At 39.0% G+C, this 144,179-nt stretch overlaps 5 protein-coding genes across 11 annotated transcripts in view; 2 read left to right on the plus strand and 3 right to left on the minus strand.

Moving 5' to 3' along the window:
* Positions 1–14,609: 14,609 nt before the first annotated feature.
* s100pbp.L (S100P binding protein L homeolog) lies at positions 14,610–31,530 on the minus strand. Of its 3 annotated transcripts, none has more exons than XM_018245359.2 (6): positions 31,403–31,530; positions 23,785–25,064; positions 21,850–21,947; positions 20,867–20,958; positions 16,460–16,544; positions 14,610–15,698 (listed from the first exon to the last, which is right to left on the minus strand). In XM_018245359.2, exons 1-6 carry the CDS (start codon positions 31,410–31,412, stop codon positions 15,548–15,550), a joined length of 1,716 nt encoding a protein of 571 aa, XP_018100848.1. In that variant the 5' UTR covers positions 31,413–31,530; the 3' UTR covers positions 14,610–15,547. The 3 variants fall into 3 exon arrangements, with proteins under 3 accessions (XP_018100848.1, XP_018100849.1, XP_018100851.1); XM_018245360.2 differs by lacking the exon at positions 31,403–31,530 and adding an exon at positions 28,580–28,719; XM_018245362.2 differs by lacking the exon at positions 31,403–31,530 and adding an exon at positions 28,320–28,454.
* On the plus strand, positions 28,299–51,868 carry yars1.L (tyrosyl-tRNA synthetase 1 L homeolog). Of its 5 annotated transcripts, none has more exons than XM_018246791.2 (14): positions 28,299–28,423; positions 34,256–34,363; positions 40,737–40,883; positions 41,043–41,218; positions 41,655–41,784; positions 41,856–41,936; positions 45,653–45,745; positions 46,310–46,445; positions 46,536–46,621; positions 46,706–46,841; positions 47,529–47,623; positions 49,219–49,412; positions 51,333–51,474; positions 51,566–51,868. In XM_018246791.2, exons 2-14 carry the CDS (start codon positions 34,307–34,309, stop codon positions 51,674–51,676), a joined length of 1,584 nt encoding a protein of 527 aa, XP_018102280.1. In that variant the 5' UTR covers positions 28,299–28,423; positions 34,256–34,306; the 3' UTR covers positions 51,677–51,868. The 5 variants fall into 5 exon arrangements, with proteins under 5 accessions (XP_018102280.1, XP_018102279.1, XP_041438116.1 ...); XM_018246790.2 differs by lacking the exon at positions 28,299–28,423 and adding an exon at positions 28,706–28,844; XM_041582182.1 differs by lacking the exon at positions 28,299–28,423 and adding an exon at positions 29,061–29,084.
* Positions 51,869–51,941: 73 nt separating this feature from the next.
* Positions 51,942–79,389, minus strand: kiaa1522.L (KIAA1522 L homeolog). The gene is made up of 7 exons (XM_018246789.2): positions 78,920–79,389; positions 65,583–65,723; positions 65,423–65,472; positions 64,261–64,369; positions 63,288–63,404; positions 56,632–60,207; positions 51,942–55,889 (listed from the first exon to the last, which is right to left on the minus strand). Exons 1-6 carry the CDS (start codon positions 79,101–79,103, stop codon positions 56,645–56,647), a joined length of 4,164 nt encoding a protein of 1,387 aa, XP_018102278.1. The 5' UTR covers positions 79,104–79,389; the 3' UTR covers positions 51,942–55,889; positions 56,632–56,644.
* Positions 79,390–120,269: 40,880 nt separating this feature from the next.
* On the plus strand, positions 120,270–137,387 carry sync.L (syncoilin, intermediate filament protein L homeolog). Its single transcript, XM_041582183.1, has 4 exons — positions 120,270–120,379; positions 129,873–130,656; positions 134,773–134,897; positions 137,036–137,387. Exons 1-4 carry the CDS (start codon positions 120,336–120,338, stop codon positions 137,088–137,090), a joined length of 1,008 nt encoding a protein of 335 aa, XP_041438117.1. The 5' UTR covers positions 120,270–120,335; the 3' UTR covers positions 137,091–137,387.
* A 1,503-nt stretch (positions 137,388–138,890) lies between these two features.
* Positions 138,891–144,179, minus strand: part of rbbp4.L (retinoblastoma binding protein 4 L homeolog) — a gene marked incomplete at its 3' end in the record, with an annotated part of 16,857 nt that continues 11,568 nt past the window's right edge. The window contains 8 exon segments of the mRNA NM_001090342.1: positions 138,891–139,300; positions 140,397–140,507; positions 140,595–140,652; positions 140,985–141,061; positions 141,378–141,455; positions 142,086–142,212; positions 143,857–144,017; positions 144,109–144,179. The exon segment at positions 144,109–144,179 is cut by the window's right edge and continues 45 nt beyond it. Coding sequence (NP_001083811.1) covers positions 139,235–139,300; positions 140,397–140,507; positions 140,595–140,652; positions 140,985–141,061; positions 141,378–141,455; positions 142,086–142,212; positions 143,857–144,017; positions 144,109–144,179 — 749 coding nt within the window.

The following is a 144,179-nucleotide window of genomic DNA, read 5'->3' on the forward strand; positions in this document are numbered from 1 at the left end:
ATGTCAATTGGCGGAAATCTGTATTGTTCCCTCTGGACAGGCCCCCTGCTCAAACGATATCCCCCAGACAGGACTTGAAAGTGGTTGATACTTTTAAATATTTGGGCCTTAGAATACATAACAATTTAGCTGAGTTTATACATTTGAATTTGGACCCAGCGATTCAGCATCGTACTAGGGTGCTGGCTGCTTGGCAACACCTGCCGCTTACGCTATGGGGTAGAGTGGCCCTGTTTAAAATGTTTTTTCTTCCGAAATTTTTATATCTCTTTCGCAACTGCCCAATTCACATACCAAATAGAGTTTTTCGCAACATTGATAAGGTGATGACGTCATTTATTTGGAACAATAAAGCCCCCAGGATTGCCAAAGAAACTCTATATGCCCCTTTAGATAGCGGAGGCCTGGCGCTGCCCAACTTGAAGGCTTACTACTTGGCAGCCCAAACTGCCTATGTGCTTTGGTGGCTGGTGCCTAACGCAGAGAACCCTAATATGCAGCTACAGGCTTCGTGGCTAGGGTCGGTAGATGCATTGCGGAATGCTCCCTATAGAGCACAAACCGATCTCCCCAAGGAACTGGCAGTGGTGACAACTACCCATAGGGCTTGGCTTTCTGCTCTCCATATGACAGGGGTTGACCCATCATTGATCTCCCCGAATTTGCCACTCTGGAGAAACTCTACTCTAATCCACTTTACTGATCTCCCCAACTACCAAGACTGGCCAATAGGGGGCATTAAAACTTTGTCAGATGTCTTAGAGGATAATATGTTTATATCTTACACTGTGCTTAGACAAAATGATGGTTCCTAATCTGAGGCATACTGAGTATGATATGCATACTTTCAATTGAGAGAGGCCTTTTTGTCACAGTTTCGCTCCCAACTACTGGTAACCGAGGACTACCAATTGTTGAAACTAGTCCTGACGGAAACGCCAGCTAAATTAGTATCCCGAATCTATTGGCTGATGGTTCGTGCCCCTGTGGCCCTGTTCCAGGGCACTTATCTTAAATGGCGTGACACCCTAGGAGACCTGGAGGAGGACCAGTGGGAAGAGGTGACTGACAATCTATATCACTTCTTAGTATCCTCTCGAGATAGACTGATACAATACAAGTTCCTCCACCAGGTCTACCTAACACCGGCTAAGTTACACAGGTTTGGCAGTAGGGCAAATGGCAACTGCCACAGGTGCCAGGCGGAACAGGCCAACTTTCTTCACATGACGTGGCAATGCCCCCACATACAAGCATTTTGGAGAGCGGTCACAACACACCTCTCAACACAACTGGCTCTCCCCCCATTGCTTAATCCTCAATCCTGTCTGTTGGGAATTTTGGAGGGAGTTATTCATGGGAAACTCTTACACCTTCTCACTAGAGGACTGTTATACTATGCGAAAAAGTGTATTATACTGAGGTGGATGGGGCCCAGGCCTCCCATACTGACAATGTGGCGTAAGCAAGTGAATAATGTCCTTCCCCTGATCAAACTTACCTACTTGTCTCGGGGCTGTCCGGACAAGTTTGATAAAATTTGGCGACCATGGACTGATGCTGAGGGCATAACTGTTGTAGGTGAATAAAACTTATATCTGATGGTCATGGGGAACTCTGTATGCATTCTTTGTAACTGATGAACGGTAATGTCAATGGTCAGTGTCTCCCAGGCGGGAGCATACCCCTCCCCCTCCCCCTTGTCTTGTGAATGAAAATCAATAAAAACTTTTTGGTTTAAAAAAAAAAAAAAAATCACCCCAAAAATGAAAGCCTGTGGGCCTCTGAACAGTTTGATGCCCAATATGTATAGGTGTACCTAAGCACGTGGCATATAGGGGCCGCAAAAGGAAGACCCCCTATATACAGTTTAATTTGGCACAAATTGCCCCCAAATGTTACATATTTATATGTATTCCTATATCAAAGGAATTAGTAAGAGTTGATGGCAATGCAGGGAATATTGGCAGCATATCTGTATATGTGCGAAACTACAAGCTACAGCACATTTCAGGGGTATTCAGCGGTCATAAACCAGAGAGCTATGACCTACACTATAGATCATTAGACTGCTGATACATAGTTAGGTATAGATCTGGGCCAGTCTCTCCCCTGCGGGTTCTGCTTTGAGCTCTGTGTTCTCATTGTTCTTAACCTACTTGTGAAAGAGACAGAACAGACACGAGGCACAGAGTCAGAAGTGACCTAAATCAAACCTCTCTATTATTTCTATGTGTATAAAGAAAGAAAGATACACTGCTTTGCAAAAGAATTTAGACCCTTAACCAATGCTCTAATTTTAATCTAACAAATCCTACACTGACATTTTATTCTTTGTAATTGAAACGCATAGTATATTTTTTTTTTAAATGTGACATTGCTTTATGTAAAAACATTTTTTTTAAAATATGCTTAATTTAAGCCCTGCACTTTAATATTTTCTTGAGTTGCCTTTAGTATCAATAAACAACTTTAAGAAGTAGATTTCTTAGCTGCACTTTTTCCTAATACTTGTTACATAATGGAGAGATTTAGCTGAAATATGTGGCCTTGTCTAACGGGTGTGTTTGCTTCAGAAAGCATATTATAGTTAATATAAACAAGAGGCTTCCCTATTTCCCTGTGGGGTCTGCTTCTTCTAGAGTTACTTCACTATCAAACCCTACGTCTGTATGTGCCAGCTTTGCACAGTGTTCAGAAGTGATTTTGGTTTATTCTTCCAGGCAGATTTATTTCAGATTTTTCAGGTTCACCATTAAACTTTATTGTAGGCAACCATATGAAAGGTCCTGCCTAATGTTGGCCTGTAGAGGCAAGTGGCACAAAGGAAGCCATTGCTCTAAAAGAACCATGTGAACATAAGGACCAATGACATAAATATTTGATGTGTGTGTGTGTCCCTAGCAGTGACCGTGCACATGCGCAGACGCAAGTACAAGCCGAGCATGCATGTGCATGCACAGAGGAGCGCATGCGTCCAGGAAGAAGGGGATTGCTGCCACAGATGGGGAAACAAGGGTCTGAACTAGGGGCAAGGCGGCATAAGAGGTACGGTGCCTGACGCTCCTCCACATTTGCGCCCTAGGCATGTGCCTCTTCTGCCTAACCGTAGTTCCAGCCCTGGTCCCTAGAACCAGGTGCTGCCGCAAAAAATAATATCAACATAAAGAACACTGATCACTCATGGGACTTAATATATGTGCAAAGCTTTGATGGTGTAAGTCAACATTTCAGGTCCTGCACAGAAGACCTTTATCAAGATATCACAAACAGTTGTGATGTTTGCGGAACTGTTTGTGATTTCTTGATAAAGATCCTCTGTGCACATATATTAAAGGAGAATTTTTTTTGTGTAAAAAAAAAAAAGAATGTACCAGTGCGTTATACTCATTTAGTAGAAGAATAGTGTTTTTAGGCTGATATATTGAATATTTCTGCAAAGACCCTTATAATCCCTCCCTTCTCTTACACTTCCTGCTCCCTGAATTCCCAGGCTATACAGGGGCTCTCAGCTCACTGTACTGTAGGACAGGAACCAATCAGGGCTATGATTGGCTGTCCCCCTCCTACTGTGCTTCTGGCAGGGACCGTTAGGACACGCCCACCCCTGATTTGAAACAAGTAATTGATATATAAAAAACGAAAATAACCCAGCACCAAGGGTCTTACTGTGAAAAAAAATGCTTATATTGTTTCCATGGTATGTATAACCGACGTTTCGGTCCCACCTGGGACCTTTTTCAAGGTTATGTCGGTTATACATACCATGGAAACAATATAAGCATTTTTTTACAGTAAAGGAGGCCTTTCTCAAAGTGAATTTATATATATACATATAGAGAGAGAGAGAGAGAGAGAGAGAGAGAGAGAGATGAATTTTACTTTTTTTTTGCCATCCTGCCAATTTCAGTCTATTCCTATGGAGAAACAGGTATTGTAGGAAAAGCAACGTCCCCGACCTCATACTTGACATTTAAGTGTCCTTAACATAGTTCATTAATTTTACATTTTCCCAGGTTTTAAACAATTTTAAACCGTTTTCCCCCTGGAAAACAAAATAGTGGGTTCTACTATTCTAATGCAATCAGCATGTTTTTTCTCAAATTTTTTTCAGTGTTGGAAATCAAAAGAGATTAATTTATTGTGGGATTTGTTATTCAGTTAAATGAGAAAATGGACCAGAGACATATGGTTTTGCTCTGGTTGATATTTTCCTACACAGTAAAAACGACACAATGTCTGGGATATATATAGAAATATAGGAAGTATGATATTTTTTCAGAAAAGGTGAAAGAGGGTGATTGGATGATTGGTGTTGTGTGTTACATATGATTGTAAATTGTATGTGGTGAAAAGTGTAAAATGTGAGTGATTGAAAATGTTTTGTGTAATTTCAGTTTAATTTTCCTGTTTCAGACACTAGAGGCCGCTATAGAGCACAGAAGGGCTATAAAAGGAGGTGCCCCGCCCCAAGGTAAGTTGATGGGAGGGTGTGGCCGAAGAAACAGCTGGTCGGTGAGTGGAGTGGAGACATCATTGACAGATAGGAAAAGATAGATAGTGAGATATTAAGTAAAGAGAGCACTAGGTGCATGATAGTGAGGATAGTTAGTAAGGGCAGCTGTGGCCCCATCAAGGAGGAAAATGGAATTAGTTTCCTACAGGCACTCCGTAAGTAAGGGAATCAGTGGTAGTTTAGGAAAAGGTAGGAAGGACACCTGGGTCTCTGTACAGGAATTGGATGGAAAAGGTCCTAACCTGGAAGAGTGGAGGGATATCACCCAGAAGGTATCGGGCCACTATTGGAGAGTGGGGGGATATGGGTGGAGTATATATCAGACCACTAGTCGGTTAGGTGTGATCCAAGATCCTAGGGCAGGTGAGCCTACTCTGAATTGATTCCTTGAAGTAACTGTAACGGAATGTGTTTGAAGAAGCGTGTACTGTAGGATATGGGGATACAACCCTGACTTGCTACAACTCCCAACATGACATCACCTCAATTATAAGTCAATGTAGGCTGGGATTTGTATTTCAGCAGCAACTTAGTAAAGTGTGGCATGGGCCCACTTAAAGGCCCAAAGATTATACAGTTCCCTCACATATTGCCTTTATTGTATGAAAATAAGTGTGTGGCCTATTTCACAAAATGTACAGTATAAGAAATGTATAACCCAGTGGCAGAGCCCGTCCCCCTCTAGTGATGCTACTGGTATAACCCCATTTTTATTCAGTTTATTTATTAAACCCCTTGGAACTGCAGTCTTTCTATTTATAGCTCTCCTACCCCCCTTTCTGAACCACTATTTTCTGTGTAATTGCTTATTTTTTATTTAATCCTATACTAAGTGTGCTCTGCATCCCTCATTGTGTGGCCATTGTTTCCCCGCCATTAACAAAACGGCCAACAGATGCTAAGGGTAGCCACACACAGGAAGATTTGTTGCCTGCGTTATTTTATGCACGTCTGCACAAATCTCTGGAAAATGCCTCTCCATTGCCAATAATTGAAGTTGCTGGCGGTATGCCCAATATATCATTTCCCCCAGAGGGAACTTTGGCAGATTTTACCACCAGCAATTTCAATTATTGGCAATGGAGAGGCATTTTCCAGAGATTTGTCGCCCGCAGCCACGCATAAAAAATCGCAAAAGACAAATATTCCTGTGTGCCACTGCCCTTAAGTGCATGAGCTAACATTACCCTATGATCTTCACACTGAAGAGGTTTTGGTTTGTAATTTTATGCATATGAACACACTGGGGATTGACGTTTATACGCAGGAGTAAGGTCTTGGTCTAACATATTGAAGACTAATGGGAAAGTGACGTAAGGCAAAGTGGAGCAAAGTGCGGGCTGAGAAATTCTCGACCCGCACCTGACTCTAATCTGCCCCCTACTAACCCGAACCCATTTTGGCCAGCTGTTCCCCCCTTTATTTATAGACCGGCACCTACCTGCCCACAGTGACATCACAAAAGCGGTGGGTGCAAGTGTATAAATTTAGGCACTGGAAGCTGGCAGTGCTAGGTTGCGCAGATTTTGTGCAGGAGCCAGCCTGCTTATCACTCGCAGTTTCGGGCTGGCCTGTTCATCACTAGAGAAGTACTACAGAGAAAGCTGCCACTACTGACCTGAATTGTGAATGCTTCTGAATTCTGTAAAAGTGGGCTTATCTTTTCACACAGTATCTAGTTGGGGGTTGCCTTGTACTTTAATGACTTTAACGAGGATACTGTAAGCAATGTATCTGTGTTTGCTGACGCCACAAAACTATACAGGCCAATTAATTCCCTCCAGGATGTAGCAACCATGCAGCAGGATCTGAACAAACTGACTGTCTGACAGCTAATTAGCAGATCAATTTCGAATTAATAATTGTAAGATTACGTATCTGGGATGTAAAAATATGTATACGCTAGTTAATGAGACTAAGATAGGCAAATCCTTAATGGGGGGTACTTGTGGATAATCACCTTCTCCAGATAATATGTTTCCATTATATTGTTTTTTAACGTTTTTCTAAAATTGAAATTTAAAATTTATTGTTCCTGCGCAAGTGCCTTAGACAGCTGCCTGTTTTCTATCCCATAGTTCCAGCCTTGCTGTCCATTCCTGCCCTCCCTGAGCAGTCCAGCTAACAGAGCAAGACTTTTTAGCCCTCAGTTCCTGCTCACACCAGCTACAGCTCTCAGACCCACTCCTGACCCATCTCCACACTCTATACCTATATATACTGCCTATATGTCACCACCACCCTTCCGCAGGCCAATATTCTGAAGAAAAAGTGGCAAAACTGGCAATCCTACACTAATGTTTAACATTTGCGGTATATTTATCAAAGAGTGAAGTTAGAGATGGCCACAGTCCTCTAGAGTGAAATTCCGCCACTCTCCATTAATTTCTATAAGATTTTTAAAAGAGTATTTATCAATGGGTGAAAGTGAAATTTCATCCTTTGATAAATATGCCTTTCAAAATCCCATAGAAATGAATGGAGAGTGGTGGAAGTTCACTCTATAGGACTGTGGCAACCTCTAACTTCACTCTTTGATAAATATACCCCTAGGTGGGCTACATTAGTTGCAAACTTGCTATAAAAGACATTTAACAGAAATGAGCATCTAGTTATACAGCTGGGATACCTCAAATATTCACACCTCTCCATGAAGTTGTGAGATTATGGGTTATCCTTTCTACATTCTCAATGGAATATATACAAATACACAGATGCAGAAATAAATTTGAATCCATTATTAAAGGGATCCTATCATCGGAAAACCTGTTTTTTTTTTAAAACACATCAGTTAATAGTGCTACTCTAGCAGACTTCTGCACTGAAATCCATTTCTTTTTTCAATTTTGAAATCTGACATGGGGCTAGACATTTTGTCAATTTCCCAGCTGCCCCTGGTCATGTGACTTGTGCCTGCACTATAGGAGAGAAATGCTTTCTGACAGGCTGCTGTTTTTCCTTCTCAATGTAACTGAATGTGTCTCAGTGGGACATTGGTTTTTACTATTGAGTGTTGTTCTTATATCTACCAGGCAGCTGTTATCTTGTGTTAGGGAGCTATCTGGTTACCTTCCCATTGTTCTTTTGTTTGGCTGCTGGGGGGGAAAAAGGGAGGGGGGTGATATCATTCCAACTTGCAGTACAGCAGTAAAGAGTGATTGAAGTTTATCAGAGCACAAGTCACATGACCAGGGGCAGCTGGGAAATTGACAATATGTCTAGCCCCATGTCAGATTTCAAAATTTAATATAAAAAATCTGTTTTCTCTTTTGAGAAATGGATTTCAGTGCAGAATTCTGCTGTAGCAGCACTATTAACTGATTCATTTTGGAAAAAAATTTGTTTCCCATGACAGTATCCCTTTAAGGAATTGGAATTGTCTTGTGACATCAGTCCCTGTCCCGGCAGAATTTACCATCTGATGACCCTGTTACATTCACACATGGTCATTTTATCAGGAGCCAAATAGCACTGAATATGTGTTTTAAAGTGTGGGAGGAACCAGTTTATAGGAAACCCATGCAAACTCCTTGTAGATGGTTCCCTGTTCAGAGTCTAACTCAGGACTTCAATGCTGCAATTCATGAATACTAACCACTGAGATATTTTAAATGTATTCAGAATGTATTACAAGAGGATGTAAGGGATGGATACACAAGGTCATATAATTGTTTCCTGTCAAATGTTTCTCTTTTTGTTAAAAAAAATTATGATGTCAAATCTTTATTTAGTAAAATATGGATTATAATATATAAATAGTGTTTATGTCAGTGCTCATATTCTCTCAGTCAGGATTAATCCTTGAACTGTTTTTTTCTGACTCTTGTTGGATAATCTCGTGGGATTAGAGCGAATTTACAATCAGACATTATATCAATATTAGACAGTAACAGTAGACAAGGACATGGGGTCATCACTGTCTTGGAAAGACAGTCTTTTGTAGTTGCCCATGAAAAACCTGTTATTGTACCTGTTGTAGTCTCAGCACAGTAATAATTATAAATCAAATGCAAAGCAGGAGATAAAAGCATGGCTGCTTTTGAAAATCACAGGTAATATTACATTCACACTACATACAGTGTCTCCCAGTTATTAATTAATAAATCATGTCGTCAGAGCTCGTTTGGTACTTATTAATTCCTTTGTTATTTGCTGATAATGATAAATGGTACTGTCATGGTACCATAGATGTCAACACAAGCTCGGTATAGGGAACGCAGTCTGCAAAGTGCATGAAAAGTCAACAATCAGCCATTTTTTTTGCATTTTGCACACAGTGTTCTGATCTTTAGGAATGGCCGCCACCTGCCACTTCCACTGTAAATACCAACACAGTCAGTGCTGTAGGTAAGAATTGGCAGGGAGCAGGCACATAGTCGTTTCCCCCTCCTGCCCCAAGTGAAGAAGTAGCAGTGACATGGGGGGGGGCAAGGAAGAAAACATATTACACAAATTACTTGTATTCATACTTTAGTTTCCACATAAACCTAACAAACAGCTTTTCTATAAATATATAAAGTATATAAAGTTTGCCAGGACAGCTGGTCTTTTCTCCTTTTTTATATATATTTTTTTTATTAGAGATATCATTTAGTCTTTTTAGATTTTCTCATATTATGCACAATACAATAAATGTGGGATTGGTAATGCAAGTACCGTTATGTTCACATTTTGTTCTTACAAAAACTGTAATACACTCTTAGAGTTTTTCATATTATGCACATTTAATAAATGTGGGGGATTAGTAATGCAAGTACAGTTATGTTCATACAAAAATAATAAACTTTTAACTTTAACTCAAACTTGTTGCCCATTTTTCTTTGCCTTTTATGAAGTTCTATCAATGTTGTCTATTGCGTAGCCCTGATCTACTAAGGGACTAACAACAGTGAATAGTAGTAGTTGGATCTTTGTGGTACCCAGTTTTTCCATATCCTTACAACCAATTAGGTAACAATTATCTAAGAATATCCACCCTATGCCGAAAGAGAAGATAAACTGAGACCCGAACTGATGGCCGAAGGTTGCCATATTTGTATGAATTACTGACAGTAAGGAGGTCAATTTTTCATCCATCATTATAGCAGTTATACGAGCTTTTAATTTGGGTATTGAAAGTTGTAGAGTCTTCCACGATTTAGCTATTAGTTGTTTGGCTGCTGTAAAAATAAACGTGTTTAATGTTCTGGAGTTATCGTTAATATTGGGTATCCAATTGTTAAATAAAGCTATCCATGGGTCTTTCCGAATATTAATCTGAGTAATAGAGTCAATTATTCCAAAGACTCTTGACCAAAATCTCCATACTAGAGGGCATTGCCACCATATATGGGCCATAGTTCCTTCTCCACCACAATTCCTAAAACAAGCCGAGGGTTGGGAAGGGAATATTTTATGTAAACGAGAGGGAGTTAGGTACCAACGGGTAAGGACCTTGTAAGAAGTTTCAACTTAGCCTAAATTAATGGAACATTTACTTGTTCGTTCCCACATTGTCTCCCACCCATTTGGGTCTAAAGTTTGCCATAATTCCTGCTCCCAGGTTTTTATATATGATGGAGGGGTTTCGTTAGTTTGTAACAGTAAGGTTCGGTACAATGTGGAAATTAAGCCTTTTGAATGGGGATGATTCAAACATATACTCTCTAGTACAGAACTCACCGGACTATCGGGAAGATCTGGTTTGTTATTTATTAAATGTAAATAATGCTGAACTTGTAGAAAGCAACATTTTTCCGTGGTAGGCGGAAAGAATTTGCTTTCAAATGCTTCCCAATTTATTTTACCAGTAGGGTGGAGTAGATCTTTAATATTATTGATATGGTTCAAATGTAGGTACTAATCCAGGTGGGAATTCTGGGTTGCCCCACAATGGGGTGGCTGGTCTATGAGGGGAAATAAGTTTAGCCGAATGTTTGACGGAATCCCAGATAGACAGTAAATGCTTCATAAATTCTGACATTCCTTTTGGATGAAGTTCCACTTTAATCCAAGGGAGGGCTACCGGGGTGACAGGGAAAATTATGATTTTTCTAATTGAACCCATATGGGAGGACAATAAAAATACATTTGGAGTGTTTGGGGCTAATTGGGCTGCTGTTTGTAGAATGTTATTCCCTCTAGTCTAGAGTTTGTCAGATCTTCTTAATGTTTAACACAAACCGTTAATTTACACACAGGCATACAAGCTTAACACAACAAATTCAAACTCATCTGCCCTGGGAAACAAGCTGCTACATCAGGGGAAGATTCTCTACTATTATTCTCTCATTCCTCACACAGTTAAAGCAGGATGCTTCTCACAGAGGGAAAGGGTGGATGCAGGGGCAACATCAGAAATCACAGGGCCCCATACAGCAAAATTTTCTAGGCCCCGTGGTCCAAGCCCACCCCAGATCCCGCCCCACCCACACCACAGTAAAAAGTCCACACCAGCACTAAAAACAGTAAACCCCCTCACTCACAAGTTATAAAAAAGCATTGGTGGTCAGGGCCCTCTTATAATAATAAAAAAAAAAAATTGGCAGCCAGGGTCCCACATAAAGGTTTTTTTAAAAAAAACATTGATGGTCAGGGCCTCCCTACAAGTTAAAAAAAAACTCATTGGTGGTCAAGGCCCCCCCTATAAGTTAAAAAAACTCATTGGTGGTTAGCCCCCCTCCCTATAAGTTAAAAAAAATATTGGTGGTTAGGGCCCAACCTATAAATAAAAAGAAACAATTGTGCCAGGGACCCCATAAAAGTTTTTAAAAAAACATTACTGGTCAGGGCCCCCTACAAGTTTAAAAAAAACCCATTGGTGGCAGGGGCCTATAGAGTATTAAAATAATACAGTGGTGGCCAGGGGTTTAAAAAAACACACACATGTTCAGTAGAATTGAACTTGTGGCTTCAGGACTTCAACTTTGTCTATTTTCGTGACTTCGGTTTGATGCTTCAGGACATCGGCTGTTCAGCTTTTCAGGACTTCGGAAGAGGCGCCACAGCTTTACGGCCCGGTACAGGAGTACCCCCTGTGCTCCCCTGATGGCGGCCCTGGGCAGATGCCTCAGATAGATGTTACTGCATTACCAAGACATAGACAAATACTCCACCCCCGGCATAAACACTGTGCTAAGTGTAAATGTATATAATGAAGGGCTAATGAAGCTTTTTAGTCTGTGCACTAAGAAAGTGACAAAAAAAAGTGACAGAGATGCAGCACAAGCATGCCCGGGGGCAAGGGAAAGACAGATGTGCGGCTCCCATTCAGGAACCTATTCTCTGTTGACAGATGGCAGAAACAGATTGGGCATGCGGAATATACAGAGGTTATGGGAATCACTCAAACATGTTCCTAGAAAGACAAATACAAGAGTCCTCTGCACTCAACCCATTATCAATATATTTAAGACAGAGACATTTTGTGCATACTGCTACTAAAAAATGCCTTACCCTTTAAATAAAACAGGGATTGTTTGTCTATATATTGCAATATATTTAAGCTGGCCAACTACGTCAAAGTCATCCCATATCTGGCCAGTCCTACGCTTCATTTTCATCTGATTCATTAAGAATTCTATTGCTTCATTATACGTTTTACAAAGGGACTAGGTTTTACCTGCAACTTACTTGCTGCTTTCAAAGTAAAACTCCCATACTTGGCTGCCCTTTTATTAGACACCAGTGGGATCACCTGACTATAGTTGGGTTATTGCAATATATGGACAAACAATCCCTGTTTTGTTTAAAGGGTAAGGCATTTTTTAGTAGCAGTATGCACAAAATGTCTGTCTTAAATATATTGATAATGGGTTGAGTGCTGAGGACTCTTGTATTTGTCTATATGTATTTTGTGGTCACAGCCTCATTGCACCCCCGCCTAATGGTTTTAAAAATTAGTGGTGAGCACAACTTTCCCTTGTTTGTTATGTTCCTAGAAAGGTGGCACACGGATAAGACCTTCATTTGAGGTAGCGAATGTGCTTGATATGATTCATGCTCATAGTAAAATCATCAGCATGTTCATAGGGGCAAATTTACTAACCTCCGTAAATTCACCAGCAACAGCTTCACACAAAGAACAACAATTCGGCAGGTGTAGATTCGCCAGGACAACGCTAATTCACTAAAATCCGAAGTTGCATCCAGGGTGCTGAACGCTAGCGAAGTTGCATTAGCATTACTACTCCAAGCAAATCGAAGTTGCGCTAGCGTTGCCTAATTTGCATATGGGGGGAAGTTAAAGTACAATGGACGTATATGTTGCAGCAAATACATTACACTACACAAGCCTGGGAAAACGTAATAAAATAAAATAAAGTTGTAATAATGCCCTACACATGAGCCCAGTGTATAGTTTATGTGCCATATGTTAGGAAATGTAGGGGGGAAGCTGGGTAGCTCAGAAAAAAAATTACAATCTTTTGCAGCATATCACCCTGAAAAATGAAAAGTCGCCAGCGTTTTTTGGGACTAAGCAAATTTTTCAACTAAATTTTGAGGAACTACTATCTACTCTATTTCACTTCGGCTGGTCTGAGGTGGCGAAGGCAAGTCTGGTGCAAGAGGTATCATTTAGTAAAATCCGCATCTTAGTGAATTTGCACAGTTACGTCCATTCACCAGAGCGCAAATTCGCCAGGCATTAGGGAGCAAAGTACCGCTAGAGTCTCTCTCGCTAGCGAAGTTATGCCATCAACCGTTAGTAAATCGGCTAAGTACCGAAATGACGTCACGCTGTTGAATTTTCGCCAATGTTAGTCACTTTGTCCTGTAGTAAATTTGCCCCATATTGTACGCTTCTTACGCTCTTTTCCCTGCGCAAGCCTTTATTACTTTTATGTGGCCCCTGGTGCCAATGTAATTCTCATGTTCATGTATTAGACATTCAGTAGCTTGCCATACAAAGAAAGAGAGAGTACTCTGCACATCATACACTCACTAGCATTAGTAGCTGCACAAACTGCTCATTATGCGGGTTGCTTAACGAGGGACATTTCTATAATGCTCTGTTTATATATTTTCTCTGTATAATTCTCTAAATCCCCTCTCCATCAGAAAGACATATTCCTGTTAATCTTTGTTTTGATTTTAATCCGATGGGTGGGAAGGCGGGGTAGTAGCTGTTGTACAGCAAACACTGGCTTGCAATTCATAAATCTTTCCTATACAAAGATAATCCTGAAGCTGGGACCATTCCTGACAGGACAAAAACTAGGGTAAATGCAAGGGAAGACTGGAGATGCAGCTTCCATATGTAGAAAGTACTGGATACAGTAGACATATTTGTTGGGGGTGACAAGATGTAAGAGAGAAATATAATATAAAAAAACAGAAAATGATTACTATGACTTAAAAGCTCCTTTTTAAAAATAGAAAAAAACAGCTCTATCCACATTCCTTCCTAACTTACATATCAGACACTGTTACCTGATGTGCAAAGAAAGTACATGATATTGCTTCTATGCTCACTAAAAATATTGTCCTTTATTTCTATGGCACAGATGTGTTATGCCTCACTTACCAGAGAGTTTCCATCATCATTTGAAGATATATATAACCCATACCAAATAGGGTAAATGTTATCTGTAGCCATTGAACCTGTTAATATGTTTTTACACTGTGGGAGAAAATGAGTACCTGGAGGATTTCCACATGGAGCCTGGGGAAAAGTAAAAGACTCAATGTTGAAATGCAGCAGTGCTAAACACTATATTGCCCAATAACTGTCACATGCAGTATATACAGTTAGGCCCATAAATCTTTGGACAGAGAGAACTTTTTTTTCTAATTTTGGTTCTGTACATTACCATAATGAATTTTAAATGAAACAACTCAGATGTAGTTGAACTGCAGACTTTCAGCTTTAATTCAGTGGGTTGAACAAAAAGATTGCATAAAAAAAGATTTGTGGGCCTAACTGTAGATCTTCAGCCACATATAAACCTATAGGCTAAAAGGACTGCAGGGGAACCAGGTGGTTGGGGGGATGCTGGGAAATGTACCTGGCAAAAAGGTCCTGGGGAGACCACTGGATAAGCAAATAATGTTTCAAAGACATCATTACTTCATCTTCAAGAAACATTTTTACAAATACTAGGAAAATGATCTATTTTTTCTGTAGAAATAAATTTTATTAAAAAGTTTTCAATGTATGAGCAATTGAAACAGAAACAATGAGAATTTGGAACTCCCCAAGTCAAACAGAAAAATGTAAAAGGGAAAAGAAGCAAAGCAAAGGAGCTGCAGGAAGACATATAAATGAAGAGACAATAAGCACTATAATTTTACTACTAAATAATTTCTGTTTGTTGATGTAGGGAGACAGAGAGAGAAAGGGAGAAGCTGCTCAGTTCAGGGAAGGAGATTTGTAAGAACCTACCAATAATAGGGATGCACCGAATCCAGGATTCAGTTCGGGATTCGGCCTTTTTCAGCTGCCAAACCAAATCTGCAAATGCAAATTAGGGGCGAGGAGGGAAATCCCTGTTTTTTTGTCACAAAACAAGGAAGTAAAAAATGTTTTCCCCTTCCCACCCCTAATTTACATTTGCATATGCAAATTAGGATTAGGATTCGGTTCGTTATTCGCATGAATCTTTCGAGAAGGACTCTGGGGTTCGGCCGAATCCAAAATAGTGGATTCAGTGCATCTCTACCTACCAAGCGAAGGTGCTTACAATGCAAGCTCAAGGTACAGTGTCTCACTAATGGCCATAACCACGAACCTGTGAAAATTAACATTTATTACAACAGAACAATCAGTAAACATAAAATTTCTGGTCATAAAACCAACAAGGCACTGTCAATATAAATCTGCAAACAACTTGGATGGTGTCCAAGTCTGGAATTTGGATTCAACAATCAGTTCCTGCCCAAAGGTCAGGAAGATTTTACTAGCTGCCCATAAAACTTATTTGCCACTGCAGATAGAGTTTGACATTTAGCTGGAACAAAAAGTAGGCTTAATGTCAATGTTATTAAGAAAGCCAGTATTTTTTCCAGAAAAAATGGAAAACAATTAGGAAAAGTGAACTCATATATGCAATTTCAGGTAGGTCCTGTGGGAAGGACTCCTGGCATAGGACTTCTCTTAAATGTGCAAGGTAAACCATGGAAGCGCTGTATGGAATGGCCCCCATTCCGCATCACCCAGTCATTCAAACTGCAAGGGGCAGGCTGTCTCCTAACATAGTAGTTCCTGCAAAAGAAAAACAAATTGCAAAAGAGATTGATAGAGAGTGAGGCGAAAGTAAAACTACCTATTCTAAGCAGTCTTAGGGGGATAAATATAGTGTTGCCAATTGCAGCCAATCAGAGTTTTGCTTTTGTTTTTTAGCTTTAGATAACTGTTCAAATCTAATCGGTGATGCTATTGCCAAAATCACCAGTGATATTTGTCTCCCATGTTAATAAATATGCCCCCCAGCCACCACTATATACAGAGTGTCACATATTCGGGGAGACCCATTTATCAACCTTCTAATTTTTGTGTTTATTTTTTAAAATTATAATTAAGCTCTATTTTTGTAAAATCACAAATGCATTGTGCTTTTACAAAACTACAGCTTAATTTGATTTTTGTAAAATCACAAATGTTTTCATCATTTATTAAAAAATTCAAATATTAAAAGAACAAAAAGAAAAAACTCTGAACGATGAGCTGAAGAATATGAAAACCTCTGAAAAATGTTCAATTACTAGTGAAAAAACAGAAAACCTCTAAAAAGTCAGAATGGCTAAAAAAAGGTCCAATAGGATCAGTGCAGCTCCCATTGACTTCTCTACGACCTCAACTGCTTTTCCTTGCTGATGTTTTGTATTAAAAGTTTTCCATGATTTTTACACTTTATAAATGTCCCTTACCTGAAGGGGCCTATTTGTCAGCAAATAGGCCCCTTCAGGTAAGGGACATGGGGAGGTTCAAGAGAAGATGTAATAGACAGCTGGTTGGTTGGGTACCTTTTAGTGTAGTCAGAGGGGTGCTGCCACGTTGGATTCTCTCTGCTGGTTTCATTAAGTAAGTAAGCCAACTCATAATTTGGTTCTGCAACAACAACATAAAAAAATGTGACTCACTGATGACAGCAGAATGAACATAATGTCTTACTGTATCATGAGGAAGCTGCAAATGATGTTAATAGTGGAGCAAATACTGGAACAGCTCATCTTCTCAGTCTTCAAGCCATACTTCAGTGTGTGCCTTGTACCGATGGATAGCAGATAGAAAAGGGACAGATCATGTGCATAACCTTCCCCACATGGTTAATCTTTGACTCCCCTAAACCTGGGTCAACACATAATGAACCACCATACAATTTGGTTGTTTTTCACCCAACTGATGGACCACTGTTTGAGTCTGCTGCAGATATATTTAGGTGGTCACTGCATGATGTGAAGGAAGGAGGGGTGCTCATCAGTAGGCCAAACCACTTGTATATTGATATAGATTTGGATGGCCATAAATTTGTTCATTTAGGAAATCATTAACACCTCCAGAGCAGCAGACAGATGCTCTTTTAGAGAGGTGGAATTTATATGGTTAATATATATAATCTCAGAATTGCTGCTGGAAATTGCCGCCTTTCTAAATCCTCTGCAGGAGACAGCTTTCTTCTTTTCAAAGGTAGTTCACCTTTAAAATTTAATATGATGGAGACAGTGATAATCTATTTGCAATTGGTCTTCATTGTTTTTTTGTTCAGAAGATTTCTCAATTGGAAATTTCAAACTTTCAAATTTGTTTTGGTCCATTTTTCCCTACCAATGAGGTAGGTGGTTTGAAACAAATAGGAGAGGCTTGAACCTAAATATAAGTGATACAGAGCAGCAAAACCAGAACAATCGTTTTGTTTTTTTTGCTGCAGTGACTGATATTTGAAAGACGCAAAAAAAGTAAATTTTTTAAAGGAGAAGGAAAGGCAAAAGCTATGAACTACCTCACTCAAGTTTCAGCTTACCTATGTGTATATAAAACTAGTAAATCGTGCATCATATTCAGCTCTTATTCAGTAAACCGCGGCTGCCATCTTGGTAAAGTATTACCGGCTTCCTTTTCCTCTTATTCGCTAATGCGTATGCGCCAAACAAGCACTCCCCCTTACCCCCGGCACACGTCGTAGATGAGAGGAAAGCTGCACCCCTGAAGCATGCGCAATAGAAGGGAATTTGTCCCAATGCGACTTAAGGCTGCCTCGGGCAGCCTAGAAGAATCTAGAGGAAAATTCAGTGACGACGTCACTGGAGTCCTGCAGACACATTATCATCAGAGCACATTTACTGCTGCTGGACACCAGGGATTTACTACACTATGTAAGTGATTACTCTTCCAGAATTGCCATAGAGCTTAACGTATGTTTTAACTTTCATTGTCCTTTATAAAAAAAAAACAAAAAAAAAAACCTGAAGCAAAACTGAAAAGTTGCTAAGCATTGGCTATTCTATAACAGGGAGCTACCATTTTAATGGCACATGAGGTAAAGGCTCCTTTAGAATTTTCAGCTGAGGGCGAAGCACTTGGGGTTATGAGTATCAATTATGGGTAATTTTATTGGTAAGGTTATGGGTAATTTGCATCAATGTTGTCATTTTGAAGCACTTGGGGGCAGGTTTATCAAGGGTTGAATGGTCAATTTGAATTTTCGAGTTTAAAAATTCACACATTCGAATTTTGATTCCCCTATTCGAATGTGAAATTTATCATACTTTGACCATGGACAGTCCTAATTTGAATATTTGCCACCTAAATAAAATTTGATTTGTATGTATAGAATACAAATAGAATACAAATTTTCGGCTCTAAAGTATTTGATCAAATATCAGCCATTCTGATTTTTTCTTAAAGAATCGCCCAGTCCAATTGTGAGTATATTCAAAATTGTAAAAATTCACATCCGATAAATGGGGCTCTTGGTGTTGCCACTTTCACTTGAGGCGGAAACATAGCACAGCAGCACTGAAACGAAAATGTCAGTTTCATTTATCACACACTTCCTACTCACACGAATAGGGATTAGCACATATAAAATCACCAGAGGAGAATATGCTGTTTGGCATCATCTTATTTTTCAAAGCGGCCCTCTTTACCTATGTTTAGGTTTGCAGAATGAACAGAATAGGGAGCATTACAAAACCCCACATCCTGCAATATATGATTTCATGGACAACTATAGTAGCTGATTGCACAGATAAGCCAATATGTTGACTTCTGGAAAGTACTGTTTCTGATAATCGGCGTGTTTATGACCCTAATCACAATCCTAAATATGTATTTGCACAACTGCAGATAAAGAACATTATCTGCGGACAAAAAACTTTGGTTTACAGAGCATTTTTGGAAAAAGCAGAGTACATTTTTTCTTTAATGCACCAAAAACAATGATATGGATGCATCCATTAGGCCATGGCCCAGGAGACAGTATTAGAAACTACATTAAAACTTGAGAACGCCACAAACGGCATAAACAACAAAAGCTAGTGATTTAGTTGAGGAGTGTGTACAGAAGCATGTGGAAATTGATCTCCACCCTGCCGAGTGTTCCAGACAAAGCCTCATCTGCATCACGTATCCAGTTTCCATCAGGAACAAGATCAATGAACACATAAGGCAGTGTTTCAGCTTTGTAAATGTAATCTCATCAAGCAGTCCAGTTTAGGTCATGGTGGGCATATGGGGTAACTTTGGCAGAAAGTACATACAGGTCATAAACCCAGCAGATATAGCTTTATATTAAATGCCCCTATCTGAAAAGGGAGACTCCTGCCTTGTGGCTATACAATACAAGGAAACTATAAGGTCACCACTTGCATAAAAGCAACAGAGAGGAGCCTTACCAATTACAAGAATATGATCACAATTCAACTACCAGGAAACCTATTGTGGTTTCCACCTGTCTGCAAGATCAGTGTCATTTCCTGGATGTCCAGGGTGATTTTTAAATGCACAATGCAGAGAAGTGCAAAGCCTCAAACATTGTTTAAGAGCATTGGAAGGTGAAGGTATATTAGCATGCTCTACTTTTAATATGTGGAATCATGTATGTTAAAATATATGAATATACATTTATTTGTGGAAGTTCAGATGTGTTTAGTGTTTATGCACTTTTTTTTCACTAAAAGCTTAGCTTTATTGACAAATGCATCAGATAACAATACATATTTCACAATGGCATTGTATAATCATCTTCACTTCACAACCTATGCACTTTTTTTATTGAATCACAACTGAATCAGCTTATAGCAAAAAAAGGAGGGATTTTGTTCCCTTTAAAAGTTAGTAACACAACAGAGGGAACACAAAAACACCAAAAAAAGCTAAATATTTAGAATATTGTTCCTTCAAATACATATTTATTCTGATTTAAATACCAGTGTGTCTTAAATGCTTAGCTTATTTCTTGCATGCATATTCTCCGTTACATTGCCTCAGCTCATTCTCCAGATACAGAATTTTAAGGCATTTCTATATCTCCCACTCTATTTTAACAGAACCCAACACAGATTCAAATAAATTGATACAGTGTCATTTAAGTTAATTTTGACAGGATAAAATAGGATTTGGAATAATTGTTTGGGGTGACGGGTCCCCTTTAAATGGATACTGTCATGGGAAAACATGTTTTTTTTCAAACACATCAGTAAATAGTGCTGCGCCAGCTCTTTCAGAAGAGCAAACACATTTTTTAATATTTCATTTTGAAATCTGACTTGGTGCTAGACATATTGTCACTTTCCCAGGTGCCCCAGTCGTGACTTGTGCTCTGATAATGTCACTCTTACCTGCTGCACTGCAAGTTGGAGTGATATCACCCGCCTCCCCCCCCCAGCAGCACAATGGTAAGGTAACCAGATAACAGCTTCCTGGTAGATATAAGAAAACAGCACTCAATAGTAAAAATCCATGTCCCACTGCCACCCCATTCAGTTACATTGAGTAGGAGAAACAATAGCCTGAAAGAAAGCTGATCTAAAGTGCAGCACTGGCTCTTTCAGAAAGCACATGACCAGGTAAAATGACCGGAGATGGCTGCCTACACACCAATATTACAACTAAAAAAAATACACTTGGGTTAGAAATAAAATTTTATATGGTAAGAGTGAATTATTTGCAGTGTAAACAGTGTCATTTAGAAATAAAAACTACACCATAAAAACCATGACAGAATCCCTTTAAGCAGTAGAGGGTCTGAGCTGGCAAAAATGCAGGTAGTGAGTCCTGTCGACCCAGATTAGACTTGTGTAGGTTTCTATAGGTTATCTGTACCTCTCATGCCTTTTCATGTGTGTCTGTACAACCCTCAAACTTTATCTTCTTCAGCTCCAAAACAAATTGAAAATCAGTACTACTCAGCATGTGCCAGTTTTCCTTACCTTCAGATATACTGTGCACCTCAAGATGCATCATTACCCGGTCCCGATAAATATTCCTGTTTTTTTCCAGTTCAGAGTTAGAAATCTGTGGCCTGAAATAAATAATAGGGTGGACTGAACAAAGCACCAGGAAATAGAGTAGTTGGAGAGTGAGCAAAGCAGTGGTTGGCTATTCCATAAAAAGGGTGCAGGTGCATGAGTTGGTTTGTTAGGTGTCTTGTGCAGCCTTATTGCTGCTACCAATTTATTATGCAGCTATTCACAAGCACAGATGTCAATGCACTGACTAATCACTTAAAGGAGAAACAAACCCTTGTCTACATACCACTTGTCTTATTGTTGAAAGTGGCGAAAATGATTATGCAGAATGAGAGGAGTTCCCAAACTTTTTCATATGACTGTAGGTATTACTGATGTGCTACCACCATCTTGTGGTATTCACAGCACATTACATTATTATACAGCAATAAAAATACAAGTATGTAATAAATAATTTTCTAGATCAGTTTACAAAGTGCTACAGAAAAACCCCAGTGTTTTCTTGTACGAGGGAGCAGTTGCACGTGGCAATCCAGTAAGCAGTAAATTGTCAGCAGGGTGACTGGAGCTTTATCTCCGTTAGGTAAGGACTACATGGACGTTTTCAGCACGATCCAACTCACTGAGACAAAACGACGGTGACAAGTCACATGCGACAAAAATAAGGTAAGTAAATGCATTGTCGCAAGGTGTCGCAGTGGTGATCCGACGCGACACAACTGTCGGATGCAGACGCTGCGTCTGCATCCGACAGTTGTGTCATGCCTGAAAACGTCCATGTAGTCCTACCCTAATTCACAATGAAATGTTCTCTCATGATCTCTGGACTACACAATAACAATGTAATACAAATATAATGTTTGTTACAAATATAAATATGTATTCTCGCACCATGAAGGTTAACTGGCAACAGTTTACACAGTCTCCCTCAAACTCACAGTTACCTGCAAGCTGCTCGTGGTTTTGTGGGCACAGCACCATGTTTCTTTTCTTGCAGTGGAGATGGATTCACTTTTTTCTTGCACCCAATGGAAGCTGCCACCTGGAACGAAATATAAACATAGCCACAACAAAAAAAAGGATTAAAAAAAAAAATCTCATAGAATGTACAGGCAAACTGGTCCAATTAACATCTGGATACTAAGGGGGTATAATCAAATTTGGGCAACACAAATAGGCTAAATAGTGTTCCAGAACGTAAGCAATTGCTCCAATACCATATCACTGCTGCAGAACCAGCAACAAAACTGGAAACCTTATCTCAACCTATAAGTAAACTTTACTTACAGCAACACTGATGACTATGAAATAATGTTTTATACTGCACTACCCAACTGTTTATGGAAAACTTGCTGAAAGACATTCGGTAGTGTAAAACACAGTATACCTCAACTACATTATTTACTAATCTAATCTGCACTGTTGGTAAAGTCCAGGTTACCTACAATCCAGGCAACATAAAACTGAAACTCTTCTATTCCCAGATCAATCATACAAATATGCATATAGTACAGTGTCTGAATTTAAAGCCAGGTGGTATGATACAACGGTGTCTGTTCTAAATATATAGGTGCAAAACCAGCATCTGATCAGCTTCTAGTAAATGTTCATAAATTACTGATACGTCAATAAGATGCCTTGCATCTCGTGTCAATGAAGAGGATGCCTGTGTCATGTGATAACTAATAGATCATTATCTGACCCATGCTTAATTTGTTCTTATGTAATTCCATTTCACATCTATATTAAAGATAATCCTTTTATGTGAATTGCACTCTATTTAGCATTACAGGTGCCTTGCAGACCAAATACCCTAAACATTTAACAAAACTAAATTAATAAATCCTACACTTTATAAAGCAGATTTATAAAGGGTCGAATTTAGAGGGTTAAAAACCATCGAATTTGACTCTCGAAGTAAAATCCTTCAAATTCAAAGGATTTACCGCAAATACTTCGATCGAACGATTGAATAAGGATTTTTCGATCGATCGAAGGATTTTTATTCTACCACAAAAAAACTTAGAAAAGTGCTGGGGAAGGTCCCCATAGGCTAACATTGAACCGCGGTAGGTTTAAAGTGGTGAAGTATGGAGTCGAAGTATTTTTTAAAGAGACAGTACTTCGAATATCGAATAGTCGAACGATTTTTACTTCGAATCGTTCGATTCGATCGCATTTGACCCATTCGATGGTCGAAGTACCCAAAAAAATACTTCAAATTCGGATTTTTTTCAATTCAAATTATTCCCTCGAGTTTAGTAAATCTGCCCCTTACATTTTGTTCTCTCAAAGTGCTGGAAACTACGAAATCCTGAATTCCAATAAATCATGGAGAGAGCTATCCAAACAAGAAATTAAACGTTCTATAAAATCTATATCAAATTCAATATATGCTTCATCTCATTGAAACAAGACAGCTTAGTTCAATTAAAACTTCTGTACCACTTATAAAATAATTCAATTATTCTTCAGTATCTCCCTCTGAGCAATCAGTCTCTCTACATTCAAGAGTCCGAATCAGATTCTGATGAACAGTTAGCGCTAAGCATGTACAACAAATTGTACAAATATCCTTATTTAGTAGTGCAAAATAATGATGTCTAGAGTATTTAGGTCATCTGTAAACGTTGCAGCAAAATGTGGCTCTACAAAATATTCAAGTATGATGAGGTTATTGATTTTTTACATATTTTCCTCAAGACTTCAGATACTTTACAACTATGTTTTTAGTGAGATTACATGCTTTAAAATAAAAACATGACAGAACCATACATCAGTGTAAATAAGTGTGTGAACCTTTTATATTCCACACACAGACATACATTTTGAGATATTTAAATAATTTCTGTATTTTTCTCAAGCATTTAGTGGTATACCTGTTCTTTAGAAGTTTGTCCAAGATTTTCCTTCACAGGATGATCTACAGATGCAGCAAAAGATTTCCCACCCTGTTTAAGGCCAATCTGTTCAATGGGTTTATTCTTCTTGGGCTCCACTTTTTGACCTTTACTCTTCTGGCTATTCGTATCAGTGCCCAGCTGGGGCCCAGGGGCAGTGTCTGAGGTTGGTGGAGGGACTTTATTTGAGTTGTTTTGCCCATTCATAGCAGTTACTGATGAAGCTGAAAGCTGAAGTGAGGGAGAAGGTTCAGTGCTTGAAGCGAGGGAGGTTTCAGGGAGTTGGAGCGAACTTGAAGATTTGCAAAATGCTTCAGAGTGTGAATGTACAACTGGGACAGACTCAAGCTTTGATAAGATAGGAGTGGATTCTGAAGTTATTTTGTCTTCCTCTGATGAAGTGGTATCTCCAGGGCTCAGTGTTAAGAGCTCATCTATGTCCCCATCAAAGGGAATGTCTGAGGTTTCACTTATTTCATCCACAACCTTTAAATCTCCTGGCAAATGGGAAGATGACAATGTTGAGCAAATGTCACTGTCACGACTGCCTCTGTCCATCTCATGTTTATGTAGCACAGGAGAGGTTGTGGTTGAAACATTTCCCCCAGCCTCTTCATTCTGTCCTGCAGTTGATATATTTGACCAGCATGGTGAAGGAGCCATGGCTGCATAATTGCTGGTGTCCTGCGAGCACACGGTTTCCTCTGTCAGAGTTTGAGAGCTATCTGACTGTTCACCAGCCAAAGGACTATTCAGATTTCTTAACTCTACTAGGTCACTTTGGGATCCGTTAGGCACAGCCAGCTCTTGAAGAAACCCAACTGAATCGGACTCTTCATCCCATCTAGGGGGTTCAGCAGCATAATCACAGTCATCTTCCAAGAGTTCTTCAATCTGAACCAAAGTCATATGCAAGGGGGAGTCACTCTCATCCGATGAGGCTTCCAATAAAGAATCATCAAACTCATCAAAGACCTCTACATTCTGTGAACAATGTGGAGCAGAGCTTGGGGTGCTGCAGAGGAACACAGCACTGCGCAGTTTCTTAGGGGGAGGTGATAGATCAGTTTCCTCCTCTATATTACGTTTATTCCTTGTTGCTTTATCATTTACAATGCTGATTCTTATCTCTTCCATAGTGCCAGGTTGAGGATCGGCCCAGCTTGTCCCTAAAATCAACACCTGCCTGTCAGAGCATGCTGTTTTTGTGGCACGGTAGTTATAGGCAGCCTTCATTGATCTTTGAATAACAAAGGTTTCTGCAAAAAGAAATCTGGTGATTACAAAAAAATGCATGCACTGAATGACCTCTTACTACACAGAGAGAGCTACTCTGCCTAATGGTTATACAGACAACAAACAGAAAAATGAAACCCAGGATAAAGTTATTAAAAAAGGACCATAAACAAACCAAGTAATTATCTTTGTTGTGTACTTAAACCCTAGGATGTTTGCACAGCAATGCTTCTTAAGTGAACGTGGAGTTGGATTCTTGCTGTGCAACAGGACAACTTTACCCACTGCCATTTTTGTACAATGCTGAGAACCAGAAGGAAGATGGTGTTACCCTTCAGTCCAGCTCTCAAAGCACCACAGCTGCCTGTATTGGGGTAATACTGGAAACCGGACATTAAACCAGTTATAAAGAGTGCTTCTGGGCAGCCAACTGGGCCCAAAACATTGTAGCAGGCCACATTGTTACCTGTGGTGAGGAGGAAGTTGTTTTATGCTTCCAGTTCAGCACTGTACAATAACATTAGGGAGGGAAGATTGTACTATATGCAGGGCAGCTTCTTTTACAGCCACTAGGACAGCTGTTTGAGCAGTAAGCTGCACAAACAAACAAAATGCGGAAACAAATTTGAGCAAAGCCTGCCATGTCCTAACATTATTATTTATTAAAAAATAAAAAACAAAGAACCATGACACCACGATGCATCCATTGTGCACAAGCAGCCAGAAACACAACTTTTGCATAAAAAAAAAAAAAATCTGCATTCAGTCTGCCAAAGGAATCTAAAACTACAATCCCAAAGCGATTGACTAGAGATAAAGCACCTTGGGAGTGTGTCATCAATTATTAGTTCTCAAGATACAGGGAAAGATTAAATAATTACCTCCATTTTCTCTTATACTTACTCTCTAGAGCAGGTTATTACCCATAAGTCACATTCAAGTGTAAAAAGTATCAGGGAGCCACACAAGCATTAAAGGGGTTGTTCACCTTTGAGATAAATTTTACTATGTTGTAGATAGTGATATTCTGAAACAATTTGCAATTCGTTTTCATTTTTTTTTTTTATTTGTGGGTGTTGCATTCTTTAGCTTTTAATTCAGTCGATCTCCAGTTTGCAATTTTAAATCTGGTTGCTAGGGTCCAAATTACCTTAGCAACAACACACTGATTTGAATAAGAGACTGAAACATGAATAGGAGTGGACCTAAATAGAAAGATGAGTAATAAAAAGTATCAATAACAATACATTTGCAGCCTTATGGATCATTTTTTAGATAAGGTCAACAACCCAATTTGAAAGCTGTAAATCATCAGAAGAATAACGCAACTGTTTTGAAATAATAATAAAGACCAATTGAAAAGTTGCTTAGAATTGGCCATCCTATATCATAAAAGTTAACTTAAATTAAAAAAAAAAAAAATAAGCTCAGATAAATTAGGACGGTGATTTGCTATCTGATAGCCCCATGCGGATAGGGCTTGTGTTGAACACAATTTTTGCCTATAATTTTAATTATGCACTGTGTAAAATCTACGTTTTTGATTAAAATCTAAATTTTTGAATTAAATAGGGAAACTGAAGCTTCTCCATGTTTGGTCCTTGTGAGGTAAATAATTAGATTACCAGTGTATACAGATAATCCTCCTGTATAATGAGCACCTGCTTATCTGTAGGGCAAAACAATCAGAACAAACAGGTGAAGGTTTTTTTTTTTTTTACTGGTAATCTAATTTTTTACCTTGGAAGAACCAACCATGGAGAAGCTTTGGTCCCTGTGTGCCTTGTTAAGCTCAAGAAAGTTAAAAAGTATATTCTGCACAAGATCTATTCATTGAAGTTACAGTACACACACAAAATAGTTACAGAATTTTCTTGCTTTCACAGTGTGGTATTAGGGACATATTGCATTTCTAAGCAAGCATATGAAAAATAATCAGCCATGTTCTACCATATCTTTAGTATGCCCTAACAGGCATGACATTTGCCTGTCAGTAAAAGCACAGGACTGATTTTGATTTAAAAAAAAATATTTTTTGGCGCCTAAATAAGTCTCACCTGTGCACTGGATTCTAAAGAAGGGAAGGGAACTGAATAGCATTTTCACCCCAAGAGTAAATATCTTTACACTGGTAGTCTATATGCCTCAAAAGAACAAAACAATGACTAGCTTCAATTTCTCATTTGCCTCTAGCTTAAGGGATAATTGAAAAAAACATAAATAAAAGTTTTTGTAATTGAAATAATAGGCAAAAAGTATATTCAGCACACAGCTTGTTCGTTATTTTCATGTTGAACAGGAAGGTATGCTGCTCTTTCCTCTTTGGATAATGACTGCAATTAAAGTTGGCCACTCAATCACATAAATGTCATAAGACAAGATACATTTCCTTACATCTGGGCATGTATGGCCCCCAAACTGATCAGTCTGCATAATCTACGCCAGTCAAAATGAAAAGCAGGAGAGACTAACAACCTGATTCACTGCATGTACAGGGTCATACAGTAGCGTACAGCAAAATACACCTTCACTTTAATGCGGGGCCTGAAATCATCATCCATACGTTTACCCAAATTAAGTCATACATTTAAAGATACAGTTGCAAGAGGGCAAAACCGGTTGTTGGCCCGAGGACCATTCTGTGGGTCTTCTGTTGGACAAGGACCCAACAATGGGATTTTCAAATTTGCTTAATAGTCCCGGGTGCCCCATACATTCGTTTTAAGCTGACCACTTTGGCTGAAGGGGATGATCAAACCGCTTTTTGTTGGCCCTTGTATGACCAGCTTTTTATTGATGTCTGGCCTAGGGTTGCCACCTGGCCAGTCAAAAATGATGGTTGATTCCAATGTTATTAATAGGGAAAAAAATATAAATATATAGGAAGGCCGGTATTTTTTTCCAGAAAAGGTGGCAACCCTAGTCTGGCCACATCTCTATCACATGACCCCAGGTCATTACTGTGCCAATGATCCACCCTGACCACTTTTGATGCCTTATTTCAGGTTACCATTTACTGTGAAGAGGAACTTGTTAAAACATTAAAAAAAATCCCAATTGATCATGAATGACATGGGGTTAGTGGCTGTATTAACTCACATCATGGGCTGGAAAGCACAAATGTAAACCTTTGCTTTACTGCTACTGACAAACTCGCTTTGCTCAAACGATACTCTGATTTAGCAATAAAGAAGGAAAAATGTATAAATAAGTATATTTATCGCCGCAGTAACTAACAGCACCGCCATACTTGCACATAAACAACAGCCATTACAGACCTCTCACAACAAGGTAATGAGCGCCTTTTGTTAAACAGAATCTCCTGCTTTGCAACCGGACTAACTCCAGCAATTGCACAATAGGACCGGACCTCCTACGCTTGGTATGTACCACTGGTACAATGGGGGGGGGGGGGCAGTGGCAAAGCGCTTAGGAATTGTGGGCTTTGGGAAAAGTACACTGGAAAGTGTGGTACCGAGGTAAAAGAGCACGCTTTCTAAATGTATCCCTTCCTTCCCATTAATATCTGCATTCTCACCGTCCTCCAATCGGTTTGCCCGGGATGAGAACCATTTCGCACCCTGTTAAATCCAGCCCGGGCTTTCTGTTAACTTTTAGGCCAAGATCATTTAAAATCGATTCGCTCTCGCTCCTTCGCTGTACTGATCTAAGCACTGGTTAATACACTCGCAGCCACAGCCTGTAGATTGCCGAGCGCATTGAGCGGAGCGTCTCTGGCTTCTGACTGACGCAATCAGTGGCTACAAGGAAGAAAATCTGCTACTGCAGCAACACGTGTACCGGTAAGATAACAAGAGAACGGGAGGATAATATTTATTACACAATTTAGATATTTAAACCAGCGGCTGTATAGTGTCGCCCTTCAGACGAAAATTCTCAGCAGTTGCACCCGAAAATCCGTATTCTGTCACCATATCGCTATATAATATTAACCGGTTGTATGGGAATATTCTGTAAGGAGGCGATGAATGAATTCTGTAGACGCACTGCAGGATTCCAATGATTCTGATGGAAGGAGTAAGGTGATTGGTCTCATAAATCAGACAGACATCCTGCCAGGATTAAAAGAAAAGTTGGCCTAAAACTGGCAGTACACTGACTTAGTAAAGGCAGATTAATCAAAGTTTTTGGATATTTTTGGTATGTGTATTGGGAAGCAACAATCCTGACATATCTATGTGCTGTGGATGTCTGTAGGTCAGTCAGGTAGGTTAGAGCATTTTATCTGCTTATGTCTGTCTGTGTATGGGGGCATCAGCAGCAGATAAGGAAGCAAATTAAAACTACAGCTCCTTCTCCCTTCCTGCTGTTTCAAACTTTGGGGGACAATACAAATGTGTCTGTACAGTGTATGGCACCACATCCAATATCCACCTATATAGCCCCAGGTCAGTTGCGGAGGTAGTAAAAGAGGCCTGCCACTTGTAATGTCAGTTCTTTTATACATTTGGAAATTGTATTAAAGGGGAACTCCAGCTTCCAAACCAAAGTTTGATAAAGTGGCCCACATAACACAGGAACCCCTAATATACGGAACGCATTTTAGGACATTGTCAGGGGAAATTGTTGTCCTGCATGCGCTGTGTCCTGTATCTCCTGCACAGCATTAGGTACCAAGAAAAAACACACACGAAATTTGAGTGCTAAGGGTCCACTGAAGGTTTGATGCCCATTGTGCATGATATTACCAAAGTATCTGGCTTTTAGAGACCCAAAAATAAAGTACAAATTGTCCCAGAGGTCACTTCAGCTACTGACTATTCAACACATTCGCAGCATTATTTGTGGGGTAAAAACACAAAAAATTATGTTGACCCCTCCCCCCCCCAAAACCATATATTTTTGGAAAGTACACATTTGGGCAAATCCAAAATGGGTAACCATGTCTTTCTACACCAAACTACTGAGTCACAATGCTTTTCCAAAATTTATGGTTTTGATAAAATACCAGGAAATCACCTTAAATCTTCCACTTTCTAGCATCTTATCTCCTTAGGGTTGCCACCTTTTCTAAAATTCTTTACCGGCTGGTAGGAGGCGAGGACACAAAGGGGCGGGCCGTGACATCAAAATGGGCGGACCGTGACATCAAAAGGGGCGGGGCCGCACCACAAACACAAAAGAAAAGTTAAGTACCAGGGGATTTGGGGCAGGCCGAGGGCTCTTTTTAAGCGTAGTACAAATTTACCGTCAGCTACATTGCCAGTAAATTTGTAATACCGGCCATGGCCATGGCAGGTATTTTACCGGCAGGGTGGCAACCCTATAACTCCCACGTATCATTAGGTACCAAGAAAAAACATCCTAAATATGAATGCCAGGGGTATACTGAACAGTTTGATGCCCATTGTTCATAGGATTACTAAAGCATCTGGGCTAGAAAAGTGGCAAATTAGTAAGTCAACCCTAGAAAGGGTACATATTCAGACTATTCCAAAATGGGTAAATACACCTTTCTACCAACCTTACTAACCTCTTCCAAGTCTAGGGGTTTTTAAGAAATTTCTGAAAATTGTCACAAAGCTTGCATTTTACCCCATTATATACCCCAGATTTCATAACGTACCAATATTAAACATCTTAAATAAGCACACTCTGGGTCTACTGAACACTTGCATGTCCAATATCCATAGATTTACAAAACTATGTGGCACACAGAGACTGTAAATGGATATATTGCAGACAAAATTTCCATGGGAAAAAACAAGTAACAAAAAAAGAAGGTGGAATGCAATAAAACCACTAAAACCAATGCTTTTTTTTTCTTGCCTAAAGTAATCAGCAGTCAGAATCACAGTTGTATTTTGGCTTGGCCAAATAATTTTTACAGTCAGAAACAAGTGAACAGCACATATGCAGAGCTGAAAATGCAATAAAATGGCTAAAAATGCACCAAAATCACCAAAAGTGTAGTGCGGTTAGCAAATACACTATTTGAAATGGCAATAAAACATTTTTTTCAGGCAAAAAAAAAAACAGTGGGTTGGAGGTCCAGGAAGAAGAGGCCTCAGCAGACACTTAGATGTCACGTGCCTGCTACAGCCTAGGGGCCCCTGTGTTATTGCGCCTCAGGGGGCACACAGTCCCCTGCTCAGCTCATTGCCATGGGGCAGGGGAACTAGTTGGTCACAGCAAGCGGCTTTAAAAGCAGCTTCTCCACTCACAGACCCGGAAGTGCTGCAGTAGAATCTACGTTCTCTGTACTTTTATACATAGAACATAGATTCTGCAACATTTGAAAGGTTAAAAAACACACTGGTATGCTTATTAGCACTGTTAAAAGCTCTACATAGCTAGACCTAGCCAGAGTTATTGGGCCCTTAAAGGTATCCTTGCTCACCATTCTGCATTAGCGGAGCTTGCGCTTCTGCAGAGGGCTGCGGTGCTCTCCCAACCCCCTAGGCAATGAGCAAAGGGGGAGGCAACATGAGTCCTGCGACGCATCTGTGTCTGCACATCGTCTGTGTCTCCTCTCTGCCTGTTCCAGCCAGCCTGCGACTTCCTGCTCTGTGGACTCTGCTTTAGGACCACCCCTTGGCTGTCCAGGGCCCTGCTGAACTGTAAGTAGCCTTTTTTTTTTTTTTTACACTTATACACAGATTTACATACATACATGCATGTACAGATACACAATATACATTTACTAAAGTTAGCTATATTCTTTTTCTTTTCAAGCTTTATTCTTTTTCTTGTCGGGCTTTATTTTTTGTTGTAGTTTTCCACACTGTCGGATCAGTTTTCTTTTTTTGTTATTTCATTGATTTTCCTGATTTTTTTTATTTTTGTGCTTTTACTGTGGTTTTATGCTTGCTTTGTTGTTCTCCATGTTTTATTTAGCGTAGCTTTGCAGTATGATCGTTTGGAATAGAAATACATTTTTTGCAATTTTGTATGTGTACTTTACAAAAATATATGGTTTTGGGTGGTCTTTGTGCTGTTAAGACGGCCTTGTGGCACATAATACCAAGTCAGGGAGCTTTATTCACAGAAGGCGAAAAGACAGCCGACAAAATTCATATGCACTATTTTTATTTGGGGTCTGCACATGCCAGCTGCTTTGGTATATCTATGCATATTGGGCATCAAACTGTTCAGTAGACCCGTGGCATCAATATTTAGGGTGTTTTACAATTGTATGTTAGAAATTCGGTGAGATAAAAGCAGCCAATTGCAATATTTTTAGGCGATTTTCAGAAATGTCATAAAAAAACGATGCCTTTAGCGTAGCTTTGCAGTATGCTTGTCTGGAGTAGAAAGACATAATTGATTGAAAACATACATGGTTTTCAGGGGTCACCATAATTTTTTGTACCATTTATCCTACATAAAACTGGCAGTGTTTATAACTTAGTGTAAATGTAAGCCATCAAATAAGTATGCACAAGGTCGATTCTGAAGTTTTTACATGCCATGAACTTCTATATACCTATGTATATTCAGTATTAAACTGTTCAGTGGACCCCAGGCTTTCAAATCAGGGGTGACTTATCTTGATACCAAATAGTATGTGGGAAATAAGATGTTGCAGAGTGGACGTTTTAAGGTGATTTTTGGAAATGCCATCAAAATCACCAAATTTAGGAAGGGTTTGAGGCTTGGTGCTTTGGAGTAGAAAGACATGTAAACCCAATTTGGATTCAGGGGAATGTGTAGTTTACGAAAATATATGGTTTTCTGGGGTGACTTACTTTTTTCTACCTTTGACCACCCCAAAATTATGTAAATGTGTTGATTTTGCAGTACCTGAAATGACAGACTATATGCGCGTTCTTCATTTTGGGGCACTATATGCCACCGGCTTAGGTAAACCTATACATATTGGACATAAAACTGTTCAGCTGTCTCCAGGCTTTCAAATTTGGGATGATTTATCTTGATACCTAATAGTATGAAGGAAATAAGATGCTACAGGCTGGAAGTTTTGAGGTGATTTTAGGAAAGGTTGGTGTTTTGGAGTAGATGCATACCCAATTTTTATTCTGGAGAATGTACACTTAACAAAAATATATGGTTTTCTGTGGTGAACGTACTTTTTTCTACCTTTGCCCACCCCAAAACAATGTCAATGTGTTTATTTTGCACTACCTGAAATGACAGACCATATGGGGGAATGCACTTTGTAGCCCCTATATGCCACGTGCTTGGGTACACCTATACATATTGGGTATCAACAAAAATGTAGTTTTATCCAAACGATCTCCACCTGTGTAGCTCACTTTCCTACTCAGAAAAAGGATCCATGATGATCCGAAACATGTTGTGATAATAAAGAAATTTTGCAGCCAAGTCTGCGGACTGTTATGCTCCTTCCTATCCTACAACTGTTGCATGAGTACATATTGGGTATCAAACTGTTCAGTGGACCCCAGGCTTTCATATTTGGGGTGTTTTATTGGTACCTAATGATGTGTGGGAGATATGATGCTGTAGATTTCAAGCTTTTAGGTCATTTTTCAAAAAATTCACCAATTTTTATTAAAAAAATTATAACTTTAGGAAAGAATTGCAACTTGGTAGTTTGGAATGCATAGATATATTTACCCATTTCCAGAATCTGCTCTTTCTAATAATGCGTAGTTTTCTAGGGTAAACCTACTATTAGTGGAATGTTTGGCCTTGAAATCAGAAGTATGCCATTTTGTGGAGCGGTGCTTTGGAAACTTGATTTTGATCTATACAAGTGAGAAATCTCCATTAAACTATATATATTTGTCATTGGCACGCTCAGGAGACATGGAACTTTCCAAATCAGCTGTGTTCTTGTACATAAAATAAATTATGTTTCTGATATATGTGATTGTACTATGTGAAACATGATTTCTTTTTTTCATTTTATTAGACACTGTGGAAATACACCAAAATGCTAGCATATTTTGAAAGCTCAGCTTGTCCGAAAAAACAATAAATTGTTTTTCTGGCTAAACTACCCCCCCTCACACAGGAAAGGCCCTTAAAGGACCTTAAAGTTTTAAGACTACAAAACGTTCAAAAAAGGTCTGTCAATAAAAGTACCAAATTGGATAGCAGCGAAAGGGTTAATGAAATGAGACATTTATTCTGAGACATTTTCACAGTTGCTGTGACTTTTTTCTTCAGAAGAGCAAAAATGTTCCTTGTTAAACGTAAACCATCACAGTCAGGTTAACTATGACCTGAAATTCATTATACATTATATATATATTTTCTTTTACAGGATTTGTCTACTGTCTGTGTGATTTAGTACACATATCCAACAAAAGGCAGCATGGGTGACAGCTTAACACCTGAAGGGAAGGCACAGCTCATCACACGGAATCTTCAGGTCAGTGGGTCTTTCTCTCCCACATTCCAAGCTCTCTGCCTTTAAATGGTCTCTCAGTTAATGAGAGTAGAGTTATACAAATATTGAAATACTGTGAATTTTTTATATATATATATATATATATATATATATATATATATATATATATATATATATATATATACATATAATTACTTGGTAAGGGCAGCACTCCGCCTTTGCAACATCCCTTGGTGCACGGTAATGTATAGTATAAGCAAAAAGAAGACCAGCAACACCGAGATCTCTTGTGATATAGTCAAATCTGTATTGTGAAATCACATGCAAGCCGATGTGACGTTTCGGTCCACACAGGGACCTTTATTTTATGATAAAGGTCCCTGTGTCAGCTGGGACTGACCTCTCCCAATTATGAGCTCTATTATCTTGCCTCCCAGGCCTCACATGCGGCCGGTTGGAAAGTGTTTGACGCTGACAACCCGGCATCCATAATAGAGGCACTCTATCTTACTTCTGTGGAAAGCCTACACAACGCTTTATATAGAACTCGAAGGGATCTTGGCCCTTTGTTACATGTAATGGATGCCACTAAGAGAGCCTGGGATGCAATTGTGCAAATCACTAAAGCAGATACCAGTCTTTCTCCAGATTCACCTTTATGGGGTAATAGTAATTATCCACACTTAGCCACATTCTCAGAGGTGGGAACCTGGACTAAATTTGGCCTAAAGCGGCTGTCACAAGTATACGCTGATGGAATTCTTCGCACGCTGCCTGACTTTCGCCAGATCCTCTCTCTGCCTGATCTGTCCGAATTCCGTTATAACCAGATTAGCCACCTCTGCTCCGCGCAATTCCCAACCCCTCCTCAGCACCTGCAATACACAGGGATGGAAACTTTGATTTCTCAACCCGCCAAGATCAAGCTCCTATCCACTACATATAGGCACTTAATTTCCAATAGATATGATCCTCGACCCAGGGTGAAGTATAAGTGGGAGAGTAGTGGGGTTCATGTCGACCCAGATGATTGGGAAGAAATTATAGATAACCTATATATCCCATTAGTAAGTGTAAGAGACAGGCTCATACAGTTTAAGATAGTACATCAAACATACCTCACCCCTCAGAAACTATTTACTATGGGAAAAGTAGCCTCGCCCAGCTGTCTGAGATGTGGTGCTCCTGTAGCTACTTTCATACATTTAATGTGGGATTGCCCAGTGATATTCAGATTTTGGAATGCAATTTTGAAATTCATGGCTACTTGTCTTCTGGGTCTCCTTGACTCCGTGATACCTAGAGTAAACACTAGATGCCTGATGAGGTTGCTCCTCTTTTACGCAAAGAAGGTCGTTGCCCTGCACTGGATGGGCCCATCGCCACCATCTCTGAGTAGATGGATTGGACTGGTTAATTCGCAACTGGAACTGTACAAGCTCACGTACTTAGCACGTGGATGCCCAAAGAAGTTTGAGAATATTTGGAACCCTTGGCTCGAGTCGCCAGCCACCTCGAACAACTATTGATAGATACTTTTTCAGCCGTATCCCCTTCTCCCCACTTTCCCCTTCTTTTCTTTCCTTTCTAGCTTGCTTTTCTTCCTTCTAATTTTCTGTTGTTAAAATTCAATAAAAATTAACCTTTAAAAAAAAAAAAAGGTCCCTGTGTGGACCGAAACGTCACGTCGGCTTGCATGTGATTTCACAATACAGATTTGACTATATTACAAGAGATCTCGGTGTTGCTGGTCATTATTAAAAGAATACGCAAAACATATATTCGGCATAATTCCTATTCACTGAACTCATGTTGAACAAGGGGGTATAACACTCTAAATTTCTTCTAGTTGGGGACCTTGCATCTTGGATTCAGGCTCCCACACAAAATTGAAAGCAATACACTTTTTTTTTTTTTTATTCATTTCTACTTAACGGAAAAAAAAACACCAAGACAGTTTTAACTTTAAATTGGCAAAGTCTTTATTAAGAAATTACTTACCAATTCTCTGCTTACGCTCTTCTTCAGAAACAGCGACAGGGTGAAAATCCATTGTGTGGCGCTCAATTTCTCCTCCCTGCCTTCTATAGGAGATAGCCAGTTATGTTACTGGTCCTTTGATATCATTATTGGGCAGCCTATGGCTTCAGATGAACTGTCTTAATGATGTTTTATGTCACTCTGCTTGCAGCATTGGAGTTCCACTTCAATACTGAACAATAATAATTGTTATAAACGTTATTAGGGGATGACACAGTTTTGCTGCAGACTTCTCTTGCTTGCTTGACCCAATCAGCATCTCACTGTGGCCATCCTCTCTCTGTATATAAGCTAATGTTGCAGGTTTAGTGTTGGTGTTCTTTGTAATTCAATTGCTGTTGAAAGCAGTATTTGTCTGGCTGTCTACATTCTTGGCCATCCTGTCTCTGACTCCTGAGACAGTGTTTTAAACCAGCTGATAACATGGAAATTTGGTAGTGTACTGCTTGTAGATTTTGATCTATACAAGTGAGAAATCTCCATAAACTATATAAACTATATATATTTGGTATTTCTGCATTCAGGAGACAAAAACATTTCCAAATCGGCTGTGTTCTCGTACATAAAATAAATTATGTTTCTGATATATGTGATTGTTCTTTGTGACCAAATCCAAACCCACCAGCACACCCTGGCTTCTTACGACAAAATTGGTCCGGTGCGCGGTACAAAAGGGAATCGGCACCCTCAGCAACACGTTTTTGGAAGAAAAATACCGGCACTCGGGACTCTATGCAAGCGGGTCAAGTTATTTCAACGTCACGTTTTGCAACGTTACGTTGCAATAAACACGCAGGGCTTGACCCGCTTGCATGGAGTCCCGAGTGACGGTATTTTTCTTCCTATTGTTCTTTGTGAAACATGATTTTTTTTCATTTTATTAGACACCTATATTTTTTTTACTGAAGTAGAATTCCACCAGAATTCTTGCATATTTTGAAAGCTCAGGTTGTCCTGAAAAAAAACAATATATTGTTTTCCTGTGTAAACTAAAAGACCCCCCAATAAAGAGTACAAAATGTCTAAAAACTGCTTGGCAGTAGATTACTCATGTCTCAAGGTGACAGGTCCTCTTTAAGGGGCTAAGCTAGTTAACCCCACATTAAAGGCACGGCAGAGGTCAAAATGTTTTTTGCATGTATGCAAGGTGTAATGTTGTCCTACTGAAATGAGTGTTCTGCCTTTGCAAACTATATTCAAGATTTCTAGGGTTAGCTATAGCATAATGGAAAAAACCCCAAAAAGGATCCAAAGGATGTTACGGAATGATCATATTGTCCACTTGGGGGAGCCACAGTCCATGAGACCAGTATTGTACATAATTCTCTGCATCCATTTTCATTTACTCACTTTGCTCCCTGTGTTATTGGGGAAGCCCAGATTATGCATTATGTGTCTGTATAATCCGTATGTTCCACTTTCTTCAGTGCACATTATTAAATAATAATCAAATCTTCAATGTTTGGCATGATCTCAAAAAGGATTCCATTCTCAGCCTAAAACTATAGGCTTTTTAGCTTGTCAATGGTGGCAGGAAAGCTTTTGGAGGGGCTAATAAAGAATTCGTTACTGGAATATACTTCAGATCACAATACTTTTATGTCTAATAGATCCTGTCAGACTTATTGAATTGCTTTCTATGAGAAGGTGAGCAAAAACCTATATAGAGTGTGCCAATGGAGGTTATCTACTTTACTAAAGCATTTGTTACAGTACCCCACAGGGGGTTTACTGTTTAAATTGGGGATTTCTGCCTGGAACATTATAGTTGTACTTATATCTGACTGAAGGATTACAAAGAGTGGTGATAAATGGAACATTTTCTAATTGGACTAGTGGTGTTTATTAATGAACTGGAGGTTGGCCTTGTAAGTCCTGGTATGAGATCCATTACCCAGAATACTTGGGACTTTTTTTTTTTTTTTTTAGGATAAGGACTCTTTTCCATAATTTGAATCTCCGTACTTAAGACTGCTAAAAACCATTTAATCATATAAACCCAATAGGATTCTTTTGCCACCAATATGTATTCATGCAGCTTTGTCAGACTCATTTAAATGTATTTTATTATTGCAGAGAAAAAGGAAATCATTTTTAATTATAATTACATGATTAAAATGGACTCTGTAGGAGATGGCCTTCCCATACATAATTCAGAGCTTTTAAGTTAATGTCCCATATATGTACAGTTTCTGTTCCATGCAGGATGCTACTACTTTGCAGAAAGATTTGACTAAATTGGACAACTGGGCAGTAAAATGCAAAATGAGGTTCAATGTTGTTAAATGCAAAGTTATTCACTTTGGTAGAAATAACATAAATGTGAGTTACCGTATATACTCGAGTATAAGCCGAGTTTTTCAGCACCCAAAATATGCTCAAAAAGTCTACCTCGGCTTATAGCCGGGTCAGTGCTGAAAAACTAGGCTTAGACTCGAGTTTGGAATCTACAACTGGGAAAGACAGCAGGGTTCGCGCCACCCCCCTCCTCTCCTCTAGACCTGCGGTTTACTTACCGCTGTGATCTCTGGCAGCCCAGAGGAGGAACGTGCCACTTTTTCATTCGTCAGGCTTGGGCCTTTGGTGCGGTGCTGCCTGGGTCATGTTCTTGGGGGGTGCCGCCTGCGGTGGGTGGGCGCTGCGGCACACTCTGCGTGGTGCGGGCACGGTCCCTCCTTTGGTCTGGGGGTGGGGCTTGCCTTCGGTGGCGCTGCCTGGTGTTTCGCGGTGAGACTTGTGGCGGCTGTGTGTGGGGTGGGTTGGCCGGGAGATCGTGGGGGGACTCCCTGCCGTGCTCTGTGTTGCTGGGCATCGTGTGCATGTCGGCGGTCAGGGGCTGTACTTTGCAATCACGCTACCAATTACTCAACGTTCCAGCGCGAATCACTTCCACAATAACGTCACAGCCTCAAACTCAATCTGAGTTGCTGCTCTTAAAAGGGCAACACTAGTTCTTAAAGAGGAAATGCCGCCAGGGTTAGTCAAGAAGCTGGTTTTAGGTTTGGACGTTGGTAGTGTAATTCTAAAAATGCAGCAGGCTATTGATTTTCTTTTCTTGTCTTCAGAAAGGAAATCAACTCATATAGTTGCATCAAAAATAGCTTAACCCTTGGCCCTTTTCCCATAACCTCTATACATAACTGGCTATAACAATTATTTAGAATAAAAAAATGCCTGTTATTACAGCATTGAAACATCTCAGTTTACCTGCTGCATTTCTCACCCTAGGCTTATACTCGAGTCAATTAAATTTCCCAGTTTTTGTAAGTAAAATTAGGTACCTCGGCTTATACTCGGATCGGCTTATACTCGAGTATATACGGTATACATTAATTGGCAGTGTGTTGGATTTGTGTAGCTTTAGGCAGTTTCAGTCAGTGGCGACTAAAGCAAATAAAGTAATGTCTTGCATAAAAAGGCGTAAAATTGAATGCTGAAAGTGATATTTTGCATAAGGCCATGGCAAGGCCTCGAGTATGCAGTTCAGTTTTGGGCCCCGGTCCTTAAGAAAGATATTCATGAGCTGGAATGAGTGCAGAGACTTGCAAAATAACTGGTATAGGGAATGAAACTATGAAGAAAGAAAGAAAGGTTGGGTTGCTTTGGTCTAGAGATAAAGGTAGAATTACACTTTACAAGTACATTAGAGGTCATTATACACAGAAAGTGGGGAATATGCTGGGGATCACTTGGAGGGGTTGATGGACTTTTGTATTTTTTTCTGTCTAAATTACCAATGCATTCTTCTATTTAGGTGGGATTTAGGCATGGCACCATCAGTGGGGAGTCTGATTTTGACATTTTTAGGAGCTTGAGAAACAATGTTTGGCTCCTAGCCAACAGGTCCTGTATCCAATGTAAAAATGAACCAGCAGCACACTGATTTGAAGTGAAGCAAGTGGATTTCTTGTTTATTTAGCCCATGTACCTATAAGATAAGGGTAACGTTTTGGACCGTACTGGGCCCTTTATCAAGCCTATTTGGAGTGAATGTAAACTTAGAGGTCTGTAGTTTGGTGCTTGCAAAAAATGTACACTTCTATTCTGCATACAATTTACTTACATACATACATACATACTCCTTTTCATAACACTATTTTACATATGAAAATGTAAAATACATGTTTTTTTCTTATCGTTAAAAATAAATCCGGGTGCATTTTTTTTTCTGCTCAGTGAGGGGGTTGCCACAAGCCATCTCTGAATGTAGAAAGTATAGAACATCTGGAAAAAATACTCCTTTCATATTTTCTGAAATGGTATAAAACATCCTTGGCAGACAACTGGTTAAATATTGTTAATATGCTAAGTATGAATATGCTCTGGTGTTTCCTGACACTTCCTTCTTATTTAGGAGATCCTTGGAGAGGACAAAATGAAGGAAATCCTGAAAGAGAAACCTCTGCGAATATACTGGGGCACAGCAACCACAGGAAAACCACATGTGGCCTATTTTGTTCCTATGTCCAAGATTGCAGACTTCCTGAAGGCTGGTTGTGAGGTGAGGGCTACTGTAGGACTGGTTACACTGAATGGAGAATGTTTGTGCAAATTATGTGGGAAATTTAGCAAGACAAGATTTGGTTCCACATTGTGTAACTGTATGCAAAGTTGTAGGTTTGATCCAGTGTGCAGCAGTAACCCTGTGTGTCCTGTCCAGGTGACCATCCTGTTTGCAGACCTGCATGCATATTTAGATAATATGAAAGCCCCTTGGGATCTGCTGGAGCTCAGAACAAGATACTATGAGCAGGTTATACAGGCTATGCTGCAGAGCATCGGCGTCCCGCTTGAGAGGTTACGCTTCATTCGGGGAACAGAATTTCAACTCAGCAAGTAAGGGAGTAGAACTAAAATTACAGATGCCATATCATTGCTTTCACATGCTTGGTTTTATTCCATTTTAAATACAGCAACTGACCAAACAGTTAAATGCCTCTCTCACCTGATCAAATTGAACTGGGATTGTGTTGTTTCCCTGTGTATATAGCCAGTTTGGCTAGCCATCTGCCCATCACTTCAGTTATATTTTTTTTGTCAGGGTAAACAAAGTATTATTGCATTATCCCTCAGAAAACTGGGGCCCTGGAAAGCAATAATTCATGGGCACACAAACATATTTTTTTTACTGGGCAAATCAAATGTTTTTTGTAAACCACCCTGTTCCGTATTGTTGTTTTTAGAGACCTATCCTTTACATTATCACACCACACCTATTTTGGAATGATACGCTTATTTCACACCTTTCACAGATTTTCCCTTTTTTTCTCAGAGAGTATACTCTGGATGTATACAGACTGTCTTCTGTAGTTACTCAGCATGATGCTAAGAAAGCTGGAGCTGAGGTAGTAAAACAAGTGGAGCACCCGCTGCTCAGTGGGCTTCTGTACCCAGGGTTACAGGTATGAGTGGGGAGTGTATGGGGCGAGGTAGTCAAGAACACAGACCTTACTGACGTTACCAATTTCTCCAGGCTCTAGATGAGGAATACTTGAAAGTAGATGCCCAGTTTGGAGGAGTTGACCAAAGGAAAATCTTCACATTTGCTGAAAAGGTATTATATTGAGGTGCCAATTTTATTATGTTATTGGATCATCCCTGGCCAGTGCGATTTCCTTACAGTCTAAGAAAGTGAATGTACAAGTATGGGATCCGTTATTCCGGAAACCCATTACTTAGAAAGTTCTGAATTACGGTAAGGCCGTCTCTCTTGGGGGCAAATTCACTATTGGCTGAAAAATGCACTAGCGACGGCTTCACTGCACTTCGCCATGCGTAGTTTCGCCAGGGCTCCTCAAATCCACTAAAATCTGAAGTTCCGCCCAGGGAGGCGAAAGGAAGCGAAGCTGCGCTAGCGTTTATTCGTCAAGCAAAGCGAAGTTACGCTAGCTGCTTAATTTGCAAATGGCGCCAAGTTAAAGTACAATGGATGTATATGTAGCAGCAAATACATTACACTACACAAGCCTGGGAAAGCTTCATAAAATAAAATAGAGTTGTTATTTTGCCCTATACATGAGCCCACTGTATAGTTTAGGTGCCAGATGTTAGGAAATGTAGGGGGGAAGGAGGGTACCCCCAAAACAATTTACGATCTTTTTCAGACTATCACCCTTAAAAAAGTAAAAGACACCAGCGTATTTGGGACTTTTTTTGAAGCAAGCCCTATCTACTCTATTGCACTTGGCCTGGTCTGAGGTGGCGAAGGCAAGTCTGGCGCAAAAGGTAAAGTTCAGTAAAATCCGCAAGTTAGTGAATTAGCGTAGTTACGTCCCTTCGCCATAGGGCAACTTCATCTGGCGTTAGGGTGCGAAGTAGCACTAAAGTTTGTCTACTTTGCTAGCGAATTTACACCAGCACCCGTTGGTAAATTGGCGAAGTTGCAAAATGACGTCACGTTGGCGAATTTTCGCTAGCGTTAGCCATTCGCCCTTTAGTAAATTTGCCCCATAGACTCCATTTTATCCAAATATTCCAAATTTAAAAAAATCATCTCCTTTCTCTCTATTATAATAAAACAGTAGCTTGTACTTGATCCAAACTAAGAAAATTAATCCTTATTGGAAGCAAAATCAGCCTATTGTTTTTTTTAATGTTTACATGATTTTCTAGTAGATTTAAGGTATGACAATCCAAATTACAGAAAGATAATTATCCAGAAAACCCCAGGTCCAGAGCATTCTGGATAACAGGTCCCATACCTGTATTTATATAGTACCTTTCCTTTGTGGGGCCCAAGGAGAGGGATCACAGAATTACCATAGATCTGCAAACCAGGTTTATTTTGCCAACACAAGTGCTAGTTTGGACAGAAAACTGATGCTGTTTAGAAAAGGTTGGGAGCCCATATATGCTTCTTACAGCTATTTAAGTGCTCACATTCAGCGTTCTTTGATGAATAGCATCCATGTGTGAATGAAGTGCATGCATTGATTCTAAGGAACCCTGTCACAGTCAGCTTGGTAGTTCCAAGCTTTCTTCAGGGGGTTGCATCAGTTACTGCAAATTGCTTCCATACACTAGAAATGACACCATTCCAACACAAACACATACACCTGTAAAGGTTCGAGCAGGTCTCTAGTTCTAGTCTGTTCATGCCATATAATGGATAGTTTGGCAATGCTATTCCTAAAAACAAAGGTAGGGGATCATTTGGGAATTCAAATTCATAAATGGATATGACAAGTTAACAGGACTGAATTGTGTCCTATAAGTTATGACCCATAATAAAAAAACATGAATCTGCTTCAGTGACTTCCTTTGTAATACAGTGGAAAAAGAATTTCTCCTAGTAGTCTGTAACCATTTGATCATTATTTTTTTATAAATACTACACGGATCTGCTGTACAAGACTTTACACACCTTGCTTTTAATGGATATGCTTGTCTTTTATTACAGTCTACTTAGAATACATCCGTAAGCATTTTATTTCTGGTCACTCTGACCAACATTATATTATTATGATATAATACACAAAAGCCATGAATATCTTGTAAATTATATCCTTATAAACGGTGAGTTCTGATGTCATCGGTTATAAGCGGTGAGTTCTGATGTCATTTCTGTCACTTGACTCACTGAAATTTGTGTATTATAATAAATAAAGTACCCCCAGTTGCAAAATATGAGGATATCAGAAGTTACCTCGGAGTTCCATGACCTGTATAAAAACACTCGGCCTTCGGCCTCGTGTTTTTATATGGTCTTGAAACTCCTCGGTAACTTATAATATCCTTATATTTTACAAGAGGGGGTACGGGGTACTTTATTCACTATATTTAACATATTTATTACCTAAGAATTCTGCCAGATGTGATCTAAGCAATACAACATTATAACTGACACTGGCAAATCGTATGCATGCAGAATAACTGGTGATAATAGATAGCAGACTGTACTGGCTTTAATGGAACACGTGTTCCATTAAAGCCAGTACAGTCTGGTTGTTAGGAAGGGCCAGCAATGTGGCAAATAAGCCGCCAACTAGCTCTCCCACTGTATATCTAAATGGCAAATTGGTGGCTTATTTTAGCAAAGTCTTGCATAGTAAAGAGATCCATACCCAGGCTAATAAAAGCTGCCATTTTGGCCCCTTCAAACCTAGTTGGCGGCTTATTTGCCACATTGCTGGCCCTTCCTAACAACCTGAATGACTAATATATGGCTGAAAATTGCACAGATAGACCGGTTATAAAATCCTGTCAGCATTCCTGCTACAGGCCTTACTGCCGTTACCAAGAGAAAAAGACGTGTGTTGTTAGGCTCTTCTCAAAAGCCTCTGTAGCCATACCCTAAAAACAACAAAGTCAGCAACTTAATTCTGTGCATACAGACTTGTTTTGATCCTCTCTATAGAAAGTTAGAAATGCATAGCAGTGGAAAAAGCGGTCATTGTTTAGCGGTAAGGGTGGTTTACACAGTTTTTTGTGTACCTTTATTGTGTTTCTACTCTGTAAATAGAGAAAGCACTTGCAGGCTCTATACTTTGCATTAAAAATGGGCTAGGTGTGAGTGAACTGAATGGGGAAATGAGGGGGGTTTAAATTTAGCCATGTATACACCAGTGTGCTTACTTACACTTCCCATCCCCACCCATTTTAAAATTGACATAAAGTCACCCTTATCACCCCAAAAAAAAATCCTTCTATCCTATATTTCTGTATCTGGGGTACTAGTGAGGGACACAACTTGAATATTTATCCAAACGATGTCTGCAGACAACTATTCCTATATGCTAACAACCAAACTTAACCATGGGGCACTAAGTTTAACTCTGTAAAACTCAGTTGCTGTGCAAACATAAATATATACAAGTGATTAAAATATCAGTTAGAAGACAGGTGAATGTAACTTAAAAACTAAGCTCATGTTCTTTTTCAGCTGTAGCCTAGTCTGGAGTGGAGTGTAGGGATTGCAAACTCTTGGAATATGAGGCATTCAAGAGACTTTGCCCATGTGACTGGCTCCACATGCCATCAGCCCCATTCTGCTGGTTATGAACCTAGTCAAGCCTCAAAGAATGTTATATTTTTAGAATATTTTGTTTGGCTAACTGAGTTTTTCGTTGCACAGTCCACAAACGGCATCCTTTGGGATACTCTGTGCCTCAATCTTTATTTAGCTAATCATATCATCACCAGCAAACAGAATCTAAACTTTCTAGGAGAAATAAAACATTTGCTTGAAGAAGAGTTTACAGCACTTTATATTATGCCAACACTTTATGTAATTATGCCAATTAACAATGTAACTTTCTTGTTTACAACCAGTACCTTCCGGCTCTTGGTTATGCAAAACGTATTCACCTTATGAATCCTATGGTGCCAGGACTCACTGGGGCTAAAATGAGCTCCTCTGAGGAGGTAAGAACTTTTTTTAAGATGGTTGTGGGTGGGAACCAGGAAAAAGAAAACCAAGTATTGTACTGAATATAGATCTCTACGGCAAAAAAGCCAACCGATGGTTGTACATACAATAACACCTTTGATTGATGAAATACCTGGTGTTGCTGGTCATTGTTTTCATATGTATTTTTCTTACCTTGCAAGTGGATTGATATTTGAGTGCTGTCCATTAACTATGTATACAACTGAAATAGGTACTACACTCAAATGGGAAACAAAAAGGTTACTTATTTTGACAATGTCCAATGTTTTCTATCGCTGTTTGTGCTTTTCCTCAGGTGTGTCCCTAAGGAAAAGCATAAACAGGGCTCAAAATGTTGAACACCAAATTCCTGTTTAAATGTGGTTCCCTTTTCAATTTTATAGATGTATAGTTTGTTTTGTTTGGTGTGTTGTGGAATCTTAAGAGGAAGCAGGTTTGCAATGTTTGCATGGCAAAGATCACCATTATGTTTACAATGATGAACTTTAAGGGGTTTCTGAAGTATACTTTGTTCACTTGCTTCATTTTTTTAATACAAGGAATCCAAAATTGATCTTCTGGACTCTCCTGCAGATGTGAAAAAAAAGTTAAAAAGGGCTTTCTGTGAACCTGGGAATATAGAAAACAATGGGGTTTTAAGCTTTGTAAGACATGTCCTCTTTCCCCTAAAATCAGGTTAGTATTGGGGTGATGCAAAATGAACGCTAAACCTCTTCCTAGTTCCTCTTCATAGTTCCAGCTGCTGATGTGCTCTCTGTGTTGCAGAATTTGTAGTTCTTCGGGATGAGAAATTTGGAGGAAATAAAACTTACACAGATTTTGAAACACTGGAAAAAGACTTTGTTGAACAGGTAAGAAGATAATGGGTAGTAAAGTTAGACTTAATAGTATATTGTATTGTTCTATCCTGAATAACCTTTTTCCACTTGTTGCAGCTGGTGCATCCTGGTGATCTGAAGGCATCCGTGGAGAAAGCGCTGAATAAGCTATTAGACCCAATCAGAGAAAAGTTTAATAGCCCAGAAATGAAGAAATTGAGTAATGATGCATATCCTGATGCCAGCAAACAGAGTAAGTAGAGAAGCCATGTAGGATGTACTATCTGGCTAAATGAGCAGGTGGGTGGGCTTCACTAGTTACTCCTTAAAGTGATACTGACACTACTCTTCAAATATTAATGTCCATTAAAAGTTACCTTTTTGCTTTTGTAAGTAATGGTTACTTGAAGTTTCTTAACATGACTGTTTTGCCAACCTGTCCCTTCCCAACCAGTCAGTTAAAAGTTTCTAATGCTAATAGACTACAGCTGCACAAATATGGCAGCCCTCTCGTAAAGGAACATGGGGGATCAGATTGGTAATGTAAAAGCATCAGGCAAATCGTTTTTTGGCAAAATGATAAAAATTCCCTGCAGTCATTGGAGTGCCAAGGAAAATGTCAGCTGGGAGGCTAATTTGGGAGGAAATTAATACAAAACACATTGTTTTGCTTACTAGGTTAGAACATGTTGTGCAATTGTGCCTATGTTTATATAGCTTGTAGACAGCAGAGTCATTACTTAGGCTTGAGCGTTTCACTACATAAATTGTTTTTTATTATGTTGGTTCTCTGAAGGTCTGAATGGTTTAGCAATGATAAATGGCAAATTCTTTTGGAGTAATTTTACAGTTTAAATTAAAGTGAGTTAATGATAAAGAGAACCACTGCTGTACCTTTCATTGCTCTCGCTAATAGCTTCACTTCTTTCTTAAATTGCAGAGTCTGTGCCTAAAGGTTCTACTAAAAACTCAGGGCCTGAGTTTGAGCCTTCTCTTCTAGATTTGCGGGTTGGGAAGATTCTCAGTGTGAGTCAGGTAAGTGCTGAACTGCTTGTGTTTACAGTATCTTTCTGCAAATATATATATATTGCACCTTCCCACGTGCAAGTTTATTTATGTATGGTTTTATTTGTAAAGTCCTGCTTGTATATGCTGTGCTGTACATTTTTACAGTGCAGTAGCGCAAAGTACAAACAGGGAGGAGACATTGCAATAAATCTAAATATACAGAGCTACAAAGATAATGTGCCATGGTGCTAATGGACAGGAGGGAGGAGGTCCCTAGGATACCGTTAATGTTTAGCTTCACAGTTTTCTTGGGAGAGATCTCCGCAAGTGTCATACCAATGCTATAAAGCTAGTGGTGGCAGTTGTGGAGAGAGATTAGGAAACTTTCCACAAAGGTGGCTTAAAGGAACTATAAAACCTAAAAATAAAAGCATTTTAAAGTAATTAAAATACAATGTACTGTTGCCCTGCGTTGGTAAAGAAAAAATATGCGTTTGCTTTAGAAAGACAACTATAGTTTATGTAAATAGCCATGGGCCAGCCATTCAAAACACAAGTTACATAGCAGAAAACAGATTCAGTATCCCATTGTATGCTATGACACAGCTTATCTGTTATCTGCTAAGTAGCCTTTTCTCCTTTTTTAGTTTGAATGGCTGCCCCATGGCAACACAGCAGCATATTTACATTGTCTATACTAGTCTTTCTAAAGCAAACACATAACTTTTAACAACGGTACATTACATTTTAATCACTTTAAAACACTTTTATTTATAGGGTTTACTGTTCCTTTAATACACTGATGCTTTACTAGGGTGAAAGTAACTTGTGGCAGTTGTTATTAACAAAGTATCAGATGGATAAACTTGAACGACATTGGTAGTATGAAGCTTTGTGGTGCAAGATTGATCAAACTGACCTTTTCAGCTAGTGACATAATCAGGCTTTTGTTACTGGTTTATAATTAACTACTGCTGTTTCTTTTTGCGTAAGAATATCACACTCCTAATTTATCTGTGAAAGAGGTTGTTCACCGTTAAATTAACTTTTAGTATGATATTCTGAGACAATTTGCAATTGGTTTTCATTTTTTATTATTTGTGGCTTTTGAGATATTTAGATTTTTATTCAACAGCTCTCCAGTTTGCAATTTCAGCTACCTGGTTGCTATGATCCAAATAACCCTAGCAACCATGCACTGATTTAAATTAGGGACTGGAATATGAATTGGAGGGGGCTTGAATAGAAAGGTAAGTAGTAAAAAGTACTGCTATATTTGTTGCCCTTTAAAACATTTGCTGTTTAAATGGGGTCAGTGACCCCCCATTTGAAAGCAAGAGAGAGTCAGAAGAAGAAGGCAATTAATCCAGAAACTATAAATATAAAGGGGACCAATTGGAAAGTTGCTTAGATTTGGCCATTCTATAACATACTAAACGTTAACTTGAAGGTGAACTACCCCTTTAATATTACCACATTGATCTCTATGGGGCTGTGCTACAACATTCTATTTGTGCTGTGAGTCTTTAGTCATTTGTCAAGGAAATAACTGACTGGGTGGGGTATTTTATAAATGGGCAGTGTATGCATATGCAACTTGTTGTGTGTTTTTTTTCTAACAGCACCCAGATGCAGACAGCCTATATGTGGAGTCGGTGGATGTGGGTGAGGAGAGTCCGCGTTGTGTAGTGAGTGGGTTGGTGCAATATGTTCCTCCTGAGCAACTGCTGGGCCGCTCAGTGGTGTTGCTGTGCAACTTAAAGCCACAGAAGATGCGAGGAATTGAGTCACAGGGCATGCTGCTTTGTGCATCCATGTGAGTCCAGCACAAGGTTTTGCATTCAGTTGAGAATACTGGCATACACACACACATATATATATACACAAACTATGGTACTGGCATCCAAAAGATAAATGGTTAGCATAAATACTCAATACTCCAGCTGATAAAGACTCGAAGAATGGAGGGATGGCCCAGGTGCTCCAGCCCCAGGCTCTCACCTCAAAGGAGCGGACATAAACCGTATAGCAACAAATGCAATATATAATTCTAGAGGTGGAGAAAAAGAAATCCTCTCCTAAACAACCAAAATAAGCAGCTGGTCCTTACCTAGTATTTTAACCTGCGCATTTCCAAAATATGGTTGGTTACTAATCCGCATCCTTGCCAATGATATCAGTACTTTATAGCATATGGCAAGACAGCTTTAAAATAATTCCATCCTCTTCATAACACCAAAGGGATTAATTTTTTTTTTAAAAAAAGTATTTGTATGTAGTTTGTATAAGGATTATATGAACTACCCTTATTATTAGCTTTTTTTTACCATGCAAATTTTGGACAGCCCTGCTTCATTGAGGATCCATTTTTTATTGTGGAAAATGTTAGACTCCTTGCGTGAAAGTTGATTTATTTGACTTCCTCATTTTTTGCACATTACCAATTGGATGTAAGCCAGAAATGAAAGATCCTCATACTGGTTTAAAGGCATTATGATATATAATATATGTGGAACAGGACCTGCAATTATAGGGGACTGAACTGTTTATGCGGTCACACATGTGGTGTTGGTCAGTACATGCTACGGTTTCCCTGTAAACCAGAAAAGGTCAAATTTTTAATTATTTGCAAAGGCTGGCTGAATAGAGAAATGGTTGGCTGGGAAATGTAATTCAAGGTGACATCTGCTGTAATCTGTTTTGAGACCCAGACCTAAAAGGGATTCTCCAGTAGACTTTTGAGATCATTTCCTGCCCAGGATATAATTGTTTAGAGCAGTCTGGCCTACATGGTGAAGGACCAATAATGGAAGCCAGTGCAACACACTCCCTGTTTTTAAACCACACCCATCTTACCACAAGACCGAGTCAACATTAATGGTGGCAGCACACCAAAAAACCAAATGGTTGGTGCTTACTGCAAGGATTTCACTCATATTTAAGTCATATTAAAACATACCCTTAAATCCAAATACCACCTCCTCCCCAGGATAACACAGCACTTCCCGAGCACATGATTAAACACCTTAGGGCCCCTAACAACAGATGATGGCACGCCCAAGGAGAATAGGGAAGGCAAAACAGAGCAGGAGACAGGTGCTGGTGCCCCTTCAGCATTTTGTATAAGATGTGAACTATGGGCAAGTTTAGTCTGGCTCTGAGGTTTTACAGTACAGGGCTTTAGGGTGTGAACAATATAGGTCTCACAGATGTGAACAATGCAGTGGGATTACAAGTGTGAACAATGCAGAATTTTATAGTTTTAAATTTGTGGTTTAAACAATGCAGGGGCCAGTTAATCTTTGTAGTGATACCTTTTAAAGTTTACACATGGTAAACAGACACAGCAGGCAGACTTTCATGTGGGGGCCACACAAGGGGTGGCCAGTTGGACAGCACTGGTTAGAGAAAGGCTGGTGAGGTCCATTCTGCCGTGTCCAACAAAGTAGGGGAGATGGTAAAATCATTTCTTTTTCTTCTGCAAACAGTAAGTCATGCTATTTGCCAGTAGTGAATTATTTACTACCAAAAGAAAAACAGCAGCATTTTGTTTTTTTTATTTTGTCTGATATCTCATTGCTCAATACCTAGTACAAATCAACAGTTCACTCTAAGGGATTAAAAGATATGCTTGAGTTGATTGCTGTTCTTTGTATGTGCATAGGTCTGCCCATTAAATACAGTTTACTTATTGATAATGTTAATAATCATCTCATCCAAAATTTTTACTTTTCAGGGAAGGGGAACAAAAACAAGTGGAACCACTTGACCCTCCTTCGGGTTCTGCTCCTGGAGAGCGCATTTATATTGAGGGATATGAGAATGGAGAACCAGAGGGAGAGCTCAAACCTAAGAAGAAAGTATTTGAGAAGTTGCAGGTAACAAAGTAGTTAAAAGAACTTGCATGGACAGAATATCTAGTGCAGCCACAGTTTTGACTAAATATGATTTACCTCATTCGCCTCACAGGTTGACTTCAGGATTTCAGATGATTTATGTGCTCAATGGAAAGGAAAGAATTTTCTGACCAAGCTGGGGTCTGTAACCTGTAAAACACTCCGTGGTGGTAGCATTGGTTGAGCATGCTTTTTCCAATTTATCATGCTCTAATTCATCTTCACTCCCAAAGCTGAATCACACTGCTGGATCCCAGGCAACAGGGAGTTTATCGTTCCACTATTTATATAATCTTCGGTTGCACGCGGCCTGCTCTACGGGCAATGTCGAGGTGAAAAACAGTAATATTGTATAAAATAAAGTTGTATACCATCATGTTTTCGGCTGTCATATTAAAAGGGGTGTAGATCTGAGAATCAATAACATAAAAATGAAAGACAAAGCAAGGTTTTGATAACACCATTTATAAAAGGATTGTTTGTCTCATACAAACAGCAGATCAAAGAACAGGATAAATGCAGATATACTACTACATGCAGAACTGTGATTTGGTCTCCCTAGGCTACATTCTGTAAAAGCTCTCTGTGTATGTGTGTGTATATTTTTTATAAATATATATTGCTAACAGAGACTTACAGATTTGCACTTAAATAGCTGAACAATCTTTCACAAGTATTGTTTTTTCCTGCCTGGGACCACAACTAATAGTAGGAGGAGGAGGGGAGCATGGGTTAAATACTGCTGTACATTGTGTGTATGAATATATATATAAAAAAAAAAGTTCTGTATACCAAATAACCATGAAGGAGTTATTTAAAACTATCACTGTATTCAGTGCCATATGATTCCATGTCTGGTTAAAATACAAGGCCAGAAACACCAGAAAAGCAAAATGCCTTATATACATATAGACCAAGTTTTTACTAATTAGTTTTTGAATGATTCCGCCTCCTCTTCTGCCTCTTTTCCTTTCAAATAGGGGACACTGACCCTTAGACAAGCTACGGGCAATGGCACATTGTGATTTCCAGTGTTTTGCACTTACAGCTGGGGGGGGGGGCTAAAAATGAAACCCACTTTTAAATTGAATTAACAGTGAGGCACCACACCTCAGAATGTGTATATAAGCATGTTATTCACATGGCATACAGTAAAACCTCTCAAGTAGTATTTTAGCTTTTAATATTTGTGTGCAGTGTAAGACAAGCTGTAAATCTGGAGGCCATGCCACAGAGGGCTTATCCTCTGCCAGTGTTTTTAACTGGCAAGAGAAGTTCCAGAATGTGCCTGTTCAGCCTCTGATTTACTTGAATGAAATACATTCTAGATTTTTGACCAGAATGCAAATTTTCTGATGAAATCTGCCTGTCTAGGCGCAGGTACATTTAGTGAGAAGATGCATAGCCATGTTCTTTTGCTTCTTCACAGGCTGAAAAAAAAACAGAATTTGCCCCGTGTGCCACCCGAAATTTTCACACGTGTCTGCTCCCAAGCCAAAGCAGTGCCTTTTAGTACAGACGCTGGAGTGGGTTGAAGTCAGGTTTGGCTGTTAATGAGCCATAACCTAAATGGAAAGAAAACTATTTTTTTTCTGGCCTTGTGGAGATTGATGGTTACATTACATTTACAATTCATTAAACTGCATCAGACTTATCACTGATGAGTTAGCAAGTTACCAACAGATCAAATAGGGTACTTTACATACATATACATGAATACGATCTATTATCTAAAAATGCTTGGGACCTGGGGTTTTCTAGATTTTTTTGGATTTTTCCGTAATTTGGACTTCCATACCTTTAAGAAAAAAAACTTAAACATTAAATAAACTCAATAGGATTATTTTGTCCACAGTATGAAGTATGGATTATGCAGTTTAGTAAGAATCTGGTTCACAGTATTATTTTATTTATCCAGAGAAAAATGAAAATGTTTTAAATTTAATTATTTGTTTAAAATGCAAAAAGGCCTTCCTGTGATTCAGACTTTTCTAGATAACAAGTTTAAAGATTTGTTTCCACAAGGCTGGGAAGTTCGATTTGTTTATTTACAATGACTGTTTCTTTGTATGCCTTAAACAGCAATGTGATTTAAGATTCCAAGGGAACACTAAATTTCCCTAAACTTAACGAACACTATACAAGATCTTGTTTAATTTATACCCTGACCCAGGGCTACCTTAGATTCTGTCACGTTTACTTGCTGGTCTGCTGTAGAGCTTAAAATCGATGGTGCTTGTTCTTAGGGACAAAACGGAGAGCTCTTGTCAATTTTACATATCTGGTTGCTTTTTCGTAGTATTCTTTAATAACTAAAGTAAGGTGTGGTTTTCACATATACATTCCACAGCAGAATATTGTGTAAGCAGTAATGAGTCTCTTGGAGCATACACCTTTTTATTTGGTGAAGGACCCTTTTGTAGCAACAGTAGTTCTGCATACCGTAACATGTATATATAAAAAACAAAACTGTTCTTTCCCTTTAAATGCTGAAATGGTCATCCATGCTTTGACCATGTGCTGATGTAAATGGTCATACAGAATATTAATTTTTTTTTATACGTAAGAGCTGGTTACCTTAATTGGTTACCTTAATAAATACAATATACAGCCCCCTAATATCATTCTAGTATCAACTAGGTGTTTTTATGCCAAAATGACATTAACTGTTATCCTGCAATGAAAGAGGCCATATGTATGGTAATATCTGTCAAATGAATACACTGCAACCAAGTTCCTTTTCCATCATTATTACTAAACAATAGTGGTTGATCACTGACTCTTCAAGAGTAGGTAAATATGAAAATCCTTTTGGTCTGTTGATAACTGTATATTAGCTAGGAAAATTCACACTGAAAAACCAGAATTTACTTCAGTCTTACACATTATAAAACAGTATTGCTCAATGTCACAACCACCCGGGATAATTATTGGTTAACAGAAGCAAAAATACATTTTGGGCAGTAGCTCCATTAACTTTGTGTACAAATAATGTTAAGAGCTGCTTCCATTCATTTAAAATAATAATATTCAGTTTTGCTTATATGTTTGGGTTTACTACTGTAGAATTTTTTTTATCATGACCAATTGTATTTCTGCAAAGAATTAGTGAATCAGTGAGGACAATTAAAACAAACAGAAGTGTATTTTTTTTTAATATACTAAATTTTCTGTACAAGCAGTTCTACACCAATAATGGACCATGCCATCAAATTTGTTGGCCGTAGTTCTACACCAATAATAGACCATGCCTTCGAATTTGTAGACAGCAGCTTCCCATCTTGTTAGTGCAGAAATGCACTAACAAGTGCCAGAAATGCGATCCATGCTCAGTGTGCTCTGCAGTTTAGCTTAAGGGTCCTTAGAAATCCCCTTTGATGCTACAGGGCTGATTATTAATCCATTCTGATGTCATTAAAAGTAAATCTGAATACATTATGATTCGTCTTGTATCATAATTTTATCTTGTATGTATATTATGAGTTGGCCTCTAAGCTTGCGTTACTGACAGCTGCCCAGAGCATGTTCTGTGAATTGGAAGACAAGAAGATGGGAAGCTACTGGGTGCATAGATGTTCAATGATACGGTGGCCTTGGGCTAGTACAGAAACTCAAGACTCTCAGGCGTAGCATTTCTAGCCTAATTCTTTGATGAGCTTTACTTCTTACAAGTATGCAAACTATGTAAAGACATGACATGAATCTCATTTTAAGGTCAGAAACTAAACCACTGTATTTTTATTACTCTGAATACTTTTTTTTACCCATTGGCTCCAACCCTTTCAGTAGTGTGCAGGCTAAAAATCAAGTTTACAGATCATTCTTAAAAGCATTACATTTCAGGATCCACAGGATTAAAAAAAAACAATAAAAGATGCAGCATCTTAAGAAAGTGTGCTGATATACAGTAGCTTGTGCAAATTCTAATCCGAACACCAGCATTTTTTATGATTATCTGGCTGTTGCAACTGTGAGCAAGACAATTCTTTTTTTTTTATTACATTTTGAGCCCAGCCCTGGCAGAAAGATTCTGGCTGCACCAGCAGCTAAAGCCTGAATAAATTCCCTGTAAATTTTACAAATAAGGTTTTACACATCAAGCTCTGGTTAAGGCTGTAGGGTTCTAAGCTATATCCCCCTAAATGGATGCAAGACTATCTTTCCACAGAAGTAAGAAGAAGCAGCAGCAAGGTTCCTCTTATTAAAATAATTTCGTCCTTTTTAGTTCAAGCTGATATTCCAGTAAAGATTCAATATAGTAATAACAAACACCTCTTGTTGCATAAATACCACAGCTAATAAGAATTTAAGGCAAATCATGTGACTCCGGTAGTAGGTGTTCAGCAGAGGTGTCCCTGAGACTGCATCACCTTAAATGTTTCTCTCAATGGCTCATTCTGAAGAGGAAACAAAAGGGATGGCCATCAATTAGTTGTATCTGTACTAAAATCAGAAGAAAAGACAGGCAAGCACAGTAGGAAGAAAACCATGTACTGTACAATGGAAAGAGGAGATCTAGAGAAAGGAGTGCCTACAATAGGAATGGAATCTGTAAACTGGAAACCCATTATCTAAACTGGAAACCCATTATCTAAAAATCTCTTAAATGGCTGTTTCTTGGCCTGTGTTTACGTGAAGGCTGAGAAACATCCCATCTGCATGTGTGTGGCTCTGCACTGACAGGCACTGCATCAGCCTGGGTATAGACACACTTGTGTTTACAAATATTAAAAAAAAACCCATAACAATAGGATTTGCCACCAGCGTAGATACATGCTAGTTTTGTTACTCTCAAGTAAAAAGCTTTGTTTAATTATTTCACAGAAAAGGGAATTTGATTAAAAATGTACTTTAAACTGCTTCTTAAGATATAGGTTCTGTATTTCTAGGCTCTATGGATATTGGGCTTCCAGATAATCGCTCCCATACTACTAATAGATTCTTTAGCTCTACAGGAAAGTGATGGACTCCTGAACAGATTCTTCGTTTACTACAATATAAACAAATTCTAGAGGAATATCATGAGACTACATTGGAAAAAATGAATGCGTTTAAGAGATAAGTAAGGAGTATGGCAGGATTAGCACAGGGCTGCAACATATACAACAGATATGCCTAAGTAACAACAGATAGTATTACCTTGCTCAACAGGTCAGGGTTGCTGTTGCTCATGGCCCGCCAGAGTTTCAGCTGCATTTGTCCCTGTTGCTGCTGGAGCTGGTCTTGTGTCACAGGGTGTGCATACACTTCCATTGCTGCCTCCTGTGTCAGAGCTGGTTGATGCTCGTGGTTTTGGTAGTGATGGTTTTCTTGCTACTGGTGGAGGAATTTTACTTGGCTTTCTCTGTAGTGGGGGTTTCTCCTCTGGGCTTCGTGGTATACCTTGCGATTTAAGTTCTGCCACTAGGTTTCTCTTCAGTGATGCTTCAGCTTCCTCTGATGTTGGAGGCTCAAACACAAACTTTTTTGCCCCACGGGAAAACACAAAATTGGCAGCAGAGGCAGGAGATTTATGTGTAGAGGGGGAGTGTCCAGGCTCTGCAATTTTCTGTTGTGCCTTTGTGGTTTCTACATTGCTTTTCGCAGCAGGGGGGCTAAACCCAGGAGGGGATCTTTGAGAAAGTGATTTCCGTATAGGTTTTTGGGGTACAGAGAGTCCAGAAAATTGATTGTTGTCCTCCTGTGGTCCTCTGACTTGTACAGAGCGTAGCCGAACCATTTGTAGCAGAGAAGGGGTCACAATAGGCAAGTTAGCATCCTCCTTTGGTGTAGCAGCAACAGGCTGACTGGGAGCTGCAAGTTTTTTTGAAGGGGCACTTACTGGCTTCCATGTGCTTGGCTTGGGGCGGGGACTACCTGGCACCAGTGGGATGGATGATCTAGTGGACTGAGATAATGGCACAGGAGCAAAGGGAGAAACTGTGCTTCTAGATGCAGTAGTGGAAATAGTTGGATCCACTGTGACTACAGAGGACTCTTTAGCAACATCTGATCCTGTAGTGTTCACAGTGGTGGTGGCACAGTTTAGCACTAGTGGTGTTGCAACAGCATGTGATTTATAAGTTACAGACTGCACAAGAGGCTCATGAGAAACCTCTGTGGTAGCTGGCACCCCAAGAAGTGTAGGTGTGGCCTCTGCTAAAGGAGGCACAGTTGCAGGTGTGGTCTCTGTGAGAGGAGGCGCAGGTGTGGTCTCTGTGAGAGGAGGCGCAGGTGTGGTCTCTGTGAGAGGAGGCGCAGGTGTGGTCTCTGTGAGAGGAGGCGCAGGTGTAGTCTCTGTGAGAGGAGGCGCAGGTGTGGTCTCTGTGAGAGGAGGCGCAGGTGTGGTCTCTGTGAGAGGAGGCGCAGGTGTGATCTCTGTGAGAGGAGGCGTAGGTGTGGTCTCTGAGAGAGGAGGCGCAGGTGTGGTCTCTGAGAGAGGAGGCGCAGGTGTGGTCTCTGAGAGAGGAGGCGCAGGTGTGGTCTCTGAGAGAGGAGGCACAGGAGTGGTCTTTGTGAGAGGAGGCACAGAAGCAGGTGTGGTCTCTGCAAGAGGAGGCACAGACGCAGGTGTGGTCTCTGCGAGAGGAGGCACAGACGCAGGTGTGGTCTCTGCGAGAGGAGGCACAGACGCAGGTGTGGTCTCTGCGAGAGGAGGCACAGACGCAGGTGTGGTCACTGCGAGAGGAGGCACAGACGCAGGTGTGGTCTCTGCGAGAGGAGGCACAGACGCAGGTGTGGTCTCTGCTAGAGGAGGCACAGATGCAGTCTCTGTGAGAGGAGGCACAGACGCAGGTGTGGTCTCTGTGAGAGGAGGCACAGACGCAGGTGTGGTCTCTGTGAGAGGAGGCACAGAGGCAGGTGTGGTCTCTGTGAGAGGAGGCACAGAGGCAGATGCAGGCTCTGTGGGAATTGTCGCAGGAATTGGCTGTGTGAGAGGAGTCACCAAGGCAGACAATGCATCTGTGGAAGGGGGTGCAGGCACCGTTGTCGGCAATGTCGATGGATTTGCTGAATGAAGTACAGAAACAGTAGTCGGTTCTATGGAATGAGTTGAAGAAGCATGACAAGGCAGAGCAGCAGATTGGGCCTCTGTGGCAATTGAAATGGGCAATTGAGATGGCCCACTGGAACTTTTTTCCTCCTCTTTATGTGAAACATTACATATTTGTTCTGAATTCAGTATAGAATCAGATCCAGGGTCCAGTGATGGTGGTGGTGGCATTAAAAGTTCCTCCTCAGGGGGAGGAAAATCTGCCATAGATGTATCTTGTAAATCAGGGACATCAGGAGGAGGTGGAGGCCACAGTATTTCTCTTTGTTTAGATGTTTTCTTTGAAATGAGCATACTCTGTCCTTCTGAGTCAGATTTTCTGATAGGTGGTGGTGTGGGGTGATGAGAAGGCGGTGGTGATGCATCTGGTGTTCCACTGGGTGTTTTCACTAGTCTGCTTATCTTGCTTGGAGGAGGACATAAAGGAGCAAGCACATTTGGATGTGGGGGGATTAAATCTAGCCTCTCTTGGTCTCCCATTGAAGTACCGGCCATGGCAGGGCTGACCAAAATAGGGGAAGTGGCTTCATTAGAAGAGTTAGTGCTTACTGATGATCCCTCCTTTGATCTCAAACTTGTTCTTTCTGGTTTTGGAGGGGTTTTCCTGCGGGAACCAGGAGATTCTGAGGATTCAAGAATGGTTTTAGGGGGCAATGTAGGGGTGCCACTTTGGCTTGAGTATCCACTGGAGGGAGAGAGTGTCCTGTCTGACCGGCTTGGTGAACTCAGCTTTGTACTATACATGGATTGTGAAAACACTTCATTGTCTAACATTGCTGCCTCTGTTTTAAGCACCCATTGATCCCGTGCACCAGAAGATTTAGATGTCGGTTTTCTTTCAGGCCTAGGAGGAAGCCCCATCTCCCTCTGCTGCTGCAGGGAATAGGTTCGCTTAGGGGGAGTGGGGGCTTTCTTGCTCTTTCTCAGAGAAACACTGCGAATGGAAGATTGAGCACTGCACAGACTAGCAGAATCTGAGCCTTCTTGGGTGCCTGTGCTAAGAGCTGGTGATGCTCTCCCAGTGCTAAGTCGAGACTCGTATTTCTCACTTGATTCCTGCACCCCACCATGTGAGGAGATGGTGGACGAGTCGGATACAATTGTCTCTGTTGACTGTGAACGACTCCATGTATCACTGGAAAAGGACTGGCCTCTTCCCCTGTGAAGAGAGCCTCGCACAGAGGCTGGGCTGGCAGTGGCTAAGCTACATCGACTTAAGGTTCGGACACTCGTGTGGCTCAAAGCCACTACATCCACCATTGGTGGCAACACAGCATTTGGAATGATCTTGGACATGTATGTGGCCTGAGGTGATATACACATGACAGGACTCCGAGGTGAATGCGTAGTCATCCCAGGTACAGCAAGAGACTTTGGACGAAGTAGTAAAGGGGATAGTTTGGGGCCAGACTTGAAGTCAATATAACTGTCATCCTTATAAACCCTGTCAATGTGTCGCTGCAAGACAGCCTCGGTCTGTTCCAGAGCTGCTAAAGAGATATGAGCTCCTTCATGTGGGGTTGAGGCCGAGTTACCGTCTACTGTTGGAATAACCACAAAATTACCCTCTGCTCTTGGAATCCCATTCGTTCCAGTAATAAGTGCCTGCTTTCCAATTGGCTGTACGTCCTTAGGGAAAAGTTCGTGAATTCCACGGTGTGTTGAATTCGAAGACTTTAGACCTATGAATGAAAAACTTGTGTTAGCCGAATCACAGTACAAGGAGAAATCACCCAACAATAACAGTGTGTCTACAGCAAGCTGAACAATGAGCAAAAACTTGTATCATCACTGAATGAATGAGCAGAAGGGCTGTGGAGTCTGTACATAAATCCTTTGATTCAGACTCCTCCGTTTATGGTGACTGACATCAACTCCTTGTTTTAATATACTAATGTATTTTCCATGCTGATTGAAAGAAGTTAAGTATGCAACATACAAGGCATTTTATCACTGCCAAAGCTAAATGTTAAAGCTATATGAAGATGGAGTCTGCTTTTGGGAACAAACCAAATAACTACTGGCTGGGAAGCACTACTCTATTGGCCATCCAAGCCTCTCACTGCCAACATGAATGAGGATACTTTTCAAGATTGGGTCTAAATCTATAACTAAGCCCATGTCATTATGGCTTTTTATTTATCATAGAAACTACAAACAATGCTTAAACCTAAATATTAAACAAAAGACACAAATTAAAACAATAATTATATTTATTGTTTTTATTAAGAGGCTATAAGTATAAGGTGATAGCATTAGCATATATAAATATCTGAAACAACTTTACCACTTTAAATATATAAACCACATCCTTTGGTAATTCTAAAACAAAATCAAAGTTTAAACTACATAAAACAACTTACTATATTAATGAACATGGCATGTAGCTGTAGATTAGATGTTAAAGGGATACTGTCATGTGAAAACAAGAACTAACTAAGAACAGCACTCAATAGTAAAAATCCAAGTCCCACTGCGACACATTCAGTTACATTGAGTAGGAAAAAACAACAGCCTGCCAGAAAGCAGTTCCATCCTAAAGTGCTGGCTCTTTCTGAAAGCACATGACCAGGCAAAATGACCTGAGATGGCTGCCTACACACCAATATTACAACTAAAAAAATACACTTGTTGGTTCAGGATTGAAATTTTATATTATACAGTGAATTATATACAGATTTTTGTGGATAACAAACTGTGTAACATTATTTGCTTTAGTAGCCACTAAGTTACACTGCCTAAAGTATTGTCTTGCATAAAAAGGGCATTAACTTATTTTGTTCTTTTATTGTCCTAAGAAGAATAGTCCTTAAAGGAGAAGGAAACCTAGTCGGCGCAAAAACCCTTCCCCCCTCCCGTGTGTTGCCCACCCTCCCTCCTCCCCCCTGGCCTACCCGTCCCGCTGGGCAAATGCCCCTAACTTGTTACTTACCCTTCTGCCCAGGTCCAATCTACGGAGTTCACCGACGCCATCTTCTTCCACACGATCTTCTTCCTGCTTTGACCGGTGCATGCGCAGTAGGAGCATTTCGCCGGTACGATCTACTGCGCATGCGCCAAAAGTCACGAAGTGAAATCGGAAAACTTTGTGACTTTTGGCGCATGCACAGTAGATCTGTACCGGCGAAATGCTCCTACTGCGCATGCGCCAAAACGCCGGTCAAAGCAGGAAGAAGATCGCGTGGAAGAAGATGGTGCCTGTGAACTTCGTGGACTGGACCTGCGCAGAAGGGTAAGTAACAAGTTAGGGGCATTTGCCCAGCGGGACAGGTAGGCCAGGGGGGAGGAGGGAGGGTGGGCAACACGGGAAGGGGGGAGGGTTTTTGCGCCGACTCCTATAAGAAAGATATAAATGAGTTGGAGAGAGGGCAAAGATGTGCAACTAAACTTGTAAGAGGAATGGAAAGTTTTAATTTTGAGGATAGGTTGGAACTGTTTGCAATTACTTTTTTTTTTTTTACAAATGCATTGTACATTGTAGACAGATAACGAGGATACTTCCTCTCTTACAAACGATGTAAGAACTACAGGCTATGCCTTTAGACTTGAGGAACTGAACATTCATTTGAAGCAGTGTAAGTGGTTCTTCGAGGTGATGTTGTGGAAAGTCCTGTCAGGTGACTTTAGCAGTTTCTCTTAATGCCTTTAAGTAATTTGTTGTTGTCTTAAAGGCATTTTATTAATGCCTTTAATATTCAAGGCTATAGTTATCTTAAGTAGTTATGTCTGGGTCAGCGGGTTTGAGCTTACATCCACACATTTTGAGGGTTGTATGTGGATTTGGGACAAACATCTCCTTCCGCCCACCCCAACTGCGACCTTACAATGCAACGCTTCCACCTTTAACAAGCCTGTATATATATGTGTGTGTGTGTGTGTGTGTGTGTGTGCTTGCTCCACCCCCTTTGTGATGTCAAAGATGGGCAGGTCTATAAATACAGATAACTCGTTGGGTTGGGGGTCAGGTGTGGGTTGACAAAAAGTTGACCCGAACATCACTAATCTTAAGATCTACAGTTAGTTTAGTATAGATATCAGTATGTACAGTGTATACATGTGAGTGGAAAGATAGGTCTGTTTATTTGTGTGATACATGTGCACTGAGGTTCATTTGGAGTGATTGAATTTGTTGTACTTTTGTCTTTTTTTCAAACCAGATTAACTATGTGACTATGACAATAGCTATGAGATCCACTTAGCAAGTCTTGTTGGGCCAGTATTGGACATACCCTGGTCCCTGGAGAACTAAACCCTAACACTAATATGACTAAAATGTTGTGTTTAATATACTGAACTTACTACACTGGCCTAGATAAAGGGTCATATTGTTCATTTGATTCAGAAGGATATGGTTTTTCTTGTAACTTTTGTACTACTCTATTCTGTTTTTCTTTTTTGTTTTTTAACTGGAAAATGCTGTTCTTTAGCTACATTACAGATTGTGACCAACAAGCGTGTTCTAAAAAAATGATATTCAGCTATGTGGATTTAGATCCATCCGCCCCCCCTTTCAGTAATCTGATCCATTCGAAACAAAGCAGGTGGAAGGGCAGAAATGTTCAGCCTGCAAAGTGAAACTGTGTTCTTGTAAAGCTGATTAATAAATGAATGCCTGTTTTATCCACTGCTTTTTTATAGCTTTAACATAGATTAAAGCACTGATGCAGTTAAACAGGAAATTATCAATGTTATAGAAAGGCCTTTAATGCAAAAAATCTGGTTGGAATTGTGCCATTATCCTGTCTGTAACACACAAACATACCCAGTTCTGCAGCAACATGATGTGGGACTCCCATGACAGTGGCTCTCTTCTGTTTGCGCCTTCGACCTTGTCTCCCTGAGGAGACACTGGGGGAGTCATATGGTCTAAATGTTGAGCCTGTAAGATAGTTAGAATGGCTAGTTGGTTATTATGGGTAACACTGAACAATCCAATTAGTTGTAGTTATTCATGTTATTCATCTCTTTAACCTGCTCCATAACCAGCTCCTCTCAACCTCTCGGTCTTGTAGCTTAAATTCATTAATAATTCTACTTCTTTACAGTTTACTACCTCTCACAGTTCCAGGTCCATGTTACCTTAACATTAACTTACCCTACATTCATTACTAAGCAATCACCAATTTCTTAACATGACATTGAATAAGACCACAATTTTCCTGTCCAGTTCACTCCGACAAGGATTGCAAACCCTCTTTCCCTACTAAAAGTACTTTCACAAATATTACATGAGACCCCTTTATTCTATGGGGCATTAAAAAAGAGCCTTTCCTTCTTTTAAAAATATATTATATTTAATTTTCAGTTACTCATCTTTCTTTGTACAGAGTATTTCATAAAAGGGAATATTTCTTTGACAGATCCCACAAAAAAGGGAAACAAGACTGCACTCCCCTTGCACTTCTAAGGGGCCTATTTACCATACTGTTTAAAACTGTTTACAGAGCAGATATTTAGAGCTTATAAATGTTAAGTTACTAAAAAAATACATCAAATTAAAATAAGATGATGTACATAGGAAATAAGAGTATCTTTATTAGGGAAAGACTCAACATTCCACATAAATCTGCTGTTCCAACTCTAGCACCCCATAAAACAGAAAGTACGGCTTAGGGTGTCTCCAGCTACAACAATGGCTTCATACATAACGGTTATTTTCTTCAAACATTATTCCCACTAACATCCCACTGTGCACTGTTTAAGCCTACTGCAAAATAATAACGGCAGCCATTTACCTTTACGCTGAATCATTTCTGATCGAACAGACATGGCATCATCAGTGCTCTCTGTGGCACAGGATTGAGATCGTGCACGGAAGCCATTATCAGGACTGTCTGGTTGTGGCTGCAGAAAAGTAAAAAACATAAGCAGGACTTAAAAGGTGTGCATGCACAGGTTGATAAAAGCTCCCAGGCAGTGTTGGGCAGATATTGATTAGGCTTGTTTAAAAATCCCATTGGGAAGAGGACTACATCAGCTCGTCGATGAGGCCCATGCCACCATGGAATAATATTGAGCTGAGCAGCCCACAGGCTAATAAGTCAGATATCCTGAAAATACACCTTTGTTTAGCCAGTTTTAGAATCAAGGGTAACAAAAAAAATGTATCAAATCACAATAATACATAATATCACAAAAATGTTGTCCCTAGTTGGTTTTTTGCTAACCTCTGTTCTTGCACACAAAATCTGAATAGTCTGTCTTTGCTAGCCCATGGTCTGATAGATTGACAATCACATTCCTCAGCTGAGATTCACAAAGTACCTTCCACAGTACCTTCTAAATGACAGTGACTGAACTATTCTCAAGTTTTTATACATATGTGGAAAATTGGGCCATAAAATCACAGATTCACTTTCGTGATCAGCTTTTTAATATTCTGATTTATCACTTTTATTACTGTACTTTACTTACAAAAAACTTCTAAGGCCACTAACTTTATATAAAGCTATTTTAGGGGGCCAAAGAAGATTCCATGACGTTTGAAAGTTTGTACCTTTAAACTGAACTGGATATTGAATTCTGTTATTGAAATACATTATGGTTGTCTTTCATTTGGGTTGGAAAATCTGGTTAGTAATCACCTGGGACAGTTAAAGCAGAGACTACACTTCTGGTAAGGCCCCCCGTGATTGGGTCACGAGAGTGTAATGGAAACTGATATAGTTTTTACAAAGAAACACTTTGCCATTTTACATTTGCAAGGAACAAATGTTTAATTGAGTCCCCATTACCTTCCCCAATACTGATGCTACAAGTCCATTTTCTGCTACCCTTTCCTTCCGATGTCTGCATAACTGGGCAGTTTATATTATACCATTAGTTTACTGTTGCAGATGGATTGTGCTCTGTGCACAGGGTTATTGATCATTGCCAGACCTTTGGTGACTCACTTACCGGAGAGCTCTGGTTCTCTTCTTGGGGTTGAAGCTTGTTCTGCTGCTTCTCTGAGAGAGGTAAAACACTATTTTACTAAGGAGGCATAGGTTGAAAATAATATATTAAAATATATTATTTATATAATTTGTGTGTCTATCTTCAAAACAAACACACTCACCTCTTCTCTGAAGTGATTTAAGGCCCTCCTGAGCTTGGCTATGAATATCCTCCACAAGGGCTGTGCGTTTACTAGGAAAGAAACCATTGTCAAGAGATTCCACCTCTGGAGCTGAGCTGGGCTGGGCTTCCTTTGATTGTTCTGGAGGAGAAATCATCAAAATTCACACCTTGCTTTAATAACTAGTTTATATAAGGTGTAAAGTAATTCACAAATGATACAAAGTAAGAAACCACATCAAATCAACTAGACATATTGGAGGTTGGTGGTATAAATATGGAGCATTGCATTGGTAATTTGTCTATTTGATTTGATGTGGTTTCTTAGTGTCCTGGCTGTAATTGTACCTAGAATTCCAGCACTGTTAGGCAGCAATACAAACCACTTTGTGTCACCTCACTGAGCTGTGAACTCTGTGGTCAGCTCTTTTTATGTCCCAAAGTGAAGCTGAAACACATAGTACAAGTAGAGTCTGGCCAAAAGCAAAATTGTTTTAGGGCCCCCAAAATTTTAATTTATTTTTTTTTGCAGGCAAGGACCACACTCTGGGGCAGATTCACTAACCGGTGAAAAGTCGCCATCGTCCGCTTCGCACCCATCGTTACACTTCTCCAGTCGAAAATTTGCTCCGACAACGTTAATTCACTAAAATGCGAAGTTTTGGCTTGGGCGCCGAACGCTGGTGACTTTTCACTAGCATTACTTCACCACTTCAAAGTGAAGATGCGCTAGCGTTCATTTCTGCATAGCACAAATTCGCTAGATGTCTTGCTCTCAGGTTAATTTGCATATGGCGGGAAATTAAAAGTTGAATGGACAAAAGTTGAAGCAAATACATTACACAAATCATTTTAGTGAATTTGCGGAGTAATGTACATTTGCAGAGCGAATAGTCGCCAGGCGATAGACTGTGAATGAGCACTAGCACCTATCTCTTTCGCTAGAGAATTGGCGTCTGCGCCCATTAGTAAATCGGCAATGTCCCTGCGGGCAGAAACTCTGGCAAATTCACCCATTAGTAAATCTGCCCCTTGATGTATGTGAAAGTAAAAGTTGTGATAATATAAAAAACCATGAATAAATGACAAAGCCAACATAAAATGCATAACAAGCAAGAGAGAGAAAGGTATACATTGCCCATTATTTTTTAGTTTATTAGTTTGCAAGGCATTTTCCTTGTACTATAAACTGGCACACTTTTAAAATAGTGTCAGTCAGGTCCAGACTGAGAATTAAAATAGGTCCTGTCATTTCAGGTACACAGAGGCCCAATCAGCCCCCACCAGCCCAATAAATAGTGACTTTCTACGGCACCTTATAGCAGCCCCTCTGGCATTTGCCAGAACCCACATATTGCCAGTCTGGGTCAGGTGTCAGTTCTTCTTTCACCATGATATCTGAATTATAACAGAGCTGCTTACATTTCCTTAACCTTAGTATGCTCAGGAATCACTAGCACAAATCATAGATGTTGGTAGCTTTCTTCACAGATGCCATTGGGACCGCATCATTCCTAGAAGTAGTATGGAGAAGATGATGGCTGCCAGTCACTGCAATTTGTGGCAGAAATGAGTTTTTTTTTTTTTTTAAACCAAGCTGAAGATAGAAATAATGCAGATTTACTGCACTGAGAGGTATATTTATCAATATTATGGAGACTTTTTTTATATTGTACTTAGTTAGCATTGGACTTTGCTTTCCTGTAAATTGACACTATCTTTTAAAAAAGTGTCAGCTCTTCTATCACTGTATTGTTATGTTAGCACCCCAGTATGCACTTCTTGAGTTCGGTAGCTTTTAGATGGCGAACTAGGGGGTCGAAGTTTATTCTTAAAGAGACAGTACTTCGACTATCGAATGGTCGAATGATTTTTAGTTCGATTCGAATAGTTAGATACGAAGTCGTAGTCGAAGGTCGTAGTAGCCCATTCGATGGTCGAAGTAGCCCAAAAAACACTTCGAGTGTTTTTTTACTTCGAATCCTTCACTCGAAGTTAGTGAATCAGCCCCTAAGTCTACTAGAAAATCATGTAAATATTAAATAAACCAAATAGGCTGTTTTTTCTTCCAATAAGGATTAATATCTTAGTTAGGATCAAGTGATCAAATACAAGGTACTGTTATATTATTACAGAGAAAAAAGAAATAATTTTTAACAATTTGGATAAAATGGAGTTTATGGGAGATGGGCATTCGGTAATTTGGAGCTTTCTGGATAACGGGTTTCCAGATAATGGATCCCATACTTGTACATTTTCTGCATTTTGGAAAGTTACCTTTTCAGGACACTCTACTAGAAACAAAAATATAATGTCATGCTGATGATATTTCTGAATTCTAACAGAGCTGCATGCATCTCATCACAAATTTGCAGTTCTTGGAATAGCCTTAAATAAAATACAAATCTATTCAAAAACCCACTATTGACCATTTCAAGTGTCTATCTTATTTGGTGGTGCCTAAAACGATTTTTAAAATGTCACTTGTGTAACTTGCTCCCTTACCCTCACTGTGCACCTTTGCTTTATGATGATTGCACCTTTTTTACACATTCTCCACACCCAATATTTTTGGCCCCACATGGAGGTCTATATGAGGATCAAAGCAATGACAATGAGGCATTAAAAGGAGAGTCAATAAGGCACTGTAAAAAGACAAGATTGAAGGAAATGCCCAAAAATAAGGGGTAACAAAGGGGAAAGAAGAACCTGTGTGTCGTTCAGAAACTGTGCCTCTGTCCACCCCTCATAAATACAGAACTACTGAGAGCAGCTCTGCCTGTTTTTTGCACTTTGTACACTGTCTTCCTAATAATAAATGACGCCTATGGTGATATAAGTAAAAAGAACACAAGGGAAAAAATGTGTCTATTCAGTTTTTAAAAGTTGATGCACAGGATAAATTTACTTTCAAGATTATTCATATTATATGAAAGATGTGGATTTTAGACAAAAATTCTGTTCAAATAAAAAGAAGAACACTGTCCCAATATTAGTTAGCCACTGGAGCTGTTAAACCATGGAAGCATCCATTTAACAAGTCAGTAAAAAAATGAATGACAAACGAATATATGATATGAAAACAAACTAATCAAGCCAACCCAGAACCTGCCATTTTAAAACTGAACTCTAGCTATTTGAAAACATGCGATGAGTCACTTGCAGCCTGTAGGGCACAAGACTTTCATGTCACAAGCCAGGGAACATAAGACGATTTTGTGACTCAGGAAAGCACTGGATACCAAATATTTATGGATACTAAACATGCAACATTATCATTATGGCTAGTTACCGGACATTAATTTTGTTTTTTTCAGTGCAAGTGTTACCATGGATAAGGGCTGTTAAAATTTGCTGATATAACTATAAAAATAGTGGTGCAAACTCTGCAGTGATGAAAGCTTTGGTTATTTTGTATCTGTATTTGAACTAGAGTTAGACAAAACAATTACTGTAACAGTGAAGATTCATGCCTCTAAATATGCCCCTACAGCTTCCAACCTGTTATTCAGATGCATGTCAGAGTCAAGATGCATCTGAGCTGATCATTAACTAGCGACCCAACTTGTATTTTAAATAGAAACATGCATAACTCAAACATTACTTTGCCTGTAGCCCGTAAGATAAAATCAACGTGTGTGCCTTTAACCATCTACACTTTTAAAAGAATATTTTAAAAAGGAAGTATTCAAATAATGCTTGCCCTAAAGGGTGCATTTTTAAACAAATGCTGAGGGCATGGTCTATTCATTAGCTCGCAACATCCATAAATCAACTGATCAAATCAACTAGGAACAACTGCTGCCTTACAATATTATAATATGCATTGTAAAGATACGGGTATGAAATATGTAGTCTGGAATTATTGGAACCTGGCATTTTCCAGATAAAGGGTATTTAGCCATTTTTTTACTGCTACTATAAAAAAAAATTTTCATAAACAAAAACAAATAGAATAATAGACCCCATACCTGTATATAAATATATATATTTTTGTTTTGTTTTTTTATAGATCTATGTGATTTTCAGCAGCAATTGCTACTGCCCACCTGTGTTAAAATAGCCAATTCCACCACCCACTTATGTATGATGGCAACAGACTTCAAGTCCCACAATGGTTATTAGGCATTTGTCTCTCTTCAGTAGCAGGGGCCATAGTCACCTTCCATCAACTTCATTAATATTAAATACACTTATTAAATGAAATGCTATTTACATCAGGATTTATCTGTGGTGCCTTAAAATCTATCTAAAATATCAGGTACAATTAAGCACAATATTGCCATTCTCCATTATTCTGGATATAAGATTTCTTTAAATAGAAGAGAGCAAAAGTCACTATATTGGCAACTTTTAATAAGATCTTGAAGAAGCATGCTGGTGCAGAGAGATGCACAGTACTAATGGCAGCAATTCACGAAGTTGAATGTCAGCAGGGGAGGGATTGTAACAATCTAGGCTGCAAAACGTAGTCAGCACAAGCACCGTTGGGAATTCAGAGAATGAGGTAAGGTTTAAAACTTTACTTGATGTCATTAAAATCATGAAAACAATAGTTTTTTTGGAAAGGGATTTTCCTACATTTGGCAGTTTTTATTTGAATTCTAATTGTTCAAAATGTAATGCTGTATATGTTTTAAGAGTTTAAAGGGGTGTAACCAGCTTGATGGTTTACCACAGTCATATTTATAGTTATTTAAATGTATCTGAATAAACATTCATTCTTATTTTGGCGTGTGTGTGTGTGTGTATTTTAATCATGTTTATTACATACGGGTGCCTTCATTAAAGGTTTTTTACAAGGATGGACAGCATTGCTAAATTGCCTGAAGGCACTTGAAAAGGCAGCCAGTCCTCTACAGGACAACTGAGCGAGTCCAAGCAATGAGAGCCAAAAGCATGCAGATAAGGGCTCACTCTTGGTACACAGTACTTACAGGGATAAGTCAATAAATCTGTGTAACAGGGTCTGCTGTCATTCTAAATTGCCAGCAAAACTTTACCTAGAACAGTTTAAGTACCTTTGGATGCACACACATATACTAAACTGAACATTTATTTTAATGAAAATGTATTTATTTAGAATCACCTTATATTGTAAACTCTGCTGGTGCTGTAACCAAAGTAAATGATTAACACTAAGAGGTTCGAGTTTCTTTTTGATTTGTTTTTTGGGGGGGGGGGGAGTCAAAAATTTATATAGAATTTTTCAAAATGTATTACACCACAACCCTGGAAATAGCTCAAATTTGAAAATACACCATCTAAAATCTGTCATGGTCATGTATTGGCAGAGGTCTGTTGGACCATTTGAAGAGGTTACTAGCCTTCATAAGGTTTGTGGGTTTTTTTCGGAGGATGACTGATGTAAATGAGGGGTTAACCTCTGTACAGTGCTGCAGAATATGCCAGCTGTATAAAGGTAACAATAATTGCCTTTTGCTACTAGTAGATTTTATTTTTAAGGGGAGCTAAACACAATTAATGAATTGTTGTAAAGTTACTTACAACATTTCTCTACAAACATTTGCTATTTAAATTCTATTTTTAGTAGTTTCAGAGATATTTGCTATTGTAGACTGCAAATAGCTAGCTTTTCGCTAAACTGAGCATCAGCAACCCTAGGATTAACTGAATCCAGAAAGTGCATAGGAAAGGCATAGATAGTTAGGGTCGCTGACACTTTTTTAGATTTCAAAGAGAGCTATTGAGATGAAGCCTGCCTAGCCATCTAATAATACTGTTAAAAATAGAAAAATAATGTAAAGTGCAACACTCTTGAGAAAGTTTACACCAATTTATTTTAATTTATATTTTGTTAAGATCCCATTTAACACTAGGCTTGTATATCCCCAGGCATACAGTCTCAAGGTTTCCATACATTGGCTCACAGTTGAGGTAGCCAAATGGTCGGATGCAAGATTCAATAAAATAAAACACAATATTCTGCTTTTTACTTTTAGATTTCTGCATAGGCTTGTTATTCATTGTACTGCGTCTGGCCCACTGTCTTGTGATCCCTTACAAAGTAATGTTTTGGCAAAAGTAGATAAAAGTAGATTTATAGTATAATACATATAAAACATTATCCCTTTCTTAGGGCAATGGCAGACAGTAAGATATGTCGCCCATGGTTAAACCTGCACTACCTCGGGTGGCAAATCTCCCAAAATGCGCCAGATCATTAGGCAATAGCAAGGATTCAGACATGCAGCATTCTCCTGGCATCTGACAAACCCAGACTTGTCTGTCACTTGCAGATGGTAAGTCCAATGATGGTGACCTTTACACCACTCCAGCCAACACATGGCACGGAGCATGCCACCTATAGTTTGTGCAAACATTGTTCTAGAGTGTTTGAAACAGAGGACATGCAATTTTAGTAACTTCAACATACAGGTTACCCGATGAAGATGCAGATTAATGAATTAATGAAGATTAGCTTTACCATGAAAGTCCTTTATGTATTGTGTACTGTATATTGTAGTGACCACATTTATAATGTGTGGTCTTCAGCATTGACTTACTGGACTTCTGTCTGTACAAATGGTTTCTTTAGCAGTAAAGTTAAGAGCACAACACTTTCTTCTCTGGCATAAAAATATCTGTGGACAAAACACCAATCTTCCCATATCTGCCCTAAGTGTGTGACCATTGACTGCACTGCAGTAATATAAAATTACTATAAAGCTAATTATAAAAAAAAAGATTTTTCATCTGCATGAAAATGTAAATGATGAGGAACACTGAAAAAGATTAAATGCATCTTAAACTTCAGGCAAAGTTACACAAGCTGCTTCCTGATGCTGTGAGATTAAGGGGCAGATTTATCAAAGTTCGAGGTGAATTTTTGAATGATAAAATTTGAATATCAAGCTATTTTTTGTGTACTTCGACTAGGGAATAGTCTAAATTCGATTCAACTTTGAAAAAATTAGAAAATCCGAATATCAAAATTTATCATGTCTCTTTAAAAATTCGACTTTGACCATTCACCATCTAAAACCTGCCGAATTGCTGTTTTAGCCTATGGGGGACCTCCTAGAACTAATTTGGAGTCAATTGGTGGAGTTTGAAAGGTTTTTTTTTTTTTGGAAAAACTTCTAATCAAATTCGACCGAATGCACTATTCCTTGGATTTGTACGATTCTAATTAGGACAAATATGGACCTATTCGACCAAAAAAACCATTGAATTAAATTCGGTTGGTCTTTTTGAATTCGAATTTCGCAGTTTTTTCAATTTGAAATTCGACCCTTGATAAATATGCCCCTAAATGTTACTGTGAATACAGTTTATACCTGTGATTTAACTGAAATGAACAGCAGTGAGGTTCTGCAAATAAACCCCTGCCCTTGTGCTATGAAATAAAATAAAAAAAATTTAAAAAAAATATTTCCTATCTCTCTCCCTACAGATAAGGAGCTTTAAATTTGGGCTCCATCAGTAGCTGCATAGAAAAACAACTTCCACCTCACACCCCCATAAAGAGCACCGGGTATTTGCTTTAGTAATAAGCCCTAGCAACCAACCACAATGTTGCTTTAAAAAAACATGAAATAAAATAACCGTTGGTTGTCATAGGTTACTATTCGAGAGTAAAATTACTTTAGAATTAAGTGTTATCTCCCCAATACAACCTAAATACAGTGGCTGGTGGGAATTGGGTAAACAGCACTGGAGGAAAAGAAAAATACAAACTGTACATATTACAAATGCTTTGCCTATATTTTGAATCCTTATGGACTAAGCCAAATAAAAAAGCAGAGGGTGTCTACAATGATAAGATGACAATGAATTCCATTTATGGAGTCAATACTGGCAATGTATTGTCTCTATAGAAAAAAAGAACCATAGTGAGCCAGTGATGAGTCATTTGTTAGGCAAACAGTAAGCTGAAAAACAGTGGATAAGTATTTTATTTACCTCCCCATTATTTTACACCAAGGGAGAGGTCAGCAAAGAATAAATTTTTTGGGTACTGCAAAGATTCCTGCACAAGGTCTATACTTAAATACACAATAACATCATATCAATACAGCAACAAATATATTAACTAAGATACTCCAAGATTTTAGATCTCTGCCTGCATACCAAGACTTTCTGCCTGAACACACACCACATCCCAGACTGCACAGATAACATCTGATTGGGTGTATGGGTTACTACACCTGGGAAAACGTTGCCCCTTTTATAAAATTGCCCTGACAAACAGATACAGTATATCTAAACATACAAAGCCTGATTTGTAACAAAAATAGCCAAGTCTCACTGAAAATGTTAGGGTGCAACTTATCAAATCTCTGTGTTTTGCTATCAACAACAAACATAAGCATGTTATGGCTAAATGAAGATATGATCTTAAGGTGGCCATACACGGAGAGATCATATACGGAGAGATCCGCTCGTTTGGCGATGTTGCCTTACGAGCGGATCTCTCTCCGATATGCCCACCTTGAGGTGGGCAATATCGGGCTGATCCGATCGTGGGCCCTAGGGCCCAACGATCAGATCCTAACGAATGGGAACGGGGGTCGGATCGCGGGACCGCATCAACGAACAGATGTGGTCGCGATCAGACGGGATTTTTTGTCCCAGCCTGATCGCGATCGGGGAAGCCCGTCGGGGGGCCCCATACACAGCCCAATAAGCTGCCGACTTGGTCTGTCGGCAGCTTTTATCGGCCCGTGTATGGTCACCTTTAGAGTACGTATTATAGCTATATACCCCAAAAAAATCCCAGTGCAATGCCAATTTGTTGCCGCCCTTTGTCTTTTTTTTTTTTTATAAGACCCATAAGCACAGCACAGAGAATATCCTTTGTATACACGCAACCAGAGTACAGAGTGTTGTCCGGATGTTTGAAGCCATAAAAAGCACAAGCCTGGCACAGAGCATAACCACATTGGCTAAATAAACAACATAACACAAAACCATAACTGTACACGCCCTGAACATCTGACTAAATATAATTGTACAATGAATCACATTTTGTACTTTAGGAGTACACATACAACATTGCAACATCACTAAAAACTAGGGATGCACCAAATCCAGGATTCGGCCTTTTTCAGCAGGATTCGGCCGAATCCTTCTGCCCGGCCGAACCGAATCCCCATATGCAAGAAAGATTTGCATATGCAAATTAGGGGCTGGGAGGGAAATTACGTGACTTTTTGTCACAAAACAAGGAAGTAAAAAATTGTTTCCCCTACCCACTCCAATTTGCATATGCAAATTAGGATCCAGATTAAGTTCGGTATTCGGCTAAATCTTTCGCGAAGGATCTGGGGGTTCAGCCAAATCCAAAATAGTGGATTTGGTGCATCCCTACCAAAAACACAACCCTATCCCAGTAGAAACAGAGCTATTATCTGAGGAAACATGGTTGTTTGTAACAAGACGTGCTGCAGATATCCAATCCTTGACATCACATACAAATGTTGGGAAAGGGGTGTGTAGCACTTACAGGCCAGGATGGAAAAGTGTTTGTCATATTAACTCACTTAGGCAAGGTCAGGAATATTCTGGAAACCCCCACACACTACAAATGAACACTTAATGCTTCAGCTCAGTAAGTGGTTGTAAAACTATTAGAATGAAAGTCAGGGACTCATGACATTTATTGCATTCCTGTTAGTAATAGGGTGTTTAAAGGGGTAGTTCACTATTATTTAACTTTTAGTATGATGTATAAAGTGATATGCTAAGACAGTTTGCAAATTTTCTACATTTTTTATTTTTTGTGGTTTCTAAATGATTTGGCTTTTTCTTAAGCATCTCTTGAGTTGGGAATTTCTAGCAACTATCTGGTTGCTATGGCAACATTTACCCTAGTGACCATGCAGTAATTTGAATAAGGGACTGGAAGATGAATAGCAGATAACCTAAACACGTTAAAAAATAAAAAATAACAATAAAACTGTAGCCCCACAGAGCAATAGTTTTTGGGATCTGGAGTCAGTGGCCCCCAATTGAAGGCTGAAAAAATATGGAAAAGGAAGGAAGGCAAATAATTTAAAAAGTACCGGTATATTAAAAAAAAAAATAAAACATGAAGACCAACAGAAACGTTGCTGAGAAAAGGACATTTTATAACACAGTAAAAGTTTACTCATTGGTGAACTATCCCTCATGGAAGCTACTGTGGTAGGAGAGGGGAAATTAGAAATATACATGGTGTGTGTATGTGGGTCAGGTACCATATTTACAAAGAAATGCATCTTTACCTTTACAGCATCTGTGTGTGTTACAGGTGTTAAATGGTTACACTGCTACATCATGTAAAAACACATGTATTTATTAGCATTGTGCAATGAATATGTAACTTTATGCAAAAATAAATGTGAAGTTGAACCACTTTTCACACCACTTTTACTCAAGAATGCATTCTCTGTCTGAACATGTCTCTCTGGCTCTTAGTTGGTGCAATATATGTTGTAAATTTTTGGAGTACATCAAAATACCTTTAACCATTACAGCAATTTTAAAGGACAAGGAAAGGGTTAATCGCTAAGGGATAAAATTCTGTTAGGGCAGCCATGGACTGTGCACGCGTGCAGTAGAGCAAAAAATGGCCTTTCAGTTGGCCATAGACGTGCAGATTTCATGTTTATGGCTGACGATTGTTCGTTTGTTGGAATCTCCCCACTTACAACTAACCATTTCGATTAAATAAATTAGTAAAAAGAACAAATCAGATCATGGCAGTGCTGCCCTCACTAGAGTCATTGCATTTTTTTTTTTTTTTAGCAAAGAGGCCCTAAATCTGAGGTAGGAGAATAAAATCCCTAGGGTTGCCTAACAATTGGCACCCACTGTGATTCTTTCCTTCACCTCTACCTTAGTAATAGTAAAATATGGTAAGCGATGGTACGGCTTCAGGAATAAATGGAACACAATGTTATAAAAATGCCACTTTTATTTTACAGCTTTGTGCATTTCAGTATAAAGGATAGGTCCTGCACTTTTTTGGTGCAACAAGCAAAGAGAAAAAAAATATTATTAGTTATTATAGTTATTTCTTAGATTGGAAATTGATTTAAATGTAGCTAAAAAGCACAAGGCCCTTTTTCTGTAATAGGCATTATCCCTGAAGACTATGTTGTGGTGGGGGAGGGGTGCTCCTAATGGATATGTAATATGAGTTGTGGAAATGGGAAGCATCAGAGGCAGACTGACATGTCAAACAATTCTCATTGATTCAAAGTACAGTATCATTAGGTGAAAATCTGTCAAACTGTAACAGTGACAGCAAATAAGTGTCACCAGGGCTCTTTTTTTCTAACAGTGGGCAAAAATGCCTTAGTTCAGTAGACTGTAACTGTAACCAGATATTTTGCTTTCAGTGTTCGACCTGCAGCAGAAAAAAAGTCACTGTTACCGTGGATTACTGCACAGAGGCAACTGTGCACACTGTTATTAAATGAGCCCCACTGTTTCTAGGCAGCTTTCAGCCACATGAATGAACTGCCATAAACAATCGGCTGGGTTTGTTACCAACAGTCTATCCAGAACAGATACATATTGCACGTAAAACAAGGAACCTTGTGCAGTTTCACCTATGTCAATATTATACTAGCATTCACATCAAGAAAAAAGTCAGTGCAAATACTACATTTAAACAAAGGACATTTTCCTTTATTACCTGGTGGTGTGGGGCTTGCTTGCTAAAGATCACCCTGGGTCCAATGAGATATATTTATATATTTATAGTGGATAAAAATATATAAAGTACCACTAGTTAGCAGGCAGCCTTGAATGTCACTTGGATCTGGCTGAACAAATATTTGCACTAGCACACCTAGTAAGATGAGCAGGGTGATAGGCAAGTGTGTAGCTGTAATGTACACTATATCAGAGTTCAGAGCAATAACTTATCAGGCTCTAGAGCAGTGATCCCCAACCAGCAGCTCGCGAGCAACATGTTGCTCTCCAACCCCTTGGATGTTGCTCTCAGTGTCTTCAAAGCAGGTACTTATTTTTGAATTCTAGGCTTGGAAGCAAGTTTTAATTGCTTAAAAATATATAAAGTAGACAAAGAATCACAGATCAGCCGATGTTCTGCCCCTACAACAGTAATGCCTATGAATAAGTACCTGTGGGCACGAAACGCATAAGGTGGAGCATCAATTGGTCTGTATGCCTACTTTTTAAATATTTATGCTGAATAAAGAGTAAATTTTTTAACTTTCAGAGAATGTTTTGGAATATATTTTGACTTATGTGCCCTTTTGAGCTGGGGGCTATATTCCAGCGTTTTTGGCCCTTTTTTGACAGGCCTTTATAGATTGCAGCAGTTGACTAATAGTTTTGGATGTTCTGCCCCTGACAGCAATCGTATGATATCTATGTCCGACAAAAGCTAGTGACAGTCTCCCTCTGAAAACTGTACGATCGGCAATACATGCAGAGATATTACCCACAGCCGACAGAAATCTTTTAACCTGTCCGAACGACCAAACGACCGATCTCCACCGGACGAAAAATGTCAGGACTCTCCCCACACGGTCCGAAAGTCATACGAATCCTCGATTCGTCCACTCAGATCTTTGCGTCTATGGCCAGCTTAAGTATAGTGCCAAGCAGAGACTCCTGTAGGCTGGTAGTCCACCTAGGGCTAGCAAATAACCAATTACAGCCCTTATTTGGCACCCAAGCGGCTTTTTCATGCTTGTGTTGCTCCCCAACTCTTTTTACATTTGAATGAGGCTCACGGGTGAAAAAGGTTGGGAAACTCTGCTCTGGAGCAAAATGTAGAAATAGAAGGGTCACTGTGCATTCTGCAGCTTTGATCTATTCAGGTACTGTATCATGTGACCTGTGCCAAGAGGCAGCCAGTACTAATGCGCAGCTCACTCACTGACCAGTCTCACTCACTGTCTCACTCACTGACCAGTCTCACTCACTGACCAGTCTCACTCACTGTCTCACTCACTGACCAGTCTCACTCACTGACCAGTCTCACTCACTGTCTCACTCACTGACCAGTCTCACTCACTGTGTCTCACTCACTGACCAGTCTCACTCACTGTCTCACTCTCACTGACCAGTCCTTCTACCGACTAATAGGCAACCGTGACATTATCGCTGATTAATAATAAACGAAGTTTGTACAATGCGAGCAGGTCTACATATGGCAAAAAATAAAGCCGCCGCAATTACTTCACTTGGCCGCAGGTAGAAGTTGCGATTCGCCAGCTGTTGCTGAAGTACACGGCGCGACGTTGGCAGCAGTAGTACGTAGGGATTGAAGTTGAGGAAGAGCGTGGGCTGCGCAGGTTGCACATTCCCCAGTCAGTGCCGCTCTAGTACCCACCACCCTCGTGCCCCCTGTACCTTTTCTCTCCTGCTGTTGCAGCTGTTTGACCTCCGATTTCTTCTTCTTGCGTCCTCGGAGCCAGCTTAGCGCCCGTCGCAGGGTGCCCACTTTGTGCTTCTTCTTTTTGGGTTCATTGGCGCCTTGGTCTGGCCCGGGTGGCAATGGTTCCGACTCGGGCGGGAGGCTTGTCTGGGTGGACATGGTTCATAGAGCGGGGGGCATGGTGGGACTGGCAATGCCCTTCCGTTTCCTTGGGGCAGCCGTCAGTGTTTCTGGCTAAATGCCCCGCTCCTCGCTGTGTAGCGCAGGTTCCCCCCCACCGTGTCCCAGACACTGTCTCCGGGAGTCTCCCCGCTCTGTCTCCGAGAGCTCCTCCTCCCACCGCCGCCGCTTCCGCATTCCATGCCCGGGGGAGGAGTCCGTGTACCTGAGACTCCCGAAGCGGGTCACCTGTGCTGAGGGCTTTACGTCGCCTAACAGCCGCCGGACGTATTTAACTCATGGCAATATAGAAAGAAAGGCAACAACCCATTGCCCTAAGGATAATATCCTCCCCTCCCTGCCCCCTGGGAACACAAAATTCTCTAATATTATCAGGGTCGTAGTGTTGGTCGGGTCACAAAGGGCAGATCATGTGACCAAAGGTGCTGCTTTTATCTACACCCAAAGGACCCCTCACGGACTATCAACTCCTCTGTAACTAAGTAGTGGGTTTATACGGAGCTGTGTGTGCAGCAGGGGTGTCTAACTTGTCACATTTGGGGTTGGTTGGCTGGCACTGTAGCAAATAAAGCTGGAGAGACTCACGTTGTGTTGGTGTGTGAGGAAAACAAAGTTTTATGTGCAGAGATAGCTGCAGGACAAACAGGCCACTGCTTACCACGTAGTCACTGTTAAAATGTGCCATTATATAATGTAATCGAATTCTCCTTCCCAGAAGTTAATGCGCAGAGTTAATTCCGAATCTGGGGCGTGTCACGTTAACCTCCTGTGTCCCACGCTGTTCCTTCAGTAAACATGACCCGTTGTCATAACACTGGGCTTGTCCTAAAATTGCCTACAGCGACATCACAGCAAACTCGAAGAATAAAGCCATTGTTAAGACGGAGAAAGTGCTTGAAAGAGAGCGCTCATAGATAAACACAGGCCTACTCATAAAGCAGAGAGCAGGGCGTGAGGGTCCTGTGCTGATTGTACGTTATCATGTAATGATAAAGCATAGCTGGAGCAGCATTGACAAGATGGATTTCTCATCTTTGTATTCTCAAAGTGTTTATTAGTATTATTAATATTTTAACTGTGGTATAGTGCCCAAAATTACAATCCTCACACTGGGCGATTCGGGGAAATTTAGTCGCCTGGCGACTAATCACCTCGTCTTTGCGGCGACCAATCTCCCTGAACACCTTTCCTCTGTCTTGCGCCGGCTATAATGAAAAATCACCTGCGCTAAAGCACACGCAACGCTTTGTTTTCTGAAGTCGCCCGAAGTTGCCTCACGAGGAAACCCTAAGACCTTCTTTAAGTATTTGCTCACACCCACATGAGTACTGATGTCATCAGTTATAAACGGTGAGTAGTGATGTCATTTTTGTCACATGGCTCACCAAAACTTTTGTATTATAATAAATAAAGTACCCACTGTTGCATAATATCATACCTCCCAACATTTTGGAAGTAAAAAGAGGGACAACATTTTTTTTTCCGCATGTAGCGCAGCAATTTTTGACCACACCCCTTTCTTTGGCCACACCCCCTAATTACCATGTTTGTTTTACAAAATTTGGCAGGTTATGAAAGTTTGAAAATATTTCTCCTTATCTAAACTGTGTTTTTGTGTCTAAAAATTGTTACAAAGTATCTTATTTGCACCTGTTAGATGTTCTGGGCTCTCTGCTAAAAGCCAATTAAGTGAGAAACTGTTTCTTTTTCTGGCTCTTCAGTGCAGAGAAAGAGGGACTTTCCAGTACAAATGAGGGACTGCGGGTTGAGCTGTCAAAAGAGGGACTGTCCCTCCGAAAAAGGGACAGTTGGGAGGTATGTAATATGAGGATATTAGAGGTTACCTCGGAGTTCTGTGACTTGTATAAAAACACTTGGCAGGAAACTCCGTGGTAATTTATAATATCCTTATATTTTACAAGAGGGGGTACTTTATTCATATATCAGAAACCAGCACATCCATGTAAAAACGTTTAGGTCCTCATTAGGACTTTTTTCAAGAATAATGAATATGATTCAAGGATCCTTGAAAAAGAACCTAATGCGTACCAAAACGTTGGACTCTGATATGATGTAAATAAAGAGGTGAAGATTTTCACATGGGTGTGCTGGTTTCTGATATTCGTGGATATACATAAATTACAACTGTGCACTGCGGTAGCATACAGAAGAAAAGTTTGCCTTAGAGTGCAGATACTCAGTACATACCTCCCAACATTTTGGAAATAAAAAATGGGACAAAAATGTTGGTCGCGCATAGTGGGGTGAATTTTGTTGACCACGCCCATTTTGTGACCACACCCCCAAATTACCATGTTCATTTTACAAAATTTGGCAGGTTATGAAAGTTTGAACATATTTCTGTGTTTTTTTTCCAGTTATTACAGTTTTGCTAATGGAGGTGAATTGCCCTTTAAGCTGTGAGTCTAACTTTTCCCAAGGGACCTGTTATCTTATCTTAACTTGTTTGCTTATCTTGAAATTGTTACAAATGTATCTTATCTGCTGCTCTGGCAGTTCTGTATATAAGCAGTCAGAGAAGCAGCAAACAATCATGTAAAATGCATGTGGACATAGGGCCTTAACTTCTATTATATTAATATGTTCTCAAATAACTCTAGGGCCCCTGAGAAAACACTTATTTCCCTTTGCACACATATATCCATATGCAGTATCAGACTGGCTTGTCAGGTAACTAAAGAATTTTCTGGCACACTCCAAAGTGGGCTCCAGTCTAGGAATACTGCAGGCTGTGCAGGGGTGCCGGTGGCTCTCAGCTCACTACACTGTAGGACAGGAACCAATCAGCAGCTAGCAGGACCCAATAGGGAACTGAAGCCTGTCTTTGCTTGTGTGACTGTAAGGCTGTGATTGGCTGTCCCCCTCCTCTGCTTGTGGCAGGGACAGTTCAGACACACCCACCCCTCATTCGAAACGGGGACCAGAGAACACATATAGGGAGCTCCAATAAAGGGGCTATTTTTAAAGATAATAATTTTTAGCACCATGTAAAAGCAACACCATATATTACTCAATCATAATTGCCTACAAAATAAGGTGTTTTTCATTTATCCTATATGTCTTAAAAAATTGATCAACTTTCACAAATACTTCCGATGTCGTTTTTATTGCGCTATAACTGTAGAGAAGGTTGCTGAACATAGCTCCCCCATTATCATCAATTATGGCTTATTACATAAGTTGCTAGGAATAGCACCTGGTACATGCAGCTCTCTCTCAACTGGGCCCTCATTGTAGTATTGCAAATAAAGGGTCTCCAACAATTTTTCACAAAAACTTGGACGCCAGTGGTCTTTGAAAACAGTGGTATGAACTTTATTACAATAAACCAAAGGCTTAGGCAAGCTGAATAATATCTTGTGAGTTTCCTAACTACACATTGGGCTTTAAAATGCTTTCTCTGTGCCCCTCCACCCCAGGCCTGACTCCGCACAAACAACCATTTGAGTGTCTGGGATGGAGCCAGCTTGTGTATGTTGAGAGGGTAATTACTTTCACTTTGCACTTGGGACAGCAGGATAATGATGAGGCACTCTGTTGGGACATAGAGAGGATGTATTATCGATCACAGAGATGGTGAAATGAGAGTGAGATCAGCTTTCACTGTCATTTTAGAAGCAACATTCAGTGAAGGGGGCTGGGCACACATAGATTTGCATGCTAACAAACATCATTATATAAAGCTGTGTTGTCATTTCTACATACATTTTATTATATATAGATCTGTTATCACTAATGTAGAAATGATTATCTTTAATATACAGTTTTAAAGTGCTGTGCCTGTTCTTGATTAAGATCCTGCGTCCATGAATGAGAAATATAAATAAAATGGGTATTCACCAATAAAAGAACACATCAGATATGTCTATCACAAACATTGTGGTGCCTTGTGTTTTAAAAAGCTTAAAAGGCAAGTCCACCCCAAAATAAAAAAATACCCAATAAAATAAAACATAATTATATGCAACTTTCCCAAAAATGTTCAGTTTTTTTAAAGCTATTTATAAAAACTGAAAACCAGCATTGTGTGGTGTATTATTTTTAAAGGAACAGTAACACCAATAAATGAAAGTGTTTTAAAGTAATAAAAATGTAATTTACTGTTGCCCTGCACAAGTAAAACTGATGTGTTTGCTTCAGAAACACTACTATCATTCATAAAAACAAGCTGCTGTGTAGCAATGGCGGAAATTGAAAAAGGCTATATGACACAGGTTAATTAGTGGATAACAGATAACACCATGTATTTCCAAGTGGATAACAGATAACACCATTATGTTCTACAGAGCTTATCTGCTGTGTAACTTGAGCCTTTTCTCCTTTGAATGGCTGCTCCTATGGCTTATTTATTAAAACAAAAGCAGTGTTTCTGAAGCAAACACATCAGTTTTACTAAGGCAGGGCAACACTGCATTATATTTGTATTACTTTAAAAAACATATTTTTTTTATGTTACTGTTCCATTAATGTTGCAAAAGTCTTAGGACAAGGTCACACGTGGTGTTTTTACGTTGTGTTTTTAAAAACGTGTGGCCAATCGTAAATACGTCAGTGCCACCACACGTATGATAATATGCATTTTTCAGCCTGTAGTTTTTTTCCCAACATGCATTCCTGTTTTTTCTCGTTCCCACAATTCCACTCAGACGAATTTTAGTAAACTTTTGTGGAACCAATTTACACGCAGAATGTAGCTGTACTGCTCGTCAATACACAACATAATTAAATTAACAGCATACAATGCGGTAAATACGTATATGGGAAATCCATGTCGTGAGAGTTTGACCGCCGTGTTGAAAATACACATCATATTTTAGCCAAGTGTATTTCCAAAACTTCAGATCCCATAGAGTTCAATAATATGGCATTTCCTTGGTGTATTGGCGTTTCTGCTTAAAAATGCAAATACTGGCGTCTTGTGGCGGATGTTGGCACACAAGAGCCCCATGGGAATTGCTATAGTGTGTATTCCATTATTTCCAATAGGGCTTCATTTTGTATGTATTTACACTCGGCTGTACATTTTTTTAAAAAAACGCAACGTAAAAACGCCACGTGTGACCTTGCCCTTAGTTCCCCAGCAAAAACAGGTCTGTTAATCAGCTGCATTGTCTTACATTGTATCAACAGTCTGTTTCACAAATTGGATGCTTAATTTATTTACTGGGCATTGTTTATAAAACAAGGGCATGGTACTATATTTTTTACAGCATACTATTAAAGGGATTCTGGGGTTCATTTATAAACCCCAGACAAATTTATTCCTGGGCAGTAACCCATAGCAACCAATCAGTGATTAGCTTTTTTTAACCAACTGCAAGTTGAACACTGAAAGCAATCATCTGATTGGTCACCATGGGTTACTGACGAGGTGCACATTTGCCCAGTGTTAATAAAAGACCTCCATTGTCACGGGAAAACATTTCTTTCTTTAAAACCCATTAGCTAATACTGCTGCTCCAGCAGACTTCTGCAGTGAAATCTGTTTTTCAAAAGAGAAAACTGATTTTTTTATATTTCATTTTGAAATTGACATGGGGCTAGACATATTGTCAGTTTCCCAGGTGCCCCAGTCATGTGACTTGTGCCCTGATAAACTTCAGTCACTCTTTACTGCTGTACTGCAAGGTGGTGTGATATCACCCCCTCCCTTCCCAACCAGCAGCCCATCAGCAGAACAATGGGAAGGTAACCAGATAACAGCTCCCTGGTAGATATAAGAACAGCCCTCAATAGTAAAAATCCATGTCCCACTGCAACACCTTCAGTTACATTGAGTAGGAGAAACAATAGCCTGTCAGAAAGCAGTTTCATAGTGCAGCACTGGCTCTTTCTAAATGCACATGACTAGGCAAAATCACCTGAGATGGCCGCCTACACACCAATATTATCACTAAAAATATATATATTTGGTTCAGGAATAAAAAATTAAAAACGGGAGTGAATTATTTGCAGTGTAAACAGTGTTATTTAGAAATAAAAACTAGATGATAAAAATGATGAAAGATTCCTTTTAAGTTTTCTTATAATTGCTGCACATGTGCCAACCATATAGGGGGAGGATGATGCTGCAACTCCTGTACCACTGTTGTTTCACATCAGTCATTTGAAGTAGGAGATCCTTGTTTCTTTGCAATATGTAGCTGCAGGGCTTCAATAAAATGTGCTTTATAAGACACAGGGGATAATTCACTAACATAAGTGTTTAATTGCACGATTGCAGATGCCAATAACTGCCTTTCTAAATTTTGCTTTCATTTTGTAACATGCAGGGTTGGACTGGGGTGCCCCCACCTCTGCCACAAAGCCCCCTTAGCTGCAGCCACAACTTCCTTTAAGCCCCCCCACAGTGAGCGGGTCTGGGCCGACCAAGTCCGACCCTGGTAACATAAGACATGCTGAACTAAAATGTTCATTGGTTGCTATTGGCAGTTGTACTTGTTCAGTTTAGCATCATTTGTAATTGTAAATCAGCCCATAGTAGTCTTGTATGTTACTTCAAAACCACATACTGTAGGTGCATACTGTTCAGAAAAAGCTATGTCAAGCTTGTCACTATGGGTAATAATTTTTTATATATATATAAATTTTTATATCTCTTTATTTATGATTTTTTCAATTTTTCAATAACAAATCACAAATGCAAAATAAAAATAAATAACACATTTTTTTTTCATAATAAATGTTAGTTCACATAGATTGTAGGTTACCAATATTATATTTAACTGATCTAAGCAAGATATGAATAATTTCCCTCGGCACAAATTCAATCTGTTGGGGCTTCTGTGGTAGACTTATCGGTATCCCAAAGGGCCCATATTTCAAAGTGTGTTTCCAGAGCGTCCTCTAAACAAGCTATGAGTGCATATTTTGAATGAAGTCAAGTCTCTGGCATAATTGTAGTAAGAAGAGCTTGGGGGCAACCCAGTTTAAGGCTATAACCCACCTGCCCGCTGCTAGTATTTGAGACATTCATTTTCTGTGGGTGATCGGTAGCTTTGTATGTGGTAGGCAAAATAATGCCTGTTCTAGATAAGGTGGTATTGTAATCCCAAATATTTGTGTTGCCATCTGAAACACCTGAGACCAAAATGTTTTCACTATAGTGCAATTTCACCAGGTGTGCATATAGTCACCCATTTGCTGACATCCGCGAAAGCGTAGTGGTGAGGTAGCTGGAATAACCTTGTGTTTACGGAGTGGAGTAATATACCATCTGGAGATTACTTTATATGCCATCTCTTAAATGCCTACATTATGTAAAAGTTTTTAATAGAGGCACACATTTTTGGCCATTTAGTGTCCATGTCTTGTAATTGGAGATCTGTTTTCCAGAGGGTCATATATGAGCATTCTGATTCAGGAGGTAATTTCATGAGTAAATGATAGATTATGGTAATATTACTAGTAGTAGATAATGAAGTTCAGCAGCTTCTTTCAAACACAGATCCTTCCAGCGTCGGTGAGTTTGGTGTTTGAGAGTGGAAAAAAATAGATATCTGTTGATATCTAAAGGTTTCTATTGTGGGAAAATGATCTACTTCTTGTAGTTGCTGCAATGTTATAGGGTGCTCTTGGAGTAAGCAATTAGTATATATTTATTAGTCCCTTATTCGACCATCAAGAGAACAATGAACGTGCCATTCCTGGAAGGAAATCTGGATTGCCCAGTAAGGGCTCTTACACACGGCCGTTCCGACCTGCGCTCCCCTGCGTTCCGTTTTTTGGCGTTCAGCCGCAGGGGAGCGCAGGAATAGACGCAAGTCATTATTTGAAATGGGGCTGTACTCACTCAGGCGCGTGTAGGCGCCGAACGCAGGTTCAGACGCAACATGCTGCATTTTTCCTGCGTTCGGCGCCTACACGCGCCTGAGTGAGTACAGCCCCATTTCAAATAATGACTTGCGTCTATTCCTGCGCTCCCCTGCGGCTGAACGCCAAAAAACGGAACGCAGGGGAGCGCAGGTCGGAACGGCCGTGTGTAAGAGCCCTAAAGGTTGCATATAACTCCTTGTTTTATAAAGAATTATTTCTAAAGAAAGTGCCTGCCCATAGATGTAAATGGAAATTTATGATTGTATTTTGTATTTTATGGTGTTTGATTTTCATTGGGGTTGCCCATAAGAGTGCTGCGGTGGATATCGGAGCAATAAATGCGTTTTCAAAGTCTACCCATCGATGTACATCTTGATTTGCATGCCATTGAATCAATTGGGCAAGAATGGAACTTTAAGGGCTCTTACACACGGCCGTTCCGACCTGCGCAGGAATAGACGCAAGTCATTATTTGAAATGGGGCTGTACTCACTCAGGTGCGTGTAGGCGCTGAACGCAGGTTCAGACGCAACATGCTGCATTTTTCCTGCGTTCGGCGCCTACACGCGCCTGAGTGAGTACAGCCCCATTTCAAATAATGACTTGCGTCTATTCCTGCGCTCCCCTGCGGCTGAACGCCAAAAAACGGAACGCAGGGGAGCGCAGGTCGGAACGGCCGTGTGTAAGAGCCCTTAGACCTTCTTGAAGTGGCAATCTGTATAGCGTTGATTTATTAACCATGTGGTATTTGTTATGCCAAATGAAATTAAGAATCTTTCTTTGTAATAAATCAATGTCCTTCTTATATACCGGGGATGGTAAAGCTCTAAATAAGTAAAGAATCTTAGGTAATATCACCATTCGGGATACAGCAATATGCCCAAACCATGAGATTGACAATTTATTCCATTCAGTCAATAAATTAAACAGCTTTTGGTACATAGTCATATAATTACATTTATAAAGCGAGGAATAGGTTTTAGTAAGCTTAATACCCAAATAATCAACTGATTCTCGTCTTCATTGAAATGGGAAGTTTAATTCCAGCAATTTCACTTGTGGTTTGGGAATATTTATTGTGAGAGCTTCGGTTTTAGAAAGGTTAACTTTTAGTCCTGACATTTTATGGAACTGACTCAATATTTGGAACAGATTAGGGAGACTTGTCAGGAATTTTGTTAGACATATGTCGTCTGCATACATGGTTATTTCATGAGTAGAATTACCTTTTGAGTATCCTGTGATATCAGGGAAAGTCTGAATAAATTGGATTAAGGGCTTAATTGCTAGGGCGAATAATAATGGTGATAGTGGACACCCCGGCGAGTCCCTCTAACTATTTTGATTCCCTGAGAACACATTCCCATTGGTCGTATGTGTGCAGTAGGTTTATTATACAACACCCTAAGCGCATCCAGGAAAGGACCTGTGATATTGTATCTGGGCAGCGCCACAAACAGATATTGCCATAATACTGTATTGAATGCTTTTTGAATATCCAATATAAGAGTAGGAAATGGTGTCCTGGAAAGATTTGCATCTGCGATTATGTTAATTAATCAGTGAGTGCAGTTTATAGTTTGTCTACCTGGGATAAAGCCACATTGGTCCTGTTGAATAAAATGGGGTAAATATTCTGAGAGCCTGGTGGCCGTAATCTTAGAGAATAATTTGACATTTAGAACCGATATAGATATATAATTTTGGACATGAGGTTTGGGGATATGGGTAATAATTTATTGGTGGCTTAATAAAATAAATAATTTATATGTATGTATTTAATTTTGCCTTGGAAGTGGGTATATTTGACTTTTTATCTTTATGTTTAGCTGAGGTAAGCATTAGGCAGACCTAGCATCTGTATTACTTAACTTTGAACTGGTTTCATAGGACCCACTGTATCGCTAATCAGCAAAGGAGACAATACAATTTTATGTAATCTGTACAATGTTTTTGTATGTCCAATGTTATCATTAGACAGGGTAGCATGCTTTTAGCATCAGTATGAATCAGCAAGGGTTGGACATACAATCAGGCAAAGTAAAAAAAATTGGAGCAAATAGATTGCTATACGGGGCTGGCTTTTACAATGTCCCTCCTTCCATACAAAAAAATGTATGCATTTATAAATCTATTCTGAAGTGTTGCATGCAGGTGTGTTCTACAGCCCGAGGAAGGGGAAAGGAGGGGTTGTGAAGGGAGGGGGGGTTATCTGTGGTATGGGACAAACCAAAGTCATTCTGCCTCAGGTGGCAAAATTATAAAGACAGCTTCAGGTTTCAGATCTGTATGTGCTTGGCGAACTCACTGTATGTCCCATTGCTCCCTGTATTAGAAGCATGTGGCAAGTCTAAAGGGGTTGTTCATGTTAAAGGGATACTGTCATGGGAAAACATGTTTTTTTCAAAACACATCAGTTAATAGTGCTACTGCAGCAGAATACTGCACTGAAATCCATTTCTCAAAAGAACAAACAGATTTTTTTATATTCAATTTTGAAATCTGACATGGGGCTAGACATTTTGTCAATTTCCCAGCTGCCCCTGGTCATGTGACTTGTGCCTGCTCTTTAGGAGAGAAATGCTTTCTGGCAGGCTGCTGTTTTTCCTTCTCAATGTAACTGAATGTGTCTCAGTGTGACATGGGTTTTTACTATTGAGTGTTGTTCTTAGATCTACCAGGCAGCTATTATCTTGTGTTAGGGAGCTGTTATCTGGTTACCTTCCCATTGTTCTTTTGTTTGGCTGCTGGGGGGGGGGGAGGGGGGTGATATCACTCTAACTTGTAGTACAGCAGTAAAGAGTGATTGAAGTTTTTCAGAGCACAAGTCACATGACCAGGGGCAGCTGGAAAATTGACAAAATGTCTAGCCCCATGTCAGATTTCAAAATTGAATATAAAAAAATCAGTTTGCTCTTTTGAGAAATGGATTTCAGTGCAGAATTCTGCTTGAGCAGCACTATTAACTGATTAATTTTGAAAAAAATTACAGTATCCTTTTAAGGTTAACTTTTCAATTGACCTTCATTTTTTTCTTTATACTTTTTACAATTTTTCTTCTTCTTCTGACACTTTTCAGCTTTCAAATGGATGGTCACTGACCCCATTTCAAAGAAAAACAAATCCTCTGTAAAGCTACACATTTATTGTTATTGCTACTTTTTATTACTCACCTTTTCATGCAGACCTCTTCTATTCATGTTCCAGTCTCTTATTCAAATCAGTGCATGGTTGTTAGTGTAATTTGGACCCTAGCAAACAGATTTCTGAATTTGCAAACTGGAGAGCTACTGAACAAAAAGCTAAACAACTCAAAAACCACAAATAATAAACAAAAACAAATTACAAATTGCCTCAGAACTGTCTACAGCATACCAAAAGTTAATTAATGGGACATACTGTAGCTTTTCCCAACAAGTAAAAAACAAGCTGTAAGGGTGCGATAAATCTTCGATATTGCGGGCCACTAATCTCCCCCTAATGCCTTCCCGCTAGCAAGAATGTGAATTGCTGGGGGGGAAGGCAAAGTCACCCGAAGTTTCCTTGCGACTTGTGAAAACTGAAGCGATGGTTAGTCACCCACAGTATCACAGGCGGCTAAGTCTCCCCATGTGCCACCACCCTAAGCAGTGGCTTAACAGAAAGTTATTGGGCCCCACAACAAGATTATTTTAGGGTCCTCTAAATGGTAGCAATAATTTATACTGACTCTTTATTAATCAATGCACCACTGGGCTCCCTATTCTTCCTTAGTCCCGGCCCTGCTTCCTCTGCATACATCCCTGGTTGTATTCTTACAATCCTTTTGTATAACTCTGTCTTGTCCTACTTTTCACAGGACACTTCCAATTGTTGTCACCCAGTTTTGCGGTCCTGGATAGCCACTTAAATGTCCGGTTTTCCTACCAGCCCATTACACTCCCAATCCTATATAAAGTAAGGTAATCTGGAAAGAAGAATGTGAATTTAAAGTATATTTGTCATGGGAAATGCTTGGGAGACCACCACTGTGTCTGTTATGCAATGTTTGGGCCATTACAGTGTCTTTCATGTAATTCTTGGGGGCCACAGTGTATCATAAATTGTGTAAATTACAAGGGTTATCATTGCTGAGTTCCTTGACCTATAAAGCTATTGCATGATGTCATGACTGTTTAGTAAGTCAATGATTTACAGAAGGGGTATATTATCTTATAATGCACAGGATGTGGGGAGAGAAGTAGTATAACCAGACAGGGAAGGGATCTAGATGTAGCTACATAACATGTGACATGGGAGGGTGCTGGGGAATAACACTTTTCTTTCTATACACAGACTAGTAAGTGACATGCAAAATGAATGGTGGTGTAGCTACTTTAGGGGCAGGTGGTGTAACTACCTCAATGGCCAGCCTCCCATGTGGCTTGTAGAGGATACAGTGGCTCATTCTTTAAACTGGTGGGGGGGGGGGTCCAGTGGCAAATTTTGCACCCACCAACCAGACCCATGAGACTAACATAATGCTGCTGAAAATAAGAATAGATAACATAGAATTAAATATAGGCTTTTAAGTATGTACTGTTTTTAAATGGTACTGCCACTGTAAACACCACTTGTGACATGTAGATTCGCCCCTGAAGACAGTCCAGGTTGTAATGTTTGCATTATGTAATGATCTGTTGGCTGACAAAGTTGAAGGTGACACTATACAGGAAACTTGTCCGTGGTAAGTATTTTATTATTTTGTTTTGTGCCATCATTAAGAGAATCTATGAACTGGATCAGGCTGGCATGGTGCAGAGCTTAAAGACAAGCAGGTAGCGACACCAGAGATTGAGCAAATGTATTCAGTCAATACAAATACACTATACTTTATTGCACGGTAGCAGTTAGCAGTTTTTGAACTAAGGTACACATGGTATGTTGCGGTAGTTTAGACACAGAATACCTGTGATCATAATAAGCATCATCCTTTGTCTAACCACATTCCAAATTATTCTTGTGCACTAATAATGCAGGAACACATATGCTGCTCAGTAAATGGTAGAGATTTTCAATCTGGGGAACTTCCCTTCCCCCTCATGTTTGGGGAGAGAATTTTAATTTGCTGCTCTGGATATCCTTGGAACCCTATATCAGGGTATCTGTAATGACATTATAACATATCTCTGTCCCTCATGAGCCTGAAAAACTGCTGAACTACAAAGTAAGTGTGACGGAATTCATTGAGTGAAAACCTCTGTTGAATGGTGTACCACAGCTGAGCATACTGTGTTCTCTAGAAGTTACAAATCTGCTCATTGCTTCTTCCCGAGATCAAAATTGAAGTGAAACTGAAGGACGCTCCCAAGGCTTCAGGCCAACAACCAGATATGATTCTATTTATACAGATTACAGATCATTAACCTTATACTTACTGCTTACATAATGAAAACTTTGGTCATCTAGGAAAAAAGATCTGCTCCAGTTAAGGATCAGATGTAAGTAGGGTTGCAACCTTTTCTGGAAAAAAATACAGGCCTTCCTATATATTTATCTTTTTTCCCTATTAATAACATTGGGATAAACCATCATTTTTACCGTCCAGGCCGGTAAAATAACAGCCAGGTGGCAACCCTAGATGTAAGGGTCTCATTGGATAATGAATAAGATGGGCCATGCTTTTCCATGATTATCATAATTAGTATGATTAGCATTAGCATGACATTAATAATCCAGATTTCAGCCTTAGCCCGGCTCCTTATGGCCCAAAGTTTCAAATTGATCCCTAGACAATAAATAACCTTCCTTTTATAGGGTCACAGCTCAAGGTGAGACTCCTCTATGGTGTTCTTTGTTTGGACGTTGATCTGTGTAGTAAATATTTAACTGAACTGAGCTATGCGTCAGTGCTCCGTTGGAGAAGAGAAGAATTTCTGCTAATGTCCAGCAAAAATCTCTCAGTGCCCTTTGTACATTAAATTTACATTCTTTCCAGTGTAAAATACCATGGAACTGAGAATTTCCTGTTCACTTTCATTGTTCATGCTTATTATCTTTCAGGAATGTGTAAAAGTGAAATCTTTCCTCTGTTGCCCCCTACAGCACAAACTGGGCATGTTAGGGCAGGTGGAAGCTGTAATGTTCAGCTGTCCCCCCAAGCAGTAAAAGAAACACAAGTCAACTGAACATCCTGACAAAGCACAGTCTGGGAGGGTAAACTATGATTAAACTGCCTTTTTGGGAGAAGGGAGGAGGGCAGACAGAGAGAATCGGGTAAGATAACAACATAATTCAGGTTGCTTTTGGAAAGATAATCTAAACCCACTTCAGTTCCTTGGTGCTGTCATTCTTGGTGACACGTCTGAGCATATAGGGATTTCCCAGCAAGCATTGGCAAACAATACTGAAAAAAAAGAAGGAGAGTCAAACTGCTATATATTCATAAATAATTATATGTTCTTCAATGGTAAGCCTTCTGTTGGTAGCCTCCCAAAACAGAAAAAAAAAATCACTATCATTGAGTTCCTGCACGTTTTAAGGCGGTACAAGACCAGCAAACATGAACACATACTGATAGAATATCCAAATCCCCTTTGTATAATGCCACACCCTAACCTGGCATATGGGGTACCTGTCAAAAAAGAACATGCCTGCCTTTTCGCTAAGGAACACAGCTTTGGGGAAAAACACCTCCTGATGAATATCACTGCCCTTATATGTTTACTCTCTTGACAGTGTTCTCTAACACTATATAGTTTATTTATTTGTATTTCCCTAAAATACCTGCTGGCTCATCCTGTCAAGTCTGAGTGAGATGAAGGGAAGCTTTATATTTAAGAAGATTATTGCCCTCTACCAAGGGCAAGGTTACTAGTTCTACAGAGAAAGAAAAAATCAGTTGGATCACATGAGGATCATATCTTCATATCTCAGGCCCTTGTCAGATTTCAGTATCTCTGCTCTCTCCCTACCCACTTCAATATCTCCAAACTGCCGAACAATTCTTTTTCCTTTCCTCATACATTTACTTCCTCACTCAATTTGCAAAGATTAAATTCAGTTGTACTACTTTGCTCTGTAAAATGCATGCTACAATCATATCTTGTTAAGAAATAGAATGTTACCTTCTGGGTGTGCTAATCTGATGTTGTAACAGGCAGGGTAGTGAGACATTACTAAGGACTGTGGCAGAGGTTAAAGGGGTTGTTCTCCTTCAAGTTGTTTTCAGATAGATCACCAGAAATAACGACTTTTTCCAATAACTTTCTACTTTCTATGTGTCAACGTTTTTCTAATATTGAAGTGAAAAGTGTAATTTTTCACCTTCTAAAGCAGCTCTGGGACTGGGAGGGGGGTCGCTGACCCTGTAAACTGTTCTAAATTGATACATTTAGTTGATACATTTTTTATCTTTGTCTCTGCTGAGCAGAATCTCTGGGTTTCATTACAGGCAGCTATTAGAATTGATACAATAGTTGCTAATACTCCAGAGATGCTGCTGAGAAATGTATCAATTGCAAAATTGTACCAGTTTAGAGTCGGCACCTGAATTACTGAGCTGCCACACTGAAACACTAGAGACAGCGACATTCAACTTTAAACTTAGATTTTGGAAAACTGTGAAAAATAAAAAATGGAAAGTAATTAAAAAAAAGTCTTTATTTCTGGGGAACAATCTGAAAACAACTGAACTGAAAAAAGTGTTTGGAAGGTGAACAACCCCTTTAATTCTGTGCCCATGTGACTGTGGGTTAAACATCAGCTTCCCCACACCTATGCCATAAACCCACATCTCACATAACTGGTTATGTGAGAAACATGCCCAGAAGTGCCCAATTAACCAAAACAAGACTATATAAAATCCACTTTCAAGATGGATGGGTGGGGAAGTCAGAAGTTATTTGGATAAATCACTACCATGGGATGGGAGACAATTTACTATAAAACTACAAAAGGCGATGCTAGGATCCAGACCAGAAATTGCAGGGAATCAATAGGACATAAAGGAACAATATACACCCAAAGCATCTATGCTAAAAATTAACAAAATAAACAGAACTTGTGAGGAAATTACATTCAGCCTATTGTTTTAATTTTAAATAAATCCACATTTTTTTAAAGCAGTAATTTGAAAGTTTAGTTTCCCCCCTTCATTTATAAACAGGGCAATTTGTTCAGAGCTCCCTATCTACCTTTAAAGAAGCAAGCCCTTCCCTTAACCAAGCAGCTCATTATCAGGGGCTTCTGGATAGACTGATAATTAATTTTATTAGGTCCTTAAGATTAGGAAGCGACTGGAAGAACTAACATGAAACTGGTGTCATATTCTTGTTTAGTTCCAGAATAACAGAAACCATAGATATTTCTTAATAAAACAGGCGAAAAGTGTGTTCAGCACAGGCCCTATTCTTTGCATTCATGTTTAAAAGAGATTATGCTGTCTCTTTAAGCCATGATCAAGTACAACTATTACTGGGCAGGCATTTAGAGCCACATGGGAGCAAGAATAATGTAAACTAATATGCTTGAGGGGGTGTTTTAACTAAGCTTCCCCAGGAAATGACTTTAGAATGGTCCTAGCCTTGGGATGTGTTGAATTTCATATTTTGACACATTTGTTTAATTTCTTGGTTTTAATTTTAGGAATGATTCATTTAATCTACCATTAAATTTAATCACTCTTTATATTACTTGGTTTTGAGTTGTGTAATCACTGATTATTCATGTCATCTCTACTTTTAGTCTTGATGGCATGAAACAGGGGGAGGGGTGGCAAGGAGAAAACAACCATCCAACAATTCATGAGAAATAATCAGTTTGCAAAATGCCAGAGGGCAGGTCTGGACTGGGAGTCCAAATAGGCCCTGGCATTTCAAGTACACAGAGGCCCAAATAGCCCACTAAAAAGTGACCGTGTATGGGACCTTACAGCAGCCCCTCTGGCATTTGCCTGAACCCACAGATTGCCAGCCCGGGCCTGCCAGAGGGGCTGCTGTAAGGTGCCATAGAAAGTCAGTATTTAGTTGGCTGGTGGGGGCTGTTTGGGCCTCTATGTGGGCTGATTGGGCCTCTATGTACCTGAAATGGCAGGGCCTATTTTAATTCTCAGTCTGGACCTGGTATAACTTATACTATATAGCCCATTTGGAGTGGAAGATCTAGCAAAAAGATTTTTGAAAAAGATTAGCTGGCTTGATAAGAGTAAAAGTGAACTTTTTGGCCTTAATGCTATTTGCAGCAGAAAGCCACAGGCTGCCCACAGACTGGTCAACTCTCCTGTATTCCTGGGGGGTTATTTACATTTATATCCCAGTGAGGATAGAGAAGAAGACATGATCTGGATGGGATGGAGAAAGGTCAGAGAGGAACAGGTCATGGTCTGCGTAGGATGGGTGTTGGATGGGCAAAACATCTATGAAGCACAACATGGTGGTGGTAGCATCATGTTGTGGAGACACTTTTCATTAGCAGGGATTGAAAAACTGGTAGTATGGAAGAAGGTTGAGGTAATATGAAAGAAGGTCATTCAAGAGTAAATCATGCTTCATCCTAGACCTGAAACTTGCATGGAGGTCCACCATCTGGCAGGACAATGACTCAGGCAGCCAAAGCTACAGTGCAATGTGAATACCTTAAGTTGCCAAACATCAACGTTTCGGGGGGGAAACACCCACCCTTCATCAAGATGAAGGGTGGGTGTTTCCCCCCTGAAACGTTGATGTTTGGTGGCTGAATAAAAGGGGATAATCCCCGACTGCACTAATCGGTGTGTGTGCGGATCCGTTTCTTTTACACGTTGGTTGCTAAGGGACCCGGCCGGGTCAACGGAAGGAACGCACCACCAGCTTGCAGGATTGGTGAACTACAGGTGTGCGGTAGGAGAATTACATTGTAATACCTTAAGTTGGCCATACATGTGCCGATAAAAGCTGGCTGAAAGTCAAGCAGATGTCAATTGGGCAGGGTTAAAAAGCCCGTTGGATCATGGCCGCATCTATTCATTGATGTGGTCCCTCGATCCGACCGCCTGTATTGGCTACATTATGAACTGATTTTTGGGCTCTAGGGCCCATGATCGGATCAGCCCGATATTGCCCACCTCAATGTGAGCATATCAGAGAGAGATCCAGTCTTTTGGCGAAATTGTCAAACAAGCTGATTTCTACATGTATGGCCACCTTAAGAAGGACTCAGCCAAAGGCCAGATCTTAATGGGCCTGCTTCTATCCGTCTGTGTTTTTTTTACAATACGGTTCCGGGTTTAACTTTACTTATAAGCACAGCTTTGGCCTGAGGAGAGGAGCAGAGCAAAATAGAGACTGGCCAGAGAAAAATCATTTCTTTTGCAGATGTCTTTTCTGATTTTTTTGCCATCAGTTATTTTTGCCTGTTCTATTCATAATGCAGCAACACTACTGTGCATTCTAGAATGCACATCCTTCACTTGAACCATTCTTCCACTGATTTTTTTACTTCTATAAAGTACAAACAATGCTATATTTAGTTTCTACACTAGAGAGCTTTTAACCCCCTCCTGACTGGTGATATTTTGCTTACCAGATGTACTTCCATTAATCTTATATCTACTGATTCTGTCTATAATATGGCTCACACTGAGTGCCTCTCTGCTTGTTTAGCACATACCTCTCAGAATAATAGGTGATGAGGTTGCTGCTGATGACTAAGGCTTAGACAAATTTATACAGTATTGTGAACGACTTCTTCCAACAGTTCACAGTATAAGGAATACTCATTTTAGTATCACATAGCAGGAGGAGCTACTGCCATGGTTTAAGTTTCACATGCAACCCAGATAACTTTCTGCTTGAAAAAAAGGTGCTCATGACAGCCTTTGATAATAATTTTTGATAGCAAAAAACAAGAACTATTTTTGCACCACAGCATAAGTTCTTTCAGCCAACAGGAGCTCATGCAGCACAGTGTTGTCATTTAGTACCCATTGACCCATGGTATCAGCATTCCTGGTGTGTACAAAACACTGTTGAGGTCTGAATATGCAGGTAAGGAGGGCTGGGCTATAATGTCCACTGAAGTACCTTTGTATATGTTTACGTAACTTCATGAAAGGCAATAACACACTGTCCCAAATGGTGTGAAACCTGTATTTACCTGAATCAAGCAAAAGAAAAAATGCATGTCTACCCCTTTTTAATTGAAGCCTTATCCACCGCTCACCTTTAACTTAGAGACTGAGGTTATATGTCATATATATGGGTTGGTAATAATTAGGGATGCACCGAATCCAGGATTCGGTTCGGGATTCGGCCAGGATTCAGCAGGATTCGGCTGAATCCTTCTGCCCGGCCGAACCAAATCCGAATCCTAATTTGCATATGTAAATTAGGGGCAGGGAGGGAAATCACAAGACTTTTTGTCACAAAACAAGGAAGTAAAAAATTTTTCCCCTTCCCACCCCTAATTTGCATATTAGGAGTTGGATTCGGTTCGGTATTCGGCCTAATCTTTTGCAAAGGATTCAGGGGTTTGGATTCGGTGCATTCCTAGTAATAATGAAAAACTCTACCTGCACCCTAACCTGCAAAACCTTAATCTGAACCCAACTCTAACCCGCAAAATGTTACCATTGAAGGATCTGCACCCTGCCCATACCCACGTCATCTTGCTCTGTATGTGTGCGTGCCTTTGGTTCCAAAGCACAGAATATTCAGATTCAGGAGCAGTAAAGTAGTGTACTTCCCCAGTCTAACCTGCAATGGTTGGCCAAATTTCAACCCAAACCTGCCCAACCGGTGGCCAACCTACGGATATTGCAGGTTTTGGGTCAACCCGCAGTTCACTAGTTCCTAATATGTAACTATTTTCTTTACTAGCTGTACCTCACCTATTGGCTACTTCAGTAACACTTTTTCTACATTAAAGAGGGAGAGTTTGTCAAGGCGTGGTTATACTTGTTGCATAACCAATTGTTCTTTTCAGGATTTTCCTTTACAAAATTATTTATGATACTGGACTTCTAATAGTAAAAAGCTTCCGTATTTATGAGATTGGACTCTGAACAATGGACTTTTAATCATTTCTAGAATTTTTTTTTGTAAAAGGAGTGGAACTATGTATCCACCACGCACTTTAACACATTAGAGGCGAGTGGTTGATACAGCATGGTTTACCTGACGAAGTAGCAGGGATATCATGCAAAAAAAAAAAAACTCCACAATGGCCGCCAAAAGTATACTTAAAAGTGTAATATTTAATATAGATTCAATAATGATATAAATTATTTGTTGGTTAAAAATGTGAACGTATAGTTTTTCTTTAAATTTTCTGTTTAGACAAATGTTCTGAAGGGATCTTTATGTTGACAAGCTGGCCAGGCGGGGCAGTCATCATCTGGCAGGTAGCCTTCTCTGTATAGAAACACCTTCACTGGAGTTTACATCTCCCATTATATAGAAATTAAAAGCAAAACTCACATTTGGACATATTCCTTTGTTCACGTTACAACAATAGTAACACCATGAGGTGCCTGTATTTGTCTGTGTGTAATTTGGCAGGCTACTGGGAGTGGTAATATAGGATAGGAATGATATAACTAAGACATTTATTTTATTATGACACTAAGAACCATATAGCAATGCACAGTCAGAGCACTTACAATAATTATATGCATAACCATAGAACATAAGACAATTAATCCAGGTATTCTAGTTGTTTCAGTTAGTGATTAGAGATTGACAGAGGACATCTTGGGATTTATTTATTCATAGAACATGTGCATTAATATTTATTTATGTAATTAAGTAATTTTTCATTTCATCAGTTCATGAGTTATTTTCATGGGAGAGCCCATGACTAAGTGCCCTGAGGGGTGCGAAACGCGTAGGTAGATGAAGATGCTAATATACTTTTAACTATTCTACAAATAAAAATATTTTTTAACTGAATTTCTTTGGTCCTGTGGATCCGTTTTGAGTGCAGGTCAGCTCTGCTTCCATATTCGTTGCTGTACCGCCCCCTAAAGCCGGGGGTCTTGGGCTGGTGCACCCGGATCACTTGTTCGGTGAGTAACTTTATATCTCATTCTGGACCTTGTTCTCTTCCAATTATTTAAAGGAAATTTACTAAAGGGCGCAGTAGCTAACGCTGGCGAAAGTCATTTAGTTACTTCGCCGATTTACTAACGGTCGCTGGCGTAATTTCACTGGTGTAATTTCGCCAAGGAGATAGACTCTGGCGCAACTTTGCACTCTAATGCCAGAAGAATTTTCGCTCAGACGAAAGAGCGTTACTACGCAAATTCACTACGTTTTTGATTTTACTGACCGTTACCTCTATCGCCAGACTTGCCTTCACCACCTCAGACCAGGCGAAGTGCAATAGAGTAGATAGGACTTGGTCCAAAAAAAGGTTGAAATGTTTTCTGTCCCAAAAAACACTGGTGTCTTTTCCTTTTTGCAGGGTAATAGGATAAAAAAGATTGACATTTTTTTTTAGGGTACCCTCCTTCCCCCCTACATTTGATAACATATGGCACCTAAACTAAACTGTGGGCACATGTGTAGGGCAATATAACACCTCTATATCATTTTATTAAGGTTCCCTGGCTTTGTGTAGTGTAATGTATTTGCTGCAGCATATACGGCCATTGTACTTTAACTGCACGCCGTATGCAAATTAGCCAACGCTATCGTAACTTCGAACTGCTGAGTGTATTTTCACTAGTGCAACTTCGCCAGCTCATGAATTAGCATTGTCCAGGCGAATTTACACCTGGTGAAGTGTTGCAATGTGCGCGAAGCCAGTGCTGGCGAATTTTCGCCAATTAGTTTATTATGGGTTGAAAAATGACAAAAGTCCATCAAATTCAACCTCTTTTTAATGACCATCAGTGCATACATACAGGCCTGGAATTGGTGGAGAGGCCACCAAGGCCCGGGTCCAGGGTGGCAGGACTTTAATTTTACACCAACATTGGTTTAGAAAAACTGGGGATGCGCAGGAGATAAAATAGTTTTTCTAATTTCCCGTGTGTCAATCCCCTTTACTCTGGTTCAGACAATGAAAATTTGCGGGAATAAAAGGGAGAGGACAGAGGCGAACATCAGCGGGCCTAAGGGTGTCCGCTATGTAAATCTGGCCCTTCATATATATCTACCATACCTATACAGACCTATCAATACATCACATATATCAAATTAACTGTTGGCAGTGACGCAGTGGCGTAACTAGATATTACTGTGTACCACAGCAAATCATTTTTCAGGTCCCCAAAATGTTGACTTGTTTTACCAATATTTATTGACACTGTACCTGAATAAGTGCCCCATGGGGCCCTATACCTCCTGGGCCCCCATACAGCCACAGGGCCTGCTTCCTCTGTAGTTACGCCCCTGACTGTAGCTGTTAAGATCACTGTAGCCTTGAATATTAAATGTGTCCAACAAGTCATCAAATTCACTCTTTAAATTTAAGAGTTTAAATTAACCTCTGCTTATTCACTGCCTGCACTGACCTTTGCCTGTTCTGACCATTCTTCCAGGTCCTGACTTTGTACTGCATTACTGCTAGGTTACAACTCCGGCAGGGTCAGACTGGGGGCCCGGGGCCCACTGGGGCTGCTGCCTCAGGGCCCCCCGCCACGCGCGTGTGTGTGTGTGCACTGTGTTTTTGCCGAGACCGGCCGGTAGTGGCAGGAAGATGCACAGGACCGATGGGGCCCACATGAGCCGAGGACCCATCAGGTTTTTCCCTGGTGTCCCGCAGGCCCAGTCCGACCCTGTCCTCGACTACTACGCTTCTGCTTGGTACTGACCCTGTCCCACAACTACACTTCCTCTTTCCCCATTGTTCCTGTCATACATTACGATTCCTTTGTCTGCCCATAACTCTTACCTTGGTTCTCTCACTTTAAGACCTGCCAGCATCCAAGGGCTCCTCCCAAATCGAAGGGCGGCTGTTATAGGCAGAAGTGTGAGGTGTGACTGGGACCTTAGCATCTGTTCTGAGTTTTGGGATACCAAATATGACATATTCTAAGCAACTTTTTAAAATAGTATTTGTATTATTTTCCTTTGCTTTTGCCTCGTTTCAATAATATATTGGTTTATGAGGCTACAATTTTATTATTGTTTTTTTTTTAACAAAGCTAAATCATGAAAAAATACAAAGCTAAAAATAAAAAAACGAATGTAATTAGCAAAAGAAACTCAGAATATCATTTTCTACCTCACATGAAAATTTAATTTAAGGTGATCTGCCCCTTTGAAGGCATAGTAGGAATCTGCCATCACCAGGCAGGATATTCCATAATCTCACTGCCCTCATCAGGAAGAAATATTTTTGCTGCTTCAAATGTAAATTCAGTCCCTAAGGTTGGTGGCACATGGTATGATTTAGGAAAGATTAGTCGCCCAGCGACACATCTGTTCTTCGGGGTACTAATCTCCCTGCAATGGATGGCACTCAGAATGCTTCCGTTTTTCAAAGTTTGCCAAAGTTTCCTTGTGAGGCAACTTCAGAAACCAAATCGATCCGAGTGCCTCTGTCACATGACTGAAACTGTGTATTATAATTAATAAAGTACTGACCTGTATAAAAATACTCTGCCTTCAGCTTCATATTTTTTTTTTTATTTCTCTTTATTTTAATTTTTCAAATATACTTTCGTAAAGTATAACAATGCAGTATTGGATTATACTTTTAACAGTATTTATACAGTAACCAAAATAATAGCAAAAAAAAAAAATACAAAAATAAATCAATAAAATAACACAAATCATAACAAATCAAAAGTTTTCAACCCTCATTACCTAGATTTGCGTGTATGAGTGCTTTAATATAGAAGTATTCTGACCAGACCTTTCGGAACTGCCTTAATTTCACTGTTCCTAAAATGATATCAGGTTTGGGTATCTGTATTTGTTGGATTATTAGTGCTGGTGTTTCTGGTTCTGCTGGTTAAAATTTTACCAAGGTTCTCATATTTGTCAATGAGATTCTAGGAAGTCAGATATTAAGGCTGAGAGATGAGACATCGAGTGTGTATGATCCACTCTGAATATCATTTGTGATATTGATACGGATGGCGATCGCCAGTTAAGCGCTATTGACCATTTAGTGGCTGATAAAAGTTGAGATAGTAGCTTGTTTTGTAATTTGGTGAGTTTTCTGGAGGGAAGGCAAAGTAGATCTGGGGATAGTTGTTTGAGATGCTATTAAAAATATTTCTGTCCACATTTTGGCCACTATTGGACATTTCCACCATGAGTAAAAGTATGTCCCTCTCTCTGAGCAGTTACTAAAACAGGTGTAGCTTCATATTTTCATATGGTGATGGAACTCCTCGATTACTTATAATATCCTTATATTTTAGGAGGGGTTAGTTTATTCACTATATCTTATGCCTCATTACTCCCTCCAAAGGATTTCCAACTAACATGCCTATAGTTTTAAAGCTGAAAGCAGGATCCACATTAGTGATCGTATCACCATGCCAGACATCAAAGAATCTTGGGAAATTAAGTAAAGTGGTTTGAAAGTTATAGAACTTAGCTCTTTTATTATCCTGGGGTGAATACTGATCCTGGACCTTTGTTTCCTCCTGAGTCAACCAGCCATCAATCATTATTTATTTATGTTTTTTTAGAACTGCTTACTCAGTTTACTCTGATATTATGGGATATATTCACTTATATGTGAATTTTCTCCTTGTTTAACTTCACCAAAGTTAACCTTAGATTTTGCCATGAAGTTATATATGTGAAAAATTAGCATGGAGGAGTTGATGTGGATAATGAGATGCAAAAGTCAATATCTTATCTTTTTTATGGTAGTTTGCCAGTCTGGTAGTTTTTCGTTGGTGAAAAATTCTTTCTTGTGCTCTTAGTAAGTTGGTGAAGATTCACTGGAGAGATTTCAACAGGTATAACGATGTGTATTTTTGTCAATGCAAAGCAAATTTTCACCAATGCGAAGTTCATACTATTTTATTGAATTTCAGATGTTATGAAGAATTCAAATTTTTGGTGATAATATGCCAAATTTCAACTGTTGCCCTTTAATAAATATGCCCATAAGGGTTCAACTGCTCCTTGTTTAAATGTTGTTACTATTTGCATATATAAAAAAACTTTTTTTTTTTCAGTGCTAGCATATCAAACTACAATGGTTTTGCTTTGCTACATCTTTCCATTCCATTTTCCTTCTGTGTTTGAACTTGTGAAAAATGTTGTTTCAAAATTACTTTTACACCTTATTCAGACTTGCTTGTTGGGGCTTGAATGCAGACACATGTCTTGTAATCACCATTGCCAATCAAAGGAAACAGCTATACTAAAACTCAAATGAAGAATTGTGAGATAATGGAACTCCTGATACTGTACTGCTGTCTTGTCACATTTTCCTGTTTATTTGTAATAATGAACCACATTTAACCAATATATATGTGATTATAAGACATGCATGGTCACAGAATTAAATGGGCTGTTTACTGTCCAAACACTATATTTCCAGTTTAGTTGTTTTCACATTGTTCCCCAGAAATAAAGACTTTTTCCAGTGACTTTCTATTTTCCAGAGATACAGTACTTTTGTGAAATGAAAAATTGTAACAGTTTAGAATCTGCACTTGAATTACTGAGCTGCCAGACTCAAACACGAGAGACAGGAGTATTCAACTTTTAGGGGCAGATTTAACAAGGGTCGAATTTCGAGGGTTAAAAAACCCTCGAATTCGACCCTTGAAGTAAAATCCTTTTAGCGCAAAAGCTTCAATCGAACGATCTAATAAAAATCATTCGATCAAACGATGAATGATTGGAACGATTTTAAGTGATCGATCAAAGGATTTTTAGTCGACCAAAAAAAATGTAGAAAAGTGCTGGTGAAGGTCCCCATAGGCTAACATTGGACTTCGGTAGCTTTAATTTGGCGTAGTATGAAGGCGAAGTTTTTTTTAAAGAGACAGTACTTTGATTATCGAATGGTAGATCGAATTCAATCGAATTTGACCAATTTGATGGTCGAAGTACCCAAAAAAATACTTTGACATTCAAATATTTTTTGCATTCGAATTATTCACTCAAGCTTAGTAAATCTGCCCCCAAACGTACATTTTGAAAAAAGGTAAAAAAATAAAAAATGCAAAGCAATTGAAAAAAGTCTTTATTTCTGGTGATCTATCTGAAAATAACTGAACTGAAAAAGTGTTGGAAGATGAACAAACCCTTTAAAGTGATACTGATACTAAGGGGACCATTTACTTAGCTCGAGTGAAGGAATAGAATAAAAAAAAACTTCAAATTTCGAATGTTTTTTTTGGCTACTTCGACCATCGAATTGGCTACTTCGACCTTCGACTACGACTTTGTTTCGAACTATTATCTAAAAATCGTTCAATATTCGACCATTTGATAATCGAAGTACTGTCTCTTTAAAAAAAATTTCGACCCCCTACTTCGCCACCTAAAACTTACCGCCAAATTAGTTATGTTTCATTAGAATGTCTCTCTATATGCAGGATTTGGTGTTAGATTTTGATTCACAGCTGATGATAGTGTGCTTCGTTTGCCTAGGCAATACATTACAGCCAACTGTCTTTCAAAATAACTCCAACACAAATCCTTTATATAGAGAGACAGATTGCTGAGAATGGGATAGTAAAAAATTATTTGATTATTTCACAAAAGGGACATAATTTTTAATTGGTTATATTCAAACCCAAGGAGACACTTGGGTTTTCAGTAGCCCAGCAATAAAGGAACCCACCCACGTTAAAGCAAAAAATGTCCTCATCAGACAATATAGCAATTCCTTACACAAAAAAATGTTGTTATCCATGACCATTACATCTGCCAATGTGGTGCATGAAATGACCAACAGGTGGACTATATGAAGGAAAGACTGGGCAAAGCAGCAGAAGGTGTACTACACACTAAAGAAATTAGACATGCCAGTAGAATAACAGCCTTAACCACAGCATACATAATCTCTGTTCTCACAAGCAATTTCCCAAGCAATTATTATTTTTATTCAACATGAACGCTCCAACAAACAACCAATAACCAATAAAAGAGGTAATTCTCAATAGAAGAATGGCAACTAACTCATTCAAGTATTTAATTGTCCAGACTTAATATGACAAATTACCTACAATATATTTAAGGAGAAGTAAAAGTGGTATCACTGAGGCGTGATGTGTTGTAATGCAACCCCACAGTGTTTAGTCCCTTTTCTCCTACTCTTTAAGAGCTTTCATTTTATTCCATGTCCTAGGCATCCGCTTGTGTAGTACATAATCGGATGCCAGATTAGGGATGTTTCTGTGATTTGGATCTCCATACATATAGGGGGTTATTTATTAAAGGTCGAGTTGTGAAATCTCGAAAGAAACTTTCACTGGAAAGCTCGAATTTTTGACATTTATTATAACCCAATGCTGCAAAAAGCCTGAATCAGAAAACCCACCATCTCAGACCTGTTGAGGTATTAATTAATCAATGGTAGAGGCACCTATCTCAATTTGAAGTTTTCGTTGTCTGCGCTGGGTTTTAGCAGTTCGGGAAAAAAAGCCTGAAATATTTGAGCGATTCAAGTTTTCGCTAGATTTTATTGAATTTTCCACAATTCAATTCAGTTTAGTTTTTTTTTTTAAATAATAAATAAACTGAAATCAGTCATGTGAGTTTAATTATGGTTTTTTAAAATAAAATATGAAATAAATTTGGATTTTAGTAAATAATCTGCTAAAAAATCATTTTAACATAAATTAAACCCAATAGGTTTGTTTTGCCTCCAATAAAGATGAATTATATCTTAGTTACCATTGAGTACAAGGTATAGTTTTATTATTACAAAAAGGTGAGTGCCGGAGCCAATGCTCTGTCAAACCAGGGCCTTAGGGTTTCTAAATTTGTTCTCTGAAAGATAAAATAAAGTCAGAATAGATTTTATAGGAGTTATATAATTAATGGTGCAACATTTTATATTCTTCTAGTAACCCACAGCACCCAATCAGCTGGTAGCATTTATTTACATTTTCCTGGGCAAATGTTACAAATTTATTGCACTAACCTGGGAACAAATGTAAATAAATAGTAGGGGGGGAATGTAGTTTCTATAGTAAAAATGCAAAGTTGCCTCGGTGCAATAAGCCACAAATACTAAGCAATTTGTTTTATTCTTACAACAGTCAAAATATTGAGTAAGTGGCTGAGCAAGTTTAGCGCTTCATAGTCACATGCAAAGACTTTTCATGTTGTTCTAGTTCTGATTAAAAATGATTGATTATTTTCATCTAGGAAAAAAATTCATAATGAACCACAATGAAGCTTTATAACTTTATAATTTTACCCAAGAGATCAGATTATCTTAAATTGTTACAAAAGTATCTAAGTATCTATTCTAGGCTCTCTGCCAATTAAGTTAGAAACGTATCTTTTTCTGGCTGTTCAGTGCAGGAGATCAAAGTGAAAGTCGGGACATTTCAATAACAATCCGGGACTGCAAGTTGAGCTGTTAAAATCAGGACTGTCTGCAGCATTTCTGCAGCATTTCTATCAGGCCCGTCCTTCATGTAGCATTCTTCTGTTGTATAACTGGAACGCTCATCATTCTCAAGGCTAAGGGGCACATTTACTAAGGGTCGAATTTCAAAGTTAAAAAACTTTAAAATTCGACCATCGAATTTGATACTTCGATAGTCGAAGTATTTTCGATGTTTTCGATCTAAGTAAAAATCTTTTGATTGATTAAATAGTTCGAATCGAACGATTCCAACGATTTTACAAAAAAAATACATTGTCTACTCAAAACTTAGCCAAAGGTTATAGGAGGTCCGCTATAGGCTAAACAGCAATTCGGCAGGTTTAAGGTGGCGAAGTGTCGAAGTCGAAGTTTTTTCAATTTGTATCAAATTTTGGCCTATTCGATGGTCGAAGTACCCAAAAATTACTTTGAAATTCGAAGTTTTTGTATTCGAAAATTCACTTCGACCCTTAGTAAATGGGCCCCTAAGCTTTGCAGAGCAGTCAGATAAATGGTTGGCTATTCTGAGTCACTACTGCTTAAAGGAATTGTACAGTGTAAAAATAAAAACTGGGTAAATAGATAGGCTGTGCAAAATAAATAATGTTTCTAATATAGTTAGTTAGCCAAATATGTAATGTATAAAGGCTGGAGTGATTTGATGTATAACATATCAGTCTGAACACTACTTCCTACTTTTCAGCTCTCTTGGTTTACACTGACTGGTTACCCTGGCTACGAGGCAGTAACCAATCAGAAACTTGAGGGGGGGGGGCACATGGGTCATACCTGTTGCTTTTGAATCTGAACTGAATGCTGAGGATCAATTACAAACTCACTGAACAGAAATGTACCATTTGGCCCCCCTTCAAGTCACTGACTAACTCAGAGTTATAGAGCTGAAAAGCAGGAAGTAGTGTTCTGGCTGTTTTATTAGACATCTGTTCACTCCAGCCTTTATACATTACATATTTGGCTAACTAACTATATTAGAAACATTTTTTATTTTGCACAGCCTATCTATTTACACAGTTTTTATTTTCACACTGAACTGTTCCTTTAATAAATCCATATGAAGAATAATATAATCAGCAAGGATTTACCTTGTGGTTTGTAATTTACATGGACGAATATGAACAATAATACTTTATAGCAATGTTATAAATAGCAAAGAAAGATGGGATAGAAACAGGGAGACCAGAATTTGGCTCAGAAAAAATAAACCATAATTACAGTGATGTGTTTAATCGCCTAGTGCATATTTAGTTGTTATGGGTGGGGTTAGTTTCTGTTTTGCCTTGTTGGCCACTCCTCCCCCCCTTTTTTTTATAATACACAGTGAGACTACGCAGAACCAGTTCTGGGTAGCTTAGTGCTCCCACCACACCCACAGGCAGGTACCAGGCTGTGATGAAATCCTATGGTTTGGGAGCGGCCCCGTTATCTGTGCCAAGTCAAACTGTGGGGGAAAAAAAAACTACGTAAGAGCACCCTCTAGTGGGATCTAAGAGGTGTAGGCTACGCCAGATGTTCCAAGCAAATTTGTCTATATATTAGCCTATATGTTTGTTGGTAATGTTATATACTGGTTATAGTATGTATATATATATATATATATATATATATATATATATATATATATATATATATATATATATATATATATATATATATATATATATATATAGAAGTCCAGCTAGTGCACTCCACAAAAAGCATTTAAATGCCTGGGTGCCGGTAAAAACGTACAAATACTGTATAAAAAGTAACCGTACTCACAGGACTGTCATGAAAAAAAAACGTAAGGGCTGTAGTTTATTCCTCAACGTTTCGGCTACCAAACTTTAGCCATCCTCAGTGTACTGTGGGACATTAAATATATATATATATAATGTCCCACAGTGCCCGCACTCAGACCAGACCAATGGAGCCAGTGGTGCATGATCAATAGTATTGATATATATAGATGAAGGATCAGCACTCACTGTTATATTGTGAAGAAAGGTGTTTATTTCATGCAAAGTACATCTTTATCCAACGTTTCGGTCCCACTTGAGAAAGGTCCCCATGTGGGAACGAAACGTCAGATAAAGATGAATTAACTGAAATAAACACCTTTCTTCACAATATACAGTGAGTGCTGATCCTTCATCTATATATATATATATATATATATATATATATATATATATAAATATATATATATATATATATATATACTGTATATATACTGTATATATGCAGGAAATAGCGACACTCACAGGACTTTTCTTAGTGTGAAAACAAATGATTCTTTATTGAAGACTCAACCTTTTGATCCCAAACCGGGATCTTCGTCAGGAGTTCTGAGTTCTCCTGACGAAGATCCCGGTTTGGGATCGAAACGTTGAGTCTTCAATAAAGAATCATTTGTTTTCGCACTAAGAAAAGTCCTGTGAGTGTCGCTATTCCCTGCATATATACAGCTACACCATTGCTGGTACCCGGGCAAGTTACACAGGAAACGGAGTGCACCTTTCGGACTGATATATATATATATATATATATATATATATATATATATATATATATATATATATATGTTTTCCAAGATATAATTGCATGACAAGTGATTTGGCACTTTATTTAACAAATCCATGTTTGGTCGAAACCTCAATTTGTTAAATAAAGTGCTGTATATGTATATATATATATATATATATATATATATATATATATATATATATATATATATATATATATATATATATATATATATATATATATATATATATTGAAAGGAGAGTCAGCACACTCTGTATAATTTCAGGTGAAAACAAGTGTTGGTTTATTCACACATCTCATCCGACGTTTCGGTCCCCACATGAGAAAGGTCCCCATGTGGGACCGAAACGTCGGATGAGATGTGTGAATAAACCAACACTTGTTTTCACCTGAAATTATACAGAGTGTGCTGACTCTCCTTTCAATATTACTACAAACTTGGTCGTGCACCTCTGGCTTCGTTCTTTGACTGAGTGCAGGCACTGTCTGATTCTATATATATATATATATATATATATATATATATATATATATATATATATATATATATATATATATATATATATAAGTAGCAAAAAGGGTCTGCACACACAATGTTTCGGCCCAGTCACATGAGCCGTCTTCAGGAAGTGAGGGTGCACCAATAAACATACAGATATTTATACACTTAAGAAAAACAAAAGGGTGCCAAAATACACAGATAAAAAGGTAGTAAGGGACGTCTGTGTGTAATGCTCGTGAATATGACGTCATCTACTGCTCAGACCTGTCAGTTAAGTGTTGAGCATACACACCTTTGTGGGATAAGGGGCGCACACCTATTTTTGTGCCGTGTAGAAATGTTAATTGTGAGTATAGGAAAAGGATAAAAACAAGCTAAAAGAAATCGGGGGTTGCCCTCGCCACTCACAGGACCGACCTGCATTCTGCGAGACACAAGTGGAACTGACAACAAATATCGCCACTGATACCAGGTACGGGTAAAGACGTATGGAGGGAGCAGCTCCTGTGTTGCTGCACATACTTGTAGCCGTTTGCCCGTAAGTGCCAGCGGGTCCAGTGCGGTCTCTGGGTAACGCCAGGGAACACGCACGTTCCTTCGGTTTGTGTGCTTACCCTGCCGTCAAGCGCTATCCTTGTCGTTGGAGACTGTAGTCGGGAGCTGTCATAAGCCGTAAAGACGGTATTGGTAGTGGTGCCTGTATGTTTAGACAGCGGACCGATTGAACGGTTCGCTAACCCAAAGCACAACATTTCGGCACCCATCTTATACCAAGAGAAAGCCACCCAGACATACGGTGTCATAGTGCCAGGCATAGGGTGTTTGTAAAACACATGAGGAACCAGTATCTGACTCACAGTTGGGGGCGGCTTGTAATGTTATTAACTCTCGGTCTATTGCAGGAGCTGTCCGACGTCTCCCGAGCCCTGTGTGGGGCCGTCCTATGGCACATAGTTCAACTGTATCTCACTGCTGGCGGGTATCCTGAGAAGAGAGTGAGAAGAAACAAAGTTGTTATCTTGTTACTAAGTATAAATGTATCCAGTGAATAAAGAACATGTAGACTCTGATGGTCCAATTTGTAACAGTATTGTAACCAAAGATAAGGTATCGTTCTAGTCAACTATATATATATAAAGATGCTTGTCTTTGTCGCAGGCGAGGTGCACGATCAATTGGAATGATACAATCGATGCAGGGATCAGCACACTCTAGTAAAGGTGAATTAAAGTGTTTTTATTTGTAACACAGCATTGTCCAACGTTTCGGTCCCACTTGGGGACCTTTATCAAGAGTGTGCTGATCCTTGCATCGATTATATATATATATATATATATATAGATTTCACATAGAGCCGCACACCAATTTCTTCTTCATAAATCAAGTGATATTTATTTGCATAGATTTGTTTTCCAACGTTTCGGCCCACTTTAGGGCCTTTATCAAGGATAAAGGCCCTAAAGTGGGCCGAAACGTTGGAAAACAAATCTATGCAAATAAATATCACTTGATTTATGAAGAAGAAATTGGTGTGCGGCTCTATGTGAAATCTTTACATAATATTTGAACCAGCACCCACGACTACAAAATCCGGATCCGAGTGCGGCTGCTTACAGAAGAATTATATATATATATATATATATATATATATATATATATATATATATATATATATAGATAGATAGATAGATAGATACACAATCTGGACTGGTAAAAAAACAGCAACTACCTGGGTACCGGTCATATAGGTCTATTAGATAAGAATCAAAAATAAAACCACAGTTGCAGGACTTTAGTATATTAGTTAGGAATGATTCATCTGTGTGTGTGCGTGCGTGCGTGTGTGTGTGTGTGTAGTTAAGTTTTAGGGTATTGGCATACACTGTTATATCGGGTGCCAAATCACTTGTCAGGCAATTATATCTTGGAAAGCAGCAATCAGCAAAAATTGTTTATTCTTTAATTGTAATAACCCTGTTTGTTAAAAAATAATTGTTGTGTAACTTGCTGGCGCAATATAAATGAACTATGGTGTGGATCATGGCGATGAGAACAATGAATCAATGTTTTCTGGTGGCAGAAAACTGTACAATTGAAACCATCCAAAATATGGCATCTTTGCAGGGGCATCTTGCCAAACTGGTGGTCTAGGAGGCTAAGTGGCAGCTGAAATTCAAACTTAAGTTAATGCAGTCAATATTAAAAAATATGTGGACTATTTTAATGTATTCAATATTACAGCAGAAATAAAAAAACTACTTTCTATTTTTTATTTTAACAATTATTAAACTCTCTGGATGCTCCCAGTAGTAGTATCGTTATGTATGCCAAACTGGTAACTCTCTAAACTCAGTTTGTTACATTCATTGAAACTTTTCTGAGCAGCATCAGAGGAATGTCAAGCAACTAATATATCAGGTAAAACAGTTCAGTTTATAAAGCTCAGGGAGCATGCTGTTATTAAAGGGATGAGGTGGCAACCCTACCAGTGGGCTGGACTGTAAAGACGGGTAACTCCTGAATAATCCAGGAGAGCTGACAACACTGTCAGTGCAGGTGTGTTGCCTTAATATGGTAATTTCCCTCTGTAATGTATAATTGTTGAAAAAATGAGTGTTTATCCACAAGCAGGTTGTGCCAATGTTCCATTTCTGTGAACAATGAAAGGACCCCTTTTATCCATTTCTATTCCATACAAGGAGAAATGCCAGTTTCTGAAACGCTGCTCTGCTCCCAATTACACACAGCTTTTCTTTTTATAAATGAATTGCATTCCTTGAGAAGTGAGTCAAAGGTTCAGCTTATATTTGGAGCCTGGGGTGTGTTAGCTCATATGCCAGAATAATATTATGTACATCTTGTACAGTGTGGGTGTTTTGTGTGTTTGTTTGGGTACGTACGTACTTACGTGTGTACAGATAGAGGGTTAATTACTAAAATCCAAATTTATCTCCTTTTTTAAATGAAAAAAAAAAAACACGACCAAACTCCCATACCTTATTTATTATTAAAAAAAAGCTTGATTTAATCAGTTTGGTTTCGAGTTTTTTCCCGAATTGCTCGATTTTTTTCGGCTTCTTCCTGAAAAACCTTAATTTTTCAGATTTTTGCTGAAAAGCCCAAAATGGTCTGATTTTCGGGCTTATTCCAGCTCAGAAACGTCAAAATAGGATAGAGACCTCGGGCATTGACTCATGGGCAACCTCGCCAGGTCTGAGATGGCTGATTTTTGGAATTGGGCTTTTGCTGCATCTGGCTTTAAAAATTAGAATTTAAAAAAAACCCTGAAATTTCCCCCCCCCACACAAAAAACCCTGAATTTAGTTATTAACCCCTTAGTGTAGGTGCTTCTGCCAGTTTGTATACTGGATAAAGACAAACCTTAATAAAGACTCCCCTGACTACACTTGTGTACCTAATAACCCCTAATGGAGACTAACCCTGTAAAGCTATTTACTAGGAAACCAGACCTCTACAGAGGATCAAGGGATATGACATTGAAGGGGTTATTTACTAAACATCCGGTCAGGCTTTTTGGGGCAAAACTAAATTTTTTAGATTTAGAGATTAAAGCCTGATGCAGCAAAAAGCCAGAATCCAAAAATCTGCCATCTCAGACCTGCCGTGGTTGTGTTTAAGTCAATGGCAGAGGTCCCTATCCTATTTGAAAGTTTCTGTGGTCTGCGCTAGAATTACCCTGAAAGTACGACCTTTCCTGGCTAAATGTGGGCTTTTCGGGAGAAAGGCCGAAAAAATCAAGTGATTCAAGAAAAAACTCCAAAAAAAAATTTAGTTTTTTATGGAGTTTTTACCTGAACCGATTAAATAGAGCTTTTTTTTAAAATAATAAATAAGGTAAAATCGGGATGGGAGTTTGGTTGTGTTTTTTTTAATCAAAAAATTTGAAAAATTTGAATTTTAGTAAATAACCCTCTTAAAGTGAGTAAAGATAAATGTAGCACTGCTGTGACAATATCACAATAAACTGTATTCTCACATTTTAAGGATAATTGTGTGCTGATTTTTTAAAAATCTTTTTTTAATAGAATAAGAATGGGGGACATCATGCTCGCCATTATATGTCTATATAAAATGAGAAACATACAAATTACAAAATACTTTTATTATATTCAGCAGGGGATATTTTATCTCATAATACACAAATGGTACTTTCAGACAAAGTAATCAGAATCATAATAATCTAAAGTTGGATTGCCTATTGGCCAGTTATCTTGTTGTTTTGCACAGGTCCTGGAATTCCAAGGCAACCTCTTGTGTCATGGATGTTCAACTTTCTGGTTACAAATACATTTCTAAATACCCATACACTGGCTCCCTTTTGATTGTCAGAGGATGCTGATATGTGTAATTATTTAACCAATACAATAGATGGCAGTAGAGTAGATTGTATATATATATATATATATATATATATATATATATATATATATATATATATATATATATATATATATATATATATATATATATATATATATATATATATATATATAGATATATAGATATATATATATATATATATATATATATATATATATATATATATATATCGATCCATGGGGAAGCCGGCACTCACGAAAAATGGTGTAAACGTGCCTGGGTGCAGTGTCCAAAATTTTTAGAAATACAATTCAACAAAGAAGGTCCGCACTCTCAGGGCTTAAAAATAAAAAATGGTTTATTATAAAAAAGACTAACGTTTCGGCCTCTCCGAGGCCTTTCTCAAAGTACAGACAAGTATACAATGAAGGCTTTATATACCCTAGATGGCGGGAAAGGCCAATTGACTGACAGCATCATCATCATCATCATTATGCGACAATTGCTATAGTTGTTTAGATTCACATGTATAACACAATAAAATTCATAACATTTATTATATTAAAACCCCAATTCAAATGATTAAGGAAATAAAAACATACTATGTAGCAATAGTTTGTAGCTTTTTGTTCTGCACCGCTCAGTCACCTGGCTATATTGTTAACGCTACATAGTAAAAATGTTCGAGTGTAGATGGAAGGTCTGGATATCAAAATACCCCAAGTGCAATATATAAAGATACAAATAAAAAAATAAAGATACAAAGAAAAATATATACAGCATGAAACATGAAGCCTAGAACATGTAGTTAGTCATGATCCCTCAGACAACTCAGATATCAATGCTAAATCTAAGCTAATGGTGCAGAGGCCCTCTCTTTGTCAGTATACTACAAATTAACCCATTAGTAATATGTCAGTGTTGTATTGTATAGATACTTATGGGAACACCCATCTTCCCACCTGTGCTAGTGTGCATATAACACCTAAAGTGACTCTAGTACTTCTTATATAGCCCCTTGTGTTGGGAGTATTAACCCTTAATAAAACAACAGCTCCTATTCATAATCTATCTCAAAGAACCTATTAAGTGAGCCGATGTGCTGGAAAATATGTGCTGAAAATTTATATACCATGCTTATCGTCCAAAAATATATCTAATTAAATATCCAAATTAATAAATGCATAAAAAATACATAAATTAAACACAACTGTGTCTTAAAGTTTAAGACAAAAAAAGAAATAGAGAATAAAAAAAGAAAAATAAAAAATAAAAGATAAAAAACCAGCATGAAAAAGTCCCCAAAATTTGTGAGACATATTGTTCAGTCAAAGTGTCCATGTTATTAGACTTGAATAGAGTCAACTGGGTAATCGGAGTTTGTGGCTTCCACTTATTGGCCCCACGATTGTAGTACTGACTATGGCAGACTTTAACACACCAGCTCTTTGCCGTTTAGCAGGTCGACCAGAAAACAGGCATCATTGCGTGTCTAACGGAGCTAGAAACGAACCTCCCGCAGTGCAGGGACGGCTCAGCCCCGATCCGGCCGCCTTGCAGAGCCTGGCCTCCAGGAAGCCGCAATTCATTATAGCCACCCGCACAGAGTGAGTCGGGATAGAATCTATCAAACAACCGAACTCACCAACGATCGCCAACTTCAGTTTTTCATACTCACGCGCCTTTATATGGACGCAGTGTTGAGGCGGGTTGTACCCATTCTTTAGCTGTAAAGGAATTTACATGGCTTCAAACGCCATGTGTGCGGTAAATCTTGTTTGTAACACAATCAATGTAGCGGATCATGCAAATCAGTATCCATTCATGTGGCTTGGATCATCGTATCTGCAGTAACAGAAATTCATGCAGTATGTATCGTCTTCATGCTGTATGTATCATATTATATGCAGAGGGAGTCATGTGGGGGGTTTATCATCATAGCATCCACAAAGTCGGCCATCGTTGTCGGCCTCGACTATTTCCCCCATGTGCAGACCATTACAGACCTCAAAGAGAAGGGGTAAAAACGTCAGTCCCAATGCTGGCCTTGCAGCGCCAATCCTGGTAACAGCTTTCATCAATGTAAAAAATGTCAAAACATAAAAATAAACACGGGTGCCAGACTTAATAGATATCAAATATCGATCCATGGGGAAGCCGGCACTCACGAAAAATGGTGTAAACGTGCCTGGGTGCAGTGTCCAAAATTTTTAGAAATACAATTCAACAAAGAAGGTCCGCACTCTCAGGGCTTAAAAATAAAAAATGGTTTATTATAAAAAAGACTAACGTTTCGGCCTCTCCGAGGCCTTTCTCAAAGTACAGACAAGTATACAATGAAGGCTTTATATACCCTAGATGGCGGGAAAGGCCAATTGACTGACAGCATCATCATCATCATCATTATGCGACAATTGCTATAGTTGTTTAGATTCACATGTATAACACAATAAAATTCATAACATTTATTATATTAAAACCCCAATTCAAATGATTAAGGAAATAAAAACATACTATGTAGCAATAGTTTGTAGCTTTTTGTTCTGCACCGCTCAGTCACCTGGCTATATTGTTAACGCTACATAGTAAAAATGTTCGAGTGTAGATGGAAGGTCTGGATATCAAAATACCCCAAGTGCAATATATAAAGATACAAAGAAAAAAATAAAGATACAAAGAAAAATATATACAGCATGAAACATGAAGCCTAGAACATGTAGTTAGTCATGATCCCTCAGACAACTCAGATATCAATGCTAAATCTAAGCTAATGGTGCAGAGGCCCTCTCTTTGTCAGTATACTACAAATTAACCCATTAGTAATATGTCAGTGTTGTGTATATATATATATATATATATATATATATATATACACAATAGTCCAGAGAAAGCACTCACGGCCATGACCGTCAGCTGTGTATCAAAATATATTTATTCGTGCATGGTGCATCAACGCATATATATATATATATCTAGCAGGGATTATTGCTGTGGGGGATATTACTGACTTGTAAATTATTGACTTTCTATTCTATATCTGGATTTGACGACCATTGGATCTATATTTCAATATCAAGAGGACAGCAGGTTAGACATGTAAATTTCGGTTGGAGAACACAATTTAAGTAATACATAATAGAAAGGATAATCTGTAAATGCACTGACTGCATGTACACAACCAAAGACCCATTTACTAGGGTGACTGCAACAGTGTCCCTTAGAGTTCTATGTACTAAAGAGTTTTTCTTAGTGCTGCTACTGCAAATAAAAGAAAAAAATAAAGAGCCCCTGGTGTTTCCCAGCGTATTTGATCTTGTCCAGGGGTTACCCTTCTCACCTCCCAAGCCTTCTGTATGCATTGCTGCCAAACACTGTCACCGTTAAAACTAAGTAAGCCTTATCAGAAAGGTCCACCTAAATATACCAGTAACCCTCAAAGTAGAGCTGCACTGAGTCCTCTGTCAAAAGAAACTCTGCATTTCTTTCCTTCTATTGTGTACACATTGGCTTCTGTATCAGACTTCCTGTCTTCAGCTTAAACCTCCTCCCCCCCTCCCTTCTCTGCTGTAATCTGAGCCCAGAGCTATAAGTGAGCAGGGAGAGACTCAGGCAGGAAGTGATGTCACACCAAGCTAATTTGGCAGCTGCTATCCTAAACAGAGAGCTTCTAGAGCTTTTTCCTCAGGTATGGTAATACATTCTACAGAATAAATAACAATTACAGTTATCATTGTATGATGATATCATCATCTATAACATCCACAAGAAAGGCACAACACTCACAAGACTTAAATATAAAAAGCTGTCTATTTGTGCAAAATCATCATTTCAGCCTCCAATTCAGACCTTTGTCACGATAAAGGTGGCCATACACGTAGAGATCCGCTCGTTTGGCGATGTCGCCAAACGAGCGGATCTCTCTCCGATATGCCTACCTTGAGGTGGGCAATATCGGGCTGATCCGATCGTGGGCCCTACGGCCCAACGATCGGATCCTAACGAATGTGAATGGGCGGATCGCGGGACCGCATCAACGAACAGATGCAGCCGCGATCCGACGGGATTTTTTGTCCCATCCGATGGAGATCTGGCCGACTTTCGACAGCTGCCTGTAATAAAACCCAGGGATTATGCTCAGCAGGGACAAAGATAAGAAATGTATCAACTAAATGTATCCATTTAGAACAGTTTACAGGATCGGCAACCCCCCCCTCCCAAAGCTGCTTCAAAAGGAGAGAAATGACACTTTACACTTCAATATTAGAAAAACCGTCACACATAGAAAATAGAAAATGAATTGGAAAAAGTCGTTATTTCTGGTGATCTATCTGAAACCAACTAGTCTGAAGGTGAACAACCCCTTTAAGCCTTGTGAGTGTAGACTTTTCTCTACAAGGCTTAGATAACATTTATATATAAATATACAGTACAATGGTAATTAGAATGGTGATTATAATAGCGTTCTACATATACAGTACATGCCAACATAGTCTAAAGTATCTATATGGGTATATTATTCCATCCAATTACCAATTATGTCAAAATTGTAAAATAATATTACTATAACTGTGCTGTACAGAAGAACAAATGGAAAGAATATGAACCAACATTTTATCATATGATATGTTTAGCATGCTGGAACCAAGTTATAAGATGTCCTTCTGCAGACTTCCTTTTCCCATAAGGGTGTATTGCATGTATATAGCTGCAGAAGGGTTAAAGGAACAATAAAACCAAAAAATGTTTTAAAGAAATGACAATATCATATACTGTTCCCTGCACTTCAGAAACAAAACTATAGTTTATGTAAACAAACTGCTGTGTAGCCATGGGGGCAGCCATTCAAGCACAGGATACACAGTAGATAACAAGTAAGTTCTGAAGAATCCAAATGTAACCTGTGCCTTTTCTCCTTTTTCAGCTTTGAATGGCTGCCCCCATGGCTACACAGCAGATTGTTTATATAAACTATAGTAGCGTTTCTGAAGCAAACACACCAGTTTTACCACTGCAGGGTAACAATACATTATATTGTCATTCCTTTAAAACACTTTTATTTTTTGGTGTTACTGTTCCTTTAAATACATTTGTGCTAATTCAATATTAAAAAAAGATTTTAAGCAGGATGTGCCATGCCACCTGTGGTACTTGTCCCCTGCCAGTAAGTCTCTTTTCTAATAGATATAGAGGAAGACTGAAGCTCACAGTATTATATTTCTTCCAGACTCCTCTGCATTAAACTAAGCAGCACTCTGGGTGCAGCAGACAGACCCAGTGAAGCAGCCAATCCCACTTTGGCAACCAGGGCACATATTAACATCTTATATAGAGAAGGTTTGCCAGGGAACGAGCTGTAGTCAAGGGGCACACAGTAGATCAGTGAGCCCCTCCTTGTGTGTTGCATGGGGTTATTCTGTGACAGCCAGCAAGAGTCATCCCGTGTATAAGGAGGGGGTAAAGGACTTTAGCCACAGCCTTCTCTGCACAGTTTATTAATAACAGAAGAGTCGGATTGTGCAGATGCCATGTCCAGTACAGACAAGGAAGGAGAAAACTCCCAGGCAGAGAGGTAAGATTTTGCAATAAGATGCACTACATGGATATAGATAGAGAGTTCTCCCTATTTATGTTTAATATGTTTGCTAATTCATAGTTGTTTGCTTATCTGATGTTCAGTGCCTCTAAAAAGGGAAAAATTAGGCAAGGACAACCCCACCCTATAGTAAGTACATAATGAGTTTCCAGGAGACATCCTTTCTGTTTTATTTTAGTTACCATGGTTTAAAAAAAACTTTATTATCAAAAATGAAAGCTTAAATTTGTGCCTGAAAATGATGTAATGTTTAGTGATGATGAATGGTTTGGGGTCAGAATTATTTACTGTTGTTAATATAGCCACTTGTTTACCGTCAATTATTAGACTAACAGCAATTTGCTGGTTACATTAACATGATTCTAGTTGTCTTTATAGTAGAGCAGGATTAGGATCTTGCCTGATTCCGATTGTTTAAATCACTGCAGGCTTCAGAGTCCTAAATAAGATTAAAAAATAAGATTAATTGTGATAAGAAAGCATAACAAGGGAATGGAAAAAAAGAACTCTCAGGCAATTTTAAAATGTTATGACAACTGGGTATATTTAGGAACAGAAAACTGCCAGCACAAAAATGAAGTGGAGATATTTTTTAAAAGGCAACCTTCTGGACAATAATCTTATTTTAAGAGAAATATATGGGTCTCTGTAAGTTTTACAGAGCACAGATTGTTGCGCCCAGAGGAGAAGTTGGAGTTGGGTTGGTATTAGGGTCCATATGAACTGATCAATATGTAGAGCACATTGTGAGGGGAGGCATGATTTCATTACAGGTATAAGAAGGGTCAACGATTTGTGACTTATGGTGCCCAATGGAATGTGATCTGAAAATCAGATTTGGTACAGTTGTCACATTTTTGCATAAAAATACCAGTCTTTCTATATTGTTATCTTTTTGTCCTATTAAAAACATGGCATCAAGCATCAGTTTTATGGGCCACACCAATAAAATTCCAGCCAGGAAATCCTAGGATCTAGTGAGATTAAAACACAACTCAGATGAAAATATGAAGTGATATCTGTGCACAGAGAGCTTCATTTACTAATCACATAGATACAAGTGAGGCACACACACTAAAGGGGCAAACTTGTGTTCCTTAGGACCCCTGCACAGAGTACTTGCTCCCATGGGATTTGCTTCACTCTAAAGGTGCACTGCTAGCAGCAAGACAGCTCTGTATGTAATGCCTGCCAAGGGTAAACAGTAAGTACAGAGTTCTTCTGCAACGTGATGGCACTCCCTAGCTTACATGGCTGAATAGCAAGCTAGACGGTATCCAAGAAGTCAACCACATACACCACTGGACCTTTATACGTAGACAGAGGCTGAAAGCTATAGAATTACACAGCCTATAATGGCAATGTCCCCCCTAAAGCATGCACAAAAATTTATTTTGAGGCCAGTAAAACCAACATATATTAGTGTGAACAAGAATCTTTTGTGAAAACACATCATTTAGCACTACTTCTGGCCAGACCTCTGTGTAGAAACAGAAATGTTTGAACACCCATTTAAAAAAGTGCCCACAAAATACATTTACAGTATTTGCACTAAACTTTCACAGTATTTGCAACTAAAACTTAAAGGGATACTGTTATGGGAAAAAAAAAATTTTTCAAAATCAATCAGTTAACAGTGCTGCTCCAGCAGAATTCTGCACTGAAACACATTTCTCAAAAGAGCAAACAGATTTTTTTATATTCAATTTTGAAATCTGACATGGGGCTAGACATATTGTCAATTTCCCAGCTGCCCCAAGTCATGTGACTTGTGCTCTGATAAACTTCAATCACCCTTTACTGCTGTACTGCAAGTCGGAGTGATATCACCCCCTCCCTTTTCCCCCCCAGCAGCCAAACAAAAGAACAATGGGAAGGGAACCAGATAGCAGCTCCCTAAAGCTGGCCATATATGTTGAGATTTTTAAAATATCCGATCCTCATCGTGAGACCACTATCTTCTCGGAATGATCGTACAATTGTACGAATTGACCTCAACTAAAAAGACCAATTTTCCAGGAAAACAAAGGGGAGCTGCCAGCTTGGCCCTGCAAACATAGATAGATTGCACTGGGACCAACAAAGATTTTTTTGACCTGGCCGACCAATTTCCTGACAGATGTCGGCCGAAAAATTGTAAGATGTACGATCGTTCAAATCCCACTAACTGCACGATAATTTCGAAGGATTGGTCGGACTTCCCTAAAATCGGTCGTTCGGCAAGAAGAATCGTCGCGTCTATGGGGAGCATAACACAAGATAACAGCTGCCTGATAGATCTAAGAACAGCACTCAATAGTAAAAACCCATGTCCCACTGAGACACATTTAGTTACATTGAGAAGGAAAAACAGCAGCCTGCCAGAAAGCATTTCTCTCCTAAAGTGCAGGCACAAGTCACATGACCAGGGGCAGCTGGGAAATTGACAAAATGTCTAGCCCCATGTCAGATTTCAAAATTGAATATAAAAAAATCTGTTTGCTCTTTTGAGAAATGGATTTCAGTGCAGAATTCTGCTGGAGCAGCACTATTAACTGATTCATTTTGAGAAATTGTTTTTTCCCATGACAGTATCCCTTTAACATTTTCCATACATTTTTCCACTCAAAACAGTATGGTAAGTTTGGTCTCAGAGTGGGTCTCAGAGATGCTCTTCCGGGTCTACAGGCAGCAGACATGATGACTTGGATGAGAGTGGATGGATTCATTGTTTCTGTGCTACAAATCTCCGCTCATTGAGTGGAATTTTCAGTACAGCAGTAAGGTAGTAAGGTAGTTTTAAACTGTCTCATACTGTTGCTTTAAAGAGCTTGTAGAGGTAAAACAACATATCGAGAAAGAATATTTTTGATTCATTAATTATATCTTCCCAGCCATATATTTTTTTTTTTTAAATTCACGCTTGTTAGTATCTGCTTTGTTTGGAAAATTTGCATTGAAAGGCAGACATGATTTGCATTGTTCCATGGCTGTTCCATACAAAGTGTGCTATGATCCATGTAAATATATAAGGATAGCCCTTTGTGTGATTATCAGGTGAGAACGTCTAAATTACAGCTTTTGCTTTAGATTGTAATGTTATGAACTAGAGCAGTGACTTAACAAGCAAAAGAGGAAATACAAGAGTCCCTGTGTGAATTAAAGGCCAGAAAATCTTGACTGCCGATAAGCTTCTCCCCAGCTTTTCTCAAACTCAAACTCATAAACAGGGCTGTATTTAGTTCCTGCTGTCCTTTGTATGCACTGATCCCAGGGTGATTCCATAACCTCCACTGGATTTTCTGGGGGCAGGATTGTGTGCTTTTTAAATTTCCCATATAGACACCCAAGGGCCACACTCCTAAAGCTGCTGCCCTAGGCACAGGTCATCAGGTGCCCATATGGTAATAAGGGTGTGATCATTTACTCTTTATATAGCAGTGACTTATTCCACAGTGCTTTACATAGATTATATATAATTTGCATCAGTCCCTGCTTTAGTTGAGCTATCACATATGAACACCTGTCTATCTGCTTTCTATGAAACTATAGCCCTGCAATGACATTTGTTACTTTCATGTATAACAAATTATTAATAATAATTAATGACTAGGGCTTTGTGCACATATCCTATGCTATGCGGAGTCTTTGGGTTAGGATGCCATGTGTTGTACATTGTGTTTCCATCTCCCAAGACGATACCGTGTTTTCGACTCAAATTACCAAATGTTACTAAAACCCTATACACAACAAACCCAACTAATCCCTGTGACATTAGTATCCACTGAACTCTAGTTCAACTTTACAACATACTTTGGCTGTAGAATTGTTTGGCTATTTGATGAGCGCCTTGCTCCTAATTGTACCAAAACAGAACAGGTGCTTATTATGATTTCACAATTGTAGTTCAAATGATAGATAATAGTTTGAAGGTGGAGGTTATTGTCTCTATCACACACATATATAAATATTTTTTATTTATCCAGCACAACTGGTATATGCAGCTTTACAGCTGCAATTCTACTCCCTGACAGACCTCACATGAGGGAACACATACTTTATACTTTTGCGTGGATAAGTCACTCAACATGTTTAATTTTTGCATTTAGTCTCCCTGTAAGAATTTGCAGGTCACAAAGGATCCTGTTTCCTACATACAGGCTATATTTTAAAGCTTTTTTTATTTCTTTTAAATGTCATACATTCAAATTTGTATGCAAGGCATTTAAGTATGAATTCAATTTACTGGCAGCAATGATAAGACTTATAAAAGCCATCCAGTTTTTGCCAAGAGAAAGGTCGCCTTTCTACTGCTTAAAACAGGCAAAGAGCCAAACTCTTCTGAACTGAAGTGCTGAGCTGTGAGAAGATGGTTCCATGGCTGTATGGCATTATTTAGGGTACATTTAGCCCTTATATTTTTTTTCAGACAGGCACTTTACTAAAGGAATTGCACTTCAGTTCTTTTGCTAAGTGCCTTGTCCTGAAAAATATATCTGAGTGATATCCCTAAACCTGTCTCAGCTGTTTCAAGCCCAGTAACTTATAAAGTGCTGTCATTTTGTGATATACAGATATTTGTTCAGTTCTTACAACACTCCCTTAATTTGCTAAATCATAATTAAACGGCTCCACTATATAAATACAGGTATGGGACTTGTTATCCAGAATGCTCAGACCTGGGATTTTCCAGATAACGGATCTTTTTGTAATTTGTATCTTCATACCTTAAGACTACTAGAAAATCCAATAGGCTAATTTTCTTCCAATAAGGATTAATTATATCTTAGTTTGGATCAAGTACAAGGTACTGTTTTTTTATTACAAAGAAAAAGGAAACCAATTTTAAAGGAGAAGCAATATCATTTTCTACTTGGGGGTGCCAAAAGTTAGGCACCCCCAAGTTACTACTTTTACTTACCTGACACCCTGGGCCAGTGCTCCTATCAGCAGAAAACCGCATCGGCCAAGGATTTTTCTAGCAAGCACCACAGAGTGGTCCTCTTCCTGCTCCTTCGGTTTCCATTTTCTTGTGCAGGCGTAGTAGAGCAAAAATAGCCAGCTTTTACAATAAAATTCGGCTTTTCACTCTCCCAAAGAAGCAGGAAGAGAATCACTCTGTGGTGCTCACTAGAAGAACCCACATAGGGCTCTTTGTCAGAAGAATATAACAAAATGTTTGTGACATTCTCCTGACAAAGAGCCCGGTGCGGGTTCAAAACGTTGAGCCAATTCCCGTTCTTTAAATATTCCAATTCGAACACAGCACCCGCACCTGAATACAACTTTGACGGAGACAAGGAGAGCGTGTGCGGACTAAACTGGAGTGGTATTTAAATATATACATATAAAACTAACAATTAGGAATTCAAAGTATTGTATCTTAGTACATAAAATAACATATTAAGATTTCGTATTTGACCAAGTAATATTTCTAAAGGCCCTTGCTTTATTCTGTTAATGATTGCTACTAATGATTCCTATTCCCAGATAAGACAGCATGCTTTGCCTCATTTAACCTTGCCTATGGGAATACGCTAGTATTGCTGAAACAGCTGTAGATACAGTACACAAATAAATAGAGGAAGGCTGTTAGGGATTGCAATCACAACTTCACCGTGAGGCTGGGATGCCTGATCTTATTTCCCCTTGACAATAAAGCTTGGTCAGTCTATACAGAAATGTCCATTTTTCTCATGCGATCATAGGCACCACTACAGATACTAGGTTTTCACACCTAAAACTCATGACTGAATATTCTCCTTATAGACATGTCCCTTCTAGTCACTCGCCATGCATCATGAGTGGCTAGCCAAAAACTATAAGGATAGGGATATATAGGGATCATGGGAGAAGAGAAGCAGACAGGATGAGTTGCATGCTTCCTGCAAGCTCTTCATTGCAGGTACTTATTTACTCACTAGCATTCCATAATAATCATTACACTAACAAATCATGTAAGGTATTTCAGAACACGTGAGTGCTAAGCAGGCAGGCGTATATAGTACCTTGATAGCATTTTGCAAGAAGTGGCAATACCTCGCTGTAGTGTACTAGGTACCCAGTCTCTCCCTTCACTATACCGGAGAAATACAAGTGCCAGCAAGAGTGGTCTGCATTAATAAGGGAACGTAGCACATGGTAGAAAAGGGATTTCAAGAAGGAGGGGGAGGGCACCAAAAACATATGGTCATATCTGTCCATTGCTGTTCCTGCTTTTCAAATTTACATTAAGAAATGTAATCTAGGAAACAGAAAGCAACTTATTTATAAAAGCATGATATTAGGGAAATCGAATTGCATAATTACGCCTATTAAATTATAAGTGAAGATTACTGAAGGTTAAGGGCTAAAGTATTATAAATTAAACTCGATTTTCAGCATTTCCATTGATGTTAATATTTAACAAAATTAACTATACAACAATTTTACAGGCTTACATATACACATTTAATTGCAAGAACAGTATCTTATTACATGTTATGAAGTTGTTTATGAAGACAGTTTGGTAACTTACTATTAGAATGTTTGCCATAATAAAAGTCCTAAAACTGGTCAGGAATGATTTCAAAATTTGTTGACCAATAGTTTATGAACTGGATCTTGTGCAATTCTGTACATAGGTAAATACATTTCAAAATCAAGTTCACTACTAAAATGTGTAGCTCGATTCTTGTCCATGTTGGCCAAAGACCCCATACACCTTCATGTAATCTGTATGTATATGAAGTATACACCTTTCTATTACACAGCACTGCAGAATACATAGGGACTTTATAAATATGCTTTAGTATTAATTATCTCCTTAAGGGGATAATTGTCCAATAAGGTTTTCTGTTTTGTGTGGTTAACTCTCTTGGAATGGCATCTGTGTACAATTATGCAACACATTACGTGTGGGCATAGGGTCCCATTACTTCTGCCAATGCTCTGTCAATTAGGTCAGAAATATCAAAATGGTCTTGATGTTTCCTGTGTTAATAGAATTAAGTTATATTATTTATATGAGCAAAATAAGGTATTTATTTAATTAATTTAACAGAGATGATTCACAACAGGTTAAAGATTGTTAAGGAACCATTAATGATGTCTGGCTGCTGTCTGAACTCCTTCCTTATATAGTCATGGCCAAAATATTGGCACTTTTTCTCTAAATAATTCACAAATAATACCTACTTCCTATAATAAACGTTTGACTAATCTTCACTAACAACATTACAAAATGTTATTACATTCAGAACTTTACATACACTGACAAAATTATTGACAGTCTAGATTAAGATTTGGTAGCACACATTTTTGATTGAATAACTGAAATCAGGTGCTTCCCATAGCCATGAATGAGTACATCTCTTCCTACTAAAAAGCACATTTGCAAACTGCCTCATTGTCCAAGACTTGATGGATACCTTCTCCAAGCTTCAGCTTTCAGTTTTTTTTCTAATGTGTTTAATGGTATGCAGATCTGGACTCACTGCTGGTCACCAATACACTCCAGAATTTTGTTTTTTTAACCATACCTGTTTATATTTGACCATGAATTAACAATTTTGACAGCTGTTTAAATTGCTGTTTAAATAAAAGGATTTAAATGCAATTTTTCTACTTTAACAAAATTTCTATTACAGCAACTGCAACTATTTTCTTTATTTCTGACTTTGGTGTAAACTTTTTTTTACATTTATATTTACAAATTTCAACATCAACAGAAACCCTAGGACATAGGGGTTTAATAAACATTACTTCTTCAAGGTTTTATAAATAATCTCTTTATTATTTACTAAAATCCGAATTTATATCATATTTTATTTAAAAAAAAACACAACCAAACACCCATGCCCAATTGTAGCTTCTTTATTAAAGGCTAACTATCACAAAAATGAAATATAAGGTGCATTATACTGAAATAAGAAACTTTCTTTCACTTTATTCTATCTTCTTGCAGAAGTTGGGTGTCAGATATTCAATGACAGTTAGATCCAACATATATTATAGGGGGCTTCCTTTCCTAGCAGATGTATTAGAGGTCACTCAAATAACTGATTCCAGTAAAAAATATCTAAACTAAATAACTGCCTTTTGCACCAATCTGCATGTATAGAGACATGATGTCTGGTGATTTTAATAGAGTGAGATCTAATACATCTTCTAGGCAAAAGAAATGAAATAGTGAAGATAAAATTGATTATTTCAGAAACGGTACAGAATTTTTAATTGATCGTATTTAGAAAGTTTTTTTTCTGTATGCTGAAGCTTATATAAAATTTTGATTTTCAGAATAGTTCCCCTTTAATAAAAAAACCTTGATTTAATCCAAACTTGGAAAAACTCGATCGAGAACCCACAGACCAAGAAAACTTCAAATTGAGATAGACACTTCTCCCACTGACTTATACAGGACCTCAACAGGTCTGATTCGGGCTCTTTGCAGCATCATGATATAATACATCTCTAAAAATTTTAGTTTTCTAGTGAAAAAAAACCTAGAGTTTTTCAAGATTTTAACATTCAGATTTTAATAAATAACCCCCTTAATGTTGCAAGATAATTCAGCCAGGGCTTGGCATGTGCTCAATACAGATTTGGGCAGAGTGCTGAGATATGGCATATGGCAGAGTATGGAAAAGTTAAACATGTAGGCTACAATAACAAGCTAGATTAAAGGGTATTCATTTAGTCAAATCAGCAATGAAGAAGTATTTGAGATTGTTAGCAGATATCAAATACTAATCATTCAGGTTAACATAATTGAGAAGGGGATATTATTGATGGAATTTACCTTATTAATTCACTAATTGAATTAAATCATCAGTTCTGAGTACAATTTTTGCCAGACTATTCCACACAGAGAACGAGTAATGATGCAATGGCTAGAGTGGATGGTCTAACTAAGGCATGACATTCAAATATGCAAAAGGTGTCTTATGACATTTTAATTCCCTTACATAGTGCAGGTGACAAGAGGATCTTCACTGAGACTGGAGGGAAGGAAGCTGCTGGCAAGATTATAAACAAAGGGGTGCCAAGATGTGATGGCCTGTAGGGGATTGTGGGGTTCACAGAGAACTTTGTATGGACATGTTATTCTGATGGCTAAATAGCTTTTATAAAAACATGCCTGAGCTGTGATTGAAAATAAGCCATGGCATTTAAAGTACATTAAGGCCAAACCATCTCAGTACAAAGTGTTGGTCTATCTACAGCAACTTACAAGAAACCCCTGTGCAGTATTGCAAAGCCGTGTGTAAATAACCTACAATTATACATTAAAAGCAACCAGTTAATCAGCAGGGTAAGAAAATCAAAGGTTAGAACAAATTCCCATCACAGTATGATCAATCTTAATAGGTTACACTCTGTAAATTGTCAATGGTTTCGCTAATGGCTATCTTTCACTCTAGTTTACAAGGTAAATTATCCTCCATTGTATACAGTGTGGGGGGATATGCAACAGATTTTTAGCAATCCATTGTATTCCTTTTCTTTACAGACCTGTCCCAGAGTCTTCTTTACCTCATCCCAATGATGCCCCAGATGATCCTAGACCATTGTCCTTAGATGATGTTGGGGTGAAGTTCCAGTTCTGCATTGCTGCTGTGGGACAGCTGGAGCAAGAACGTGATGAGCTAATTCGGGAACTGACACTGCTTCGAGAGCCTTCTTTTGAAGCAGTTAGGAGTGCACATGAAGAGGTACTGCAGGCATTTGGCCAGAAAGCTCGGGCAGAACTAGAAAGAGATGCTCTGCAGGAGGAGGTTCGAACTGTCAGATGCAAGCTCTTCAGTGTGACCAGAGAATATGTGACATGTCAATTTCAGCTGGAGAATCAGCGTGAAGAGCTAAAAGAAAAACAAATACAACGTGGAGACCTTGAGACACTTGCTTCTCGTCTGGCAGAGGACCTCACCCAGCTCAGGACTGCTTTTGTGGAGCAAAGAGAAGGATCTCAGCAGCAGCTTAGGAGTTTGCCCACCAGGCATACATCACATGCAATACAGGATAGGCGCCGCCTCTCTGCAGAGCTACAAAGTCTCACAGCGGAGCAACACAGTTCTCTAGAGGACCAGTATGAACCCAGATTATTTCGACTCTTGGAGCACAGTGAAAGAGGGGCAGCAGCACTTAGGGTAGCACAGGAGGAGCTGCAGAAGCAGCGTGATGAACTCAGACCACTACAAGGGGAGGCATGTAAATTGAGAGTGCAGATGAATAGCCTTCAGGAACAGATTGTTCTCCTGAAGAGAAAAAGAGAAGAGGAAATTCACCTTTATCGGGTATGGATACCCATAATTCACAGGTAGGGTGATGGGAGAGATTTCAGAAGGTGGGTCCTGGCTTTAGAAACAAATTGTGTTACAGCTATTAAATAGTAGAAACGTTCACTATTGTTATCATATTTTAGAACTCATGTTCATTTTTACAGCAGGCAGATCTTTTTTTTTTTTATTATAACATTTGTGTTTTATTAGATTTTCACCATATTTACGTTATGCATATACAGTAGAAGAACAACATTTACATAAATGGTAAATGTAGCATTATAATTTGTAAAGTATATACAATCAGATAGCATGTCATATCACAAAATACATGCAATAGTTTAGTTATGCAGTATGTGCTACACCCACCAACCTAGTTTTCTGCTGAAATAAGTTGTCAAGGGTAGTAAGTTGTTCTTTGGTTGAGCATATATTAAGGCTATAATTAGCTTCAGAGAACGTTAAATGGTGATGATGATTCAATTAACTAAGTTAGATCATAACAGAAACAAAAAACAAAACATAGTTTCCTGTATACAATCGGACAGATCGTCCTTTAAGGTTAAATTGGATAAGTGGGGCAATAGAGATTACAATATACCTGCATTCGGTTTGCCCTATAGATGTCAGGAGAGATCAGGTATCATTACAATGACAAAGTAACTTGATTAAAACCACGAGGGAACGTGTAATTAATCCAAGGATTCCACATTTATTTTTGCTTTCAGTTCTCCGAAATTGTAAGATGGTAGACAGCCATGATTTAGCTATAATTTGCTTTGCTGCCGAGAGGGCAGATCTTTTAACAACAAACAAACTATTAAGTCGTTACAACTAGTGGTTCAAGACTTGAAGTGATAATCAGACAAGGTTTTTGATGGCCCTGTCCCCTTTCTACAGGTATATATCAAAACATAAACAAAAAATGCATAATAACATTCTCGTGTTTATTCATGTTCTAATCTTCTGAATCATTGTTTGACCATGAGCCCTAAGAGCAATGTCACATGGAGCACATTTTGGTCAGTTTTCGCCAACTGAAAGTCACCCATGAATGCAATTCTGATAATCATAAAATTTCATTTTTCTAGACATTGCACCACCGTTATATTTTCAAGCATATGCATGTCATAATATACATTTTTGCAAAGTTTCCAACAATTTTGTATGCATTTCTAGTGTGTTGATGTTTTCAGGTACTCTATTCAAAAAGCGTCCGTGTTATAACCTTTGCCATAAAAGCAGTGTTGGTAAAGGGGTGCTGAATGCTTTGCCAATACAGCTGTTCTGCCAGCTCAAACCTCTGGGAAAATTATGTTTGCTGACGCTGTGCTGTCTGCCCGAATTATATATATGCTCAGTTGATAGTGTCTGTTCTAGATCTCATTTCCCATACAATGACTGACTTTGGTAAACTGTTAAGAGAGAATGCTACAAAACACATTCCGCCTAGTACTTTTTTCAGTTCCTATCCCCATGACTGAAATATGTGAATAACAGCTTGAATGCAACTTGATATAATTGTGTTCCTTAGTCCTTGTTCTAGTGCTTTGCTACTTAGGGATTTCATTTCCCAGCTGTGATATAAATATATATACTGTATATGTTTTTGACACTGGTCATATTCTTGGACATGCCCTTCATTTCCTTTCTTTGGTAAGGTGATTCTTGATATTGATTGGAGGAGTAACATGGTTTCTGCATTAGATTATGCAGTAATAATTTTGTTGGGCAGTACTAGAAGCCTATTTTTTAATAACTCTCAACCAAGCCATAGAATTCAAAGTTTATGAGTTGTCTGGCTTAAAGACTCTAACTGCACAAGACCCCTTGCCTGGATGAGGCCTCATTTCATCTTTACTACCAGTTTTTGTTTTCTTTATTCTTGGTTTTTTTGGTATATTTGTCTGAATGATTTCCTGGGTAGAGCTGCCCAATAAAATAGGTAAACCTGAACAAAACAAGACATGAGTGTGTGGCATGTCAAATACTTTTCTGCAACTGCATGAACAGCAAGTAATTAAATGAATTTAATGCTAATAATTTAACAGTCATGCAATCAGAAATGCTGAATTCTCTCTCTGGGAAAACTAAACTGCCTTCATGCACTAATGGACCTGCTGCATTAGGGAGGCTTGTAAATGGAGCCAAACACCATTCTCTCTCTCTCTCTAATGCTGGCATGATGTTATCCTTCTATAACTCTATGAGTCACAGTGTGAATCTATTAATAGCTTGATATAATATGCCAGTCATGGCAAAGGCATTCTGCAGAGTTATGTTACTGGCCCCCACGCTAACACGGGCACATTATATAGCTCCAGTAAACAAACACTACATGCCATATTCATTTGGTCTCATCACTTAAAGGGACATAATACTCTCACTATTCAGCCAAATGGACAAAATGAGTCTGCCCCATCTGTACATAACTTTTTGGAACAATCAACCCCTACTCCCTTCACAATAGTGCCAAGATAAGGTGTATCTAATACAGGATGGAATCATGAAAACAAAGTATTACTTCCCTCATACAAAATCCGGGCTCTGAGAATGAGTAACATGCCCATCCAATAGCATGTCAGAGAAACACTGCCCACCCAGGTGCCCTTATGACTGAAATCTAAAAGCAGGCACTTTTAGGATTTCAATATTAATTGGCAAAGTAGAAACATATCCTGCATTTCTATTTTTTTCCTCACAATTGTCTTGTTATGGGAAGGGCACCATCAACCATTTGATATGCAATTACCAATGCCTAGATTAATGAAATTTTATAATGTATTTATTTTCTTAGTTTATATATATTTTTTTCTTCTTTAGGGTCAGGGCACACACGCAGATTCGGGGAGATTAGTCGCTAGGTGACTAATCTCCCAGATCTGCCTCCCAGCCGGTGGGATTGCACTTGGCGCGACATGGGAAACGAATCACGCCGAGTGTATCCCGCCAGCGATTTACATTTTAGCCCGCAGGAAGGCAGTTCGGGGAGATTAGGAAGAAGAGATTTGTCGCCAGGCAACTAATCTCCCTGCGTGCCCTGACCCTTAGAAAAAGAAGTTATAAAGTTCCTAGTTCCCACATTCTTGGTGCTAGAAAATGCACACCCAAGGAACAGAAAACACACATCCAATGAAACACGAGTTCTTCTAACTTTCCGTTAATGAAGATTTGCTCTTCTGCTCACCTCAAACATAGGGGCACATTTACTGACCTGAGAATTATTTTTGCTTAGGAAGTCTCCTCCAGACTTCGCATAACTACATCAGATGTTATTTCATGACGAATACGTTTATCATCAAAATGTGCAATTACGTCTTGGCAAAAAAACCCGGTCGTACCTTCGCCAGCCATGATTCGTTGTTGCTAAAATTTAATAACGAATTTTCTATAGCATTACTTTCTTACTAGCGAAACTTCTTTAACTTACATATGTTTACATCAATTTGAACTCAGCGGGCATAAAAAGGTGATAGGTATGTATTTATTGGTGATGATGGTGAAATTGCTGAAGGTGGCCAGTTTTTATTGAAAATGCCCAAGGAAGCACAATAAAGACAGAGATCCTCTATTGACCTAGGCCATGAGCACACCCTAAAACAAATGTGGCATGAGCCTTGAATGTTAAACAGAAGTGTAAATAAGATATTTTTAACAGTTACAACTTGTAAACATAATCCCACTTTAAATATGAAAAAATGCCAGTTTTGACTTTTGCTTAGGACTTTTTGGAATACTGGATATGATGCCACTGACATAATAATGTTGAGGATGTAGCTTCATTGTATTAATTCGCCAGTCAGAACCTGGTATCTTTACCATTGGTGGTCCCCAGTTTTGACTGATTTTGCTGCTTTGAACCTATATACATAAAATACTAAGGTTTTGTTAAAGACCCTAACAGTTGGCCAAGCTCTGATACAATACTTAAGGGGTCTACATTGTTTGTAATTAATAAACAAGAGCTGTGTATTAAGGTTAGGGCCAGGGTACAACATTATATGACTGTATATGAATGCATGATGGACACAGTGGGACTGTCACTAGAAGTTCATGTTAAGGTTTATTATTCAGAGATTATTCCTGTGATTTAGTAATCTCTGACATACATTCATCCTCATCTTTCTTTAGGAGCAGATACAGGAATTGGAAGACAGTAGGAGAGAAATGAAGATAACTGTGCAGTTGCAACAGCAACAAAACAAGGAATTGGAAGACTTACGGAGGAGTTTAGCCCATGAGCTAGCTATATACAAGTAAGATAAACCAGCATAATCTAGCAATGTTATGGACATGTTGTTTATGTAGTTTAAATGAAGGGGTGTAATTATAAATGCCCAAACAGTTTTAACAGAAACATGACATGGAGTAAAAACTTGACCTGGAGTTTTACATGCAGAAAATTCCCTGAGACATGTGGCAAATGCAAGCAGGGTCAAGCCCTTGTGTGTTTTATTTGTGCAACGTTTCGGTGCAGAAACCCCTTTGTTTCTGCACCAAAGGTAATTTGTTCTGGGTTGGAAGGTAATTATTTATGGTCTGGGTCAAGTACCAGTTCTGGGTAGGGGGAAATATTGGTTGGCAGTTGCACGTTGGGTTACAGGTCAGCAGGTCCAGAACAGGCAAGAGTGTGCCTGACCAGACCCATGCAGAACTCCAAATTGTAGTTTAAGGTGCAGGAAAGCTTCATATTTAACGGATAATCTAACAAATATACATATGATAAAATTGGTGGGACTTTAATCTACATTTAAACTCTATTGGTGAATGAGTTGTATTTACTGTTCACTAGCTACCATAAATAGGAATGCATATAATGGTCTAAGCTGAAATCCATGCAGCCTCATACTATTGTATATTGTGTTCAGCAGTTTTCATTAGTTGTACTAAGGAACGTCACCTGATATGGGTTAGTTTGCAGCACAGCACTGCAATAGATTTTATTGCATTGTGAACATGCGTATAATTCGTTGCATCCGCCAACTTCAAACAGATCTGAATGCCAGCTGCTAACAAGGCATAATAAATTGGCTTGTGTACATGTGTGGGCATATATGCATGTCAAATGCAGAAGGAAAAGCATAGGACAAACTTATCTGCTGTTGAATTGGGGCTAAAATGGAAGAAACAAGTTTTAAGGGGAAAAGAAAATCTGCATGTTGTATTTCCAAATGTTTCACAATTGATCCATGTTCAACCTAAGGGCTGGGACACACTGGGCGATTTGGGGAGATTTAGTCACCTGGCGACTAATCGCAGCAACTTTTCTCCCCGAATGCCTCCCCTCACTTTGCGCCTGCATAAAATGAAAAGTTGCCGGCGCTAATTACACACGGCGATTCGTTTTCTGAAGTCGCCCGAAGTTGCCTCACGAGGAAACTTCGGGCGACTTCGGTAAACGAATCGCCGCGTGTGATTAGCGCAGGCGATTTTTCATTTTAGCCAGGCGCAGAGCGAGGGGAGGCATTCGGGAAGGTTGGTCGTGGAAAGTCGCTGCGATTAGTCGCCAGGCGACTAAATCTCCCCAAATCGCCCAGTGTGTCCCAGCCCTAAATGGCAGTATATTTTACTGCTTGCTGAAAGAAAATTACTAACACTATTAATGGCGCCATCTTGGAATGTGTACATATGTGCGGCATCAGTAGACTTTGAGGCCAAGAAGCATATGCACAGACAGAACTGTTCATCACCCCAGACTTTCATTGTGAAAACTTTTAACCAACTCTTTGCAGTTCACAGAGTACCTTCACGTCAACTGGTACTGTAATTCGCTGTAAGGTTACATCCTACAAAGTTAGGGAATTGGGAATTCTAAGTAGCCTTTAACCTTGGAGGGAATCAATATTTGATCTTTACCCTTCAGGCGGAGTTGACTACTTTGCCATTTGCAGCACGAGCATGCAATTCATTTGGCCAAGTCAGTGACCAAAGCCTACATCAAATGCAGGACACAGAAAAGGTGACTGAACACATTTTCAAGTTTTTGTATCTCATAAAAAATGTGGCATATGTGTATCAGGTTTGTGCATGGGCAATATAGTTCTACAAAGCTAAATGCAAACAAATTCTACCAGTTATGATACAAACCACAAAAACTTCACAAGGTTACTCCTGCAAAAGCATAATTTACTTTTCAGTTAAAAAGCATCATTATTTACTTTTTAGTTAAGAGTTACTGGTGTTTACAGGGGAAAAAAACATAAAACAGTCTTTTAAACCAGCAATACAGTGTTTAATGTGGGCTCTTTATCGAAGCAGCTACTGCCATTGCTCGGCTGCAAGATGCAACCCTTCAGCCACACCAGCCTTGCCAAATTTGTCTCCGTTTAAGAATCACTGATTATAACGAAGTCATAGTTATACCACTAAAACAAGATCTCTAATTTCATTACAGGGGATGCCTTGAAATATATGGACAACTCTTCAAGTCAGTGACCAAAAAGGAATGAGAAGAAACCAGCCTCTGTCCTCTTCATGTATGACCACCACTCTATAGTGCCTATACTGAATGCAAGCCCTGTAGTTATAAACAGACATCACACAGCAGGTCACCACTTTACCTATTTTGACATACCAAAAAAATTTGGAAAAAATCACCACTGCCCTCCAAAAAAAAAAATGTTGTCCTAGATATGTCTGGGATCACCACTCATGGCCAAAATGTATTTTTTTTTTTTATTTGCTTAAAAATCTGGTTGTTCTCAGCTGTATTTCTGCATACACAGAAAGTTTTCAAACTGTTCACAACAAACCTTACACCTTTACAAGATAAAAGCACGGACACCCCTGCCATGAGGCAAATTGAGATGGCCCCTTGTAAGACGAGGGCTCAGAATCGTCCCTGAATAAATGGAAACATTTTACATTGAAGAAAATAATCGTAGCAGGGGATGCAGGTATATATGGCCCTGGCCTAGCCACACGCCAGTATTAAATCTCAGAAAAGAAAGTATTGCCAATACCTGTATTTGATTTCAACGGGGTGCTCCCACTTTTATTCAAGGTGCTTCCAGACACTTAACAATGGATCAAACGTTTCGGGACCGCATGGCCCTTCCTCAGTGATGTTGTCCTAGATATGTCTGGGATCACCACTCATGGCCAAAATGTATTTTTTTTTTTTTATTTGCTTAAAAATCTGGTTGTTCTCAGCTGTATTTCTGCATACACAGAAAGTTTTCAAACTGTTCACAACAAACCTTACACCTTTACAAGATAAAAGCACTGACACCCCTGCCATGAGGCAAATTGAGATGGCCCCTTGTAAGACGAGGGCTCAGAATCGTCCCTGAATAAATGGAAACATTTTACATTGGACTAAGCTGATTGATTTTGGATTTTTAGTAGGGATGCACTGAATCCAAGATTCGGTTCGGGATTTGGCCTTTTAAAGCAGGATTCGGCCGAACCAAATCCTAATTTGCGTATGCAAATTAGGGGCCGGGAGGGGAAATAGCTTCACTTTTGTCACAAAACAAAGGTATAAATGTTTTCCCTTTTCCACCCCTAATTTGCATATGCAAATTAGGGTTCGGATTCGGTTCGGTAATCGGCCGAAACTTTCAAGAAGGATTCGGCCAAATCCAAAATAATAATTTTTAGCAACAATGCCTTACACTAAATTCAAAGTTGCTTACAATGTATACAACAACCTATCGTCTGTATAACTTTACTGATCATACTGCACCTCTACTCCATCTAATACCTAGGACCATACTAGCATGGGCCCCTCATCTTTGATGAAAGGACAACCTATGCATAGAGAGCTTATTATCAAAGGAAATAAAGACTAAAAAACAAAACAAACTTTTTTATTACATGTGAGGTGCTGTGCGAACCGACAATCTGAGCCCTTACAAGGGGCACACCTCTTGCTCCCCCATAGAAATGTCAAGCACAAGTATGAAGACACAGATATGAGAGAACATATTCTTAATAAATTCAAAATTTCAGGGTTCAATCCACTATTGACGGCTCCATCAAAGTTTAGTCTGTATACCAAAATGAAGTTGCATATTACCATGAGTGAATTGGCCTTAGCAATTCTTTGGCCCAAAAGAAAATCATAGAAAAACAAAAGTTTTGATTCGGTTAGCCAAATTTTAAGGGTCTGTCAAACTGAATCTCGGGGGGGGGGCCAAATACAGAACATTAGATAGAGTATTCCCAATTCAAATCATAAAAAGCAAGTCAAAAGAATGAAGAGAGATTCTAATGGTCAGTCCTTTAAATGCAGCAGTGTTGGTCCTGAATTATTCCTGATGTCGGATGCAGTGGAAGGCACTGGGGGAATCCAGCCTGTGAGTCAGACAATGGGCTCTCTCTCCCCCTCCTTGATTCTAAAAACGCCTTGGCAGCAGATACGTGGTTAAAATGAGAATTTTATATAAAATAACAATATATATATATATATATATATAAAATAAAAGGGGATTCCTCAAAAAAACCAGTGAAAGCGAGATTAGAACGCAGGGGGGAAGAGGAGGAGCCAGAAGCAGCTCTGTGCAGCATTGAATGGCCGATGTCTAAGTGCTGGATGCAGAAGACACAATCTCTGTTTTTGCAAGAAACAGACAGAACAGTATATCTTTGTCTAGGAACCTTGACCCTCTGGATCAACACCACCCTCTGTATCTTCATCATTATAAATGTTCTCCGCCTGGAAAAAAAATGTAAGGGCTCCATTTCACTTGACATGCATGAAAACAAAGGTCTTCAAAAATAAAATGATTCCTGCTCTCAACCTGTCCTATTAGTGTTAATAATCTAATATATTACATAAAAGTTTTAGTTTGATAAAAATGGGACCTGGGCAATACTTTGCAAAGAAGCAAAAGTGAACCCTAATTTGAATGAGGCTGTGGAGAATTTAGCTTGTTAATCCTGATACAAACCAGTTAGAAGTGAAATTTTAATATTATATCCAATAGGTGATGGAAGTGTATGTTTTTAAGTTTCATTTAGGTGTGGTGATTACCAAGCACACAACTCTATGGGGCACATTTACAAAGCTCGAGTGAAGGATTCGAGTTAAAAAAACTTCGAATTTCGAAGTGTTTTTTGGGCTACTTCGACCTTCGACTACTACTTCGAATCGAACGATTCGAACTAAAAATTGTTCGACTATTCGACCATTCGATAATCGAAGTACTGTCTCTTTAAGAAAAACTTTGACCCCCTAGTTCGGCAGCTAAAAGCTACCGAACTCAATGTTAGCCTATGCGGAAGGTCCCCATAGGCTTGCCTGCGGTTTTTTGATCGAAGGATATTCCTTCGATCGTTGGATTAAAATCCTTTGAATCGTTCGATCGAACGAATAATCCTTCGATCTCAGGATTTGCGCTAAATCGTTCGACTTCGATATTCGAACGATTTTAGTTCCTGGTCGAATATCGAGGGTTAATTAACCCTCGATATTCGACCTTTAGTAAATCTGCCCCTATGTGTCATGAATAAGTTCATTCTGTTAAGTGTCCCGTCTAAAGCAACAGAGATTTCCACAATTTTCTATGCAATAACATTCAAAAAAAGTTTTGCGGGATAATGAAATGAGGTGAAAAGTTTGCTACAGTTCTTAAGGCAACCAATGAGCATGCAGCATTTCCTGGCTAACTGCTTAAAAACAAACTTCTTATTGGTTGCCATGGGTTACTGCACCTGGGCAAACTATGTGCATTTTATTACATAATGCAAATTGGGGTCTACCAGTTATGTTAAGATGAATGGGAACACACTATATTTCAGCCGTTACTCACCATTTGCCAGACCTGCATGATATTATCCTCAGATACAGAACAGATCACCCATGGTTCATTAGGATTCCATGAGAAGTCTGATATCTTGGCTGTGTGACCACCATGAATAAACTGCAAGGGAAAAGAAATAGGGCAAATCATTACTATACTTCTGTGCATCTTGGAATTTTCATGTAACAGTATCCTATTCGTTCTTACCAGAAGTTCAGGGGGACCATCTTCTGCATCTTCAGGAGACTGCTCTTCTCCTATTTTACTGTTTACGGGGAAAAAAGAGTTTGGTGTTGAAGCTACAGCCTCTGGCGAATAAAGTTTTACTAATTTAATGCATAGCATATCAAGTATATGTTTTTTCTGTCAAATGGGTTCAGTCCTACTGAGGATTTTAATAGACAAGCAAAAGAAATTCCAACGGTTCGATCACACAGGAAGTGATCTTCCTTAGGTAAAAAACATATATAACCACAAATTTTTAAACAATATCAAATTACAAAACTTAAAGACATCCACTAGTGAAGTTCTTTTAACGATTTAGTTGACAAAAAACATTTGCATTTATCTGATGGACAAATCAGATAATCTCTTTACCTTAAATCCCAAACATTTAGTCTACGGTCAGTTCCACTGGATGCCAGAATGGTCTCATTATGTGGAGACCACTGGACCTGTAAAACAATTAAACTCCGTTAAAGCTGATTGATGTAAATTTTACAACATACATGTCAGGCTCACAATTTATGCACATTATGCCAAAATAGTGACCTGATTTTCCCGACACATTTTAACCCTTTCACAAGATGACCGCTAGACTATTACGGTATGCAAAATCCAAGGCTTATATGGCCATCTTCAAATAAGAATTGTGGTTAAAATCTCTAACATATGTGTCATTTTGCCTTTATTTGCTTTCAAAGCAGCAAGAATATGCTACACTAAAAGCTCTGATGGGGTATCGTGGAGGAAAAAAAAAAAAGTCTGTACCTGGAAGATTTCATCTTTGTGAGATTCAAATGAATGCAACTTTAATTTCAGATTGCGCAGGTCCCATAATGCAACAGTCTGAGAGGGGTGGAAAACATAGTATGACTTTAAACATCATTTAAAAAGAATAAGCATAATTAGTAAGCATTAAAAAGGACCATCAAAATCTGGAGGCAGAATATATCAGGCCAAACAAGAGCAAGTATTTATACTGAAGTTGCACATTTAACTTGGGATCCTATCAAATATCAGGCATGTTTGAATCTATAGTCTATAGCATAAGGATTAAAAACGACTTATCCACTCATATTACAAAATTCTATTATGTTGCTTTGTAAATGCAGACAGGGTAAGAAGAGTGTATTTTGGCTGAAACTTGCTTGTAAAGTTTAACTGCATAGCAGGCCAAGTGCTATTTCGGGTGACTCCGCAACTATTAAATACTACCAAAAAAGCTGTCCTGAATCGGACCATTAACATTTTAATTCTGTATCGATACAAGCATCCACAAATAAACTATTCCTTAGCAACAAACATCCTATTTTGTATGACAACTGTTTTCATTCTACAGTTGTTTAGAGACAGTTGTTTGATCCCGGTTTATCTTCCTGCATAAGAACAGAACCCATTGTGTTCTACACAGCTTATCTGCTATATAACATTTTACACAAAAAAAGCTGTCAACATATAGTGAAATTTAAGATTTACCTTGTCAGCTGACCCAGTTGCCAATATGAACTCACTGTAAGGGTTAAATGACAGACAGTTCACTTCAGCTGTGTGAGCATCTACTGAGTGGCTGGGCTTTGATGTGTTGTTTGATCGGGTGTCCCAGCTGTTAACATAGACAGGATTGTCAGTTCAGTTTTAAGAAATACAAATCAGTAGCTGTCATGACATCCCCCATTGATAAAAGCTTTATTACAGACTCCCAATGTCAACTCCATAGACTGTGCAATCTGTGCCACTTAAGGGCAGAGAAACACACTCAGATTCGGGGAGATTAGTCACCCAGTGACAAATCTTCTTCTGGGTGAATAAACTCTCCAAACTGCCTCCCGCCAGCAACAAGACAAAAGCTAGAAAGAAAAGCAAATAAACCCTTATACCAATAAATCTGACCGGAAACTAGAATACATTACTATGTATGTTTTTCTGCAGAAGTAGATAAATAAAAGCAAGTCTTAGTTCAATGTAGTAAACTAAAAGTCCTTTATAGTACTTAGAGCACAAAGACTTTAACCTTGCAGGAAGGCTGAAAACTATGAAAGCTACTTGTAAGTAGGGTTGCCACCTGGCTGGTATTTTACCGGCCTGGCCGGTAAAAATGATGGTTGATCCCATTGTCATTATTAGGGAAAAAAAGATAGATATATAGGAAGGCCATTTTTTTTTTCCAGAAAAGGTGGCAACCCTACCTGTAAGATATCCATGCACTCCACAAATGATATTAAAAGGGAAGGGAAGTAGTGATGTGCAGACCGGCCAGGGAGCAGCAGGTCTGTTGGGTTCAGGCGAACCTTGCACCCCCATTTGCACTGCCGGCTTCCGGTTTTATAGCTGTGCACCTGCTTGCCCCATTCCTTTTAATACATCGACATGTGGGCGCAGGTGGAAAGAGGGTCCGGGACCCGCACATCACTAAAGGGAGGCATCAGGACCCAATCTATAGTGAAAAAACAGTTCCATGACTGTGACCCATGCCCCTAAACGTAAAGAATGTTATGAAATGGGTGAAATATATTATGAAAGTGAAGATGGCCAAATTACATTTTAAAGTTGACAATGGTCAATGATCTGAAATACAGATAAAAGTATCAAACACCTTTACAAGAAATTGTTACTAAATTTGATGAAATATGGAGTTTCTCTCCACTGGCCTATTTCAGTTAGCAGAGAAGCACCTTCAATTCACACCTGACCATGCTTTCACAGAATTCTGAAACTGAAAAACACCAGTACACGTTCAGATTTCCATTCAAGATGGGCTCAAGTTGCACTCGTAACACTGCATCAGGGCATTTTTCTATTTTTCTCCACTGGTAAAATGAAGGTTATTGAAGAGTTTCTCTTTGAACAGCAATTTGGTTAAGAAAAAAAGTTTACAATAATTGAAATTCAGATCTTTAAATACAATTTTATCAATCAGATTTTGTCAGAAATATGAATATATATATATATATATATATATATATATATATATATATATATATATATATATATATATATATATATATATATATATATATATATATATATATATATATATATATATATATATATAGGCAGCAATAAGCCCAAATGGAATCATTATTATTCCTATATTTTTTAAATCACAGCTGCAATTTTTGTGGCTGTCCACGTGAACATGAAATTGTATAGTTAAATGGAACTATTCATTTTGCCATAAAAATAAAACCTGACAGATAAAAATGCTTATGTAAATGAGCCTGAATACTTCAGATTAGAAGATCCTCACATCATCAGTTTCTGATCATCTGCAACTGATCCAAAGAGAGATTCATGCAATAAATGCCAAGATACATCCTCAACCACTGCAGTGTGCCCTGTGAAAATGGTCTTTGCATCCACCACTTTGCCCTCCTTAGGTACAGCACTGATATCCCACAGGCATATTGTCTGTAAGGAAAGAGCAGTAAGTAAAAGGGATAATCAAAAGCATACATATATTCATGTATCGGGGGAAATAAAAGTGTGATCTTGTACTCACATGGTCGTCTGAAGCACTAAGCAGGTTGCCACTTAGGTTGGGATTCCAGGATAAGCCATAGCCCTCCTTTT

Source organism: Xenopus laevis, chromosome 2L (assembly GCF_017654675.1).
Source record: "Xenopus laevis strain J_2021 chromosome 2L, Xenopus_laevis_v10.1, whole genome shotgun sequence".
Taxonomy (NCBI): Eukaryota; Metazoa; Chordata; class Amphibia; order Anura; family Pipidae; genus Xenopus; species Xenopus laevis.

Coding starts and splice junctions, on each gene's coding strand:
- s100pbp.L (XM_018245359.2), bottom strand. Junction 20,959..21,849: donor AAACCACGAGCAGCTTGCAG/GTAACTGTGAGT, acceptor TATTTATTTCAG/GCCACAGATTTCTAACTCTG. Junction 15,699..16,459: donor CCCTCTGACTACACTAAAAG/GTACCCAACCAA, acceptor TTTCTTTTGCAG/GAACTACTATGTTAGGAGAC.
- sync.L (XM_041582183.1), top strand. CDS start 120,336: ATGTCCAGTACAGACAAGGAAGGAGAAAACTCCCAGGCAGAGAG. Junction 120,380..129,872: donor GAAAACTCCCAGGCAGAGAG/GTAAGATTTTGC, acceptor TTTTCTTTACAG/ACCTGTCCCAGAGTCTTCTT. Junction 130,657..134,772: donor AGGAAATTCACCTTTATCGG/GTATGGATACCC, acceptor ATCTTTCTTTAG/GAGCAGATACAGGAATTGGA.
- kiaa1522.L (XM_018246789.2), bottom strand. CDS start 79,103: ATGTCCACCCAGACAAGCCTCCCGCCCGAGTCGGAACCATTGCCACCC. Junction 63,405..64,260: donor AGAAATGATTCAGCGTAAAG/GTAAATGGCTGC, acceptor ACTATCTTACAG/GCTCAACATTTAGACCATAT. Junction 60,208..63,287: donor TCATGTTGCTGCAGAACTGG/GTATGTTTGTGT, acceptor TTTCATTCATAG/GTCTAAAGTCTTCGAATTCA.
- yars1.L (XM_018246791.2), top strand. CDS start 34,307: ATGGGTGACAGCTTAACACCTGAAGGGAAGGCACAGCTCATCACACGG. Junction 41,219..41,654: donor ACAGAATTTCAACTCAGCAA/GTAAGGGAGTAG, acceptor TTTTTTTCTCAG/AGAGTATACTCTGGATGTAT. Junction 46,446..46,535: donor CCTCTTTCCCCTAAAATCAG/GTTAGTATTGGG, acceptor TCTGTGTTGCAG/AATTTGTAGTTCTTCGGGAT.